Raw genomic sequence first — 144179 nt, 5'->3', positions numbered from 1 at the left:
TTTATATTAATGATATTGATCTGACTAGGAAACTGCTCTATTAAGTCATATTTCAATAGTATTTTGAGGTCTTTCATATTGCTTTTGGAAGCTTAGTTCTGATCCATCTTCCCCAAGTCATCTTAGTTTGGTGGGGTTTTTACACTAGCAAATTAATAAATCACATTTCCAAGGAAAAACATGTAGACTAAATGAGTTTATAGAGAGAGATACAAAGCAAGTTGCTGATGCCTCTTTTATATTTACTCTTCTTACCTGACAAGAATAATATTCTGACATAATAGGATAGCTATGTCATCTTACTGTTACAGAACATACAGAAAGACAGTTCTCTGCAAGTAGAAAAAAGATGCCCCCTGGCTGTTGTAAAGAGTGAGTCTTAAAAAAGACATTATCATTTCCTCTCACCTGGAAGAAAAGCTATTTTTAATATAAATATTTTTATTTGATTTGCAATTATATACAATTGTAGGTTCTTCCTATCATTTTTTGTAATTTTTTGAATTTTACAATTTTCCCCCAACTTCATTTCCCTCCCTGCAACAAGGCAGTCTGATAGTCTTTACATTGTTTCCATGCTATACATTGATCAAAATTGAGGGGTAGCTAGGTGGCATAGTGGATAAAGCACTGACCCTGGAGTCAGGAGTACCTGGGTTCAAATCCAGTCTCAGATACTTAATAATTACCTAGCTGTGTGGCCTTGGACAAGCCACTTAACCCTGTTTGCCTTGCAAAAACCTAAAAAAAAATTGAATGCGTTGAGAGCAAAATCATACCTTTAAGGAAAAAATAAAATCTAAAAGATAGCAAAATTATGTAATACATAAGATAATTTTTTTAATTGAAGGTAATAGTCTTTGGTCTTTATTTAAACTCCACAGTTCTTTCTTTGGATACAGATGGTATTCTCCATTGTGGATAACCCTAAAATTGTCCCTGATTATTGAATTGATGAAATGAGCAAGTCCATTAAGGTTGATCATCACTCCCATGCTGCTATTATGGTGTACAATGTTCTTCTGGTTCTGTTCATCTCACTCAGCATCAGTTCATGCAAGTCTTGAGGAAAAGCTATTTTTAAGAGGCTTGCTGTAATCTAAGACACCATAATAAGCAAAAAGTCAGAAAACCCAATTGAGAGAATTAGAACAGGCAACCCAAGAGATATGGACTGGAGAGGAAAGAGACAGTGAAGGTGTCAAAAAAAAAGCTCCAGTGGCCAGAATTTGAATACTTCCTATTTTGCTGCCACCATTGCCTCCACCTGTGGTACTGCTGAAACTAACTAAAGTTTGCCAAACTTTCCTAGATTTCTGATAAAAGATGATGGTGCATCCTCTCTCTTCTTCCTTCCACCTCAGTTTGGGGAAACCAAATCCCAAGTTTTCCTATTCATGGATTGTTCACATTTTTGTTTAATTAGTAGTAATGCTGGCTAGATAAAGATATGATCAATCACAGCTATCTTTGGTCTGTGTACTTCATTATCTGTGAATAGGTAAAGAGACAGGGCAGTGATAGCAAGATGACAAGAGAACAGAAAGCCTGGATACCCTGTCTCTGAATTTAATCAGTGATCAAGAGCTATAGAAAGAGAATTTTATGTATTGTTGTATTTTACAAACTTTCAAATATTTGAGAAAAATTGAAGTGGGTAGAGTTGGTCTTCTTTTTCATGCTGGGACAAAGGAATGGGCTTAAAAATAGCTAACTGGTGACTATCTGATGACTTTGGGCTGCCATGCTGATCATATTGTCTTTCCCCTAGTGTTGGCAAAGATCCTTCTGACAAAATAGAGCTGTGGTTGGTGACTAGAGAATAAGTCATGCCCAATGGGAGAAGAATAGGAGTATCTAAAAAAAAAAAAGATTGGTAAGGTCCACATGCAAGAAGTAGCTAGTCTGCTTCTTCTCTATGGATAAACATTACAGAAATATTCAGCTATGTCAATATAATATTCCTCACAGAAATATTCCTAGTATAATAATATTATATATAACATTCATGAAGTTTTCCTCTTATTGTCTCAGCAATCCTGCCCTCTCAAAGAGTTTTATATTTTTTTATAATCTTGAACACTCCACTTAAGATTTGTATATTTAAAAAGCACTAGACTATAAATTCCTTGAAGGCAAACAATATCTTTTTTATCTTTATAGTAACAGTAGCACTGAGCATAGAACTTTTTATATAATATAATTTTTCAGTTTCAAGTGATGGTCTATCTCCTGACCTCTACTCATGTCTCCACCTGTTTACTGAGCTTTAGTATTGTACAGTTTTCATTCAGAATTCTTGAACTGTAACTCTGGGAAAAATAGATTCTTTGAACCAAGTCATAGTGTTTCAAAATGGAAGTACTTGACTATGTCTTTAACCCCCAATCACTATGACTTCCATTGAATGACCCTAGCCCCAAGTTGTTTATATTTTGATGGCTTAGAATGCATGTAAACAGCAGTTGTTCTAGGTTCTGGCTAGAAAGTGACCAAATATTAAAACTATTGCCAATTGTACCATACTGATGAATATCTCGAAGGTGGAAGGTCGGGGAGGAAATGATTAGTCTATCAAGAGACTGGTTAGGATATATCTGGCTGTTAGATTCTGTCACCAGAAGTCACATGTTGGTGCTTGCCCAATGCTGATGGTGGGCCATGGTGTCTTGCTGATATGGGAGGAAGAGAAACCAATTTAAGGCCAAGAGACTCTTACAGCAGTCAGACATTATCAATAGTCTTTGTTATCCCATCAATCAGGACATGGGGTGGAATAAACTGGTAAAGGCAAGTGAGAAGGATGTTTTGCTTATCATATCCCTCATTATAATACACATAATTGTGCAAATCATGCCACCAATCATTTAGTTGGTTAGTATGGTCCTCTTCAATACTGAAGAGTAACAGAAACTTAGAAGATCATCCCCTTAGAGACTGATATTTTTTGTGACTGTATATAAAATCATCTCTTGTCCCAATTCTTAACTAACTCTTGGTTAATTTAGAAAAGTCAAGGTCACCCATCACAACCCGGATGATCAATAAACCTCTTGACTTGTGTCTAGCCACTGGACTTTGATGACAACTTTGTAAAATTCTCCTTCACTTAAATCCAATTTACCACAAGTCAAGACATCACCCTGGTGATGTCATTAATACTCCAAGAATGAAGGATGGGGGGCAGCTAGGTGGCTCAGTGGATAGAGCACCAGCCCTGGAGTGGGGAGTACCTGAGTTCAAATCCAGCCTCAGACACTTAATAATTATCTAGCTGTGCGACCTTGGGCAAGCCACTTAACCCCATTTGCCTTGCAAAAAATAAAAAAAATCCTATTAAAAAAAATAATGAGGGATGAACAGCAACTGGGCAGGCCCACTTGTATGGTCCTCCTGACATTTCCAGTTTAATATTTTTTTAATTTTTTAAAAAACTTAATCTATTTAATATTCAAATACATTAAATTGACAATAACATCAATAGTTCTGAGTTCCAATTTTTTCTCTCTCTCCCTTCCCTCTTTCCCCAATACAGCAAATAGTTTGATATAGGTTATATATGTATAATCCTATTAAACATATTTCCATATTAGTCATGTTATAAAAGAAGAATCAGAACAAAAGAAAAAACATGGGAAAGAAAGAAAACAAAAACAATTTTTAAAAAGTAAAAATAGGATATTTGATCACAGTTATTTTCACAGCATATGGATGGCATTTTCATCACATTTTTAAGAATTATCTTTGATCACTGTAATCCTGAAAAGATCTATCAAAGTTGATCATCACCCAATGTTGCTGTTAATATGTACAATCCTGATTCTGTTTACTTCATTCAGCATCAGTTCATACAAGTCTTTCCTGTTTTTCTGAATTCCTCCTGCTTATGATTTTTTATAGAACAATAGTATTTTTTCGCATTCATAGATCACAACTTGTTTAGTCATTCCTCAATTAATGGGCATCCCCTCAATTTCCAATTCTTTGCTACCACAAAATGTAGCTGAATATTTCTAAAACCAAATTAATTATCTTTCCTCCAAAATATATTTCTTTTCCTACTTCCTTCTTTCTATGACTAGCTCCTTATCCTCCTAGATATGGAGTCATGTTTTCCTCCTTCCTTTCTCTGAATTCCCCTGGCCCCTGGCAGTATAGCACCTTGTACAAAGAAAGCAGCTGAGAAAAGTATCCTTAGGAAAAGAATCACAGATGCAGAATTTCAATGTCAAGAGAGATCTCAGATATCAACCTGGGTTTAATTCTTATCAAAAGCCTATATAGTTGGGGCAGCTAGGTGGTGCAGTGGATAAAGCACCAGCCCTGGAGTCAGGAGTACCTGGGTTCAAATCTGGTCTTAGACACTTAATAATTGCCCAAATGGCCTTGGGCAAGCCACTTAACCCCATTGCCTTGCAAAAACCTCAAAAAAAAAGCCTATATGGTGACAATAATATTCCCCCCCAATACACCAAGGACAGAAAGTTTGCTCCTCTACAGTGCAGCTCATTTGATTTTGGAGCATTTGTCATTTTAAGAGAGAACTTCCTTATGTTGAAGCAATGTTTGATTTCCTTTAACTGCTATTCATTAATCTTATTTCTGCCTTCCAGAACCAACTACAAGTCTAATTAAAGAATCAGTGATTTCACTGAGGCAGATTCACCCTTCAAATCCTTGCTATCTTAGTAAATGGTCTTCATGAATTGCTGTAACCAAAAAAGTTCTATTTTCCAACTTTCTTTTTTTTTGAGGTTTTTTTTTTTTAACAAGACAATGGGATTAAGTGGCTTGCCCAAGGCCACACAGCTAGGTAATTTAATAATTACCTAGTGTCTGAGGTCAGATTTGAACTCAGGTACTCCTCACTCCAGATCCGGTGCTCTATCCACTGCACTACCTAGCCACCACCGCTGAGCCACCTAGCTGCCCTCCTCTTAATGAGCCTCTCCATATTTACCTATATTGGTTTTTGGATGACAGACACAGTCTGACCCTCAACTGCAGGACCACCTAATCAGGGAAATGGAAATTTATTCTCTTCTATGGGCACTGAGGTTCCATACTTGAAACTTTTCAATTTGGTTGAACTTATTGTAACTTGTATGCCTCTGATGATCTCCTTGAGTTTGACCTTAAAAAATTAACTTAAACACAGTGTTAAACTCTAAAGTTTGTCCTAATAAGGGACAAATGTTAGTCTCTGGAGTCTAGTCCCAAGAAAGAACAAAATACAACCAAGTTAACATACACATTTATTAATAATTCTCTAAGCTTGATAATACAGATGTACATAGGGACTTGGCTAGAAAAGTGGACCCCCCAAAAAATGGAGTTTTAGGGGAGGGGGATTCTTAGACAAATCCACTATCAGAAGGTGAGATATGAAAAAACTGTTTGTCCGAGGGAGCAATCCTCAACCCAAGATGGAGCTGGTTAACAGAAACATCTCCTAGGAGGTATGTCCAGGAGGACATGCCAGGAAAAATGACTCCTCCCGACTCAGGATCTTTGTCAATTATGCTAAAACCTCCAGAGCATGTGAATCTTCCCCCTCCAGGGTGTCAGTCACACAGTGACAACTGATTTGTTATTGGAGGTCAACACCACTGTCATAAACTTTCAAGAATGCAGGATCACATCTAGCCCATGCTAAAGTATCTGAATAGAATTTTAGAAAAGGACTTTGATAGAACAGTCCTGAATTCAATTATTGTGATTGATTCCCCTATCCCCCCCACCCAGTTTTCTTTCCTACTTTTCTTTTAACTATTATTCATAAAGCATAATCTAAGTCCCCTTACTCTCCTAGGCATTCTCCTTTTAACAGAATCTGATTTGTCAATTCTATCCAATATAAATTCAAATGAATGTACTTGTGAATTGTAGATCTGTTCTATACCCTAACACTGTTAATGTCCTCTTCATCTCAGAGCAAGTTTTTTTCAGGGATTTCTTTCCCTCATTCCTAATTGCTCGAGAATAAAAGCTTCATCCTTTATGTGGCTTATGAGACTTCTCTCACACCTTCATTTCTTTATTGTTTTAATCCTGATTAACTGCTTTATTTTTTAAATATATGTTCTTTATCTTGGCCTGCCAATAAGGTATTTTGACTGAATTCCCAGTACATCTGTGATGTAAATATCATCTAAATGAGTTTTATTATCTAAAGAACTTCTTCATTGGACCCAGCAATTCATTCATGGGAATTCTAGGATAAAGTAGAAATGGGTTATTTGGGTCTTGTTACCTTTGTTACCTCATTCCAACCTGTTAAAATCTATTTTGATCATAATTCAGTCATTCAATATATCTCTCCCACCTTTGCATCATGCCAAATATTTAATACAGCAAAGCCAAAGACAGAGCTCCATGAGCCTCCATTAAAGATTTCCTATTCAGTAGATATCAAATAATTGATATATATTTTTAAACAAAATTAGAATGACTGAGTCTACTATAAATTTATATTTCATAATTTCAGCTGGTAAGGGATATTACATAATCTCATTGCAATAAGGGAATCCTTTTATACCTCTCCAATCAATTTATTATCTCATTACAAGCAGAGGTCTTGCAGTGGATAGAGAATTGGACCTGGAGTCAGGAGAATCTGAATTTAAATGTAGCCTCAAACAAAAGTACCTAGTAGTATAACTGTGGGGGAGAGTCATTTAATCTCTTGTTTCAGTTTTCTCAACTGCAGAATATGGATAATGACAGCTTTATCCAGGGTTATCATGCTGATCAATATGAAATAATAAAATGAAATCATATTTGTAAAGCTCTTAACACAAAGTACACATTTGATAATGTTTCCCCTTTCATTCATACAGTAATTATTCCAAACTTTTTCATCTCTCCTCAAACATTCCAGAATTTTTTCTCAAAATTCACTGAAGAAAAAAAATGGGCCATTCAAAGCACTCCTTATTCTCCCAGTGTTCTTATTCACTTCATTCAGATATCTTCCTCACCATCTCATTTACTTCTGTCTCATATGCTTAGGAACCCTTCTTACTAAGGCAAATCTCTCTACATGCCCAAGAGGTACCATTCTAGCCTATCCTCTGCACTAGATTAACTTCTCTATCATTCCTACTCACTCAATAATCTTCATTCTCTCCCTATCTATCAGTTGCTTCTTTACTGACAAAATATACTAAAAATAAGCTCATCTCCCACATTCTTAAGAAAATCTCATTTGATGTCCATTATCACCAATATTATTCAATTCTTTATTAGAAATGATAAATTGTGATAAATAAGAAAAATAAATTAAATGTGGTAATAAAACTATTTCTTTTTACAGATAGCTTGATGATATATTTTAAAAATTATAGAAATTCAATTAAAAAGATATTAGAAACAGTTAATAATTTTAGCAAAATAGCAGAATATGAACTAAACCTATATAAATAATCAGCATTTCTATATATCATCAACAAAACCCAGCAAGAAGAAATAGTAACAGATATTTCACTTAAAATAACAGCATAAAATTTCTAGGAATATTCCTGTCAATACAAACCCAGGAACTATATGAACATAATTATGAAACACTTATTAAATATATAAAGTCATCTTGAAATAATTGGAGAAATTGAAATTTTTCACTGAGGGCAGAGCCAAAATAATAAAAATGGCACTTCTAATAAACTAATCTACATATTCAATACCATCCCAATTAATTATTTTACTAAGCTAGAAAAATAATCATAACAAAATTCATTTGGAAAAATAAAAGGTCAAGAATATCAAAGGAATTAATGAAAACAAATGTAAAGGAGAGAGGTTTAGCAGTACTAGATCAAAAACTATTATAAGAAGGTAACTATCAAAACTATCTGGTGCTGCTAAGAAATAGAAAGGTAGATAAGTGGAAGAGTATAGATAAAACAGCAGTGAATGATTATAATTACCTTATTTTTGACAAATGTGAAGATTCAAGCTTGTGGGGTAAAGAATTCACTATTTGAAAAAAAAATGGGAAAATGAAATATCAGTCTGAGAGAAATTGGGTATAGGGGGCAGCTAGGTGGTACAGTGGATAGGGCACTGACCCTGGAATCAGGAGGACCTGAATTCAAATCTGACCTTAGACACTTATAATTACCAAGTTGTGCAACCTTGGGCAAATCACTTAACCCTATTGCCTTAAATAAATTTTTTAAAAAAGAAATTGGGTGTAGACCAATATCTTATACCATTTACAAAGATAAAGTCAACACGGATATATAACCTAGATATAAAGAGAGAGTCATATGTAAATTAGAAGACCATGGATATTATCTATCAGATTTGTGGATAGGAAAAGCATTTATGTATAAACGAGAACTAGAGAGCAATGTGAGATATAAAATGAATAATTTGGATTACATTAAATTAAAATGAATTTATACAAATGAAACCAATATAGCCAAGATTAGAAGGAAAATAGAAACTGAAGGAAAAATTTTATAAACAGCTTCTCAGAAAAAGGTCTCACATATCAAATTCATTGAGAATTTTGTCAAATTTATAAGAACAAAAGTAATTCCCTAGTTCATAAGTTTTCAAAGAATGTGATCAGGTAGCTTTCAGGTGAAGAAATTTAAGCTATCTATAGAAATATGAAAAAATGCTCTAAATCATTATTGATCAGAAAAATGCAATTTAAAAGAACTTTGAGATAACTCATATTGTATCAAATTGACTAAAATGATAGAAGAAGAAAATGACAAATGTTAGAGAGGGGATGTGGAAAAGTTTAAGCATTAATACACTGTTGGTGGAACTGTGAACTGCTCTATATTGGAAAGCAATCTAAAATTGTTCCCAGAGTTATAAAAGTGTGTATACCTTTTGATCCAGCAATATCCTTATTAGGTGTGTTTCCCAATGTTATGGAGGAAAAAGCAAAAGAATTTATGTGTTCTAAAATATTTACAGAAGCTCTCTTTGTGGTGGCAAAAACCATTCTATTGAGTGTTAGCAATATTGCTTAAAGTTATTCTGAGTATTATAAATACTCAGATCAACTACAAAGGACCTATGAAGGAAGATGTGATACACCTCCAGAGAAAGAACTGATAAATAGAAGAATACCTCAGCTAAAATCCCTCCTTCGATGAGAAGCTTTTCTAGACTACTCAATGCTAGAACCTTCTCTCTGAAGTCATCTTAAATTTTCTCTGCATAGATCTTGTATGCATATAGGTATTTGCAAGTTATCTCCCTCATTCGAATGCTAGTTCCTTGAAGGCAGGAATAATTTTTGCCTTTCTTTGTGTCCCTAGTTAAAGTTAGGATGATCCCTAGCACATAGTAAAAACTTAATGCTAGTCAACCTGACCTGACCCATACTTTGGATATGTTTACAAATGAGAAATAAAATTAGGAAGTAGTATTTAGCATAGATTAACTATTGGAACTGCTAGGCCCTTATGGACCTTTACTATTAAGAGCAATTAGGCTCCCTATTCTCACATGCATTTGGTTTACCATCAAAATCCCATTCTGGCATCTCTGAGACAATTTTACTCATGTTTTAGGTTATGACTTGTGTCTGAGTGTCCCCAAAGCATGAAGCAAAAGATATATTCTGGAATTCATATAGATCCCTCATAAACAAGGTAGTTTATTCTAATATAGAGATCATTGTGAGTTTTAACAGAATAATAAACATAATTCAGAAAGTTAGGATATAACTACTTTTTATAATCTATTGGGAGTCTGGTACTTATTATAGGGACATAAAGAAATTTGAAAGATGGCTAATTAGCCATTTTACATTCACTTAAATCCAGTCCAATCAGTTCTGTTTTTAAAACTGGCCTCTCCTGGGTGGCTAGGTGGTACAGTGGATAGAGCAACGGCCCTGGAGTCAGGAGTACCTGAGTTCAAATGCGACCTTAATAATTACCTAGCTGTGTGGCCTTGGGCAAGCCACTTAACCCCATTGCCTAGCAAAAACTTAAAAAAAAAACACTGGCCTCTTCTGATAGTAGTCATTCTCATCAAGTGAGATGAGACCTCTTCTATTGTCACTCTTCTATTCCAGTCTGCAGATGATACCTTCAGACCTTTCAGAACTCACAGGGTCACTTGTCCTGGATGTCTCCACCATGGGATCTTCATTCTTCTAAGTTTGAGAAAGCATGGGTATCAAAGAAGCAAAAGAAAGCCATGTGTTCATGGTCTCACAGAGGCTATAAACTGGATTTAGAGCCATGACAACACCTATCTCCCAGAGTTTTTGAGAAAATATTAGTAAAGTGCTTCATATAATACCTGGTACATATTAGGTACTTTATAAATATTTCTTTTCTTTCCCTCCCTTCCCCTTCCCTTTCTTCAACTGCTCTTCAAAGTATAGATGGAACCAGTTCACATACTTCTGTAATGGAAAGGGGAAAGGATTTGAAGAGTCCAATAGTTTGTTTTTGTAAATCCTTTGAATTCTTCTTTCTTTTAGTTCAGGAATCACTTGGGGGACTCCATCATCACACAGTGCAACCCTTCAGTAATGAATCATACATGGCTAAAACCTTTTCCTAACACTCCAAGCTTCCACCTGAATTACTAGGACCAGATAAGGAATAGCTGGATAGGCTCCAAAGGATGGCCTGCATAGTTCAATTCAATAGCTAGAAGTAGATTACTAATAATAAATAATAAGCAAGAAGTGACATTAAAAGCATCTTCATAGGACCAGAAAGGAAATAGGCTGGTTATATAGTGAAAAAGAAGTTAAATCCATGTGTTACACTGGTATGTAAAAAAATATTTTAAAATCCAAAGGAAGGCTTCCAGGACATTGAGGAGATTTTCTGTGTAGGATTTATTAGAGAACATAGGCAAAAATTACACAGGATAATAAGGTATGAATAAATTGTAATATCTACCTGAGTTAGAAATACCTATAATAATGAAATTAGGGATCCATTAAAATCTCAAACCATCATTTTCTTTAAAATACTGTCTCCATTATAAAAAGAATTTTGGTGCATATCTAGACTATCACCTAATAGGAAGGGAAAGAATGGCAAATCTCATGATCTTAGAAGTTCTGAACTACAGTGTGCTATGGTGAATCACTGTCTTCACCAGGTGAGCCTTTAGAAGCAGGAGAAGTAAGCCAACCCAGTAAAAGTCAAAAGTTCCTATACTGATAGTAATAGGATAGAGCCCACAAGAAACTCTTCTTATTAGGTAAAATTCAATCCTATTCTAAAAAATAAAACGAAACAAAACAAAAACTAATGAGGTAACACCGTCCTAAATTTTTTAAGATACCTAGAATCACCACAAGATGTCCCTATTCTCTCTTGATAATCCCAACTTCTTCCTTTTGTTGAAGGGAATTATTGAAGGTATTACATGATATTTTATTGATCCAAATATAAAACACTTTTTCAAAATATTTGGCTAACATTTAATCTTAATTTGATTACTAATCACATTTCCAGTGGTATGGATTATTTTCACATTTCCTCCCAAAGTATCTCATTGTTTGAGAACAGGTATCTTGAGAAATAATGACATTTTTATTCATATGGAAGTCTGGGTCATTTTCATACGCCTCAGTTCACAGTATACCAATAGTTGTTGTTTGTTAAGAGAATTCCTTTTAAACATGAGACCTCTATCCTGGGGCAGTCTTTATTTGGACATGTTAAGTTATTCACAAATAATCATCTATCTAGCTCTAGGAGTTTAACAAATTTACAAGGCTTATATTCCCTTAGAAGAGACAATATGAGCACTGGGTTTGGCGTCAAAAGCCCCCTCTATAGTCAGAAATGTTTGACCTTAAGCAAGTCATTTAACGTTAAGTCTCAGTTTTCTTAGGTGTCAATTGACTGAATTGGGAAGAGATATTGTAGTACAAAATGAAAAATAAATTCTTTGTAGTTTATAGTTCAGGGATCTCATGAGGTGATCTTTGCCACTTACTAACTCTTGATCTTGGTCCATCTCTCTGGACCTCAGTTTCCTTTTCTATAATAAGCATCCTATTTTGTATTTGGTGATGTCTTAATAAGTCACTAAATGTGAATTAAGCATCTACTATGTACCAGACACTGCTAAGTACTGAAACTAAAAGAAAGCTAAAAGATAATCCCTGATCACTAGGAATTTATTACCATCTAATGAACCCCCAAACTACCTAGCCCTTTGAATCAGATTGCTACCTGAAACCAAAAAATCAGATACCATTCAGGAAGTCATTTATTAGCCTTAAAGAGATTAGAAAAATCCTATGAATTTAATTCAACAAACATTTATTAAGTAACTACTCTACCCCCAGGCATTGTGCTAGGCACTGGAGATACAAAGAAAATTAAACAGTTTGCCTTCAAAGAACTTATATTCCAATGAGTAAGTGTTGCTGTCGTTCATTCATTTTTTCAGTCATATTAGACTCTTCATAATCCTATTTGAGGTTTTCCAGCAAAGATACTGCAATGGTTTGCATTTCACTTTCTAGTTCATCTGACAAAGGAGGAAACTGAGACAACCAGGGTTAAGTGACTTGCCCAAGGTCACACAACTATTGTGCATCTGAGGCCAGATGGAATGCATGAAGATGTGTCATCCTGACTCAATTCTGGCAGTCTAAGTAGTAATGCTACATAATTTCAAAAACCAGAATGCAGTGACATTTTCTAAAACTCCCTGCTGACCCTCTAATGCCCTAGATAGATCTCAATGCTTTGTTAGTATATAGTCTTCTTCATGAGGTGGCTCATTTCCATTCATAAGCCTCTTGCTATTTGAACCAATTTGTTACAATAAGATCATTTGTGAGATATTCTTCTGGCTTGTTACTAAGGCAACCAATTTGTCTACTTTTGAAAAATTTCAGATAATAAAAGAATAGGATGCCAATATGCTGCAAACTCCCACTGTAGCCCTCCTCCTTAACATCAGTGCCCAGGAATGTATCATCTCTCTAGACCATTTCATGCAAATGGTCTTTCATGATTTTGTTAGCTGAATTTTCACTGGACAGGAAACTGTGGAAAAAATCCAAGTTGTTCTAACATGATGCTTTTCATTTGACTCCCTCAGAGTGGGGATCAGAGAGCTCTTCCTGTAATTGATTAGAAACAAAGAACCCAGACAGACACTTCCTTCAGATCTCAGAGAAGGAGGGTCTGGGGGAGCTTCTCCATAAAATGAAGACCAGGGGAAATCCTACGTGCTCTCAGAAGAGAACCAGCTTATCTTTGAGGTAGGATAAGGACTAGAGACCTGTGGTTTCACTGATAAAGGAATCTTTGTGGCTCAGTGGAGAGATCACTGGACCTGGAAACAGGAAGATCTGATCAAATCCTGCCTTAAAAGTTTACCGGCTGGATGACCCTGAGTGAATCATTTAAACTCTGTTGACATCAGAAAAATGGGGATAAAAATAGGCCTTCCAGAATCGTTGAGAAGATTAAATAAGGTAAAATTGGTAAAGGTCTTTGCAAACACTATATAAATGCTAGTTGTTATATAGGCAACTGTGGAGAGGCGTCCAACCAATAGGCAATGTTTGGTTTTAGATAATTATCCCAAGCCCTGGCAGGATGAGTGAAGCATTACTTGAATCTAGTGGGCTAGTTCTCTCTACTGCACCCAGGCTGCCTCAAAATTTTGTGCTACTCATTCCTAAATCTAGATTCAATTTCCTTCTGTGACTTTCTCTTATTATCTAATATGTTGATAAACAAGATCAGAATTTTAGATGTGGAACAAGCCTGTTTATGTGCTTTTATTCCCCCTTCCCTCTGAATTGGAGAGGGAAGACTACCAGTTTGTAATATATACTCAACACTTATTGGGAGGGAGTAGCAGATAGAACATTGAGTCTTAAGTCAGAAAGACTGAGCTCAAATCCCACCTCAGAAATTCAGTTACCAATATGATATTTCAGAAGGCAAAAGAGCTTGGAATGCAACCAAGAATTCAGCAAAACTGATGTCTTCTTTCAGGGGGGAAAAGGGGGACATTCAATGAAATGGGACTTTCAGACTTTCCTGTTGAAACGACCAGAGCTGAACAGAAAGTTTGATTTTCAAGCACAGGACTCAGGTGAAACATAGAGAGGGTGGACAGTAAAGGCTAATTATAAGGGATTTAATGATGCTGAACTGAGTGTATTCCTGTATGGGAAGAAGATACCTATAATTCATATGAACCAGATTCTCATTTATAAAAACACTTAGGAGCATATATAGACAAGGGGGGGGCAGGGGAGCTGAATATAATGGTTTAATATAGTATAAAGCAGGAATCAATGGGTAAAAAAAGGAATGTACTGAGAGAAAGGGAAAGGAGAGGTAGAATGAGCTAAAATATTTTATGTAAAATAGTCAAGAAAAAAGCTTTTGCAATGGAGTGGAAATGGGGAAGGTCAGTGATAGGAAATGAGTGAGCCTTCATTCTCATCAGAAAGAGCTCAGAGAGGAAATAGCATCCCTATTCAATAGGCTATAGAAATCTCCCTTACCCTAGAGGATAAAGGAGAGGAAAGGGATGGGAAAAGGGGGATGGGGAAAAGAGGTAGGGTATAGGTGATATAAGAGAGGGATTATTGTTTTAGAGAGTAGTCAGATACAACATATTTCTGAGGAGGGATAGGGTTAAAGAAGAGAGAATAAAATAAATGGGAGTGGGAAGGAATAGAATGAAGGGAAATACAGTTAACAATAGCAATTGTGGGGAAAAATAGTGAAGCGACTTCTCTGATGGCCTCATGATAAAGAATGCAACCCATACCAAGACAGAGCCACAGGTATCTGAACACAGACTGAAATACACTTTTATTCTCTCACTTCATTTCTCTTGAGGTTTCTCTATCTTCCTTGGGGAGGGGGTTGAGTGGGGTGTATGTCTACTTTCACAACAAGATTATTGTAGTAATATGAAAATAAATAAATCATTTAAAAGAAAAAATATCCCTTAAGCTTTATGAACCTGCAAATGGAGATAATAATTGCATCTACTCACAGGAGACAATGTATATATCCTGACCACATCCCATCAGAGGACACTAAAGAGAAAGATACTTAAGATGAATGTCCCCTGATGTGAGGGCAATCTCCCAAATTTCCCTCTGAGGAGCTTTGCCCTGTCCTGCTTGGAACTGGAAGTTGGAACCAGTAGAATTGTGAGTTGATATGCCGATATGACTATAGGTCCTATTCACATTAGCCATTATATGAGTCCAGAAAACAGCAGTAGAGAGACATAGTAAAGTTAAAGAGGGGCAGTCACTGGGCTGAATTTGTTGGCACTGGACTCCAGAACAGAAAGGTTAGGACTGCATCATGTAGGAGGCTTCTGGCGGGTGCTAATTTTTTTTTTTTAGGTTTTTTGTAAGGCAGTGGGGTTAAGTGGCTTGCCCAAGGCCACACAGCTAGGTAATTATTAAGTGTCTGAGACTGGATTTGAACCCAGGTACTCCAGACTCCAGGGCCTGTGCTTTATCCACTATACCACCTAGCTGCCCCTGGCAGGTGCTAAATTACTGGAACCAGACAGGACTCCTGAATTCAAAGCCAGAGATCCTTCATTTTTCCCTCTTCAAGGAAAGTAAAGCTTAATTTCCTCAAATACCTTTGCTTCTCTTTCTTTAAACTGCTTTGTCTCTTAAGCAAGCAATTCTGATAAACAGGCATTAACTTCTCATATAAAATTTGCACATATTACTTGGGAATTAATCTAGGAGAAAGCATTTGAGGGGCTACACTACAAGATAACTTATCTTGGGGTTCTCATAGAAAGTAAATTAGAATCAGTGAGTAGCTCATTCTTACTATAAGCTAGACTAATACTAAAATGAAACCTCTGGCATTTTTTCCCCTGGCTTGGTTTGAAAGGTAAAGTCACTCTGAGAGGTACCATTACACTCAGGGAGAAGAGTAGGTTGACCTACAAACAAAGTTGGGGTGAGAGTGACAATTAGTCTTGTTAACCTATTCCTGTTCATTATGCCACACACCATGGTTAGAAATGTAAAGTTCTTTGCAAAAATTTAAGTGTTTTATAAGTATAAACTATTACTTATATTCTATTGTTAAAAGTATTTGTAACTTTCATAATAATCGATTTGGCCAATGACAGAATAAAAACACAAGCATTCAACATTCCCTTTTATTCCTGTGTGACTTATCAGGCTCTATCAAGAAGATTTGAGTCTATAGATCAAAAAAAGTCCAATATATTAGTATTATGAGTCAGCAAATGCAAATTTTGAAAAGGCTGGTTGACTATTACTCTCCAGAGGAACTATAAAAAAAAATCAGGTTCTTGGCAGTCCAAGAACAGGAGACCTAAGGAAATAAATCTATGTGACGTCTTATATTACATTCCAATGGACTGGAAGCTGATAGCATCTCTAGAGACAGGAAAACTGGAATCTTGGAGAGCTGTCCTCAAATTCTTTGTGGAAGGATCATCCAAGATAGAGATTATTGGTCCAGAAATTTAATGAAGAATGAATTAATGAAAACCCAGTATTACAATATGTGCCAAATACTAAAATAAGAACCAGGAGTACAAATAGGCAAAGCCTTTTCTTTCAAAGAACTCCCACTATAATTAGGAAGAAGCACATATAAAAGAAAGGTCAGCTGCAGGGCAGGTGGAAAACCCTGGAGTGTCAGGTTTTGTCACTAAGTCAGATTATGGTTTTGGAGGGTTTGCAGATGTAGGGGCAGAGCATATAGTAAGGCTGGCAGGACTTTAAGAGGCAGTGGCAATGCAAATGGTGGACTGGTGAAATTGCAGCTAACTGAAAGGAATCGAGTTGGATCTCATCCCAACCATCTGACTGGTCAAGCATTATGGTTGGGTTCTGGGAGGTTCTGAACTGAGGGAGGAGGGAGAAAGGGGGGGAGGGAGTGGGAGATAAGGAAGGGGTCATGAAAGCATCCTGCTTTCAGTGCCTGCCATATGAGCAATATCTTTTCAGTCACCTAGACAATATACTTTTTTTTCCACTATGACACCAATGATACATTATAGCTTTTAGCATCTTTATAAATACTTTAGATCAGGAAGATTGGCAGGGGGAAACCTCTGCCTTTTTAAGCTAGGGTCTTTCCCAAGTCCCAGGCTCAATCCTGAGACTATACCCATTCAGTGATTAAAGGCTAGGTAAGGATTGAGGCAAAAATTGGTCTAGTTTGAACTTTCAAAAGAATCAGTCTGAGAGGGGAAACCTTCAGGTTTCTGGCCAGAATAGAAACAATTGCTATTTATACTCAGAGCCAGAAAAACCCAAATAATGAGCAAGTGAGGCTTAGCCTGGAACCTACTAATTGATGTTTGTCCATTAGGGAAGTGATGCTAGGGCAAACAAGTGAATAGGAATTGAGTGAAGGGGGACTGTGCTAAGTCACCAGCCTCACATTCTCCTCTGGAATCATCTGGGTCCAGTGGTCATATATGAATTAGGGCAACTGGAGATGGCCCTGGATGCAAGGCAGTCAGGGTTAAGTGACTTGTCCAAGGCCACGCAGCTCATAAGTGATTTGAACTCAGGTTCTCCTGACCCCACGGCTGATGTTCTGTCCACTGCACCACCAAATTGCCCTGTTATTGGGCCAATCTGTGAGAATCAGAGTGATTTGGGTTTAAAGACATAATCAAGTTGATTCGTTTGAACCCCAGGGGACTTTATCAGTCTGTTTTTTTAAGAGCTGTATTTCAAGAAATCATAAATGAAAAACTACCTGAGACAAAAGAGTTAACATGTGGACAGAGGGAGAGGAGAAGGAAGATTAAAGGAAGGAAGGAAGGAAGGAAGGAAGGAAGGAGGGGGAGAAGAGGGAAGGGAGGAAAAGTAATATTCCTGATCTTTGTCTTGCCATAGGACTCTGAATGACTAGAGGAGTAAGGTTGATGACTCTGTACAGCCCTACCTCACCTAAATCCAATTCACTTGCAAGACATCACACTCCTGAAGTCACCCATCCTTTTCAAGAATGAAGATAGAATAATCGATCTATAAATGCTTTAGTATTCAAAAGTAAGTCTTCTTTTAACCTTTGATATGACAAAAACAAAGAATTCTCTCACTATTAAAAACATTGACCTTATTATTCCTATCATCAGCAAATTGTCCTTTAAATGTCAGACATTTTCCCTTTGTTCTCCTTCACACTGTAGCTGCAGATTTGTTTCTTGGGTTTGATTCTGCCTCCTCCCTCCCAATCTCAAATCAAACTCAGGAATGAAGGTTTTGGAAAGAAAATAGAGATTTATTAAAGGAAGTTACAACATACTAATTAAGTAATAGAAAAGTTAAAAGGAGTTTAAAGAGAAGATCACATGGATTATGGATTGTGGATTGCTGATTGAATTGGCCAGGTCAGTTGGCCAGGGTTGGGCAAGAGACTGAAAGGTAAAGAGGACAAGCCCTTCCCTCGGATCTCCTTAAATTCTCTCCCAAGAGTCCATGGGAGGGGGTGGTGACCTGGAAGTGACCCAAGTCCCTCACTAGAGATTTTGCCTTTGGGGGAGGGGTCTCTTTTGGGTGGTATTGGGTATTTCCAGGGCTCCCAGTCTGGCCCACCAGGAAAACAATACAATCCAAATAAGGTTGAAGGTCAGACCCTCAGGTGTGGAAAGATGAAGGAAGATTCCCATAATGAAAACAAAAGATTTACAAAGTTTATCTCCAACTGATCTCACCACTCCCATGCCCAGGTTTCCCAGCATCAACATTTCCTATGGGAAAAACGTTTTCCTTCTTATGTGTATATCTTGCACCTCAGCAGAGATGCAAGGAACTTGGGTTGCATTTAGGGGATATTTTTCACCTATTTAGCTAGGCTCTTTAACTAAGAAAATGGAGGTAATCTTCCCAATAGTAAGCCCACAAGCAAGGGCCACCAACTAAGTCGTTTCAAATGCAAATTTTATCACTCAAATTTTCAACTAGATCAGTGACCTCATCAACTTGGATATTCTTTTCAAAGATGCTGGTGACCATACTCCTAGAAAAGGCCATCAACAAAATGTACTCCACTTCCTCTCCTCATTCTCTTCTTAACTCTACAATTTAATTCTCAGAGATTGGACAAAACAAGAGAAGCGTAGGGAAAAGAAAGGAAAGGGGGAGGAGTCCCTTCTATGATCCCTCCCTGAGGGGAAGGAAGGTACAGAATAAGCTCAAAGATCTGTTAAAGGAATTTCAGAATTCTTGATCATAAAAGAGGAACACCTGTGAGTGACAGCAAGCATAAGGGTATGTTCAATCTGTGAGCAGCTGAGGTAGAATGGAGGAGCAAGTCATGACAATTAAATAGATTAAAAACCTGGTAGGTTAAATTATTTTAAGGATCATCAACATGAAACTTGAACATGATGTCAGGACTTAGGGCAACTCATTGATAAAGCAGGAAGAATGCTCAAGGGGTCAAGTAAAATTTAAAGGAAATATTGATGAATTATTGTAATAGGAGAGTCTGATAATAGTAATGGGGAACAGGAAGTCATACTGATGCAGGGGAAAGATGAAGAGAATTGTGAATGTAGAAATTGGGTGGAGATGTAAATTGACTTAGAAGTAAGAAAATTATGATTGTAACAAACAATTTGTAATCACCTCAAATTGGGTGGAGATCCCCATTACCATTGATTCATAGTTTAATGTAAAATTTGTATCTTCTAACTAATTCCTGGTCTAGTAAGTGAAAGGGAGGTGACCTTTTGCCATCGGATGAGAGGCAAGACATAACCTGGGTTGGACTCCAGCTCAGGGCCACAGTTTTCTGGCCATGGCCCAGCCAACATTCTTTTCTCTCTCTTTTGCTCTACCTATCCCTTCCTATGTCTTGTAACCTTTATAATAAATTTTTGTTTTATTTCCACTCTTGCTTTCCTGAGTCTGAATAATGATTCCCCATAAGCAGAACTCAAGTAGCCATCGGCTACAATACCATCATAAATTTTCACAGTATTCATCTTCTAGTGTCATGGAGAATGTCCTTTGTAGCTAGGTGGTGCCACTGATAGGGTGTCAAGACTTGGAATCTGAAAGATCTGAGTTCAAATCCCACCTCAGACATTTCCTTAGCCCTGTGACCCTGGTCAAAGCTGCCTCAGTTTGCTTATTTGTAAAATGAGGGTCATCATAACATCTACCTCTTAGGGTTTTTGAGAGGACCAAATGAAGTGCTCTGCAAACATTCATGAATTAATGTAAATGCTACTGTTCACTATTATTGGGTCCTCCACTGGGATGAGTGAGACAGGGTATGAGAGAAGATGTAAAAAGTACTGAAAATAAAAATAATTATAATAATAAATGCACTATCACCTAGGAGGAAGTTGGTCTAAGCGCTAGATGAAAGCTAAGATGAAAGAAATATAATGAGTAAGAGGTTCAAAATGAAGAGAAGTTTGTTACTTAAAGATTGGTAGTTCTGAGTGCACAATGGAAAGATAAGCAAATATGGAGGGGAAACATTGAAAAAGTAGGGCTAAAGTATATATATGGATGATATAAGACCAAGCAACAGACTTTTTCTTAGTAGACTAGGAATCCGAATCCAAGGGATTGGGAGAAAAGAAGGTGTGAGTTTGGTAACCACTAAGAATGAGTTCAGGCTGATGCAGGATGGGAACAACTCTATTGAACAAGGTATTTGAGTGGAAAATAGAAAAAAGACCCATTGAATTTAAGGGTATTAGTGGAACATCCAAGTGAAGATATTCAACAATGCAATTAGAAGTGGAACTAGTTTTTAGGGGAAAGGACATATAGACAGAGATTTGGAAATATTTGGTTCTGTGGTCATGGAAGTGTATGAGACTTACAAAAGAGAAAGCATATGAAAAGAAACTGAAGAAACATATAACAATGACAACTAGCATTTATGTTGTACTTTAAGGTTTGCATTGGTATTTTATGATTTTTATCATTTGATCCCCTTAACAATCCAGTGAAACTGAGCTATTGAATAAGTTGCTTAACCTCCAAGGCCCATTTTTACTTTGAGCTCAAGCAACTTGTCCAAGTTCACCTAAGTAATAAGTATCTGAGCAGGTTTAAACTGGAGTTTCCCTGAGTTGAGTCCAATACTCTATTCCCTATGCCACCTAGATGACTTTAGCAGCACTCACACTTAGGGAGCTGGAGAAAGAATTGCAATGGACTCTTCAATGAGACTGAAAAGGTACAGTCCAAGAGGTAATAGAATTCAGGCACTGTCTTAAAAGCCAATAAATAAGAAAGTAATCAGGAGGAAGTCATTAACAGACTACAGCTGCAAAGTACAGCAAAAAGGTCAGAGAGGCTGAATGCTGAAAAGGAAACATTAGATTTGGCAATTAGAGAGCCATTAATGAACTTCAAGATTATAGTTCACCTAGATTCTAGTCAAAATTTTGACAAAGTAGCTCATGCTATTTGCTATTCTCGTGGAAAGTTAGATTTTAAAAGGCAGGGTTCAAAGAACAGCTGTTAATAGTTCAATGACAAATTGGCAAGGGTCTCTATTGGACGATTTGTGCTTGGTCCTCTGCTGTTTAATATTTTTATCAGTGACTTGAATAAAGATATATAGATATTTGTTTGTGGTATAAAGGATAATGGAGGTGACGGAATTCTTGACAGGATAAGTAAAACCCTGGTATGAATCTAATATGATGAAATACAAAAGGGGATAAATTTATGTCTTACACTTGTTTTAGAAAAAAACAACTTCATAGCTTCACCTAAGAGATATGGAGGTTGTTCTGAAAAGATCTTGATGGTTTAGTTAGAAGCCAACTCAAGAAGGCTGTGATGGAAAATTAAAAAGCTAATGCAATCTTGACCTGCATTGAGAGATACAGCTTCTAGGAAGAGGGACTTGGTGGTCCCACTGTATACTGCCCTTATCAGACCTCAAGTGGAGAACAGGGTTTAGTTCTAGGTACTACAGTAACAACCTAAGAAGGATATTGATGAACAGGACAATATTGAGATTGGGACAAACAGGTCTTGAGTCCATGTCATACAAAGATTAGTTGAAGGAACTTGGTATGTCTAAGTCAAGAAAAGCCAGGGAGGCCATGATAGCTGTCTTCCAGAATTTGAAAGGCTATCTATCATGTGTAGGAGTGATTAGATATGTTCCAGATATCTGGCTCCAGATATTTTATGTCAGATATTTTAAAATTTTTTAACAATTAGGGTTGTCCCCAATCTTAGAAAAAGAAATTGAACAGGTCAACAATGAACTTCCTAAGGAAAAATCCTCAGAACCAGACAGTCACTGGCCAATTCTATCAAATGTTTAAAGAACAATGAAACTCATATAAATAAACTATTTGGAAAAATAGTCAAAGAAGGAGTCATATCAAATTCCTTTTGACATCAATATGGTACTGATACCTAACCCAGGAAGAGCCCCCCCAAAAAAAACAGAAAAAGAAAACGATAAATCAATTTCCCTAATTAATACTGATGCAAAAATTTTAAATAAAATACTAATAAAGAGATTATAGCAATATATCACTAGGATCATATACAATGGACAGGCCTGATTACACTAGGAATGCTGGGTTGGTTCAATATTAGGAAAACTATCTGCATAATTGATCATATCAGTAACAAAATCCACAGAAACCATGATTATCTCAAAAGATGATGAAAAAGTCTTTGACAAAATACAACACCCATTCCTAATAAAGAACACAAGAATAAAGGGTGTTTACCTTAAAATGATAAGCAATTATTTATCTAAAACCATCAGCATTATCTGTAATGGAGATAAGCCCAAAGACTTCACAATACAATCTGGGGTGAAGGATGGATTCCCATTATCACTTGTATTAATTGTATTAGAAGCATTAGCTTTTGCAAGAGGAGAAGAAATAGAAACAAAGAATTAGACTAGGCAATGAGGAAACAAAACTATTGCTCTTTGCAAATGATATGATGTTAAACTTAGAAAATCTTAGAATCAATGAAAAAATTGCTTGGAATTATTAACAACTTTAGCAAAGTTGTAGAATACCAAAAAAAAAAAAACACCACATAAATCAACAGCATTTCTCTATATTACCAACAACACCCAGCAGCAAAAGATAAGAGATATTCTTAAGACAAAATAAATACTTGGGAGTCTATCTGCCAAGACAAACTCAGTAATCATATGAACACAACTATAAAACACTTTTCACAAATTTAAAGTTAGATCTTAACAATTAGAAAACTATTGAATAGGCCAAGCCAACATAAAAATGACAATCTACCTAAATTAACCTATCCATGAAGCGCCATACCAATCAAACTTATCAAAAGACTATTTTATAGAGTTAGAAAAAATAATAACAAAATTCATCTGGAAGAACAAAAGTTCAAGGATATCAAAAGAATCAATGAAAAAAGGTGAAGGAAGGTAGTCTAGCCATACCAGATCTCAAACTGTATTTAATGCAGTAATTACCAAAACAATCTGGTACTGGCAAAGAAATAGAGTAATGATCAGAGGAAAAGGGGTATATGAGATAAACCCAAAGACCCAGACTCTTAGAACAAAAACTATTTTTACAAAAACTGCTGGGAAAACTGGAAACCAAGTGTGGTAGAATCTAGGTATAGTAGAACATCTCACACCATATACCAAGATAGGATCAAAATGGGTACATGATTGACAAATAAAGTGTGATACCAAAGGAAATGAGGAAAGAAAGTATGGAATAGTTTATCTGTCAGAACTATGGAAATGGCAAGAATTTATGAGCAAACATGAGATGGAGTGTATTACAAAATATAAAATAGATCATTTTGATTATATAAAATTTAAAGTTTTTGCCCAAATAAAATTATAAGGAAAATAGAAAGCTGGGGGAAAAATCTTTGCAATTAGTATTTCTGATAAAGGCCTCATTTCTAAAATAGAACTGAATCTAATTTCTAAAAGTACATGTCATTCCCCAATTGATCATTGGATAAAAACAAGTCAGTTTTCAGACAGAGAAACCAAAGCTAAATAAGTCATATAAAAAAAGTTCTAAATCTCTATTAATTAAAAAATGCACGAATATGACAAAAAAAGGAAGGATGGGATGTGGAAAAACTAGGACACTAATGAACTGCTGGGGGAGTTGTGAATTCTCTGCAATTTGAAGAGCAATTTGGAACTTTGCCAGAAGATCTAAAAAACTGTGCATACCCTTAGATTCAGCAATACCACTGTTAGAAGGCAGGATGATTTCAGAAAACCCTGTAAAGACATTAATTGATGCAAAGCAAACCAAAAAAAAAAAAAGACTATTGTACACAGTAACAGCAATATTTTTTGATGAATTGTGAAAGAGGACTTAGCTATTCTCAGCAATACTATGATCCAAGAAATTCCCAAAGAATTAATGAGGAAATATACTATTCATCTCCAGAGAAAGCACTGATATTGTTTGAATGCATTTTTCATTTTCCTTCATTCTTTTTATTTTGTTCAAGTCATCTTTTACAAAATGACCATTATGGAAATGTTTTACATGATTGCACATATATAATCTATCTGCTTACTGATTCAGGGAGGAGAAAAGGGGGGGGATAGAACTCAGAACTCAAAACTTTAAAAAAATTAAATTTAAAAATTGTTTTTAAAAAAACTAACAGGAGTTGTCCTAAAGTGGAATGAGATGTCTAGAAAGGTTTAAGTTTCCAAGCAGTAGCAGAATGACCATGTCAGGTTTATTTATAGTGTAAGCCAGCTTTATTTCTTACCCCTGCCTAGTACACAACAGAATATCTCTCATAGATTATCACAACTATGACTCCAGAAGTCATTTAATAGTCTATCTTGTGATTGACACATAGTCATGCAGCCTTTGCTTAAAAACTGAGTAGAACCTACTACCTCCTAAGACAGCTAGGTCCTATTCTAGCCCATATCTGTTAGGCATCTCATGAACATAAAACACATCATTGTATGAAATATTGCATAAAAGGTCCTGAATCAGTGTTAAGTTTTTCAATGTATCTTCAGCATGCTTTACAGAATACAGCAGTGGTGTCAAACTCAAATAGAAATAGGTCCTATCCTGGTGGCTACAAATCTGCAATCAATAATCTTTGAAAACCATGAATTAACATTGTGTTGTGCTTTATTTTTATTTATTTTGATAAATATTTCCCAATTTTATTTTAATTTGGTTCAGGCCTACCCCTATGGAAGTTATTTGGGCATAGCCCAAGTTTGATACTTCTAGTCTAGAGAATGACTTTGGAGAGTAAAGTCCATTCAGGATATGAATTTGAGGTATGAACTTGTGTTATTTGTATAAACACAAAGTTGGAAACTGACTGTGCCAAGGTAAAATTTCACTGATATCTAATAAAGGTCCTAAGGACTGAAGCCTCTGTCCCTGTAAGACTAGGCCCAAAGTCAGTTATGGGGTGAGTCAGATTGTCTCCTACAATTAGAATTTTCAACCATGCCACAGCATAGATCTGGAAGGAAAATAACAGAAAATGCCTTTCTTTTCCATTCAACACTTTCCTGAGACCAGTAGGAAATGAGGGAAACTAACACACACAGTCAGAGATGGGACCTTGTTTACACAATAAAGAAAAGTTAGGGAACCATTTTTTGTTAGCTCCAGTTGGAAAAGAGGGATGGGGTTAGGGAGCAGCCCATCTCCACTACAAATTTTACCATCCAAAGACCTGGAGCTTTTCATCACCCTTGTCTCCCCAATCCATCTGAAGCTTTGATTGTCCATAAAGCCTATCTTTCATTTTGGGTACATATGTTTTATATATAGACTTGATCTCATTTTCCCTCCAGAGTAGGACATTAATTTACCTCAGAGAGGCATTTACCACCAAACAGGAATTAAAGGCAGAATTCTGTTCATCCAATTGAAAAATCCTGTGAAACTAGAGAAATCTAGCAGTACCCTATTATGGATGTTTATGCCCATTCCTATCTCGATGTCTGCACCAGTGCTGCTGTATGAGGAAACCCTTTCCTTGTCCCTCTACCTATTCAAATTCTTCCTGTCCCTCAATACTCAGTTTGAATCATACTTTGTCAATGATGCTTTCTCTAACTACAATATTTCATATGGACCTCCACCATCTTCAAACTCCAACTACAGAAGAGTTAGTACTGCAATATAGTACCGTTTCCCCAGTGACAGAAAGTCTGTACATCATTACTACTAAAAATAGTGCAAGAAAAAAATAAATACTTGACGGATTATATGTAATTGTTCCCTTAGCAATTATGTCACATTTTTAAAAAATCAAGATACCAGTCATTTTACCCCCCCACACACTATATAGTTTACAGTTCCTTTTTAAGTAAATTCCCTCTTTGGAGAATTCTGTGATTGAGAGATGTATCTTCAAGTAAATTCACATTCTGTATTGGTGAAATATTTACTAAACAGCACAAATCAATCAAAAAAGTAATTTAAGTTATAATGATTCAATGAACAGGTGGACTAATCAAGATATTAATAGCCCCCCCTTAACTGGCTCTTTCAAGAATAGAAATTAACAGAAATGCAACATAAAACATTATTGATCAAGGAAAGGAAATACAATATGCCACCATGACATTTTGTCCAGTGTAAGAAACTTTGAGGTTTTATTTTTTTTTAAGTTTCAAATGTCCATTCACACCACAGCAATGCCAATATGCAAAATGTGTATTCACTTTAAACACTTTCTGCCATTTATGTCCCAAATTTTCAGTTATAAAATGCCAATACAGCCTAGTTGAACTATGATAGATAGTAATTTAAATAAAAATAGACTTGAGTTGCTGGAAGTTATGTAATATGGGACTTTGAACAAGTAACTATGCCTAAATTCCACAGAGCTTTTCCGAAGAGCAATTATTTAAATCAACTGTGTTCTCCACTTCTGAAAAGTAGTAGGAAAGGCAATCAACTCAAGCTAAATATTACAATCTACATTCCATTTCAAGGAAATTCCTAACTACATTCAGTTTTTAGAACTTGCTTTGGAACTTAACAGGAAAGCAAAAATCAGAATGCAACACTCTGTCTGGGGCCTAATGTTAATCCACTTCTAATAATGCTAAATAAATAGTTTCAATTTGGCACAAAGGCCCCCTACTCTAATTGACCCATCAAAGCCATATTTCTTCCAGTTATAACTATGGTTAAAGCAGCACAGAGTGTAGAAAATTCCCCATTTAGTTTTTTAAAAAGCAGTCTATTCAAGATGTGTATACAGTTTAAATTTTCATTACTTAATGCCTTATTTTTGAATTAAAAAAAACTAAATTTTTCCAGCATCATTTTAAATATTCTATATCATTATATTTCCAGACTTTTTGATTCCATAAGATTTTAAAGACATTAAATGGTACATAAAATAATCTAATATTGTCCCCCACTCCTTTTTGAAATTGGATCTTTCAATAGTATCAACTAAGGAACATTTTTAATCGTCTCTGCCCACCTGATATACCTGGATTTCTTCCCATCAAAATAACCCTGAGGTTTTGTGAGAAATTAGCAAAAAAAAAAAAATCTGAAATCTTGGTACTATTAGACATTTTAAATATAATTAAGCTACTTTAGTAAATTGATTATTAAGTCATGAAGCCTTGGCTATTGGGAATATAACTTTCTGATGATGCCAATTTTTAAATAACAGAAAAAAACACCATCAAAAATGGCATCGGTGAGAAAAGAGAGAATCAACTGCAGTATTTCAATACTCCCTTATCATGGCATGAACACCCTGGATTCTCAAAGACTAAGCCAGCAAAGCATATAACTGGAAGATTCTACTAGGTTTCATCACCAAGAAAGTTCAAGTCTGTTGTCTAAGGACAGAATGCTGGTTAAAAGGTGACAAATAACTTGGCCAAAGGAACTCATGAATCAAAGAAAAAATTTCAGATGCCCTTGGTCCTATGTGGCCTTTTGCTGCTTCCTGTGTAATCATGGTGGAGTAGCACAAAAGGAAGCAGTGCATAAGAATTTTTATCTATCCATGAGATAGCTGAAACAGTGAATTGAAAAGTACTTGGTATTTAATTAGGTTGAAGTATTAATATTAGGATCAGAATTGGTCTTACCAGTGGTTTCCACAACACTCAAATCCAACTTTAAATCAATACCAGTAAAGGTGGCAAAATATATTTGCGTTTGAGAAATAACCTTCTAATCATTCTTCTGATTCCTCGTTAAGAGGTTAGAATCTAAAAAATATATTTTAATCAAGTTTTTTTTTTTCCACCACTTGTAGGCTGAGATAGTGCATACTCCAAAAGTGGAACTCTCAAATATTCCTCACACTGTTATATGTCACAAAGAAAAATGAAATAATTCATAAAATTCAATAACAAGAAACAAATGACTGTCATAGACCACTTTGATTTTTCAAGCATTTTGTTTCCAAAGCAGATTTTTAAAAGATAGTAACAAACTAAACGTAATTGTTTATTCAAATTGTGCTAACAAAATTAACTTCACTATTTATTTTTATTAATGCTTTTCCTTCCAGTACCCTAAAGTGATTGGCATGTTCCCAGTTTCAACAAACTAATATGTCTTCTTGAACATTTTTGCCTGAAATTTTCCCTAAGGTTAAATTTGATAATATTTTTGATTCTATGCACAAAATTAAATCACTTTTTTTTTTAAAAAAAGGGAAGTATATTAGGCTAAGAATTGTTTTATATGGCACTCTATCTTTAGAAGATAGACAGAAAATTCTTCTGGAAATCCAGTGTCTTAAAGAACTTGGAAATAAAAGTGTTGATATTTTTGATTTGTGTGTAATTATAGCTGTGATAATTGTCTGTGCTGCATAAATCCATACCACTGATAATACAATAAATGTGATTTGGCCCCTAGGACCATGAAATTATACTACTGTGATATGAGCAACAATCTCTAAGGAATTGGGAATATTTCAAAGAATATATTAGTTGAGTTCAAATTATCTTAAAGGTTTTGCTCCTTTGATAAAATTTAACCATTTTTTTTCATTCTCCTTCACTTTCTCATCTGTAACTCTTACATGTAAAAGAAGCAGCCTTTTTCACCTTTATTTTTTTAAACTATGTTCTGGGGTATAAAGAAGATTTTAATGTGTTATATAAATAATAAACTAGTAATGCTGTATATAGACAGACCTCTCTGGGAAAAAAAAAATACAAGTGCTATATGTTATCAGACCACTGAGGTTGTACTTTCAGGATTTACTCGAATAAGTCTAGATGCATTCCTCAAGTCCTGGAGTTGCTTGGCAGGTTTCCCTACACCTTGTTCAAACCTTTTCTCCACCACAGGGAGGACTGTTTCATACAGAAAGGATGCATTCTGTCTTATAAAGGCTTTCTTTTCAGGGTCCTGCTCGCATCGGAGACTGTAATCCACATGTTGAACTGCAACCAGAATGATTTCCACCAGACTCTCTAGAAGAACCATATGCAGTTCTGGAAAATATAGCTTCAGAGCCTCCTCCAAGAAGCCCATAGTTTGTTTCGTGAAGGCCACCACTGTGTAGCTTAGGTTCACCCAGCAGTCGTCCCCCGTGTACTGTTCAAAATTGCTCACCCCACAGCTCTTCATCTCCTCTTTGAGTTTCCCCAAGGCCTCCGGAGTCATCAGGTTCATCCTCCTCCACATTTCCTCGGAGTTGCGGTGCTTGGTGGCCTCGATGATGATTTCTTTGTAACTGTGCAGGGCCCCTTGGATGTCCTTGACCAAGAGCGCGTGGATGATGAAGGTGAGGTCCAGCCCGATCTCCCCCAGCTGCTGGCAGTGCTCCTTGGCCACCTTGACACACTCGGCCGCCGTGGACAGGCTCTCCTTGCTGTCAAAAACCTGCTTGCTGAAAGCGTCCACGAACATGGCCATGGCCGAGCGGGCCCACACCACGAAGGCCGAGTAGCAGCCGCCGTGGGTGCCGGCGAAGTCCGTCTCGAATTCCCGGGCCGTCTCCAGCAGGCTGGTGAAGAAGACGTGGCACAGCTTGTGGATGTACAGCAGGGTGGCGCCTTCGATGCGCAGCTGCCGGATGGCCGTGTGCACGGCCGCCGCCCGGTTCCTCAGGAAGAGCTCGCAGGCCTTGGTGCACTGGCCCAGGCGGATCAGCTGGGCCACGGCCCGGCGCGTGGCCTTGGGGCCGCCTCGCAGGGACCGGTCCGGGGACAGCTCGAAGACCAGCACCTCGGTGAGCTGCCGGATGCGCTCCTCCACTTTGGCCCGCAGCTCCTTGACGGCGGGCGGGCAGGGCCGGTCCTCCAGGTAGTGGTTCAGCTTGTCCAGCAGGTCCACGGCCCCTTCAAAGTCCCTCTGGGCGATGCACACGTCCAGGTCCTCGGGCAGCTCCTGGATCCATTCGGCGGAGAGGTCCACCTTCTCCTCGGGCTCGGGGGGCGGCTGCTGCTGCTGCTGCTGCTGCTGCTGCTCCTCCTCCTCCTCCTCCTCCTCCTCGAAGGGGTTGGCGGCCGGGGAAGGGGCGTGGGGCGGGCCCCGGGGAGCCGCGGCGGCCGCTTGCTCCTGCTCCCGCCGCCGCTTCTCCCCCAGCGCCCTTTTGGTCTCCTCCAGCACCTCCAGCCACTCCCGCTTGATCTTGGCGTTCTCGGCCTGGAAGATCCGGCTCTCGGGGAACATGAGCAACTTGAACATGTCCTTCATGGGCGGGTTGTCCTTGACGTTCACCACGGCCAGGCGGTCCAGGGGGTAGAGCGCGTTGTAGCGGTACATGCCGCGGCGCTGGGGCAGCCAGGTGGCCACCAGCAGGCAGTCGTTCATCAGGAAGCCGTGCACGCGCTGCAGCTGCGCCATGTGGTCCGCCTCGTACTCCACCAGGTCCCCGTTGTACACCAGGTACTGGCCCGGGCTCTCCAGCAGCCGCCCGCAGCCCTCCACCTTCTCCAGCAGGGTGGTCAGCGTGCGCCGCTTGCCCTCCTCCCCGGCCGGGCCCGCGCCCCGCGGGGCGTCCCGGCCGCCCGCGCCCTCCTCGGCCCCGGCCCCGGCCCCGGCGGCCCCGGCGGCGGCGGCGGCGGCGGCGGCCCCCGCGGCGGGCAGCAGCGTCAGCGGGATGCTCTCGAGGCTGCTCTTCTACTCCGTCAGCAGGTGGCTCAGCTGGTACATCTCGCTCTCCAGGTAGGAGATCTCGCGCGCCGTCTCGATGAACTGCCGGTAGTTCTGGTAGACGTTGCGCTTCAGGTTCTGGGCCGTCTCCTCGGCCAGCGCCTGGATCCGCTGCCGGTGCTCCTGCAGGTCCCGGTCCCCGTCCGACTGCTGCGACAGCTGCTTCACGTACAGCCGCGCCTCGAAGCCGCTCGACTCCAGCTGCCGCCGCAGGCGGCTCGCCCCGCTGTCCGACATGGTCCCGGCCGCCGCCCCCGCCCTGTCACTGTCACGGTCCCCGCGGCCGCCGGGACCCACCCAACTCCGCCGGAGTTCAGGCACCGGGCGGCAAGGGCGGAAGTCCGCGCAATGCGCCTGCGCGAGAGGAGTCGGCCGGCGCTAGGTGTCCGGGACGGCGCGTGCGCGGCGAGGGCGGGCCCGAGGAGTGCGGAACACGAAGGCCAAAAAACAAACAAACAAACAAACGAAAACGACCTAAAGAAATCACCCTCCAGACTACGGGAGGCAGGGAGACTCCCTCCCCTCCGGGCGCGGAAGACGAAGCCCTTCCCGGACATGCCGGAAGTTGATTGTTTCGTTGTTGCCCCGGCCTTGCTTGTGCTCTCGCGAGAGCAGTTTCCGCTTCCGACAAGTCGACTTGAAGCCGCGTAAGAGTTGGAAGGGCCGGGCCGGAGGGGCCGGGCCGGGCCGGGCCGGAGGCGCCGGGGCTGCCCTCCGTCCGTCTCTGCCCTTCGTCTCCCCCTGCCCCCGCCCCGGGGCCCTTCTCGCGCTCGCGATGGAAGAGGATTTTGTCCTGGCGCTGAAGCTGCAGGAGGAGTGGAACTCGGAGGTCCCGGCCCCGGCCCCGGCCGCGGTCCCGGCCCCGAAGGGGCCCAAGTCGCTGGTGGACGAGGCCTGGGAGCTCGTGGACCCCAACCCCGACCCCCGAGCGCTCTTCGTGGAGTTCAACAAGCTGTATTTCTGGGGGCGGCTGGAGGCGGTGGAGGTCAAGTGGAGCTTCCGAATGACCCTGTAAGTCCGAGCTGGAGGGGGGCCCGGGGGCGGCCGGCGGGGGTCGTGGCTCCCGACGCGGAGCGCATCCTGCAGGCTCGGCCCGGATTCCTCCGGCAGCTACAAACCAAAAAGCCGCTCTGCCCCCCGTTGCCCCTTCATCCCCTCCCTCCGTACCTTGCGATGCAGGGAAACGGCCCGCAGTGTCGGGGGGCGCCGTGGCAGCTTCCGTCATCGCCGCCGCCCCAGCTCCGACTTAGGCTTCAGGGCTAGCAATTATGACTTAATGAAAGTGGATCTCACTGTCGCAGACTAGCTTTTGTGCTCCCCTCCTCCACCACCACCCCCCACCACAAATTGACTTTCTGCGTACTGTTTACTCTTATTTAGAGTTTGGAGGGATTCCAGAAGTGCGCTAAGCCAACTGGAATCACAGGACGATCCTTCCCAGGACTCAGTTTCTTCATCTATTAACTAAGGGGGGGGGGGTTGAATCTCACTTCTATGTGGCTTGTTTTCCTTGGGAACTCTCTTTTTTTTTTTTAGGTTTTTGCAACTGGGGTTAAGTAGCTTGCCCAAGGCCACACAGCTAGGTAATTATTAAGTGTCTCAGGTCAAATTTGAACTCAGGTCCTCCCGACTCCGGGACCGTTGCTCTATCCACTTTGCCACCTAGCCGCCTCTCCTTTGGAACTCTTATCCACGTCCTATTCATGAGTATTCCACAAGAAAGCAAACAACTCAGTGGAGAGCCTTTCTCTTGTTAGGCAGTAACTGTGAAATGACACTGGGCATATATGTATATTAAAGTAAACGGGCAGACAACATGGGCATCTTTATGTCAAGTAATAGAAGTAGAAAAAGGAGAAATACAAGAGTTGAGGATGGAGCCCATTGCAGGTTTGGGGGACAGTCAGTGCAAAGACAGAGCTGGAAGGTAGAGTGTGTGTGTGAGAAACAAAAAAGGTCAGTTTGGTGAATCTCTCAGGATAGCGGAGAGGCAATAAATGCCCTTTGAAACTAGAAAGATACCATGGAGTATGGTTTTGGAAGGCATTTCCAGAGGAAACCACTGGATTTTAATTTGTAGGCAAAAACTAGTCATATTTACAATTAAGGAAGATCATTTTGGGCAGAACTGAAAGCAAGACTCAGCAGCCCCAGCTCATGTTGGCTGGGCCTGAAACTTCTTCCCTGAGCCACGCCAGTGATGTCTTGGTTATGTTCTTTCCCTTAATCCCATTCAATCACTTCAAGTTGATGCTTACTGGCAGAGATAAGAAATTAACCCATACATATTTTCAGAAAGTGAGGAGTACACCATAGAAGGCATTGGAAGTCAACTCCAAGGCCCTAACCCAGGGTTCTCTTGGTTATGTAAAGCAAGATCTCTGCTTTCTTGCAAGTTCTTCCTTGTAATATTCATCAAGATAATATTTATGTTTGTTAAAATACAGAATCAATTGGTAGACCCAGTATAATGGCAATATCCCCAGAGAATGAGTTCTAAATTTGTGAACAGAGATCACAAAAGCTCATACTTCCTAAAGTCAGGAGAGCTCTGCAGCAGAATTATGTGATTCTCCTCTTCTGGTTGTTGTTCTGGATGAGATGTCATCAAGATATGCTAAGGCAGAGGAAGGAAAGTGACTGTTCCTAGTGATGGAATTGTAGCCAAGACCCCAACCCCAATTTCCTGACTCATTCACAGGGCCCCACTAGAACAGCAAAGCACACCATGACCTAACCACAATACCTGGCCACATCATCCTGTTTAGACATACCACAGAAGCCAGTCATTTAAAAAACAGCACCAACAGGATGTGGAGTCAGGCCCTGGACCATAAATCACAGAAGGAACTTTCCTTAGGTGGTGTCTTCTATTTGGACCTGTCCAGAGCTTAGTACTTCTTGCCTTATATGAATCCCTAGTTTCACCCAGCTCAGTACCTTGCCTCCCTCATGGAGTCAAGTGTACTGGGGATCATGGCCCTCAAAAGAAAAATGCCTTTTCCTTGGCTTGGAGACAATATGAGTGTAATTCTTCAGCTAAAATACCTGTAAAACACTCCCAAACTCCATCATAAGGACTCTCAAAACCTTTTAAAAGGTATAGTTTGGTAATATAAGTATTCTTTCATTCTTTTAAGGGATTCACTTTCTCATTTTACCTTTTAACCATAGGTAAGGGATCAAATGTTACAGAATAGAAAGCTCCTGCAGCTTTAGGGCCAGAACAAAAAAAGAAAAAAAAAAGAAGAAAGTGTTCTCCCTTTCCTCCCTCTACCTCCCATCAAAAAAAAAAAATGACTAGCTTACTAGAATGCTAGGATTTCTTTGTATTGCTAATTTACCTACTTGCTGCTGGAAATTTGGTTTGGATTTTTTTTTTTTTTAGGTTTTTGCAAGGCAAACAGGGTTAAGTGGCTTGCCCAAGGCCACACAGCTAGGTAATTATTAAGTGTCTGAGGTCGGATTTGAACTCAGGTACTCCTGACTCCAGGGTCTGAGCTCTATCCATTGAGCCACCTAATCGACCCTGGTTTGGAATCTCTAAGGCCTTTTGTGAGCCTTTTTCTTTATCTTGTTGGGTTTGTAAATTGAATTTGGGGAATGTAAATTCAGTTGAAATGTCTTTTTGATCTTCCTGTTATTATTTTTTAAAAAGTATGTTAAAACAAGATCCTTCTGGGACCTGTGGGAAGCCTAGGACTGAAATGGGCAGAGAATTTGAATCAGGGAGATCAAATAGGAAGAAGGCTGTTATAATAATCTATTGAAAAATGGTGAAGACTTGAACTAAGGTGGTTGCTATGATGATGGTGGTTGCTGTAGAGAGTAATTGGTAGTAATTAGTTGAATTGGTTGCTATAGAGAGAAAGGGTCTGATATGTTAGGTATGATCAAGGTTGTATAAGTAGAAACAGATTTGACAACATTTGGTATTGTAGTAAGTGAATAAATGAACATAAAAATCAAGATTATGAATATGGGCAGTTATAAGAATGATTGTGCCTTTGACAGGGAACTTTAGATAGGGAATTTTGGAATCAGTGGATTTAGAAGGACTATAATGAGTTATGTTTTAGCCATGTTGAGTTTGAGGTTTCTCAGGAAACAATAGGCACTTGGTTATGTGGAGTTGAAGCTCTTGGGAGAAACTTTGGTTAGATCTCTAAATCTGCATAGAGTTAATTATTAAACCTTTGAGGTAAACAAGAAAATGTGTAGAGAGAAAAGAGGGGTTTAGGAGACCCACTTTTAGGAGGTATGATATAGATCAGGGCTATCCAACCTTACTTTTAAAAGTTTTTATTGAAACAATAGACAATATATTTTGATTTGTCATTTTAGTGAGAATTCTTTAGTAACTTGGCTTCCTTTACTAAAGCATTTAGTTAGCTCATAGGGTACCACATAAAATCCGCTCTGCAGGCTGCATTTTGGACAGCCCTGAGACATGATCAGCTAATAAGAGAATGAGAAGAAACTTGAACTGGTAGAAGAAAGAACATCCAGAAAGAACCTTTGTATATGAAAATTTTGTTCCTTTTACCTCCCTCCTCCCAATGTATCCCTCTTTTCATCCCCACCCCCCTTTTATAATCTTCTCAATGTATTCAGTTTAGATTTATGCCCTCTGTAGATTCTTTTTGACTACTCTTATAATGGTATAAAGTTCTTGGGAATAACAAAAATCATCTCCCCATATAGGAATGTAAACAGTTTAACTTTATTTTGTCCTTAATTATTCTTTCATGTTTACCTTTTTATTCTCTTGAACCTCATGTTGAATGTCATATTTTCTATTTATCCTTATTATTTTCATCAGGATTGCTTGAAGGCATTCTATTTCATTAAATTCCCTTGAAGGATTATATTCAGTTTTGCTGGGTAGGTTATTCTTAGTTGTCATATTAGTTCTTTTGCCTTACAGAATATCATATTCTAAACCCTCTTCTCCTTCAAGATGGAAATTGTCAAATCTTGTGTGATTGATCCGAACTCTGTCTCCACAATATTTCAATTTGGCTTGAATATTTGAATTTTTCGATTTGACTCTACTATTCCTGGGGGTTTTCATTTTAGAATCTCTTTGAGGAGGTGATTGGTTGATTCTTTGAGTTTCTAGTTTACTGGTGGAGCTTAAGATATCAGGGTAGTTTTCCTTGTAATTTCTTGAAATTTGATCTGTAGACCCCTTTTTTGAGAATGTCATTCAGTGATTCTTAAATTCTCTTTTCCTCAATCTACTTTCCAGGTCAGTTTTTCCAGTTGTGCGACTTTACATTTTCTTTTCCTTTTATCATTCTTTTTACTCTGATTTTTTTTGATATCTTATGGCATCATTTGTTTCCACTTGCCAAATTCTAATTTTAAAGAATGATTTTCTTCAGAACTTTTTTTTTTAGGTTTTTGCAAGGCAAATGGGGTTAAGTGGCTTGCCCAAGGCCACACAGATAGGTAATTAAGTGTCTGAGGCTGAATTTGAACTCCGGTACTCCTGACTTCAGGGCCCGTGTTCTATTCACTGTGCCACCTAGCCACCCCTCTACAGAACTTTTGTATCTTTCTTTCCCATTTGGTCATTTCTGTTTTTTAAGGAGTTTTCTTCAGTGACTTTTTGTGGATTTTTTTTTTTAACCATTAGGCCAGTTCTGTTTTTTAAAGTGTCTTCAGGTTTTTTGGTGTCTTTTTAAAAATCAAATTGTTAATTCTCTTTTCATAATTTTCTTGCAGCACTCTCATTTCTTTTCCCAATTTTTTTCTCTACCACTTATATCTCTTTCTTTGATGCTTCCAGGAATTATTGTTGGACTTAGGTCCAGTTAGTAATTTTTTTTGAGGCTTTGTAACTGTTGAATTCTTCTGAGTTTGTATCTTGATCTTCTCTGCCATTGTATTAACGTTAATAATCGCTTTTGTTGTTGTTTACTCTTTTTTTCCCCCAGCCTATTTCTTGACTTTCTACTTCGTTATAGTTGGGCTTTGCTCATCCAGGAATGGGGAGGCAGTGCATCAACTTCAGGCTTTTTGTGCAATTTTCACAATTGGTTTTGGGGTTAGCAAATTTTCAGTGCTTCCAAGGTGATGTGATCCAGGTCACTGCTCTCCTGGTCTGCCCAGGAAGCACCCTTACTCCCCTGCAGAGAGTTTGTGGAGCTAGTGCTGCTGTTTTCATGCCTGCCTCCAAGATCTGTTGCTTGTGCTACCACTGCCCTGTGCCTTGTTCTGGGTCACTTCACACCCTAGTATCACAGATCTGTCCATCTGACCTCCTGAGTTGTCTTAGACTAGAGGAATGTCTCATTCTGAATTTTTGTTGACTTGACTTCAAAATTTGATTTGAGGAGTTATTTTAAAAGTCATTTGGAGGAGGATGTGGGGAGGGGTGGCTGTCTCCAAATTCACCATTTTGCATGGGTTTTTTTCCCTTTTAATATGTTTCTTGTGACCAACATATTTTAGGGTTTTATTTTCTTATCAGTTCTGCCACTCTTGTTTTATTGTCTAATCCACTTATATCTCAGGTTATGAAAGTTGAGTTTATGGTGTACTCCATTTCTATATATTACTCTATTTTGAAATATTTTGTTCTTTTTAAAATAATCTTAATTTTACTGATTAATTTTGCTTAAGTCATTTTATGCAACCCTTGCTCTTCATTAAAAATGACTATTTCTAAAGCTCAAGTTTTGACCATAACACTTTACTGCTTGAACACTTCACTGACTAATTCAAGCCTATATTTTCAGGCTGATCATACATTAGACCTTTCCATGGAGTCTGTGTCCCAGGCAGATGGTTCACTTGCCATTGCCCATCCTGGACTCTGCCCCAGCAGCTCTGGGCTTGGTAGATGAATTTTCACCTTACTGGAGGGGGAGCAAACTCTTCCTGACCTTGTTTTTTATCCTGTAGAGTGTAAATTCCTTGAGGACAAAGGACTATCTTGTTTGCTTGTAGTTGTATCCCCAGTAAACTCTTACTCCTCCAGGGCCATCTCTAGTGGTCCCTGATTTATATGTGATTCAATACATGTGCATGTCATGGCATCACTTTCCTGATGTCATGGTCTTCCAGAATAAGAACAAACATCATCATCCCCTGTCTCTAACTCTCTCCCTTAGACTCAACTATCCCCCATTTCTGGAATGCCTTCCCTCTTCTTTGCCTCTTAGACTGTCTAACTACCTTCAAGGCTCCCAGCTCAAGTGCCATATTTAGTAATAAATTTTTCATGATGATTCTGGAGTTGTTAGTTCCTTACTCCAAATCAGTTGGTATTTTTCATATATATATATATATATATATATATATTCCTGGATACATATTTTTCCCCTGTAGTAGAATACAAGCTCCTTGAGAAGAACAGACTTTTTTTGTTTCTGTATTCCTACCACCTAATGAACTCAAACTGTAATGGGACTTTGTAGGACCAGGAACTAATGCCTTATTTTTTTTCTTTATTGGTTGCCACAGCAAGGAATTTTATCACCAAATGGTTAACCAACTAGAGAGGAATGAAACCTATCTGAGACTACTCTTCAGAAAGCAGTCTGTCCCCTTACTATTATTCCTTATTTATTAAGATGTTCTTGCAATTATTGAAACTTAAAATTTTTATGCAATTCTGAATTCACAATAGTTTTTTTTAATCAAAGTTCTACTCAGTGCCTCATTGCAGCAGGAAAGTGACTCTAGATTCTTTAACTGCCACTGAAGAACAAATGGAGACAATTTCCACATTCTGTCCATCTACAACATTGCCTTTCTAGAAATAATGACATAATCAAGAACAGTGATTAAATTGGAGCAGAAAAAGAAACACAAAACATATTAGAAATATTTTTAAATCATTCCTCAAACAAATTATTCCTACTCTTTTCATCCTACTTCTCTATGAAAATTAGAGAAACTGCAATGCTTTGGCAACTTTAAATTTCTGTTGGGTGAAGTTTTTCTTCTATAACTTTATATGTACCACTGGCAAAGCCACATCCTTTTTGTAGACCCTTTTGATGGCCTACCCTTGAATAACATCAGTTTGATGTTTAGCTTTCTTCTTGCTATCTCTTTACCATGATAGCATTCTCTTGCTTGCACAGAATCCTGAAGGAATTCAGAAATTCACTTCACTTGCTTGCCCATCAAGCTAACTCTATTTGACTCTCAAAATGATAAGATGTACAAATTTATAAGGTTACAAAGGCATTCCCCAATTGACAAATGGTCAAAGGATATAAACGCTGTTTTCAAATGAAGGAAGTTAAAGCTATATATAAAATCATATGAAAAAAATGCTCCAAATCGTTATTGATTAGAGAAATGCAAATTAAAACAACTATGAGGTATCATCTCTCACCTATCAGATTGGCTAAGATGACAAAAAAGGGGAAATCTTCCATGTTGGATAGGTTATAGGTGAATTGGGACATTAATGCATTGTTGGTGGAATTGTGAACTGAACCATCCATTCTGGAGAGCAATATGGAACTATACTCAAAAGAGAAATAAAACTGATCATACCCTTTGACCCAGCAATTCCAATTCTAGGCCTATATCCAGAAAAAAATCATAAAAAATGGGAAAGGTTCCACATGTTCCAAAATGTTCATAGCAGCTTTTTCTGTAGTGACAAAGAACCAGAAATTTAGGGGGTGCCCATCAATTAGGGAATGACTGAACAAGTGATGGTATATGAATGTTATGAATACTATTGTTCTATAAGAAAACATAAATGACCGAACTCTAGAGAAGCATGGAATAAATTATAGGTACTGATGCTGAGTGAAGGGAGCAGAACCAAGAAAACATTGTACACATTAACAACAACATTGTGAGTGTATCAGCCTTGTTGGAAGCAGCTCCTGTCAGCAGTTCAGAGAGCTAGGACAACCCTAGGAGAGACCAGCTATGGATAATGTAATCCCTATCCCTGAGGAAAAAAAAAAACCAAAACCCTTCAGAATCTGAATGAACACTATATTCACTTTTTAAAAATTTCTCTTATGTATTTCTTTCCTATCCCATGGTTTTCTTTTCCCTTAATCCTAATTCCTCATATCAAAAATGACTAATCTGTAAACATACTAAATACAAATGTGTATGTACAATGTTCATGTGACTGTTGGCCGCTGGGGCAGGGGGGTAAGAAGAGAGGGTGAAAGGAAATTATGTAACTTAAAGATATGCATATGTATGTAGATGAATGTTGAAAAACATGGTTTCATAGCATGTAATTGGAAAAATAAGATGAAATATCCTTTGGAAAAAATAAGATGTAGAACTGAAAAGAACCTTTAAATAATCTAGTTCAGTCTCCATAATTTACAGAAATTAAAGTTTGGAAGAGCAGGAGAATGCCCTGATCAGATAATAAGTATCTAGGATTGAAAACTGGGTCCTTTGACTACAAATTCATTTTTCTTATTGACCCATAATGCCAATCATGTAAATTTCTATAAAATTACTACATCATTGTTTTCCCATAGACTTGATTCCAGATTTGGGTGAGTACCACAAGTGGCTATGTATCAGAATTCTCTGTGTGACAAAAATTTCATTCCTTTTTTAACATTTTTATGAATTTCTGGTAAATATAACTAAAACTTGGGTGATTGCATTTTTTTACTTGTCTTTTTCAGATGTGCTGGAGTTTGCAAATATGAGGGAAAAGGTGGAATGTGTTCCATCTGTCTCAGTGAACCCCTTCTGAAATTGAGACCAAGAAAAGATCTTATAGAGGTGGGTTTTCACAAATAAATCTTGACACTTAACCTTTGTAGTTAGATATTAGAACTAGAAGGGACTTTGGAGACATAACCCTATTTCATCATTTTATAGATAAGGGTCTTAGAAAGGCCTCAGCCACTGTCCTAAACTCAGGTGGCAGAATGGTGTAAATGAGTAGCTCAACACAAGAAGTATAAAATAACGTTATTCAGCTTTGAAGAATATAAGTGTCAAATTCAAGGCAAGTATACATTGATGGTCCTGGTTCTGTTTTTATACAAGTTTGGTGAGCATTGACCTCCACCACACACCTTTTGTCTCTCAGAGACATGCTTAAAAGGCTGATTTGTACAGCAGCCAGCATAAGGTGGAAAATTCCCCCCATTTGAGGAGGCCAGTGAATTCTCACTCTCCACTTGATTTGATCCCCAGTTGTTAGATGCTTGTTATCCTGAGGGCCACTCTGACAGTTGTCAAAATAGAGTTTTTATTGCTTGAAGCCACATGTCTTCGTCCTCCCCAGCTTTATTTATTTAATTCTTCCCCACCCCCATTTTGTACTTGACAAACAACATTTCCATGTACACCAAGTAACAAGGGGGGGAAAAAGAGGATTACATATGAAAAGGTGACCCTCTCTCACAACAGGCTTGCATTTGAGTTGGTTGGTTACTCAGTTTGCAAGGTAGATGTATTCTGGAATATAGAGGACTCCTTGCATTGTAGTGATTGTCTTGTATGGCTCAAAACCTGTGCTGGAAGATTTCATTATTATTTATAATTCAAATGAATTAGTCTGACATGTAATTTTGAGGAGTTCATCCCTGAAGATTTTTACTGTAGAGGATATTTTGCATTTAGGGGTATATTCCACACTTACCACAACTATCCAGGTGTCTGAATCCTTTATCTGTTCTCTACATAACACCCTTACCCAATCAAATTGCAACCATCTGCTTCTTAATGAGACTGAGGATCCCTAATGGCCACAGAGCAGAATTAGATCATCTTGGCTATACTTTTAAATGTTAAGTACCTGTACTACAGCTTCCAGGATGAAAAATGTATGTACTGTCTTAATGACACTACCAAGAGTTTGAAGATGATTTGTTTATTCTTTAAACTCATATATGTGTGTGTGTGTGTGTGTGTGTGTGTGTGTGTGTATGTATATACACACATAAGAAAAATTAAATGACATGTTTGAAAGTAGAAAGAAATGTTTGGCTTTTCTTCATAAATAATAAGGGAGAGTTATCAATCGATAGAATAGGAAAAAAATGGCCATATGTGAATATTTACAATTGGGCAAAAGAAAGAATGTTGAAAACAAAAGAGGTGGTAGTAAAAAAATAAGTGAACAAGCTAAACCATAGGTAGTAGAAAAACAGGAAATTGAGCAGTATTCTGCCAAGTCAACTAAAAGTTGAATTTAACAAAATTTTCACTTTAAAATGGTAACCTAGGGGTGGCTAGGTGGCATAGTGGATAAAGCACCAGCCTTGGAGTCAGGAGTACCTGGGTTCAAATCCTGTCTCAGACACTTAATTACCTAGCTGTGTGGCCATGGGCAAGCCACTTAACCCCATTTGCCTTGCAAAACCTTAAAAAAAAATGGTAACCTAAATAAATCTTACTGGTTACACTTTGATAAGATCAGTACTGTCAGACCAAGCTAAGTGTTTAATTTAGCAGAATATAAAAATGAAGTTCTTAGGAGAATGTTTTGGTCTTTAAAGGACTATAAATTCATTGGTGTAAATGCTCCTTTCATCGTAATGAAGACAATATCTGTGCTTCTTTGGACAAAAATAAAAAAGGACATAAATTATTGGTTTCCCTTGTGGGGACAAATATTTTCACTCTTAGCTAGACCAACCCCCAAAAGACAGAAATACTGTCTGTCCCTGATAGCATATTTTTTCTGGCCTAGTTAGATCTACCATAGCTTAAACTCCAACGACATGACCTTTGATACCCCAAGATTACTCATGGACTAGAAGCTCCCATTACCTTGCATATAGTTTGTCTCCCTTTCATTTATTTATTTTATTTTATTTTTCTCTGTACATTTTTTCCCCTTGAGAGAAAAAAACTTTTCTTTTTTTTCCTTTGTGTCTGCATAAAAAATAATAGCTTGGTGGTGCAGTGGATAGAGGACTGACCTGGGATTCAGGATATCAGGAGTTTGAATCTAGCCTCAGTCACTTGACACTTACTAGCTGTGTGTGTTTAGGCAAGTCACTTAACCCTGATTACCTCACATTCAGGGCCATCTCCAGTGGTCCTGATTCATATTTGGCCACTGGACACAAATGACTATGGAGGAGAAAGTGAGACTGGTGACTTAGCACAACACCCTCTCTTACCTCTCTGAGGTCATGATCTTTGATGAAGGATAAACATCATCATCATCATCATCATCGTCATCAATTGTTGATTGATAATATAGAAACTCATAATAACAAAAACAATTCAAATTTAGTAGTCACATAACCTCTCAGAATTGAAATTGACAAACTTGAAAGATTTTGAAAAATATATTATTGTAAGACTTCATTAATCTTATCATGCAGATTTACTTAAAATTAAGACATGTTATATTTAAAATGAGTAAATATACCCATCATGCAAGGTAACTAGCTGAAGGTAGGAAAGCTACCAAAGATATGGAAAAAAATCTTAACCTTATTTCTACCTCCAAAGGAGGTGGCCCATATGCCTATTCCCATCTGTACAAAAACTTCTGGAGAGATATCTATACACAAATTAAAGGTATACTCAGTAGAGATGTATTAGTAGGGAACAAGAAAGCTCTTGCAAGTGATTTCTTTTTATTTTTATTTTTTTAGTTTTTGCAGAGCAATGGGGGTTAAGTGGCTTGCCCAAGGCCACGCAGCTAGGTAATTATTAAGTGTCTGAAGCGGACTTGAACTCAGGTCCTCCTGACTCCAGGGCCAGTGCTCTGTCCACTGCGCCACCTAGCCGCCCCTGCAAGCGATTTTTCATCAAAATATCACATCTGTCATCTTACCATTGATTAAAAAGACTTAGAGCATATAAGACCATCTTGTTTATTATAGAAAAATATTTGACTTAGTACAATAACTAGCTTTGTATAGTTCTTTTATAATGAACTATGTTCCTTATCAAATATCAGAATCACTCAGTGTTCTTTGAAAGATTTAAAAACAGAAATAGCACTACTCAGTTGCTCTCTGATAATAAATAACAGGCAAACATTAAGTAGGGAGATGAGATGAGATCTAGAGTCCTGGTCAAGGAGATATTCCCTCTAAATGGGGAGATCTTCCAGCAGCTCCTGCTTGTAGATGAAATGTTAGTGATCATATCAAAACCCAGGATATTTCAGAGTTATCTCTTTAGAGAGATCTATAATTGCTCAAAGAAGCTTGGCCTATTCATCCAAATAAATGAGAAATGACTATTGCTCAGATTTCAGCAGGTATCTGAATAGTCACCCCATAGAGCTTGACCAACAATATATGCATCTAGGACAGATAATATATAGATGGAATTTAAACTGGACCCAGAGTTGAAAAGAGAAAGGAGAATGGGCTTGGTTTGCTTTTAGGAAATTGCAAAGTACTTTCACTGACTTTAAATAAAAGCAAAGACTTTTTCAGTATAAATGTCTTATTGGTTCTGGTGTGCAGCACCAATTTTAGTTCAGAAGAACTAAAAATGAATGTCACTTACAGGGCTAAGGAAAGGGTAGGGCATGAGGGATGTGAAGAAGCTGCAGCATATGATTAGCCAGGAATTGCAGAGAAGAACAGAAGTAAAAGATACCATCAAAGAAGTATATGACAGAAAGAGAAGATGGGCAGGTCATGGATGGCAAGTCATGGGCTAGAGTGCTTGAATGGTATGCTCACAATTTCAGAAGAAAGAACGCCTTTGTCATGTTGGAGAGTCATTTGAATATTGAGAAAATACACACAGTGATTTAACAGTGTTAGGGCTTTTGTAAATTTTGTTTTCTCTCTTCTCCTTCCCTCCCTTTCTCCAAAAGAGAAAAAAAAAGTAAGCATAAGCATCACCTTAGTTTCACATTTTAATTTTTCTGCATTTTTTCTCATAAAAGTCACAAGCTAAGTTGATTTATTTTTATCCTGTTTCAGACGCTATTACATGAAATGATACATGCATATTTATTTGTCACTAATAATGATAAAGATCGGGAAAGTCACGGCCCAGAGTTTTGTAAACATATGCACCGCATCAATCGCCTGACTGGAGCCAATATAACAGTAAGTATACCCACTTGGGAAATTCTGTGTTTTATTTATATTTAGATATCTCATTAATTTTAATAAAATTCAAGGAGTTAGGTAGTGGGAAATGTTCTCTTCTATTTATTGACCAAAACATGAAGTCATAAAGAAGTAGTGATTTGTCCAAAACCATGCAGTTAAATCTGGCAGAGTCACGAATATGGACCAGGACTTCTGTCTTTCATTACCAGATGAATGCCATGTGTTTTACTCTACACAGTTTTCTTCATGAAATAAACACACGTTTTTGTATTAATTAGAGTTAGTTTCATAACCAGGAAAAGTGGCTGATGTTGAAAATATTTTTTGAAAGATCTGTTCAATCATGTAGTGTTCTATTTCAGGTACTCTTTTTTTTTTAGATTTTTTGCAAGGCAATGGGGTTTGCCCAAGGCCACACAGCTAGGTAATTATTAAGTGTCTGAGGCCGAAATTGAACTCAGGTACTCTTGACTCCAGTACCGGTGCTCTATCTACTGCGCCACCTAGCCACCCTTAGGAAATAGGAATGAGAAATGAACTCAGCTCTGTGGTGATTCAGATAAGTTAGGCTGCTATGATTTTACTGCTCTCATTCATTGTTGCTTTTTCTGACCTGGTATAAATTCTGGAGTGTTCAGATAATTCCTGACCAAGAATATCTGAAAAAACAAATGAGTATAATGGGTGCATACTCACATCTTATGAATATAACATAGGAAGAAATTCAAAGCAAGTGTGGCCTTATTGCTACCACCATTTCATCTCCCAGCCTCTTCTGCTTCCTCTTGGCACCTACGTGTCTGATCATCCTATGATGCGTCCTTTCTTTGATAATTAATATGTGGGAGCTTGAAGTGTGGTAGAACTTGAACTCTTATCCATTCACATCTTTGCTCTTGGTACTTTCTTCTTCCCACGTTCCACCCTGCTTAATGATTCGATTAATGCTTGCTGAGTAAATGAAATTTGCTTTTGGGAATATAAATGAATGCAGTGTTTGAGTGGGCAGAGATAAGGGACAAGGAATAGAGATTACGCAAACCAGAGAGTTTTAAAAATTCAATTTTTCTCTTCAGCAATAGTTCAGCCTTGACCAATAATTAGGGAATTAGTTTTCCTAATTGAAACAACAAAGAATTAAATTCCCAATTGTCTTGTTACTTGGAAAGGAACAGAAAGAATATTTACTTACAGAAAATTGTGTCCTACAGTGCTTTTATTGGAAACACTTAGTTACAACTTTTGATTAAAATAGTATTTTCTATGGTGTGATTTTTACCTCTGATAATATAGCAACCAATTTCTTACCTTAAGTTTTGATAATTTTTCATATGACTGCTGAAAATAATAGAATTCAAAGCATTTCAGATTGTGAGTTCCATGAGGGAGATTGTGTGTTCTAATCCAAACCTCATCTCTATTCCCCATTCCAAACATCGACTATAATAACACGATAGATGTTTGTTGAATTTGTTGTTTAATCAAATGATTCAAACTTTACATTTCCTTCGATTTATTCACTCAGAAAGGATTCAATGTTATGATTAAAATTCATCTTTTGATAGAAATTAAGCTCTAATTCTTTCTGCCCAAAAATATGACCTTGCAGAAGCCCAGGGGAAACTAAGAAGGTGAAATAGTGGTCTTAGAATTTATAGTTGAAAGGAACTTACATGCTATTTAGTTTTAGCTTTTTTTCATTTTACAGATGAAGATAAAGAAACTGACACCCAGAGGGGTAAAATATTGTGAGGCCAGCATCAGTGCTACAAAGAGAGCCTGGGTTTTCTGGCTCGGTTTCCATTATACTATGCTGCCTTCTAGTTTCTAATATAATTGCTAAAGTACAGCAAGGTTGCTCATTTTAATGATTTTTCAAAGTTGTTGTTATTAATGTGATGAATAAATACTAAAATGTTTTCTTTTAATGCAGGTATATCACGATTTCCACAATGAGGTAGATGTATATCGCCAACATTGGTGGCGATGCAATGGGCCCTGCCAGAACAGAAAACCCTACTATGGTTATGTGAAGCGGGCAATGAACAGAGCACCCTCAGATAAAGACTTTTGGTGGGCTGAGCATCAGAAAACTTGTGGAGGCACATACATAAAGGTCAAAGAACCAGAGGGCTATTCAAAAACAGGCAAGAAGAAGATAACAGATCTAGAAAAGTGGCCAAACTCGGTTACGGAAAGGAAAGACAAAGGTATCTTGACTTATTCTTCTGCTTTTTCTCTATGGTGTAATAGTAATAGTTACCATTTATCTAACACTTTAAGGTTTGTAAAACTCTTTACTTTTGTTGTCTCATTGGATCCTCACAACACTATGAGGTAAGTGCTTGTCCCTATTTTGCAGATAAAGAAACCAAGACTGAAGCAGGATTGAATTGAAATCTTAACACTACTGTGCCTCCCTGCCTCTTATGTAAAGGCAGTAGCATTCATATTATTAATTGTTATTCAGGTAGCTTTTAGCTTAATTTTAATATGAATTTTAAACAGTTATGGATATATAATGCCATTTATTGAAAAGGACTCACAAGTATGAGGAAACAGAAGGCAAAAAGATTATCAAAATAAAAGCAATGATTCAAGTAGCAATGATAGAATATGATGTCTAACTTATACTCCACCTATTATCATTTAGATTGTACTCGAATGATTTCTGTTGACGTTTAGGGAATTTTGCCTTTATTTGTTTCTGCATCACCAGCTCATGGTGAGATCTTAATAAATGCATGATGACTTTTACCTATCTTCCCCCCCTAAGATATATTATATATATATACATACATACATACATATATATATATATATATATATATATATATATATATATATAAGCATTTATTAAACAGTTGCAATTTGTTAGGCACTGTACTAAGGGTTGGGCAAGCACATACAAGCAAAATAGTCCTTGCCTTCAAGCAGCTTACTTTCTAATGAAGGGAAACACCTCTTTAAAGAGGGGCTGGAAAGAAAAGGGTGGCATGAAAGTTAGAATGGAGGCATTGTGTTTTGAAACTGATTATGAGAAAGTGAGGTAGAGGCATGATTCCATGGAAGGCAAGGACCTGGCTGAGGAATAAGAGCCCAGAGAGGTTCCAAATGGGAAAGTTCTGATCAAAATAAAGATCAAAATAGAGATGGCATATCTTGGAACTGGTAGCTTGCAGTTACCAGTAATTTCATCATTTTTATTCTGTCCTCTCTTCTGATACGATTCTATTAATAATTTACTTTTAAGAAAGTGGCATTGCTTTTTTGCACTTACCTGTTTCCTGGGTAACTAATCAGTCAGGTTATTTCCTCCTGAAAGGGTTGCTTCTGTCCTTATTAGGTACATCTTTGATCTATGACAGCTTTTGGCTGTAAAGTTTTGAGAACTAATATGGTATTGGACAATCTAGGCTTAAGAATCCTGGCTCAGTCGCTTAGTAGATTAACTTCAGCAAGTCAGTCATTCCAAAGGCTGTAGTTCCTCATTTATAAAATGTAAATAATAATAATAATATCTGCCCTGACTTTCTCACAAAATCAAATGGAAACATCTTTGGTACAAGAAAATGCTTAAATATATAAGGGTGTTATTTATGATAATATTTATCAAATTGGAAATAAGCAAAAAGAGCCATAGAACATTAAATATCTGTGAAGAAACCGTGCTTCCTATTTATGAGTAGTAGGTACCATTTGAAGAAATTATTTCACAGTCATGAGACTTCAAGATATGATCACTTTGCCAAGATATTAATGTCACACCAAAATTAAGTTTAGATCTGCCCCCATCTAACATCAGTAATTCCTCTTATAAAACACACATTAAGGGAAATAACATTACTGGAGACATTTAATTCAAAAGATCCTAAGTCTAAAGCTAGAAGGTTAAAATCTTCCCCATACAGCATATGGAAGATAAGCTTATGTACCATACATACACTGTATAAATCTTGTCCGAACCTGTTCATATATGTTTTCTCCATCGGAATAGAAACCTTTTGAAGACAGGGACTGTCCTGTCCTTTGACTCCTTAGTACAATGCTTGAGTGCTTACTAAATGCCTCTTGGTTGATTGAAAGGGAGCTGAGAGGCCATCCAGTCTAATACTCTCAGTTCTCAGATGAGAGGGACATGAGGTCCAGGATGATGAAAGGTCTTGTTCAAGGACATAAAGAGTAATGGTCAAAGACAGGCTTTGAACCCAGGTCCTTTACCTTCAGTGCCATTGCTTTTCCCATTGCAAAATTAGATTGTTTTTATATGTTTTTATACATGTCTTTCTTTGACTTTATGATGGTAATACTGACTTCCCCTTACCCCAGGCCAGAAGTCTCTTTTGGCAGGCAGAGGAATGACTGCAAAAGGATCTTGCCCCTCTGGGCTCAACCCCTTCAGGCCTATGTTGTTTTGGAGTCACAAGGTTTGCAGATTCTTACAAGACAGGTTCCTTCACACATTTTTTCCCCCTTTAATGACTCATATTGCCCTCTTGAGGAGAAGGCAATGACTTAAGAGGATAGGTGGTCCAAAAAGCAAGTTCACTGTCCTTGCCCTAAACCTGCTTAGGAATTCTCTTCTGATTAATAGTAGAATAAAACATTTTAAATCAGACTTTTTTCCACTACTCAGGATGGAGGAAGAATTGTATTTCTGGAAGTTACTTTTTCTTTGAAGATTTGCTATATTTTGGAAGTGTTTATAGTTTTGTTCTTGATGTTTTAAAACCTTTTTTCTTCAATTGATTTTTGATCTTGGGGATTTCTAGTTTAATTCTACAGAAAATTAGCTCCTAAAGAAAGGGAAATTTAAAAAAAACTTAATCCTAAAAAATTGTCTCTTAAAGAAACTCATTTTTCCTCCATTAAGCAGCTTTTTGTGTACCTCCACTTCATCATAAAATGTAGCCTCTACATTTTGAAGTGTCCCTCACTTTAGGTGAATTAGTTTTAAGATATTCCTGCCTTTAAGTGAATGGAAAATCTCATAACTGATGACCTTCTTTTGCAGGTAAACCAAAGGAAGGAGGGAGTCAACTGGTGAGTCCTTTCAGTGGAAAAGGATATCTCCTGGGAGGAACAAGCAGTGCATCCTCAATTGGGAAATTCATCAACCCACATGCCATTAATAAAACCCAAGAATTGTTTAATCAAAACTGCCCATGGGTTGCCACAAGACCTAATCATAAAACTGAGTTGAAATCAAATTCATCTCAGGGAATTAACAGCTCTGAAGACATATTACCAAGTAAGAGACCCAAAGTTGAAAACAAAACTGCTTTTGCCAATTTTTTTATCAAGAAAGAGCAAATGAATAGCATATGTACAAGTGATAATGGTTCAAAATGCAGTTCATTCCCTGCCACCTCATCTCAGAATTCCAGCAATTTAATTAATCACAAAAAAACAGTGAGCTGCCCAGTTTGCCAGACTCAAGTTTTAGAGACAAAAATAAATGAACACTTGGATTCCTGCCTTATGTGAGAAACCATTGCCAAAGCCAAGAGCTGCAAATGTCTTTGGGAAACTAATTTGTCTTAATTATTTAGCAAAAATTAGTTCCTAAGTATATCAGGAAGCTAAAGTTTTGGGAGTAATATATAAATATATAAATACACATATGGATCATAAAATTGAGATGACTCTGTGAGCTCCAATACTGATTTTTATATTTTTCTGTTTTCACAATTTGGCTAAATACTAAATATAGATGTCTCAGAAGGCTTTATATAATTTTGAAATATCCTGTAGAGTGGTGCTAAATTTATATGTTTCATATATTGTTGACTGAGTTTTATTATTTATTTTGCAATTTTAACACTTATTAATAAAAATATTTTTAAAATATTGTATTTAAGATGTTTTCAGACATTTAAATCTATTGTCTATGTCTTCATCAAAATTACGCCATTTCAGAGTTGAAATATACACATACACTCAGACACACTCAGGGATATATATACATATATGTATATGTATGTATGGGAGCAGCCCCACTACTGAAAAATTTTTTCTTTTTTCTCCCTCTTTCCTGCTCTCCTTTCCTCCCTTCCTTTCCCCCCCCCCCTTTTCCTCCCTCCCTCCCTCTCTCCCTTCCTCCCTCCCTTTCCTTGTAGATACTCTTCCCAAAACCCTGGTTAAGGTTTTGGGAGATTTATATGCCCAAATCACTCTGGCTGTCTTGACTGGCCAACAGTGAATCTCAGCCTAAGCCCACTTAGTCATTGCATGGGCCCTGATTGGTTCAAAGTAAATGTAATCAGTTGTTTCTATTTCTATTTTGAGGTTCTTTCCCAAATTTTTTTTTGGACTATGCAAAGGAGGCTCTCCTTTTTTTCTTACCTACCTTAATCACTGAGAAACTCTCAGGGTCTTCAGTTCAATTTCTTTTGGGGGCATAGGTAATCATTCTTGCTCTTTGCCTCATCTCTTTCTTGGAACCTAAGCTTAATCACAGAATGAGTATTGCCTCAGGCAAACTCTGACCAGGGAAAGAACTAGCTTTAAAAGGTCAAGGTGTCCCACTGTATCCAGGGTCATCTTCAGTCTTACTGATCCATATTGGCCACTGGACCCAGATGACTTCAGAGGAGAAAGTAAGATTGACTTAGCACAGCACCCCCTCACTTAAATCCAATTCATGTACAAGTCATAGCATCACCTCCCCAATGTGTCATGGTCTTTTTTCAGAATGAAGGACAAACATTAGCATCATTATCATCATCTTCAATATATACATACACACACATACACACACACACACACACACACACAAACACGTTGAGTGACTTTCCATTGAAAAGGAAGGAACAAGCAATTTACCCTCATTTGAGACACTCATCAACCCACATGCCATTAATAAAACCTAAGAACTGGGGTGGCTAGGTGGCGTAGTGGATAAAGCGCTGGCCCAGAGTCGGGAGTACCTGGGCTCAAATCTAGTCTCAGACACTTAATAATTACCTAGCTGTGTGGCCTTGGGCAAGCCACTTAAACCCGTTTGCCTTACAAAAAAACTAAAAAAATAAAAAAAAAACCCTAAGAACTGTTTTATCAAACCTGGCCACAAGACCCAATCATAAAGATGAGTTGAAATCAAATTTATCTTAGGAAATTAACAACTCTGAAAGAAAAATACCAATAAGAGACCCAAAGCCAAGCTATAATGATGAGATGCCATCCAAAGACCTGAGAATTGTTTTCAGATTGCAAAAATAGGAAATAAAACAAATTTTAAAGCATTTTTGAACGTATCAACCTTTTAAGTATAAAAAATAGATCTTAATAGTTTTTTTTAACATTCTAGTTCTCCCCATTGATATATTATGAAAAATTAGGACAAAATTAGTCACATTTAATTAAGGTTTAGAGATAGTAAACTGACTTAATTGCATTTATCATGTTGTTGACTAATGTAAAGAGCCATTATAAATTTGTATGCTAATAATCAAATTTAGGTAAGCTGTCTCAGGATTTCAGTACGTTGGAGTTACCTATGCAGTAACAAAGGACTGATTTGTAGGCACTTACAATGCAAAATCATACAGATTTGATGCTTATTTATAACCTTTAAAGAATTTTTTTTGAAGAAAAATGTACAGTTTTATCAATTTGCTTTAAGAAAAATTTCTTATTTTGTAATGATGAGATAGTTTTCTAAATCACTCTTTTATAATTGAGAATAGTCTGGTTGTAAGTTTATTTGAAAAATTGTAATGCTTTGCTGTAGAGAAATGTTGCTGTTCTGATATGAATAGTAGAATGCTTGAGTATGTTAACTCCACAAAAGTCCTACTTCACAAGTCTCTTTATGATGTAGAAAAGATGTTCTTGAAAGCTATGATAGCACAGCACAGAACAGAATAACCTTAGCAGGTACTGGTGTAATCTATTAAAAGAAGAGGCATCTAGGTAGTACACCAGATAAAGAGCTGTACCTAGAGTCAAGAAGACCTGAATGTGAATGTGGCCTCAGATCTAGCTCTGGGATTTTTTTTTTTTTTAGTTTTTTGCAAGGCAAACAGGGTTAAGTGGCTTGCCCAAGGCCACACAGCTAGGTAATTATTAAGTGTCTGAGGCTGGATTTGAACTCGGGTACTCCTGACTCCAGGGCCAGTTCTCTATCCACTGTGCCACCTAGCTGCCCTAGCTCTGGGATTCTGAATAAGTCACTTCACCTCTCTGTGCCTCAGTTACCTCACTTGTAAAATGAGACTAATAATGCCTACCTCCAAGGGTGATGAGTGTAAAATAATATTGTAAAGTGCTTTGTAAATCTTAAAATGCTATATAAACATTAACTTCTGGAAATGTCAGTTATCTTCAGTCACATCTCCAAATTTCATCTCTTTCATCTCATTTTCACTGTCTCAATCTCTTCAATCCTTTTTTTCCAGTCTTAAGTCTTCAGCCTTAATCATTCATTTTCAGTCTTGCTCTCATCTAGGATCAAATATAAATTTAGTCTGTTTGTCAGTTAAAGCCCTTCTAACCTGATCCCAAGTTCCCTTTCCCAGTATTAGCTATTACTCTTATTACATGGTCTATGGTCCAACCAAACTGTCTCTTTTATCTCACTTGACACACTCCATCTGACCCCAATGCCTGGTAGGAAAAGTGGCTATAGCATAGTTCTGCCTTGGAACCAGGAAAATATGGATTAAGTTCTACTTTCTGATACATACTGGCTCTGTGACCCACCACAAGACTCTTGAGTTGCAAGAAACATGCTAACTTGCATTGTCAAGAGGGAATCCCCTCACTTGCATGTTGTATCTGTATCAATGAAAACTTACCCTTCTGTCCCCTCTTCAATATTTCTTGCCCCCTAAATGTGAGTTATCCTTCTAGGTGTTTCTGGATCTTTTCCATTCTTGCATGGTGAGCTTAACTGCTGCCATGCTCTTATCTTCATACCTATGACTTCCAAATCTATATATCTTCTGTAATTTCTCTCCTAGGCAGCTAGGTGGCACAGTGGATAGAGTGCTGGGCCTGCAGTGAGGAAGACCTGAATTTAAATCTGTCTCTGACCACTAGCTGTGTGATTTTGGGAAAGTCTTTCAATTCTGTTTGCCTCAGTTTCCTCATTGGTAAAATGAGTTTGAGAAGGAAATAGCAAATCGCTCTAGCTTCTTTGCTGAGGAAATATCAAATGGGTCACAAAGAATCAAGTAATATGATTAAATAACCAAAAAAACCTCTTATGAATTCTAGTCTCATATTTCTAACTTGCTGCTAGATATCTCCAGTCGGATATCCTGTGATATTTCAAGCTCTCCAGAATTCTCATCTCCCCTATCCAAACCCCTGGTCTAAATTTCTTTATCCTTCAGATGAATTTCTGAATACCTCTTAGTTGGCCTCCTTGCTTCTAATCTCTTCACCCTCCATTTTTGTTACATCATTTTTCATTCAAATCTCTGTGACCCCATTTGAGGTTTTCTAGTTAAAGATACTAGAATGATTTGCCTTTCCTTCAGCTCATTTTATAGATGAACAGGGTTAAGTGACTTGTCCAGGGTGACATAGCAATTAGATAAATGGATATAGATATTTGCCAAGATCTCAAGAAGATGTGTGTGTGTTTGTGTGTGTGTGTGTGTGTGTATCTGCTAAAATAAACTTTCTCAGGCATAGATATGATTATGCCACTTCCCATCCTTTCATACCTTTAGGAGTTAACATATTTTCTCTAGGATATAATTAGGACTCAAGGTTCACTACAATCTTTCCCTGACCTATCTTTGCATCGATTTCTCACATAATTCCACTTATTGTTCTATATGTTCCAGCCAAGCTGGAATGCTAGCCCAGGTTTTTTTTCTAAGTTTCAGGTAACAGCTCCTCCATCAAACCTTCCTAATTCTCAAATTTCCTTGTATTTTGCTTTTTTTTACTCAGAAGGTATCGCTCCAATGCTAGAAGGCAAATTTCAATTTTTGAATCTCTAGTACCTAAATGGGTACACTCTGCATAGTAGGTGCTTTATATGTGTTTGTTGAATTGAACTGGAGAATGAGACTTTAGGAATCATAAGAAAATTTCATACGTACATATGTACATATATATCTACTAGCTTCATAAAAAAAGTTCATCTATTTTTTTTTTTAGGTTTTTACAAGGCAAATGGGGTTAAGTGACTTGCCCAAGACCATAGGTAATAAGTATCTGAGGTCAAATTTGAACTCGGGTACTCCTGACTTCATTGTGCCACCTAGTTGCCCCACAGATGAACTGTTTACTGTAAAAAGATTCTAGAGGTTTCATTTAATTTTTTAGATTAAAAACTAAGTATGACTGTTTTTGAACTGTCAGGGACAGAACTGTAAAAATTCAGATTTTGAAACAGTTTTTAAAGCATGTTTCAAATATTAATGACAATGAAAAGTGAGAAGGAAAAATGGTTTAAAATGTTTTGAATTAAAAGAAATTAAGCCATCCATAGTAAATATTTCACATACTAGTTTTATATAATTTCTCTACTAGTTAATCTCAAATATTACCTTTCAAAGGAATGCCATTTTAGTAATGCTGCCTATATTCAGGCTATTTCTGTGTACCAAGATGAATAAAATGTAATTGACACTTGCTACTTAATAAATCCTTTAAGAGCATTCTTCTTTTTCTCCCAATCTGTTTTTTCCTCTGATCTAGTTTATATAAGTGGTTATAATAAAGTAATTAACTTGTTATGTAGGTGTTTTAGATCCATTTTCCTATACCTAAAATATGGAAATTAGTACCCAGGGGATTTAAAAAATTTCTGGACAAGAACGGATCGTGTCTTAGGCACTTTCTCATAAATCTTCGAAACTAAGGACTCTAAATTTTCGAGAGACAGAACTCACAGAGGGACCCAGTGAGGCAGTTCTCCTACTCAAGGTAACCTGGAAAAGAGTGGAAAAGCTCTACTCCCTGGGGTTGGTGGGGCGGCTGCCAGAGGGGTGGCCCACCAGAGCAAAAGAACTTTAGCCTCCCAGAGGCAGCCCCAGGGTGCTGGGAGTTTCCTGACCTACACCCAGGGGAGCACCAGGCACAAATTGGGGGAACAGTGGGGGACCTCTGCCAGAGTGAGCACATAAAGCCCAGCCCTCAGGGCACAGCCAAGTTCCAGGAAACAAGCAGGCAGAGCTGGTAAGCAGGAGCCCCCAGGGCATGAGCCCACTGAACCTAGGGAGGGGAGTGAAGAGAGACTGCTGAGCTCTGCCCCTGTAACAAGAATCTGGGGCTCTGACCACATTCAGATCCTGATCGCAGTCTAGGCCCCCCCATAGAACAGCAGGGCCCCCCCACCTCAGCCCCATGGCAGAGGTGGGGCGCTTATGGTCATTCACAGACCAGGAGGGAGGACAGAGCCTCACACACTGAGACCCTTGTGGGAGTGTCCCAAAAGCTCAGGAAGCACCCCAAAACCAGGCCCAGGCTGGGAAAATGAGCACGCAGAGAAAAAACAGGAACACAATTGATAAATATTTTGCATATGAGCCCAAGAAGGATCAAAATACTCGGTCTGAAGATGAGGAAGCACAAGCTCCTGCATCTAAAGACTCCAAGAAAAACAGAAATTGGGCTCAGGCTATGACAGTGCTCAAAAAAGACTTTGAAAATCAAATGAGGGAGTTGGAAGAAAAACTGGGAAAAGAAAGGAGAGAGATGCAGGAAAAACATGAAAATGAAGTCAGCAGCTTAGTCAAGGAAATCCAAAAAAATGCTAAAGAAAATAACATGCTAAAAACCAGCTTAGGTCAAATGGATAAAACAGTTCAAAAAGTTATTGAAGAGAAGAATGCTTTAAAAAGCAAAATTGCCCAGATGGAAAAAGATAAAAAAAACCTCTTTGAGGAAAACAAATCCTTCAGACAAAGAATAGAACTGAGGGAGATGGATGAATTTACAAGAAATCAGGACTCAATACTTCAAAACCAAAAAGATGAAAAATTAGAAGAAAATGTGAAACATCTCATTGAAAAAAACAACAGATATGGAAAACAGACTTAGGAAAGATAATTTAAAAATCATTGGAATACCTGAAAGTCATGATCAGGAAAAGAGCCTTGACATCATTTTCAAAGAATTACTACAGGAAAATTGCCCAGATATCCTAGAGGCAGAGGGCAAAATAGAAATGGAGAGAATCCACCCATCCCCCTGAGAAAGAGACCCCAAAAAACCAACCCCTAGGAATATTATAGCCAAGTTCCAGAACTCCCAAGTCAAAGAGAAAATATTACAAGCAGCAAGAAGGACACAGTTCAAATATCATGGAGCTGCAGTCAGGATCACACAGGACTTAGCAGCAACTACATTAAAGGCTCATAGGGCTTGGAATATAATATACCGGAAGACAAAAGAGCTTGGAATGCAACCAAGAATCAACTACCCAGCAAAACTGAATATCCTCTTCCAGGGAAAAAGATGGACTTTCAGTGAACCAGGGGAATTTCAAATGTTCCTGTTGGAATGGCCAGAGCTGAACAGAAGGTTTGATCTTCAGATACAGGACTCAGGTGAAGCATAGAGATTGGAGGAGAGAGGGGAAATATGAGGGACTTAATGAGAATGAACTGCATGTATTCCTGCATAGAAAAATGACACTGATAATACTCATGAACCTTCTCAATTAACAGAGCAGGTAGATTTTTATAGATGAAGCACAGGAGAAAGCTGAAATTGAAGATAAAATATGGTGAAAAAATGGAGTCAATAGAAAAAAAGGGAAATGTAATGGGAGAAAGAAAAAGGAGAGGGGGAATTGGCCAAGATATTTCATATAATAAGATTTTTCTTTATTACAATGAGCTATTGCAGTATGGAAAGGGAGAAGACAAGGGGGAATGAAGGAAACTTTGCTCTCATCAGAGGTGGCTAGGAGAGGAAACAGCATATATACTCAATGGGGTATAGACAACTGGAGTAAGAAAGAGGGGGGAGCAGGGGGAAGGGGTGGGGATGTGAATAAAGGAGGAGAGGATGGACCATGGGGGGACAGTAGTCAGATATAACACATTTTCTTTTTTTTACTTCTTGCAAGGGGCTGGGATTGGATGGCCTGTCTGGGACCATAGGGCCAGGTGGATGCTGGGCCTAAGGGATGGTATGGGGGCTCAGGGCTTCTTGGCCCCAGGACCAGGGATCTGTCTGCTGCGCCACTCAGCGACCCTACAGCAGAGTCAGAGTGAAAGGAGAGAGAAAACATAGTACATGGTAGTGGAAAAATAAGAAAGGAGGGAGTTGTGATCAGCAATAGCAATGATGGAAAAACATGGAAGTTTTGCGATGGACTTATAGAGAATGTAATCCACCTGCAACAGAGTTGTTGGTGTTGGAACAAAGACTCAAGCGCATATTTTATTATTATTTGGGGGGGGTGCAGAGCAAATGGGGCTGGGTGGCCTGCCTGGGGCTGCATAGCAGGGTGATCATTGGGTGTCTGAGGCCATATTTGGACCCAGGTGCTCCTGGCTCAAGGGCCAATGCTCTGTCCGCCACCCAGCCCCCCCTACTATTATTACTATTTTATTTTATTTGGGGTCTTTTTTTTCTTTTTTTGGTTTTTGCAGGGCATTGGGGTTGGGGTAGCTTGCATGTCACACCACTGGATGATTGTTGGGTGTATGGGGCCGGATGTGGGCTCTGGTGCTCATGTCTCCAGGGTTGGTGCTCCATCCATTGTGCCACCTGACCATAGCTACAATTATTACTATTATTTTTTTAATTTTAATTTTTTCTCTCCATTTTATTTTATTGCTCAAGCAAGTCTATATTTTTGGGGGGAGAGGGTATTTTGTTTACTCTTAAACAAGAATATTTTATTAATGTATAAAAACATTTGTACAAAATGAGAATAAATAAATTTTAAATATAAAAAAACAAAATAAAATAATCATTTGATATATTGCTTGGTATAACACAAAAATCTATAAAGTAGGCAATATCACCATTTAAAAACAATTGGTAAAATCCAGTCATATTTCTCCAATATTTAATTCTTCCTTTATTATTGTGTAACCCTGGGTTTCCAGCCAAATCTGGGGTATTGTGTATGACACTCTCCTAATTGGTTGTGGAGAGAGAGATTTTGAAAGCTGGAAATATGTATGTAATTTCCAGATTGCTTTCCAAAGACTCTGAAGAATTTCCTTTTGTGAGATGAGGGTTCTTTCTTAGTTTGAGGTATATATATATATATATATATATATATTGCTTCCAACAGGACAATTCATTCACTCTTTGTATCTTTTGGTACAATTTATCTGATTTTTGTTTGTCATCTATTTTGAATAAATGGGTTTACTAGCAAAAAAAATTTCTATACACATATATAGATGCGGATATATATATATACATATACACGTTTATATATACATATGTGTGTATATGTGTCTATGTATGGATCTATATACATAGGTATATACATGTTTATATAAACGTGTGTGTATCTATATATATTTGAATGAAGGAACGAGCATTTATGAAGCACTTATTACTAGTTGTTACATGTAAACAAAAGCATGCCTGCCTTCAAGAAGCTTATATTCCAATTAGGGAAGACAACTGAAAGAAGTATTTTGGACCAGGAAGTCCGAGATAATAAACCTACTATATCATGATGACATTTTGTCTTTTGTTCATCAGGGAGATGATTTCCATGACATGCCTACTATTTCAGTGGGTTTAAGTATCCCTACTGGGAATTATAGTGTTAATTTGATTAGTATTGTCAGAGCTGGGAGTGGGAGCAAGAATAACTTCAATGGCATGTCATGGAGATGTAAAGATAAGTATAGTTTATAGGGTTGACACCTAAAACAGTTTTTTCTGCCTTCACCCATTCAACCACACTTGGCTCAGTTTATTATATATGAGACACTGAAGTGATTTGCCATTTCCTTCTCCAACTCATTTTACAGATAAGAAAACTGCTGCAAACAAGATTAAGTGACTTGCCCAGGGTCACACACAGCTACTAAGTGTCTGAGGCCAGATTTGAACTCAGGAAGATGAGTCTTCCTGACTCCAGGCTACTGTGCCACCTAGCTGCCCTGGCATAGTATTTCAAACTTAAAAGCTTAGTTGATTGATTATAGTCTTACCTGTAACCCTAGTGTATGACCATGGGTAAGTTAAGTCATTTATAAGATTAAGAGCAACAGATTATGAAAGAGACTCCCCCAAATGAGAGTTTTGGCCTGTTGGGAAAATATATATTAACATTTCCAGAGTTTGTCCCACTCAAGGACATATATTAGTAGAAGTTTTGACCTTACGAAAGAACAAATCAGAATTACGTTAACAAATGTATTTACTGCTAAAGTTGAAAATTACATGCAGGCCTGCAATGGGGGATATCTAAACTAGTCACAGGGGTAGTGAACCTTTTTTTCTGCCAAAGATCATTTTGATATTTAGAATATCATTTGCCTGCTATATTTTGTCAAACATTTAATTAATTCACCTCCCAAAAGCTCCTAGATTTATTGAATTTCAAGTCCTGCATTGCCTTGGTAGCACCAGACCTGCAGGCTGGACGTACCCCACGTCTGAACTTAGAGAATTAGACTCCCTAATTTGGAGACCTACTGTCCTGTTTAAATAACCTTAACCTTCAGAAGGCATGATCTAAAACATCATCTCTGGCTTGTCCAATCAAAGAAGGATATGCCCCCTCCCCACCAACCTAGGATGAGGCTGGACCCTCAGGAAGGGATGGGGAATAGGGGATAAAACTTTCCAGTAAAGGAGTATCAGCTGACTTAAGAATCTTCAAAGAATGGGTGGCTAGGTGGCCCAGTGGATAAAGCACCAGCTCTGGAGTCAGAAGTACCTGGGTTCAAATCTGGTCTCAGACACTTAATAATACCTAGCTGTGTGGCCTTGGGCAAGCCACTTAACCCCATTTGCCTTGCAAAAACCTTAAAAAAAAAAAAGCATCTTCAAAGAAATATATAACTGGAGGAGGTTTTGATGGGATTAAGGTCAGCCTTTGTTCTATTTGTATTTTCAATTACTAAATTTACTTGAAGGTTTTCTTTAGTGTCTAACTTAAACTATTCTTAGAGACCCAGAAGGGAAAAGTCACTACCTATAAGATAAATTGCTTATCTATATCAGGTAAAGAGAATGTCCATACCAAAAGTTCCTGATCCTGATAAAATGAAGGGTTCTAACCACAAAAAAAGATAGGTATTATTTATCCCTACTATACTGGATTGAGAAATGTGGGTAGGCTTCTAAAGGAATAGTTACCTGTTTCCTGTCTGAAGTAATCATTGCCTACTTTTGCCAACTCAAGCAAGGCCTTTGTATTATACACTTACATTAACCTATTGGTCTCTGAATTACTTTAATCCAAGAGTGAAGTCAGAGAAAAAAGGCAATGGGTAATGTCTACCTATGTCACTGCCCTTCTCCATACCCCATTCTCACCCCTATCAAAAGCCTAGAGCATCCCCAATGAAAAATTCACATATGAGCTTTAAACTCCCTCTATCAAAAAAATTCTTCCATGAAACCTATCTCCCCAGCTCTAAAATTTCCCTTTCTAGGGAATATACTATACCATATACTAATCAAATGAAAGGGCAGAGATTGTGGTATTTTATTGTTTTTTTCTCTTAGTATTCTCAGAGCTTGGCACAGTGGCTTGTACATAGTTACTATTTTTACTGAATCATGAATGGAGCATTCTCTGAGAAGTTTCAGCAGGTTACTCAAAGAATGGGACAGTCCCAATGGCTAAATGGAATGATGAATAATCCTAGTTGAAAAATCCTCATATCATAGAAGATAACACTTGAGAAAAACTGAGTTTGTTCAGGATGTGGTGAATTGGTATCATTACTGTCTTCCTATGTCATTTAAATGTGGTCTTCGAAGAGGTGACTTACCCATTACCCTTTCCCCTCACCCCTTCAGGGCTGTATTTTGGGGGCAGGTACAGGAGCTAGAAGAGATGCTACAGTGGATAGAATGCTGGACCTTAAGACAGTTAAGACCCGAGTTCCAATCTAGTATTTTTTAGCTGTGTGACCTTGGGGAAATCACTTTAATTTTTGCCTGTTTATCTGCAAAAGGGAGCTAATAGGGGTGGCTAGGTGGCACAGTGGATAAAGCAAGGGCCTGGAGTCAGGAGTACCTAGGTTTAAATCCGGCCTCAGACAATTAATAATTACCTAGCTGTGTGGCCTTGGGAAAGCCATTTAACTCCATTTGCCTTGCAAAAACCTTTAAAAAAAAGGGAGCTAATAACTGTGCCTACTTTCCAGGACTGTTGTGTGGATCAAAAGAGATTTTTCCAAAGCACTTGGCATAGTGTCTCTAGCAGATACCAGTCACTATGTATATGTTAATTATTATTAAAAACAGGTTATGAAGGAACCTTAGTAAAAGTTTTCTCACTGCAAATGCTTAAGAAGTTGGATGAAATATCCTTAAAGAAGGGCTCGGAAGGGGTGGGGCCAAGATGGCGACTTGAAGGGATCCAGTCTTAGGCACTCTCTGATAAAAACTCATAAACTAAGGACTCTAACTAAACTTTCGAGAGACAGAACCCACAAAGGGACCCAGTGAGGCAGTTCTCCTACTCAAGGTAACCTGGAAAAGAGCAGAAAGGCTCTGCTCCCCGGGGCCGGAGGGGCGGCCTGCCAGTGGGGTGGCCCGCCTGAGCGAAATAACTTCAGCCTCCCACAGGCAGCCCCAGGGCACTGGGAGCTGCAGCTCACAGCAGTGGGGGAGTCTCCTGAGCTGCACCCCAGGGAGCACCAGCACAAAGTGGGGGAACAGCAGGGGACCTCTGCCAGAGCGAGCATGTGGAGCCCAGCCCTCAGGGCACACAGCCAGCAGCCTGGTCTTTCGACAACCTAGACCCCAGAAACAGAAGCAGGTGAAGCCAGTAAGCAGGAGCCCCCAGGGCATGAGCCCATTGAGCTGAGGGAGGGGAGTGAAGAGAGAGAGACTGCGGAGCTCTGTCCTCTGCCCTGGAACAGGACTCTGGGGCTCTGACCACATTCAGATCCTGATCGCAGTCTAGGCCCCCCCATAGAACAGCAGGGCCCCCCCCACCTCAGCCCCGTGGCAGAGGGGGGCGCTTATGGTCATTCACAGACCAGGAGGGAGGACAGAGCCTCACACACTGAGACCCTTGTGGGAGTGTCCCAAAAGCTCAGGAAGCACCCCCCAAAAACACACTTAGACTGGGAAAATGAACAAAGAAACAAGAGGAAGATCATTGAGAAATATTTTGCAAATGAGCCCAAGAAGGATCAAAATACTCAGTCTGAAGATGAGGAAGCACAAGCTCCTGCATCTAAAGACTCCAAGAAAAACAGAAATTGGGCTCAGGCTATGATAGAGCTCAAAAAAGACTTTGAAAATCAAATGAGGGAGTTGGAAGAAAAACTGGGAAAAGAAAGGAGAGAGATGCAGGAAAAACATGAAAATGAAGTCAGCAGCTTAGTCAAGGAAATCCAAAAAAATGCTGAAGAAAATAGCATGCTAAAAAACAGCTTAGGTCAAATGGATAAAACAGTTCAAAAAGATACTGAGGAGAAGAATGCTTTAAAAAGCAAAATTGGCCAGATGGAAAAAAAGAGATAAGAAAACTCTTTGAGGAGAATAAATCCTTCAGACAAAGAATAGAATTCAGGGAGATTGATGAATTTACCAGAAATCAGGAATCAATACTTCAAAACAAAAAAAAAATGAAAAATTAGAAGAAAATGTGAAATATCTCATTGAAAAAACAACTGATATGGAAAACAGACTTAGGAAAGATAATTTGAAAATTACTGGAATACCTGAAAGTCATGATCAGGAAAAGAGCCTTGACATCATTTTCAAAGAATTACTACAGGAAAATTGCCCTGATATTCTAGAAGCAGAGGGCAAAATAGAAATGGAGAGAATCCACCGATCCCCCCCCAGAGAAAGAGATCCCAAAAAACCAACCCCTAGGAATATTATAGCCAAGTTCCAGAACTCCCAAGTCAAAGAGAAAATATTACAAGCAGCCAGAAGGACACAGTTCAAATATCGTGGAGCTGCAGTCAGGATCACACAGGACTTAGTAGCAACTACATTGGAAGCTCATAGGGCTTGGAATACAATATACCGGAAGGCAAAAGAGCTTAGAATGCAGCCAAGAATGAACTACCCAGCAAGGCTGAATGTCCTCTTCCAGGGAAAAAGATGGACTTTCAATGAACCAGGGGAATTTCAAAGGTTCCTTTTGGAATGGCCAGAGCTGTACAGAAGGTTTGATCTTCAGATACTGGACTCAGGTGAAGCATGGAGATTGGAGGAGAGGGGGGAAATATGAGGGACTTAATGAGGATGAACTGCATGTATAGAAAAATGATACTGATAATATTCATATGAACCTTCTCAGTTAATAGAGCAGGTAGAGGGAGCTTTTATAGTTGAAGCACAGGAGAAAGCTGAAGTCGAAGATAAAATATGGTGTAAAAATGGAGTCAATAAGAAAAAAAGGGAAATGGAATGGGAGAAAGAAAAAGGAGAGGGGGGAATAGTCCAAGCTATCTCACATAATAAGATTTTTTTTATTACAATGAGCTATTGCAATGATATGGAAGGGGGGAGGCAAGGGGCAATGAGGGAACCTTTGCTCTCATCAGAGATGGCTAGGAGAGGAAACAGCAGATATACTCAATGGGGTATAGACAACTGGAGTAAGAAAGAGGGGGGAGCAGGGGGAAGGGGTGGGGATGTGAATAAAGGAGGAGAGGATGGACCATGGGGGGACAGTGGCCAGATATAACACATTTTCTTTTTTTTACTTCTTGCAAGGGGCTGGGATTGGATGGCCTGCCCAGGACCATAGTGCTAGGTGGATTCTGGGCCTAAGGCGTGGTATGGGGGCTCAGGGCCTCTTGGCCCCAAGACCAGAGATCTGTCTGCTGCGCCACTCAGCAACCCTACAGCAGAGTCAGAGTGAAAGGAGAGAGAAAACATAGTACATGGTAGTGGAGAAATAAGAAAGGAGGGAGTTGCGATCAGCAATGGCAACATTGGAAAAATATGGAAGTAACTTTTGTGATGGACTTATTATAAAGAATGTGATCCACTTATGACAGAGTTGATGGTGTTGGAACAAAGACTGAAACACATTTTTTGTTATTATTATTTGGGGGAGGGTGCAGGGCAAGTGGGGCTGGGTGGGGCCACATAGCAGGGTGATCATTGGGTGTCTGGGGCTGGATTCGGACCCGGGTGCTCCTGGCTCAAGGGCCAATGCTCTGTCTGCCACCCAGCCACACCTATTATTATTACTATTTTATTTTATTTTGGGTCTTTTTTTTTCTTCTTCTTTTTGGTTTTTGCAGGGCAGTGGGGATCGGGTGGCTTGCATGTCACATGGCTGGGTGATTGTTGGGTTACAAGGCTGGATATGGTGCTCGTGGCTCCAGGGCTGGTGCTTCGTCCATTGCACCACCTGGCCATACCTACAATTATTGCTATTATTTTTTTAATTTTAATTTTTTTTCTCCCCCCTTTACTTTTTTGCCCAAGCAAGTCTATCTATATTCATGGGGGGAGGGGTATTTTGTTTACTTGTAAACAAGTATATTTTATTAATGTAACAAAAAACATTTGTACAAAATGAGAATAAAAAATACAATAGAGAAAAAACAAACAAACAAAAAAAAGGGCTGGGAAGTTCTGGCCTACAGGCCGTTTGATACTGCCATGACAATCACAAGTGGGACTCGACATTCAATAAATGTAGCACCTTTTTAAGGGGTGAATTAAATGTTTAAATATAGCAGACTTTTTTAAGTTGATAATTTCTGAATGGGCCTTGAATGATGTTAAAAATATCCAAATGACTCTTGGCAGAAAAAAGGTTCCCCACCCTTGCTTTACAGAAAGGAGTCCCCCACTGAGTAAACCAGATCTTGTTCTTAAGAAATAAGATTTGTTATCAGGTTTTTTAAACCTTCCCTAGTAAATTTCCAAGAAAAATAGTATATAAATCAGAAAATTAGAAACTGATACTTCAATGGAAATTTGAGAAAATTGATGACCTTTATCTAATCCTTGGTTAGAGCTTTTGCTTCTGACTGATTCAAGCATTCAGATTATCTTTGGTGGTGGTGAGGGGAAATATAATACATAAATATTTGTTAAATAGGATTGGACACAATTAATGGCACTCATACTCACGGGACTTCAGCTACAGATGTCATCACCATTAATTTAAGAGCTACTCTGAATTTTAATTTAACTTCTTAGAGGCCTAGAAGATATTGGAGGTCTACCTACCTTTGTCAGTATTCCAGAATTAGTTCTACCAAAACGTTTAAGTGCAGTTTAACACTAGGTGGTGCTCTCAGGAAGCTATTTTTCTCTTAAAAAGTAAAAGCAAAATTTCACCAAATGGATTGGGCTGTGAGGATGGGGAAGTGGGAGGGAACTGGCCAAGAATTGGAAAAGGGATGACGAGTTATGAGTCCAAAGAAAAGAAAGGACAGGTCGCAAAATCTCAATCCCTAAGAAGGGGGTAAAAATCAAGTTGAATGTGTCCCAGTCCAAACAGACAAGGGAAAAGCTTCTGACTCCTTAATATTCATGGCTTGATCTTTTCACCTCTGCCAAAATGGGAGACAGTGATAAAGCTCATTAGGAAATCTTCCTCACTAGACAAGAGCTATATTTTCCTCCTATTTTCATATTATGGTACTTTTTGCCTTGAAAACAATTTTTTCCCATTTGTTTACTGAATCTTGTTTTATGTTAAACTAAAAGCCCCCTAGGACAGGGCTCTTCCTTCTCTGTTCCCACATCACTTGTATCATGAAGTGCCATGAATTCTAAGATGGTATTGGTTAAAAGAAAATAAATCTCATCCATCCCTGGCCCTTAAAATATTGGATTCTCTTCTTATTTTTGAAAATAAATTCTGGGGGGGGGGGGGTGGCTAGGTGGCACAGTGGATAAAGCACTGGCCTTGGAGTCAGGAGTACCCGAGTTCAAATTCAGCCTCAGACACAATAATTACCTAGCTGTGTGGCCTTGGGCAAGCTACTTAACCACCTTTGCCTTGCAAAAACCTAAAAAAAAAAATCAATTCTGTACTGGAAATCTATTTCACATATGTCAGAGTTAGGTAATATTTGGGAACAGCATGATGTAGCTAGATAGGACAAGATCTCGATTCATCTACTTTCAGAAAGCTCCTACTTCCTTAACTGTGTAACCATGAGCAAATCATTTAACCTCTGTGACTGTTTACTCACCTGTAAAATAAGGGGGAGGTTTGATGGCTTAAGGTCCCTTCCAAGCTCTGGGATATAATTTGAAGAGATGTTATCATGAATTTAAATAAATAAGATAGTTGATTTCTGACGTAATTTATCGTAAGATCTTTTTGTTAAATATGTACTCCATAGCTACTGCCCACAAAGTGGACATTTTGTCCAGCCATGCCCCTTGTTGTACTCCTTCCCCATTCAACAGAGGCTGCACTCATTCTGCAGTATTACATTACTCATGTCAGGCATGTTTTATTAGGTTCTATCTAATGTTATAAAATTTCACTGGAATCCATCTTCAATTTCACTTGGTTTTGGCCTCCTTCAAACTCATCACACCCCACTCTAGCCTTAGAAGTCTGCCTTGAAGTTAGGAAGGCCTGGTTTCATATCCTGCCTCTGATTCAGACTGTGTGATCTTAGACAAATAGGGGCAGCCAAGTCACATAGTAGATGGAGTGCTAGGCCAGAAAGACTCAGCAGTAGATAGTAGGGAGAGACTTGGGGCAGGAAGACCAGCATCAAAGGAAAATACCAAGAAATATATTGAGAGAACATGGCAACAGATTGGATAAGGGTAGCAAATGTATGCAAGCCTAGGTGACTGGGAGAATGATGATGCCCTCTATAGTAATAGAGCTGTCTGGAAAAGGAGAGGGTTTGGGGAAAATAAAACTTCAGTTCAATATTGTACATAATTAAAGATGTCCATTTTATACTTGAGGAAACTGAGGCAAAGAATGGTTAAATGACTTGTCCAGGCTTACAATGTTAAATCTATGGGGCTGAATTTGAACTCAGGCCTTCCTGATTCCAGGCTCATCACTCAATCCACTGTATCTTTCCTGTACTTAATCCCAGTTACAAATCTCTCATTGCCCTAAGCTAGAAAATAGTTCAGAAGAAAAACATTGTCCTCAGAAAAATGTTTAGAGTTGATTTCTTGGGGTGGCCAGGTGGTGCAGTGGATAGAGCACTGGCCCTAGAGTCAGGACTACCTGAGTTCAAATCCAGCCTCAGACACTTAATAATTACCTAGCTGCGTGGCCTTGGGCAAGCCACTTAACCTCATTGCCTTGCAAAAAAAAAGTTGACTTCTTGAATATCTATTTTAGCCTCCTGCTATAGCAGCAAAAGTTCCTCTATCACACTGATTTTTTAAAGGGTTATGTAACCCAACACAACACTTTATTAACACATTTTTTTATACAGGTGTCCCAAGACCAAACTCAGTTAAGGTGGGAAAACCTGCTCAGTTCTGAGAGGTGTTTAGAAGAATCTATTTATAGTAAATGAGAGATCCAGCCCAGAAAAACTGCCTTGACCTTTTTTCCATTCTTTTTCTTTTGACAGTGATATATACACACATCAGGAAAAACAAGTTCAATGTATCTTCCAAGAGTAAAATTAGAAAATTTTCCCATGTCTTACTATTGCTGAAGTGAGACCCTTAAGACTAAAAGGGAACCACCTTTGAAAAAAAAAGGACTTAGTAATTCAAATTCAAATGACAGGAACATAAAGTTGTAAGGACTTTACATTTTTCTTGTACATAGAGGCTGTTATAATCAGTTACTTATACAAATTTTTTGAAAATTTCTTGAAATTTCTTAGCTTATTGCTAACGTAGTTTAACATGTTTATGCTGAGTGTCATTTGTGTGATAAAAAAATGGAAAAGTTCAGTTAGATTTAAAACAACAGTATAAAGAGCTTTTTATTTGCTTGTGACCATTATTGGTTTCATTTTGGGTATAGGATAATTCTAGGGACCCTACTGAAATCACTAATGCATTCAGAAAACTCATTGTTAATGAAACCAATCTTTCAATTTAGGCTGCCAGCAATGCTGCCCAGAAAAGAAATGCAAAAGAATAATCTTATAGTTAAGACTAATAAGCTTCCTTTCAATATACTAAAAATGTTCATGGATGCACATATTGGTAAGGAAATATCTAAAAACACGTCTTTTTTTTTAAAATGGGCTGCAATTAAAGACCTCAAAACCTACCATCAATTTCCATTCATTATTTTAAATAGGAAAAACCACAAAGTAGTTTTTAATGAATCAAATGAAAAGAAGACTCAGAAGGAAGGTCCACATAGCAGGGACTCTTAACTTTCTTTCTCTCCAATGCAAGTAAGTGTGTCCCCTTCTCCCTTTAAATACTCTAGGAAGGGGGGTGGAGCCAAGATGGTGACATGAAGGGATCCAGTCTTAGGAGCTCTCTGATAAAACTCATAAACTAAGGACACTAACTAAACTTTCGAGAGACAGAACGTACAAAGGGACCCAGTGAGGCAGTTCTCCTACTCAAGGTAACCTGGAAAAGAGCAGAAAGGCTCTGCTCCCCGGGGTCGGGGTCAGAGGGGCGGCCCACCGGAGGGGTGGCCCCCCAGAGCCAAAGAACTTCAGCCTCCCGGAGGCAGCCCCAGGGCACTGGGAGTCCCAGCTGGTGCGGGGGAATCTCCTGAGCTGCACCCCGGGGAGCACAAAGTGGGGGAACAGTGGGTGACCTCTGCCAGAGCAAGCACATGGAGCCCAGCCCTCAGGGCACACTGCAAGCAGCTTGGTCTTTCAGCAGCCCAGGCCTGGAAACAGAAGCAGAACCTGTAAGCAGGAGCCCCCAGGGCATGAGCCCATTGAGCTGAGGGAGGGGAGTGAAGAGAGAGAGACTGCAGAGCTCTGTCCTATGCCTCTGGACCAGGACTCTGGGGCTCTGACCACATTCAGATCCTGATTGCAGTCTAGGCCCCCCCATAGAACAGGGGCCCCCCCACCTCGGCCTTGTGGCAGAGGGGGGCACTTGTGGTCATTCACAGACCAGGAGGGAGGACAGAGCCTCACACACTGAGACCCTTGTGGGAGTACCCCAAAAGCTCAGGAAGCACCCCAAAACCAGGCCCAGGCTGGGAAAATGAGCATGCAGAGAAACAAAAGGAAGACTATTGAAAAATATTTTGCAAATGAGCCCAAGAAGGATCAAAATACTCAGTCTGAAGATGAGGAAGCACAAGCTCCTGCATCTAAAGACTCCAAGAAAAACAGAAATTGGGCTCAGGCTATGACAGAGCTCAAAAAAGACTTTGAAAATCTAATGAGGGAGTTGGAAGAAAAACTGGGAAAAGAAAGGAGATGCAGGAAAAACATGAAAATGAAGTCAGCAGCTTAGTCAAGGAAATCCAAAAAAATGCTGAAGAAAATAGCATGCTAAAAACCAGCTTAGGTCAAATGGATAAAACAGTGCAAAAAGTTATTGAGAAGAATGCTTTAAAAAACAAAATTGGCCAGATGGAAAAAGAGATAAGAAAACTCTGAGGAGAACAAATCCTTCAGACAAAGAATAGAATTCAGGGAGATTGATGAATTTACCAGAAATCAGGAATCAATACTTCAAAACCAAAAAAAATGAAAAATTAGAAGAAAATGTGAAATATCTCATTGAAAAAACAACTGATATGGAAAACAGACTTAGGAAAGATAATTTAAAAATCATTGGAATACCTGAAAGTCATGATCAGGAAAAGAGCCTCGACATCATTTCCAAAGAATTACTACAGGAAAATTGCCCTGACATTCTAGAAGCAGAGGGCAAAACAGAAATGGAGAGAATCCACCGATCCCCCTGCCCCAAGAAAGAGATCCCAAAAAACCAACCCCCAGGAATATTATAGCCAAGTTCCAGAACTCCCAAGTCAAAGAGAAAATATTACAAGCAGCCAGAAGGACATATTTCAAATATCATGGAGCTGCAGTCAGGATCACACAGGACTTAGCAGCAACTATATTGGAAGCTCGTAGGGCTTGGAATACAATATACTGGAAGGCAAAAGAGCTTAGACTGCAGCCAAGAATGAACTACCAGCAAGGCTGAATGTCCTCTTCCAGGGAAAAAGATGGACTTTCAATGAACCAGGGGAATTTCAAATGTTCCTTTTGGAATGGCCAGAGCTGTACAGAAGGTTTGATCTTCAGATACAGGACTCAGGTGAAGCATGGAGATTGGAGGAGAGGGGGGAAATATGAGGGACCTAATGAGGATGAACTGCATGTATAGAAAAATGATACTGATAATATTCATATGAACCTTCTCAGTTAATAGAGCAGGTAGAGGGAGCTTTTATAGTTGAAGCACAGGAGAAAGCTGAAGTCGAAGATAAAATATGGTGTAAAAAATGGAGTCAATAGAAAAAAAGGGAAATGGAATGGGAGAAAGAAAAAGGAGAGGGGGAATAGTCCAAGATGTTTCACATAATAAGATTTTTTTTTTATTACAATGAGCTATTGCAATGATATGGAAGGGGGGAGGCAAGGGGGAATGAGGGAACCTTTGCTTTCATCAGAGATGGCTAGGAGAGGAAACAGCATATATACTCAATGCGGTATAGACAACTGGAGTAAGAAGGAGGGGGAAGCAGGGGGAAGGGGTGGGGATGTGAATAAAGGAGGAGAGGATGGACCATGGGGGGAGACTGGTCAGATATAACACATTTTCTTTTTTACTTCTTGCAAGGGGCTGGGATTGGAAGGCCTGTTCAGGACCATAGGGCCAGGTAGATGCTGGGCCTAAGGGGTGGTATGGGGGCTCAGGGCTTCTTGGCCCCAGGACCAGGGATCTGCCTGCTGCGCCATTCAGTGATCCTACAGAAGAGTCAGAGTGAAAGGAGAGAGAAAATATAGTACATGGTAGTGGAGAAATAAGAAAGGAGGGAGCTGCGATCAGCAATGGCAACGTTGGAAAAATATGGAAGTAACTTTTGTGATGGACTTATCATAAAGAATGTGATCCACCTGTGACAGAGTTGTTGGTGTTGGAACAAAGACTGAAGCACATTTTTTGTTATTATTATTTGAGGGAGGGTGCAGGGCAAGTGGAGCTGGGTGGCCTGCCTGGGGTCACATAGCAGGGTGATCTTTGGGTGTCTGGGGCCAGATTTGGACCCAGGTGCTCCTAGCTCAAGGGACAATGCTCTGTCTGCCACCCAGCTACCCCTACTATTATTACTATTTTACTTTATTTTGGGTCTTTTTTTTTTTTCTTTTTGGTTTTTGCAGGGCAGTGGGGATCGGGTGGCTTGCATGTCACATGGCTGGGTGATTGTTGGGTATATGAGGCTGGATATGGGCTCGGGTGCTCGTGGCTCCAGGGCTGGTGCTTCCTCCATTGCGCCACCTGGCCATACCTACAATTATTAGTATTATTTTTTTTAATTTTAATTTTTTCTCTCCCCTTTACTTTTGTCACCCAAGCAAGTCTATCTATATTCATGGGGGGAGGGGTATTTTGTTTACTTGTAAACAAGAGTATTTTATTAATGTAAAAAAATTTGTACAAAATGAGAATAAAAATAAGTTTAAAAAAATACTCTAGGAAGTATCCTCCATTAATCTTTAACCTAACCCAGCTGATCCAGGGGGTGGTCATGGTGAGTCTAAGAGATAATTGGGAAACAGATCAGGATGCTCTTACAAGTCTCTAGCACCCTAGGTGAGCAACTTGGAAAGTAAAAGAGCAGAAAAGTAAACAAGTGGTAAGAAACCATTCTGAACCACCAAAGAACTTGGGACAGAGGAGCTCTCTCATGGGTGAAGTCAGATGCAGAACCAATAGAACAAAAGGCTTCAGAAATAAGTGTGTGTGTGTGTGTGTGTGTGTTTGTGTGTGTTTTGAGTTGCAATATATGTCAGGAATTGTGAAACAGTTCTAGTTCTCTGAGAAAGACCACAGAAGCCATCTTCCAGGAGCAGAGGAAAACTACTGTGTGCCTGGGCTGCACAAAGATATCACAGACTTAAGACTTCTACTGTGAAGGAAGGAGAAATTGAGAAAGTATGGGCAAAGAAAGAAATGGAAAAGAAAAATTGCACAGACTTTCAGGAAAAAGAAACCAAGGAAAAGGAATCCCTGGCTAGAAGCTTATGAAGGGTACTAAGTAACAGAGCATACTAGTCTCCAGTGGAAAAGTTGTTCCAGGGATATTATTTTCTGAGGTCTTTGTGATAGCTATTTGTTTCCCTAAACTGTGAGGAGGAAGGTGTCCAATATTCAAGTTCCCAGATTACTAATTATCTAATGAGAACAATATGCCGGTAGTAAGAGGTTCTTTCCCTCCTTTATGTAAGAAGGGAGTCTCTGTCAAAGGCTTTTACACAGAATAAAAGTTTGTTAAGGACTGTATCGTTAATCCACAATACAAATTGATACTTCAAATAAAGAAAATGAAATTTCAAAGTATGACTTGTTCATGCAACCTAACTCTTGCTTGGTAGAAGGTTAAGGGAATCTGAAGTTGTTTTATTTTAAATAGTGTATCATGATGTACCAAGAAACAAATGTTGTTTCTTAAAAAAAAATTTTCCAGTAAGTATAAAAATCTTGTGAAAAAGCCAAGGAAAGTTTTGCTTTCAAGGAAAAACAAACATTTAAGCATCCAAATTCCAGGACTGTAAACTCCCTTGCCTTCAAACATAAAGCTTAGGAATATTATTCCATGAGATAGTTTTTTACTAATATACTGTACTTTAAAGTATTTCCTATTATCCAACCTTAAAAAATGGAAAACAAAACAAAAGCACTAGAGACTGAATTTAGAAATAGTAATACCAGGAACTGGACTAAGTCCAAATGGGCAACAGGGCAATAAAAACACCTATAAACAACTTTATCAAATAAGTACACTGGCAAGAAAGTCATCAGTATGACACAGGCTTTTAAAAACAACAAAATGACTTTTTAAAATAAACCACCATATAGTTTTCCAAGAACCTTTATACATCTGTTTAATTAGATTAGCTTTACAAGCAACTTGAGAGCTCTTTCATAATGAAACACTGCTTTTCAAATTACACGACTGTATAGGCAATTTGTAAATGAGTTCTGAAATTCTTTGCCTATTATAAAGGTCTGTGTTTTACAGCTGGTTAATATCATGAATAAAAATAGCATTATGAAATTTTATCTTTAACCAGGATTAAACACAAACAGACCATGAAAATTTTTTTTAAAGTCCTACCTGGTGACAAGTTAACTGTCTTACTACTATGAAATTCTAAGATAGTGAAAATATGGTTGCCCTGAATTGTTGATATTTTTCTAATGATTTATAAAAATGATGAAGCAGACTTTTAAAAAACAAAACACACCATTGTGTTAAATCTGTCTGGCAAGCACTACACAGAGATTAGAATTTGGTACTTTGCATAACTGCAGAAGTATATATCTGAATCACAGAGGGGCTCACAAATTAAAGGCGTTTTCTATACATAGAGCTAAAAATAAAATTCAAACATACCTCCCATCAAAATAATATAACTTCTGGTAAGCCTAAAAAAAATAGCACTTTTTAATTGTGGCCTAATGCAATGCACTGCACTGCAGACCAACCAGATGGCAAAAACAACTTGCACTCCTGGATTAGGCTGGCAGAGGCACTTACAGTGGAGTTGTTGGGAACAGAGTTATAGAAAGAAGGGAGGGAAGAGGAACAAAATGGAACATATTTTGTAAAAACAACAATAATTCTGAATACAAGCTAGAATCCTTTCTTCAAATTCTCCTAAGTGAGATCACAATACTGAATGTTTACCCCCACCCCCCCGTCAGTTTCACTAAACAATTAAATTTTTTCATGTTTTACATGAACAATAGCAATCTTTTAATAAAAATTACTGAGCTTTCCATAGAAAAGGTTTCTAATTGAATACAAACTATACAGATGCTAAAATTGTCATAAGTTGAAATATATACAGAAATATTTCTGTACACTCACATTGTTTTGGTAAAGGAAATCAAGGACAGAGATAGAAAACTTAAGTGGGCGGATATATATATACCCATCATTCATAAGTGGATACGGCCCTGTGGAATTTGCTAATGAACACAGGAAAACATCTAAGTCCAAGACACCCATCCCAATTCATTCTTTAAACAACAGAAGGGGAGGTCTCTGTTTGATTTAATAATATTCCCTTTCTTTCTGAAAAGTAAAAAAAGAACACCAAAACATAAAAAAATCAAAGCATTTCAACTTTCTTACTTAATGTACATCTTTTGAGTACTGATCAAAGGCCAGTGTGATGTTTGGGAAATGCTTCAACAGAACAAGAATCTGAAGATTCATTGCACATTAAGCCTGTAATGATGCATTTCAGTCTCAATGTAAAAATAATTTGCCCTTGATACTATATAACAGAATCAAGGTGCTACTTATCTGTGGATCAGATGGGGCATTTAAGAGAACACGGATAAATTTAAGTTTTAGGAATGGAGACATTTCTTTTTAAACAAAGGAAATTTCAAGGTATATCTGAAAAACCTAAGAAAGCCCTTTTTTTAATCTTAGGAACTTGATGCTATGTCCCCAAAGCCAAGAATAACCTGGATATAGCCTCAAGCTCAGTGCCAGTCACTTTATTATTATTAATATCATTATTATTATCATTGTTAAAATTTAACTTAAAAAATAAAGCCCTTCCCACTCTGGATTTAACTTGTAAAACATGAACTAAAATAAAATAACTGATAAGTAGAATAGTGATTTTTTTCCTGTTAAATTTAATTAAGGACAAAGTAAAAAAATACAGTAGCAATCTTTAAGAATTCAAATTAGTTTAAGATATGACTACAAAAGAATCCGATTTTTAGCTGGTAATTAAAGTGCTCCTTTTCTGACTTTAAATGTAAAGAAAATTAAAGTTATCTTCAGTTACTGGCAACTATCATTAAATTAGGTCATTTAGGGCAAAGGATAACAATATGAAGAGGTTTACAAAAATAGATTGATGCTATTTTGGAGAATAATACTGTAATTTTTACTCAATTCACTTTGATAAATTGTACCTGGTCATACAAAAATTACCCCAAATTCAAATTTGACTATATAAAAAAGGGAGAGATGAATTGGATTCAACTGGATGATAGGTTGGTAAAATATAATGATGAAAAAATTTTATGTAGGGCACTTATTCTATGTCCAGATGTATTTGTTATTTTTAATTGCTTATATTCTTCAAATAAGCAGTCACAGGTTTGGAGTCAGTCACACAGTACAATGCCACAGCAGTCAAAATCTTCTTTTTGATGCAACACAACAATGTTGTTTTGGTTTCCGTATTAAAATGCCGATTTGTTGTCTATTTTCCTTTATCCCATTTATTAAAATTCACAAGTTAATAAACAGCATCAATGTAGGTTGTGTTGCTGGATCAAATACTCTATAAAACGTCTTTCCCAATTGAATCAGAAGGTTTATTAAGTTCAACCCTCACGCCTTTTTCACCTATGGGGGGGAGGAAAAAGAAAGCATCTCAGTTAAAAAAAAAAGCAACCAAGATTATACCTGGTTCTAGGACATTATTTCTCTACATTTAATTTTTCGGTCACATGACTGGAAAACCCTAACTTTTCAATCATTAACTTTTGAAAACCATTATTCCTTCAGAATGTTATCTCCATCACAATCAGGTCTGATAAAACAATTACTGAATCTTTAAGATTCTATAGTGTCAAAAACCCTGGATTTGGAATCAGATGCCCTAAGTTCAAGTCAAAATTCTGTCTCCTACTATGTGACTTGGCAAGTAATTTCTCTTGATCTCAGTTTCCTGATATGAATGAGAGGGGATGACCAAATGATTTCTAAGTTCCCCCTTATAATTCTTAATCTATGACCCTATGGGGGGAAAAAATCCAGTCTATTTTAGTGACTCTTAACTTCTGCCTTTTTTGAATGACTGCAAACTAGTTAAATCTTCTTCACAGTTAAATATCTGCCACTAATGGCCTGAGTAAAATATAAAAGGGGAAAGAAGATCAGAATTGATAAATATTGCTCAGTGTGGAAATCACCAGGAGGTTAATGGTAGGATGTAATTTCTCATACTACCAAGGAGTAGGCTTTTGTGAGTATTCTATGAGTGAAGTGATCCATTAACATACACACAAGCAAGCAAAGAGGTCATGTGTGTTATCACTGACCCAGAACTTAGGAATGGGCTGCAAGAATCTATCTTCATAAAAGAAACATAACTGTTATTTATTCATGATTGATTTTTTGTACACATTATTAATCAACAAAATATGACAGTTAAATTGAAATGCTGACTATTCTGATTAAATAAAGGACCTCATTGCTATAGACATAAGAATTCTCCTTTTAAATAAGAGAGAATGTAAAGTTTCAGGAAAATAACAAATAATTTTCCCCAGCTTCAATTCAGTCTATTTTCGGAAATCACTGAGAAGAAAAGTGCTAAGTTTTAAGTACAAACCCAAAGTTATTACCTGTTAGATATTTTACTTTAGCTCGTGCCCTCTCATCTGCATCAAAATACCACACTGTAATTGCGTACCTAGAAAAAAAATTTAAATGAAGGAAAAATGTGAGAATCAAATGAGATAATGCATATCAAAATAAAATGAAACTATGCAGCGATTTACAAATGCAGGACTGGGGACAGGCAGTGAGGGAGAAGTATGCCAACTCAGTAATGTTATATTTTAAATATAATTCTACTATAACTATTTTAATATTTATCTAGGAATATTAGTAGTACAATAAAAATTTATACAGCAACTTAATTCATTCAGGAACATAGCTAAGAATTGGGATGTAAGCAAAAAAGCCCTCTGAACAGCCAAAATAAATGTTGTTAAATCCATTAACATGAATATATTTTACTTATAGGAGAAATCCCTAAGAATCTCACTTATTGAAGGTATAATTTTAATAAGCTTTATCTGGCATGTAAACATTAATTATTAATTAAATGATCACAAGAGTAAAAGCAAATTACTAGAGTGAAGGGAGGTGGGAAAAGTTGTGTTAAGAAAACTGAATCTGATATTTATTAAAATGATATATGAGGAAGAATTCAGAAACATCATAAAAAAAGGAAAAGCGCATTTAGCATGAACTGCCTCTATACCTTGTGACTCACAAGGCCATCACTATATTGAAACACAGTATAACAATGGGTGATGGTCCCAAGCAATCAATTAGATTTAAATTGTGTGAAAAAGATTTTCAACAAAAAATTTTGCCATCTTGTAGATGACCAACAATGTAGGAAAATTTACTATATTTAGGAAATATTGCAAAAGAAGGTATACAATGTAGAAATAAAAAGTAACAAACTGGAAAGATAAATACAAAATCAGCACTGAAGAGTAGGGACTATTTAGTTTTGTATCCCCAGCTCAAAGCACAATGCCTGTAGACAATAAACATTTAGTATATGTTGAACTCAATTTTCTTATTTAAAATTCAGGAGACTATCAAGTAGCTTTGAACCACTGATCAAGGGAAAAGAATAATAACTGAGAGAATCAGTACTAATAAATGCTACAGAATTAGCCCATGTAAATATGTACTAAGTGCCTACTAAGTAAAGAACACTGTGCTGGTTATGGGGAAAGATTTGAAATTTAGATAAGATATAGTTTATACTCTCAAGAAACATATTAATAGAGGGATATGAGACATATAATAATAAAAAATTCATTCTAAGTAATATAGTCAAATAAAAACATATTGTGTGAAAGATGCAGAAGAAAAGTGATGGGAACGGGGAAGTTTTCATAAGTAAGTGCTAGTTTATCCAGGCTATCTAAAGCAGTGGTGACAACCTCAAAAGTAGGAAAGTGGACACTAAACAATACACAGGATTCTTGCTGGCACATATAGACTCAAGAAAACTACATATTAACAGTAATTGTTTTTTATTATATTTTCCAATTACATTTTAATCTAATTCATGCATGTCTGTTTGACCATTCTGCTCTTAAAAAAGGGTGGATAGAAATTTTAAATGGATGGGTAGGAGAATTATGACATAAAGAACCATATATAAAGTATAAGTAATCTAGCATGGGTGAAATAAAGAACATAGAGTGAAGAGCATGAGACAATACTAAAAAGGTAAATAGACTACGTAGGCCTTGAACTTTGGAAGAATCAAATCTAGGATACAATGAAAAATTACTAAGCTGGAAGAGAATGGAGAAATTATCTAATTCAACTATTTCATTTAATTATTGAAGAAACATCTTGACAGTTTGGATGACTTCTCTAACAAGACAGTGAGGGACCAGGACCTAAGACTCTGAGTCCTGAGTAGTTCAGTGTCCTTCTTTCCACTACACTACTAAGGATGCCTGGAATTGATTTTTCTATTCAATGGGCTGACTTTGGTAGCATGGGAAAGCTCCAGAATCCCAAAAAATCATTTAGTCCCACCTCCTCATTTTACAAATGAGGAAACTATTGTGACCTTGGCATATCACCTTCCTAGCTGGGAATTCCCCAAATGTTGGAGGAGGGATTTGAACCCAGGTTAAAAGATATCAGAGACAGGGTTCTTTCCACTATACCACATCCTGACCCTCTACTCAAACCATTAATCTCCCTTTGCTGTTCTACTTCCTTTTAGCTGTTAATCAAACACCACAATGGTCTACTGGCACAGTAGAAAGATCTCTGGATTGGAATTAAAGGACTTGTTTCAAAATGTGGCTCTGCCACTTAATACCTGTGTGACCTTGGATACTTGTCTGATACTTAACCTCTCTAGGCCTCAATGACTTTATCTGTGAAATGAGGAGATTAGGTTGGATAACCCTTAAGGTCTCTTCCAGCTAAACCTTGGATCTTCTTTATCTAAAGTTGCATTTTAAATTCAACCTCTTTTGGAGAGGCTTTTCTGACCATCCAAAACATCTCTCAGAAGTGAGGCTAGATGGCCTCTTTTAGTTCTGTGTTATTACAACATTTGTCCTTATGACTCATTTAATGATCATTCTACTGCCTTATATTTTTAGTTACCTTTTAATGTGTGAATACATTATCTTTCTAAAGAGGCTGAAAAAGACCATTATTTCCCAACATCATAGTGTTTTTCCAAGTCTTTCTCTGACTCCCATGACACATGGTTCATAGCCCTCCCACTCACTTGCAAAATTTAGTATTAAAGAAACCAAGTGTTTGGTACACAACAAAGGTTCTTACAGCTGAAATGAAAGTAGGTAGAAGAAAGATAGAAACGTCTCAGACCTTTCTAGAAGAAGTGCCAAGGTATGAGGGTAAAGCCTTGTGCTGGGTATTATTGTCAATCCTGTATATTATTTTCATTATTTCTATTGTTATTAGTACTGTGATCTTACTGTATTTTTTAAGTTGCATGAAAAAAACCAAAAAAAATTAAAGTCTGGGGTATTAGAAGATTCATAACCTTCTAAGGCTACCTTTAATTTTAAGTTGGCTAAACTATTTTCTTAGTATAGTTACTCCCATTGAAATAATTTTCCCTATAATAATGCCACTTTTACAAAATTAATTTTTGATGCCAACATTTTAACTCTTTAAATATGATGAGATAGTTATGGAATGATGCCAAGAGCATACAACTAAGAGTCAGATATGAGTTTCTGGCTTGGATCTGCCACTACTAAGTAAAGGTTAGTAAGCCCGTGTAATCAAATTTTTACTTTTCAGGTCTCAGTTTTCTCATCTACAAAATGAGAGTCAGATATTCCACACCTCTCTTCTTCCTGTTGTTGTTTGTTCTTCATTCTTGAAAAAGACAGCATGATATCAGGGAAGTGATATCAAGACAAGCACATGAACTGGATTTGAGTGAGGGGAGGCTGTGCTGAGTTAACCAACCTCACTTTCTCTTCCAGAACTATCTGGGTCCAGTGGCCAGATATGAGTCAGGATGAAGCTTTTCTCCATGTAGGAACTTAATATAAGCTAGTTTTTATTAAATGCTAATTGATCTGACTGTGCATAGGCTGCTCTCCATTTCTGACATGCATGTTTCATTAGTTAGGTCCCCTAGCATTCTTCCAAAGCTTCATTCAAGCACCACCTCTTGCATCAACTCCAGCTGCCAGTTCCTCTATGTTTCTTTTCTTCCTGAAATTACTTTGCATTAATTTTTTTCCTATACATATGTTGTATATACTTAAATGTACAGATGCTATTTCCCCTTTTGGATTAAAGTGCTTTGAAGGTTGTTTAATTTTTGTATTTATATTACTGGCATCTTACACGGTAATAAAGCACATCGTATGTGGGAGCTTAATAAATGCTGACTGAACTGCTGAGCACTACCAAAGGAAAAGTAGAAAAATTTTCTGGAACAGAATAGAATGCAGCAGATACCCAGAGATTTATTTTTAAAATTATTCCCACAATTTTTATGATTTCTTCCTCACCTTCACATCTGCCATTCCTCCTCTCCAGCCTAATCTGTTTTTTCCTATTTCAAGCCCCATCTTTACTTTTTTTTCTCAATTTTCACCATTCTTTCTTATCTTCCCATTTTAACTGCTATGTCTTCCTTATTCTACTCTTCCACCCAAGCAGAAAGGATCCACCAGTCAGTAGATGAAATACAAGGAGACTTGGGGACCTGCCATATATTTAAGGAAACTTTATGGCAGGGAATAGAGATGCAGGACAGGAGAGACTGCAAACTTCATTTCTTTATTACTTAATCAATTTCTTTAATGAACTAATGAGTAAATGAGCATATATATACACACACACACACACACACACACACACATATATAAACTGAAGCAAAGGATACTGAAGAAAAATTTAACTACAAAATTTGTGTGAAAGTAATAGAATGTACACAAAATTGCCTCTATTTAAGAAAGTCCACAACAACTATGTAGCATACTAAGAAAAAAATTACTTTAAGTCATCCATAAGGTGGCTTCATTATTCCCCCCTCCAAAGGAAGTTTTTTAAATCCTATGCCATAGCTTTCTTAAAAGGAATACTACCTTGTAGCAAATGCTGGTTGCACTTCATGAGGGTTGCGTCGGTCAGACCAGAAAAAGAGCAGTCTATCAAATTTGGGTTCAATGTCAGCAAACTGGGCTTTGCCTTCTGGAAAAATTCGAAGAATACCTCCACTTACCTAGGAAAAAATATTCACCATAATTAAATTAAGTCAACATTGGCAGTAATTGTTTTTAAAATCCTCACAGGTTGTATATCTTCTGCACAGTCCAAAAGCTACAAGTGGCTACAAGACTGAGTGACTCTGATCTAAACAAGAACCAAGAAGTTTTATTTTAACAGGAATCATTCAAGGAGTTCTCAAACTGTAGAGATCTCTCTCTGGAAAATTACTCTTTTTATACATATTTGTATTAGCTTCAATACAGTAAGAATTTAAGTCATTACTATTTGTAAGTCACTTGTGGGGCCAGCACCACAAGATGGCACATTCTCTTGCATCTCTCCCTCTTCACTCACTTCACTTAAATTCCAAACTCTTCATGTTCTCCAAGTCTATCACTTTCTGCTCTGCCCTCCCTTTCCTATCTTCCTATCTTGATCCTATGATTAATTAGTTCATTTCATATACTCTTTAAGTCCCTACTAAGTGGAAAAGGCATGCCTCTGGGGTCAAGAGTCTAGGCAAGAAGCATTCAAGGCAGATACTGTGCTAAATATTGAGGTTACAAAGAAAGGCAAAAACATTCCCTGTCATTGAGGAATTTCCCAGCATAATGAGAACAACAACATGCAAAAAAATGTACATACAAGATATATACAAGATAAGTCAAAGAACCTATTCCACCTCTGAAGCTTACTACCTATGTGACAAGTCATTTAATTTCTTCGGACTTCAGTTTTCTCAACTGTATAATTAGATAAGACTACATGTCCTTGGAGGTCTCTTCCAGCACAAGATCCTATTATTATACTGCTTTGAGCATTACTCCAACTACACTCTTAATGAGAGATAATATTAAATTTCTTGCTTTTTTTAACCCTAAGGTCACTCCCACTATCTGCCTTTCACATTCTGCTCCTTTGCTGTGGAAAAAATCATACAAGCATGTCAACCAGTTTTCCACCATGATCTCCATCTCCTTGTAGTCCATACTCTCAAAAGAGCTCCACATCTTCATCTGTTAACTTCTTTGTTATAGTCTAAAGAGGTGGTCTTTCTCCTTTGAACCCTTCTCTCTCTCTCTACCATGAGCTTGCCCCCTTTGATTAACTTTTCCTTCTCCATCCTTTTCAATCTCCTCCTATATACAGGGTCCTTCTTCACTGGTTACACATAAACCCAAGGTTTCTCTAGACCTTAAAAAAAAAATTTAAGCTTGCCTTTCCTTCAAGCTGTTATATCCTCTCTTTCCCAAATTCTAGTATTTATATTTAGTTTTTTTCTTACCACCTACTCAACTTTTCAATTCCTTGTAAACATCATTTCCAATCCCACATTTCTCAGAAACTATGCTCTCCGTGTTGTTGTTCAATTATTTCAGTCATGTCTGACTTTGCAATCCCATTTGGGGTTCTCTTGGCAAAGAGCTGGAGTAGTTTGCCACTTCCTTTTCCAGATGAAAAACTGGGACAAACAAGGCTAAGTGACTTGCCCAAGGTCAGACCAGCTGAACTTAGGAGACTATCTGACTCTAGGTCCAGTCCTCTATTCACTGAACCAAATTACTGCCCATTCTTGCCACAGTTAGCATTTTTAACTGTTAAATCCATTAACTTACACTCAGGTTTCACTTGCCTAGATAGCTTTGTATTTTCTGAAGCTGTCAGCAATCACTTTTGTCTCACCTTTCTGCCTTCCACTTCTTCCCTCTCCCTAATTTGGCATGCATAATATGGCAATCTTTTCATTCTCCTATCTATTTGATTGCTTCTCAGATTCCTTTGCTGGGTCATTATCCCCTAAGTAAAGGTATTTCCCAAGGTTCAGTTCTGTCTTCTGCACAGTTCAAAGGCTACTTCTGTCTTCTTCATCTTATATCTGCCATTCCTCCTCTCCAGCCCTTCTGTCTTTTCTCTACATTTTTTTTCCATGATGATCTCATCCATTCCCAAGGATATGAATACTGGCTCTAAGCCTTCTATACATCAAACTGTAATTTTTTTCCCCTAAATTCCACTGTCACATCTCTGACTGATAAGACATCTTTACCTGAAAGTCTTAACATCTCAACCTCAATGTGGACCCAATACAGAACTCAACTGCCTTCAAAATCCCATCCTTCCTCCAAACTTCCTGATATCTGATGATGGCACCAGAATATACCAGTTTTCTAGGCACCCAGGTTTATAACCTTAACATTCCCTCTTCCGTATCTCCCAGATGTCAAATTCTGTAGGTTGTTTTTCTACAACATATCTCTCACACACCCCCTCTCTTTCCATTTATATAGCCATTACCCTAGCTTCAATCCATGTCATTTCTCAGCGCAACTATTTTAATAGTCCCCTAATTAGTTCTCCCTGCTTCTTGAAAAATGCCCAGGTTTACTGGAATACACTGGAATAAAATACACTATATCTATTCTCTATACAACTGCCCTAATAATCTGTCTAAGGCACCGACTAGGCCACACTGTTCCCATGCTCAAAAAATCTTCCCTTAAGAGCCAAATAAGAATAGTTCTAGTTTGCCATCTATTAATTATAATAATATAATTCAATCTGCTTCTTTAGTACAAAACAAATAAGCTAGTAAGCTAGAATCTTCAAATTTTAAATGAATTCCTGGTAATTTGTTTTAACCCTTAGACTCTGGGAAATGTACTTATTTCCCCAAACTCAGAAGATCATTCCGAAAATCATTACAGAAATATTAAAAGGTGACACAAAACATCAAAATTCTTCCAGCAATGAAATTACCTATTTTTTACTATATATATATATACTATATATTTTTACTATATATTTAGAAAAAAAATTTTTTTTCAACTAGTTTTTTTAACAAAGATTTCTAGACTACCATGACTATGCTCCATCACAGCTTTGAAATACCTATAAGAATAGGATTTTCTACTGTATATGTATATGTATACACTTGTATTTGAAGCAGCCTGGAGTCAGGTGTATCCGAGTTCAAATCCAACATCAGACACTAACTAATTGGGTGATACTGGACATGTCACTAACCTGGGCCTGACTCATTTCCTCCATGTAAAAGGGGACAGTAATAGTACCTACCTGATAGAGCTGAGGGCGGATGCTTAATAATAAATGCTTGTTTCCTTTCTTCCTTCCTATACTGGCAGGTTAAGTTTTCTTTCTTTCTTTTTTTTTTTAAAAGATGGTAAAACTTGCTGGGAAAAATGAAAAGCAGTTTGGGCAGAAACAAGGCATAGACCAACATCTCACATCATATGCCAAGATAGGGTCAAAATGGATAAATGACTAAGACTTAAAGGGTGAGGTCCTAAGTAAATTAGAGGAGCATGGAGAAGCATACTTGTCAGATCTATGGATAAACAGAGTTTATAACTAAACAAAAGATAGAATTACCAAAAAACAAGAGAAATTATTATGCTTACATGAAATTACATGAAAGGGTTTTTTTGCACAAACAAAATTAATGAACCAAAATTAAAAGGAAACTAGAAACTGGGGGAAATAATTGTAGTAATTTTCTCTGATAAGAGTCTCATTTCTCAAACATATTGGGAAATAGTCAAATTTATGACAATAAAAGTCATTTCTCAGTTGATAGTCAAAGGATATGAACAGACAATTGTCAGAAGAAATCAAAGGTATCAGTGGTCACATGAAAAAATGTTAAATCACAACTAATTAGAGAAATGCAAATTAAAACAACTCTGAGATATTACCTCACACCTATCAGATTAGCTAAAATAAAAGGAAAATGATTCATGCTAGAGGGGATATGGGAAAATTGGAACACTAACACACTATTAATGGAATTGTAAAATAGTCCAACTGGTCTGTAGAATTGGAACTACGCCCCAAGGACTATAAAACTGTACATACCCTTTGACCCACCAACACCAAGAAGATCAAAGAAGAGGGAAAACGACCTAATTATGCAAAAATATTTATTTTTGCTATTTTGTTCTATTATGTGGAGACAAAGAACTGGAAATTGAGGGTATGCCCATCAATTGGGGAATGGCTGAACAAGCTGTGGTATAGGATTGTAATAGAATACTACTGAGATAAAGGAACTAACAAACAGGATCAGTGTCAGGAAAAATATGTGAAATCTTAAAGGAATTGATACCAAATGAAGTGAGCAGAACCAGGAGACACGTACATAGTTAACAGTAATATTTTAAGGAAAATGATGAACTCTGAATGTAAACTTAGGATTCCTTTTTTTTTTAAAAATTTCATTTTTATTGGCTTATTTTGTTTTTGTTTTCTTTTGCAATATGGCTAACATAGAAATGTTTTGGATGACTTCCCATGTATAATCAGTATCAAATCGCTTGCCTTCTCAAGAAAGGGAGAGAGGTGGGAAGGAGGGAGAGAATTTGGAATTTGATTTTAAAAACAGAGTTGTAAAATTTTTTTTACATGTAATGGCAAAATATTAAATTTAATAAAAATAAAAATATTTTAAAGTCATAAAAATATTTAAGTCTTTTGGAATAGTGTTTTTTGTTTTTAAAACTACTAAGTGAACTACTTGCCTTCTTAGAAGTTCTCTGCTAAGAAATAACCACTTCCTCCAACTTCTGGTAAAGTCACAAAGAGAGTTGTTTAAACATTTAAATTTAAGTGAAAAGCAAGATCAATATTTAAACAGAATGTTTTTTTTAAATCTTTAAGGAAAACAAATACATTAAGACTATCTTTATGAGACTGACTATGCATTGCCAAATTATAAATGTTAAAATATAAAAAGGTAACCTGTCTCCTCCCATTCTTCCAAAAAAGCTTATGTCTGTAAAACAGAGGTAGACATGACAAATAACTTTTAAAACAAAAAATAAAATCCAAGCAAGAAGAATAGAAACAATAGCCCTAAAAATCACATATGTATTTAATATACTTTTGTTTCTTTCGGAAAGCCCCAAGAATTTATAAAAATGGTTCTCATAAGGTAACTTCTGGGGAAAGTTATTTAATTTTGGATGAAAACTGGCTATTGAGTTTCTTTTATATCTACTGAGAATAAAAAGGATCATTGTGTGAAGTGTGCCAATTTCTATGATAAAAATAAACTTATGATATATGTATATATATGATTATAATTATATAATTATATATATATATATATATGATTATAGCTTAAGAATCTTGATTAGGATCTAGTCTAAATACCTATGTTTCTGAGAGAAATGTATTAAGACTTAGAATCAAGTTGCATACCTTGGCATCCCAGTCTTTATTAAGATAATATATACACGTGACACATCTTCCATCTCCATTTGGATTATCAACATGTCGCACATAACCTGTTCCATTGCCTGGATAACAAGCAACCATAGCCTATGGTGAAAGAAGAAGAAAAAAAATCAACATATGATTAAAGGGAGAGAGGTCAGTCAACCTTTAAAATAAGAGTTCCTCACTTGTGTATTGTGAACTATTTCTAAATTTCTCTCTCTAATCACCACCATACTTCAAAAATACATAATAAAACTCTTGCAATCTGAAGTAATTTTAGCTAATATTTGGAAAAACACAATTGCCACAATGAATTAGAGCAATACTCCTTTCAGGTTCAGTATTCTGACTGAGTGGAATCAAAGGATATTTTGTAAAAGAACATAGTATTTACCTTTCATAATGTCAAACATTAAGTCATTCAACTCAAATGATATTTGAAGACTCACTTATGTTTAAATATATATTTAAAACTTACACAATAATATAAAACTTGCCCCAAAATAATAAATCACAAAGAAGAAAGTAACAATATAAGAAATAAAAACTTAATATCCAAAATGTATAAAGAATAGACATAAACATGTAAGATAAATACCAAAATTAAATTTGATAAATGGACTAAGATAAGGAACAAATTATTTAAACAGAAGAAAATATAGAAAGTATATCACATAGAATACGTATAGCCTCAAATAAGAATTAAAGAAATGTAAATTAAAATCATTTCAACCAGGTATACCTAGTAACTTCTGGTGCACTTATAAATCTTTTCACTTTTTCTAGAGAGCAATTTGGTGGTAGGTAATGAATGTCTTATAAAACCACTTCTATCCCCTGACTCAGTAATTCCATTTTGGGGATTATATCTCAAGGAATTAATCAGAAAGGCAAAAAAAAAGGCAATTTATAAAAAAATATTCATAGGGTACTACTTTTATAACAATAAAAACCTGGAAACAAGCCAAATATGCCCCTAAAGAGAGGAGTAATTTGGCAATCTATGAAAGGAGTAATATATGATGCAATATTAGAATAGTATTTTTTGAAAACTAATTTACTCACAATACATTCCTCAGTTTTGAAATATGCTAATCTCTAGAAGAGGGAACACAAGGGACCTTTGGTACAAAAGGTACAAAACTTCACAAAACTGAAGAAATTAAAGCTATTTTCATATATACAAGGTTATATTTAACATTAAAGGAAAAGTTATCATAATCAGCATTTAATTAGCATCAAGCAAAATATCATTTAGGGAAATGCCTGATTGTTTTAGAAAAAAGGAAACATAAATGATATATGAAAATATGAATAATATATACATTCATTCATTTCAATATAAGGAATAGTGGAAATGTTAAAGGTAATGTAGAAATGAATTAAGACATAATAAATATTTACTCTATGAGGTATGTATCCACAATGAGATCACACAAAAAAAGTATATGTATAAAAATATAATAATTCTTTTCACTGTGGCAAAGAAACAGAAATTTGGGGGATGTTCACCAACTGGGGAATGGCTAAATAATTGCATATGAATGTGTTGGTGTACTATTATTGTTCTATAAAAAATGATGAGGGGGATGGCTAGGTGGCGTAGTGATAAAGCACCGGCCTTGCAGTCAGGAGTACCTGGGTTCAAATCTGGTCTCAGATGCTCTAATAATTATCTAGCTGTGTGGCCTTGGGCAAGCTATTTAATCCCATTTGCCTTGCAAAAAAAACCCCAAAAAACTAAAAACTAAAAACTAAATAAAAAATGAGGGAGGGGACTTCAGAAAAGTCTGGAAAAGACTTGGATGAACTGAAGCTAAGGAAGTGAGCAGAACCAGAAAAGTATTGCACACACTAACAGCAACATTGTGTGATGAGCAGCTATGATGAACTTTTTTTTTTAGGTTTTTGCAAGGTAAATGGAGTTATATGTGGCTTGCCCAAGGCCACACAGCTAGGTAATTATTAAGTGTCTGAGGCTGGATTTGAACTCAGGTACTCCTGACTCCAGGGCCAGTGCTCTATCCACTGAGCCACCTAGCTGCCCCTATGATGAACTTTTAATAGAAAATACCATCCCCATCCAGAGAAGGAACTATGGAGTCTGGATGCAGATCAAAACCCACTATTTTTAATTTTTAAAATTTGCTTTATGTTTTATGTTTCCCTCTCGTGTTCCCCCCCCCTTTTGGATTTGATTCTTCTTTTACAAAAGGATTAATATGGATGTGTTTATCATACTAGAATGCTTTCTGTCAGGGGGAGTGAGGAGAGAAGAGAGGCATAAAAATGTAAAATTCAAAACCTTACCAAAAAAAGTGATGGTTGAAAACTATCTTTGTATGCAGTTGTAAAAATAAAATTTTTTTTTTAAAAAGACATAATGCTTCAATGTTATTTTATTTGCTTTCCATGAACTTATTACTTTCCTTTGGTCATCTTCTCCATAACCTGTTTTCATCTATTCTATCTTCCCAGTTTCTATTAAATAGTATGACAGGTAGCATAGAGTACAAGTGGTACTCGAGAACATCAGAGGTGAAAGGGGATTGCTCCATGGCAGTCTGAAACAAGAGTGAAACGAAAGATTTCAGGAGTTAGGGATGGGAGGGGACAAAGAAGGAAAAACATGAAAAGGCATAGCAAGTTTGTGGTATATCCCGGGAAAGGTAAATAGTTTAGCTATAGAATAAAAAAGAGAAGAAATGGAAATAAGGCTGTAAAGATAGGTTAGATAATGAAAGGCCTCAGATGTCAAGCTAAGAGACAAGACTTCAGAACTATGGATAATGAAGGGTCAACAGAGGGTTTTTTTTTTCATTTGTTTAAACAGGGAATGGATATAGTTAAGAGCAATGTTTTGGGAAACTAAATCTGACAGCAGTATACAGGACAGATGAAAAGCAGATGGAGACTGAACTGAACTAGAGTGGTGAATGTCACTGGGAATTGAAAAGAAGAGACAGATATGCGAGATACTGAAATGGGAAATGAATTTGTTTTGAGACATGTTAAGCTGGAGGGGTTACAGAGTTTAAAAAAATTTATATAGGGACTTATAATTTCAATAGTGTAGGGTCTTTTGGTGACAAACTTCCTTTATAATGCAGTGCAAGGACTTCTTCTGAACAGTTTTAAACTTTTGTAGAGCACTAGGAGTTATATGACTTGCCCAGAATCACAGTCAATATTAGATACAGAATCTGATACCAGGTATTCCTAGTTTCAAATCCATTAAAACAAACTATAAATTTATTGCAATGATATTATTCTTTTTTTTTAAATGGCTGGTTACACCTTCATGTACCCACATTTATAGTCTTACCTTTAACTCACTTTCCTCTCTAACTCCCACTCCTTATATCCAATCAAGTTAGGTTCAGCAAGCTCCACCTCTGCAAAATCTCATATATGCATATCCTTTCTCCCCTCTCAGACTTCCACCACCCTCTCTCATCATTTTCCTGGACTTTTGCAACAGCTTTCTTTCAAGTGATCTCTTTAGCCCTAGAGCAAAAGTTCTTAACCCTTTTTCTATCATGGATGCCTCTTCAGCAATCTAATGAAACTTATGGACTCTTCAGAATTATGGTTTTTAATGTACAAAATAAAATACATAGGATTACAAAGCAAATAAATTATGGTGAAATAGTTGAAACATCTTATTTTAAAGTTCACAAAGTTGTTCTTAATAAAGTTAAGAAACTCTACTGTAGAGAGAGCCTCTACAATTGTTCTTTCACTTTGCTGCCAAGGTCATCTCCCCAAAGTACAAATCCACACATTATCAATTATCAGTTCCTTGCCCCACACCTTTTAGTGGCTATCATTTTACCTTTAGGATAAATTACAGACTCAACCTGGCATTTAAGCTGTTGTGTAATCTAGCTTCAAAACTACCCTTCTAATAATTTTATATCAATCATTTAACAAAAATTTATAAAGCAGCTGACTATATGGCAGACCCCCAGAGCTGGGCCCAAGTGATACCAAGACAAACTCAAACCAGTTTCTCTTCTTAAGAAATGTTCAGGGGCGGCTAGGTGGCACTGTGGATAGAGCACTGGCCCTGGAGTCAGGAGTACCTGGGTTCAAATCCGGCCTCAGACACTTAATAAATTACCTAGCTGTGTGGCCTTGGGCAAGCCACTTAGCCCCATTTGCCTTGCAAAAACTTAAAAAAAAAAAAAGAAATGTTCATTTTCTGGGAAGAGAAAGTATGACCATATATAGACATACATATAAGGTTATTTTGTGGTGAGGGAAGAGGGGAAATCAGCCAAGGACTCAAGTGGGCAACGCCACTCCCCTTTATTAAAAACAACAACAGCGGCAAAGAAACCAAAAACAAACCCATCCTGAGTGGGGTTAAATGTTGCCTTCTCTAAAACTCAACAGATCCTATGCTCTGAGCATTCCTTAGGTTGCCATTCAGGCCTGAAATGTTCTCCAGGTCAGTTTTTCACCTTCAGGATTTAAGTGGGTGCCCCTTTCTCATATGCAGTCCTCTTTGATTTCTTGAGCTCACCAGTCCTCTTTTTTCCCCTCTAACTTTTCTAGAGCACTGCAAGCTCTGACTCCTTCAGTCTCTACCTGTCTTTTTTTATGTGTTTACCTAAGTACATGCTGATTATGATCAGGATGCCATGAGTTCTGAGAACAGAGTCTAATTCATTTTTTCATTTTGTATCCACAGTACTCTGCACATTGAGAATATTTTATAAATGCTTGTTGAATGGCAGGCATTCTCTTCATTATTGTGTTAATCTGAAAAGTGCCCGAGATCAAATTTTTGCCTTTAATTTATCTAATGATGAATTTGAGACATGTTAAACTGGAGGGGTTGGTGAGTGAGTTTAATAAATTTAAGATAGGGAATGGACACTAAGAATACTTCTTAATGCAGAGTTCCGCAAGCCTCAATATCAAAATTAAAATGTTTTTTCATAACTGATATTCTATGCTACTTCACAAGGAATACTTTTAGGAAATATGGATTTATGATCAAGCAGTAAAGACTTTCCAAGTGCAAAATTAGCTGAAGTGTCTTCAAGTCATCCAAGAGAGTTAGCCAGATCCTTAAGCTGCCTATAAAGATTGTTCACACATCATTATTTAATTTTAATCAATGATAAAAGATACCACATTTAAAAGACCTATGGCAAATTATGGATGATAACAAAAAGTCAGTATTGCCTGCTAAGTCTGGCTTTATGCCTACTGAGCATAAACACTTATCTTTGTGGTGCTTTAGGAGTGATAAATAAGGAGCAACTCAGTCACTGTGGATAGAGTACCAGCCCTGAAGTCAGGAGGACCTGAGTTCAAATTCAGCCTCAGACACTTAATATTTACTTAGCTGTGTGATCTTGGACAAAACACTTAACCCCACTGCCTTGCAAAAAACCAAAAGGAGTAACAAGCATAAATCACTGTCCTTAGTCCTGTATAGACTAAAAAGTAATATATTAATGAAAAGAATAGCCTGGAGCATGAAGAGTTAGAAATAACATCACATTGAGGAATAGTTAAAGAACTGAGTAGTTTGGGTTGTAAGAAAAGGGCAGAGGGAAAAATTACCAGGCTACTCTGTGGGAAAGGGGCTAATCCAACCCACTTTTTTTTAACTACAGAGAATCAAAAACAAGGATAATTCTTATTTTTTCAATAATTTATTCCATTAATTTAATGAAGAAAATGGGGGGGAGGGTCTACTAAGATTTACACTATTATATACATCCTAAGTTTTTCACATTGTTATAAGCAAGCAACGCATAACCTTTGAAAGTGCTGATCTTTTTTGTTTATATTTGAGGGTAGGGTAGAGACTCTCCCATCTATTAAAATACATGTACCCCAACATTTTATTAGAGGACTTCACCAAAGAACTCTGCATAAACCCATTATATACCTTCATAAAAGTACCACCTTACAGGTTATCAAAACCAAAATGCCATAAAAATAAGCAATTTTAGAAACTCTCTTAATTATAATTTCCTTCTCATAGTAATAAACTTGATTTTAATGCATTTTTAAGTATTCTGAAGAAATTTTTTGTAGAAATAAAATGCCCCCTTGAAAATTATATATGCCATATTTTTCAAACAATTCCTTCAAACTACTGAAACCTAAAGCCTGCATACCAGAAATACTGTCACAATAAAAACCAGAGCTCTGAACTAACTTTATCTCCGAGTAAAATCTTCAAAACAATAGGGAAAGGGGGTCCTCAGGATGTGACATGAATTCCTGTACCTTTTGCCCATAGAATAATCATTTGCCAGAAGCAACTTATTCATTATTTTTCTCTTGAATTTACTATATTATTCTATTATTTTAAACAACTAGGTCAGGTGGTAGTCACTCAAAGAAGCAAATGGTATGATATCCCATCACATCCATGAAAATTAAAAGTTCTTTGAGTGTACATTCCACATTAAATCTGAATATATTTATTCATTACAAGTTAGTTCATCAAAGTCCTTGTAAAATTGATCCATTTTAATTCAGTGGAAAGCTGTGCTGTTACAAGAAAGGAACATGAAACTATTTCTATTTGTAGTTGGACAACCTTGGTTTAAATTATGTCATTAACCTTACTAGTAAAATGAGAGGTTTAATTCATTGATCTCAAAGATTCTTTCCAGCTCTAAATCTAGGATCATATTATGTCTGAGGCAGGATTAGAATTTAAGTCATCCCAACTCCAAGCCAGTATTCTATCACATAAAAACTTACTATTCCCAGGAGGCCTTTTAGCAAACTGAAGAAAGAAAATCTAACAATATCACCTATATAAAGATAAATAAACTGCCAGTAAATATGATATTTATAGCATGTAACAGATAGTAGAATTGAAAAGCACACCAGATTGATCTGGATTCAAATTTCTGTTCTAGTGAAACAGAAGGTATTGTCTCAGGAGCAGGAGTTTTTAATGCCATGTTTTAATCATATTAGAAACTGGTTTCCTTTGATAATTATTAACTATGCCTTCAGGCTAGTCACTTTTCTCTCCTCTGGATCACAGTTTCCTCATCTGTAACACAAGAAGGCTGAACTAGATGATATCTGTGATCTCTTCTAGCTCTAGTTCTACAACCTTATGGTCTATATATAAATCTATAAAACCTAAGAAGAAAGTCAATGTTAACAGTAACAAATGGGACACTGTTTTTAGTAGAAAATAAGCTCATTGAGATGGATGAGCTGTGTTATAAATGTCTCTAAATATCTTAAGAAATACCATGAGGAAGACAAATTACATTTGTTCTGTTTGGGCCCCAGAAGCTGCAAATGAGGAGCATCAAGTGAAAAGTTCACAGAGGCAAATTCTGGATTGATGTAAAGAAAATTTTTCTAACAGAGGAATCAAAAAAAAGTAATGAGTTGTTTCAGGGAGGTTCCACTTCATTTGGAAACATTCAAAGCAAAGAGTAGATGACCAAGTATTATCAGGTATGTTTGAGGAGGAAAGGGAAGTTCCCTTTTTTTATTTATTTTTTTGTTTTAGTATTAATTGGGCTAGATGCCTGTGAAGTTCCTTCCAATTCTAAAATTCTGTAGTTCTGGGCAATCCAAAATTTTGGTCATCTACCTTCCTCCCAGGAGCTAATTTCTATACTCAAATTTTAATAAATGCTTACAAAAAACATTTTTTGCATTGCATCAACTTTTTATACAAAAATTAAATCCTTTAAAATTCCTTATATATAGTAATTTACTGATTTTTGGAGGAAAGTCAAAACTCCAAGAACAATATTAACTATTTCATATTAATTTCAACACTGACATTTTAAGAGCACCAATCAAAATTTGTAATGATAGCTTGCTTATTTTTAGCACTGGTATAAACTGAAGTAAATCTTGCCATCAAAGCTATTATAATAATAAATGGAATATCTGAGTTCAAATCCCTAGTTCTACCACATATGTAATTGTATGACCGAAAAGGCAAATTTCTTTCCCTCTAAGGAAGCGGTTTCCTTTTCTGCAAAATGACAGTGTTGGATTAAAATTCTCTAAAATTTCTTTTAGTTTTAAATCTATAATTGAATGTAATAAGATCAAGTTGCCTTAATATGGTAATGAATGCCCTCAGTTATTGAAGTGAGCAGGATTCAGCTGATACTCTGACTAAAGGTCCCTCAGTCTAAGGTTGTAGTATCAAAATAAAACAGAAACAATCGGGCTAGATGCCTGTGAGGTTCCTTCCAATTCTAAATTCTGTAGTTCTGAGCAATCCAAAATTTTGGTCATCTACCTTCCTCCCAGGAGCTAATTTCTATACCCAAATTTTAATAAATGCTTACAAAAAACATTTTTTGCATTGCATCAACTTTTTATACAAAAATTAAATCCTTTAAAATTCCTTATATAATAATTTACTAATTTTTGGAGGAAAGTCAAAACTCCAAGAACAATATTAACTATTTCAATACTGACATTTTAAGAGCACCAATCAAAATTTGTAATGATACCTTGCTTATTTTTAGCATTGGTATAAACTGAAGTAAATCTTGCCCTCAAAGCTATTATAATAATAAATGGAATATCTGAGTTCAAATCCCTAGTTCTACCACATATGTAATTGTATGACCAAAAAGGCAAATTTCTTTCCCTCTAAAGGAAGCGGTTTCCTTTTCTGTAAAATGACAGTGTTGGATTAAAATTCTCTAAAATTTCTTTTAGTTTTAAATCTATAATTGAATGTAATAAGATCAAGTTGCCTTAATATGGTAATGAATGCCCTCAGTTATTGAAGAACACTCAATTAAAAGCTTAAGTACAGGGGCAATTAGGTGGCCCAGTGGATAGAGCACAGGCCCTGGAGTAAGGAGGACCTGAGGTCAAATCCTGTCTCAGACACTTAATAAAAATGGCCTCGCTATGTGCCCTTGGGCAAGTCACTCTTAACCCCATTGCCTTAAATAAACAAAATAAAAAAAAACCTTAAGTACAAATAAATCAAAAGGGAAAATATTAATAAGAAAAGGGAATACAGCTTCTAGATCATCTACATAAACCTAGACATATATGAATAAATAATTCAATGCAAAGGAAAAATGAATCAAACCTGATGAGACACAGAACCCTACATATTTCCAAGGAGAATAGAACTGGAGCAAGATGTCTTTATTTGTGAAAGCAGAATGTATGATCTGCATAAAAGAAAAAATTGGCACAATTAAAAAAAATTAAATCCATTATAGCAATCTCACCAAAAAAAAAAATGAAAGAGTTAATACAAATACAGAGAAGTTAAGGACAATTTGGAAGAAAGAAAAGAAAGCAATAATATAAAAAGAAAATATGACCTCCCTTATAAACAAAACATACCAATCTTGAAGAAAGAATGCACCATAAAAACAACTTAAATTATAAGACTTCCAAAAAAATAGAAGTTCAAAAACTTGAACACCATCATGTAAAAACCAGAAACAAGAAAACTGACCAGAACTTCACAAGAAGAGAGCCTATCAAAAGAACCTACAAATCTACATTCAAAAGATTGGCTCCAGGAAAACAACAATAACAACTCTTAAGAATCAAACTCCAAGACAAAAAGTAGTTAAAATTTAAAATTTTACTGGCAAATTTTGCAAATGCCCAGGAGAAAAACCTTAAATATAAAGGAAAAGAAATCTGAATGGCAATATTAGTCTCCAATTCATCAAAATCTGCAAAACAAAGTGATGAGTTTTGAAGATAAAGAAACTCAAAATGTAACCCATAGTGACATACCCTACATGATCCTAATTATCAAAGAAAAAAATTTATCTGTTCAATAAAATGCAGATACTTGAAGCATTGCTACAAAGAAAATCAGACCTAAAGAGATTATTTGTTTTGCAAGAAGGAAAAGGGTGGGAAACAACAGATCTACAGGCAGAGATTTCTGAACCATTCAATTTCTTGAAAAAAAAAATATGGAAGGCCTTCTCATGCCTAACATTTAAGGAACCAGGACTAAAGATAAGCAGATAGATAGTATAGAGGAAATGATAGAAAGGAAAAATAAGACTCTTAATTTAGCACATAATGTATAAAGTGCAGAAGAATCTAATGTAATATATTTTCAGTCAAGATGACTGCCAGGATGGTAGGACACCCAGCTCTCATAAACCTATACTATAAAACCCTGAAGATTATACTGAAATTAATAAAAATCAAGAATCCAATAAAAAACTACAGTAACTGATTTGTTCCATCTCACAACTACAAGAGGTCAATCAACTAGGAGACAAGAAGTATGAGGGCTGTCCACAAGGCAGCATGCAGTGTAGAGTTGGCTCCCCAGAAGACCAGTGACTTCCTAAGATGAGAATAGCCAACAAGACTTTGTCTGGAGGCAGCGGGAGCTGGAGGGTTTCTTCTACAAGTCCCTAAGGTGGGAACCTTAGCAGTCACCTCTATATACTTGTCAGGTCTTTTTTGATTGTACTTCCTCATCAGCTCTCATATTCATGTTCTTTTCTATTCACACCACAACCACGCTAGTCTAAACACTTCTTGCCTACACATTTTCAGTAGATTTCTGCCATCTAATCTGTCCCCTCTCTTTTTAATACAACCTCCACACAGCTGCTAAATAGATATTCTCAAAGTACAGACATAACTAATTTAGAAGCCACTTAACTTATACAGTTCCATTTTTGAAAACTGCTTTCCATTATGTCTGGGGCAAAGAAGTTCGATTATCCTTCCACAATGTGGAGGTTAGGAAGCACCCCTCATGATCTAGAAAATCCATGAAAGAATTTTTGACTTTCCCTTTGTACTTGAGAAGTTTGAGTTATCATGATATAAGATAAAATGTTTATATTATACAATACTATATTTTAGGAATTTCTAAGTTTTAAAACTTTTTCTGTGTAGTCTGCAGCTTCTGCAAAACTCCCACTTTTAATTCTCATTTCTTATGCAGATTTGTGACACTGAAACTTCAATGGGGAAAGTCACAATGTGGAAAAGATAACTGCATATACTCCACTTTTTCTTCCTTCCCTCAGTAATGGCTTAACTCATGCATAGCCCTTAGGCAGGATTTGTTGGTAAATGTTTAACTGTGGCAGAGGTGGGGGCCTACACAGAACTCTAAGTGAAAGCAACATTATCAACATTTTCTTTTATTCTAGACAATCAACCAAACAATAAATCATGTCTTCATTTACATTTAAGTTTTCCAAGGTGTAAATGCCACAATGAAAATTTAACAATTAGCTCCTCAAACTAGCTCCAGTTCATAGATAACCCAGGGGCTTTCTTTGTCTTAGCAACTCCTTTTCTTTTTCCTTGGACCCAGCAACCAGAAGGTTTCCCAATTTTGTTACTTAAGAATATCCTTCTAGATATCTTGATGTTCTTCCCTTCCCCCTTTCACTGATATCTCCAGAACACTTAACTCATTCCTGGTTCCTCCAAGGAGGGAGCTAAGTGACACAATGGAGAGAGAGCACTGGATAGAGCACTGGTCTTGGAGATAGGAAGAATGAAGTTGGAATCCAGCCTCAGATGCTTGCCACTTACTAGCTGTGCGACTAAGCAAGTCACTTAACACTGACTGCCTCACATCCAGGACCATCTCCAGGCATCCTGATTCATATCTGTCCACTGGACCCAGATGGTTTTGGAGAAGAAAGTGAGACTAGTGATTTAGCACAGTACCCCCTCCCTCAAATCTGATTCACACACCTGTCATGGCATCACCTCCATGATGTCATGGTTTTCTTCAAGAATAAAGGACAAACATTATTAGTGACCCCTCCCTACCAAAGAGTTTCTTTTTTTCTTAATTTTTAAATTTTATTTATTTTATTTTATTTTCAGTTCCAGATTCTCTTCCTCTACCCTCCCTACCCCTTCCCTACCCATTGAGAAGGTTAAAAAAAAAATTACAAATGTGTAGAGTCATGCCAAAAAAAAAATCTATTAGTCATGTCCAAAAAATATAAAGAAAAAGAAAGATATAAAAAAAGAAAAACTGTTTCAATCTAAATGTACTATGAGCCCATCAGCTCTATCTGGAGGTTTTATTACAAGTTCTTTGGAGTAGTGGTTTATATTGAACAGTCATTTTTTCAAAGATGATTATTTTTATAATCTTGCTTATTACTTTGTAGATTATTCTGGTTCTTTTGAAACCCTTTGCCCTTTATCATTTCTTATAGCACAAGAGTATTCTATCACATCATATACTACTATATGTAACTTGTTCAGTGACTCCATAATTGATGGGCATCCCCCAATTTTTTTTGAATGACAAAAAAGGGCAGAAAGGCCTATCATTTTAACATCAATATATACTTGTACTGATATATGATTATGAATCACAAGGCAGCACAATCTCAGAAGAATTAAAATAATCAAGAAAAAAAAACAAAATGAAGAAATGTTCATATTAACAGGAACAAAGGAGAAGTGACTGAAGAAAACAAAGAAATGCATAAAAAATAAAGAGGTGAACTGATTCTGTGTTGAGATTGTCCAAGTAGCTTACATCCAAGACAGTTTTAGAATCAGAAAAACTTCTTTTGTATATTGAGAAGAAAATCTTTTTGGAAACATAGACAAGAATTAAAAAATATGAGAAAAGGCATGGAAGAACAGGAGTGGCATAGGGTAATCACCTTACTCTTATCAAATTATGAAGCCAAAGTATATTAAGACTAAAAGCAACTGACCTACAATTTGAATTTCTAAAGAATCAATTGAAATAAAACGATGTACTTTCTTTTTAATTTTAGGAATTATAGTCTTCTCATACTATAGTTAAAGCTAATTGGAAAAATGTACCTTTTTCATTTGAGAGTAATGAAATTTTTGGTTTTTAAAATTTTAATACAAATAGATGAAATTCTCTTATCATAAATGATATGAAGTGTATAAACAAAGTATATTTGGCTCAGGAGATAATTAAAATGAAACAGAAAACAAGATTTTTTAAAGGCACTCAATTTCCTGAAAGAACAGAATAACAATTCTTGCTTGTTAATGTTCTTGATTTCTGAGAGTTAGAATTTTCTAATACAAGATAAATGACAGGGTAGGAGAATATGCAATATGTGGTTGCTTATATAAAGAAAAAGCTATCTCTTAACTGAATGAAAAACTGCTGAGTCCAAAGCTGCATACCTGCATATGGAATTGGTTCTAAACTTATATCTGCATGAAAGACATTTCAGGGAGGAAGAGAGAAACACTTTAGAATGGTAAATTTGGATAGGAAGAAAGCTGGCCCCATCATATCAATGTACTTGCTTAAAATTCTAGAGACCGTTGGGAGTAAAGATTAGTCTTTCTTTCCTGGTTGGAGCTCAAATCTCACCTCACTCCAGGTAAAGTGAACTCATTTACTCTTGTCCATTCTTTGGCATATGTCAATCTGTTCACATTCACTGTTTTCTTTTTCTGTTTGCTTAAACATATGCATTTACTCACAATTCATTGTCTTTTGTGTAACCAGCATTTGGTAGGAAGGAGCTAAGCTGTCAAGGATAAATTAAGAACAATGCTTTTTCCCCCAGGAATGTCCAGGTAAACAGCTTTAAGCTCAGCATCAAACCCCTACATCAGAAATATGAAAAAAGGGGAAGGGGAATAAATAAATAGATAAATTCTAATCCAATACTCATCCTGGAGAAAAATTAGAGAGAGAGAATGCTTAGCCCCCACCCCACAGCTAACTTCCTGGCAGACAGGGCACTTGGTTTTACCCCTCCTCTTCTCAAAAGCAAGTCAAATCTCAGATTATATATACTCAAGATGGCTTGTGGATGACATGAATATACATCAATATATTTACACAATTCATGTGGACATAAATATTGCCATAGGAAATATAAAGTTGTACATATTTATTTTTATATACTGTTAAGAATGGTATCATTTAAACACAATAATTATAACAAAAACTGACTATTAAGAGAAATATTTGTCTTGATTGGCAAGTGACTCACCTTTATCACTATTTCAGACAAGCCTCAATCTTATTGCTTCATTTTACTTCCTAACTCCCCAGCTAATTACTTAACAGCTGCCATTCATATACTGTTCCACCCCCATTCTAGGCTAATAATCACATCAACTCTGCCAAGGTTCCCTGAGGAAGTGAGTCAGTCTACTACTTCCTAAAGTTCTATTCACTATGCTTCCAACTTTTAGTACTAAACTGCTCCTCCCTCACACCAAGGTTCCCTATGTGTTTAGTTTGCCCCATTTGCATTTAAGCTCCTTGAAGGCAAGAACTATTTTTGCCTTTTCATTAGTATCCCAAGAGCTCAGCACATATGTCCTTAATATTCATGCTTTTTTCATTCATTCAAATTGCAGGTAAGGTTGCAATTCTTGTCAGAGTGAAAGATTAAGAAATCTTCATCATTAAGTCATGAAGAAAAACTTGGGTTAAATTTCTATTATAAATGAAGTTAAAGAGATTTAACACAACCATAGCACTTTAGTGATCTTTTCTGAGGAATTCTGAAAGTCAGAATCAAAAGAACTTGTCTAATGTATGTGGGGAAGTGAAGGAGAGGAGAGGGAAGATCAAAGATGATGCAGAGGTTTCAAAGCTTGGGTTACCTGAAAAATCACAATGCTAGCAACTGAAATAAAAAAGCAATGGAAAGATGCAGGTGTGGGGGATAAGGTCTACTTTAGATAGCTTTAACTTAAAAGTGGTGGGGAGCCAACACATATAGGAAGGATTGGTTGCAAGGTAGATAAAAGGGCCCAGTGATCCTAAGCATGCATCTACAGGCCACACAACAAAGCCCAGGAAATCTTGGTGTGAACTGGCAAGTCATCATTCCTGATGATCTGGAACATAGTATACATACTATGTTCCAGTAAAGACAAAAACAGGATCCTTGCCCTCAAAATGAGTAAGACAACATGCAAATAACTATGTACATAAAATTATATACACATATACACATACACACACATATATGTAAACACAGAGGGGGGAGAGGGAGGGAAGAAGAGAGGAAAAAATATGAATAAGCAAGGCAGATGGTTTAAGACCCTTTCACCTTCCCAGCTGGATGCTGAATCCCTCATCCTCTTCCCTTTCGGAGGGAACCAAAATTCCTCAAAGGCAGGGAGGCATGGTGATGGTGTTGATGTCTGTCCTTCAAGACAGGCACATGTGTTGAATTTGAGTGAGGTGGTGCTGTGCTAAATCATCAGTCTCACTTTCTCTACAGAGCCATCTGGGTCCAGTGACCAGATATGAATCAGGATGACTGGAGATGGCCCTGAATGCGAGGCAATCAGTGTTAAATGACTTGTCCAAGGTCACGTGGTTAGTAAGTGGCAAGTGTCTGAAACTGAATTCGAACTCCCATCCTTCTGACTCCAAGGCCAGTGCTCTATCCACGCCATATGGAATGTTAGTCCAACAGAACCCATTTCCCAATAAATAAGTGATTAAAGGTAGTTTTTAAAATTATATTCTGAACTTTAACACCAAAAGAAAAAATTCATTTATATTTATACAGAATTACACACACACACACACACACACACACACACATATATATAATACAGAACAGAAACTGTATGTACAATTTGCTTTTTATGCTACAATAAATTCAAAATATTACTTTCAAAGCTATCCTGTTTGTGATTCCTTCTGTTCTCTTTTGAGCATTTTCAGGAATTCTAAATCTGGGGTCTGTAAATCATTTTGATAACTTCATTCTCTTTACAATCTTACATGTTTTATACATTTTTAGAAAATATGATTCTGAGATGGGATCCATAGGTTTCACCAGACTGCCAAGAGTCCAGAACACAAAAACAGTTTAATTCCCTGTTTTCTATGCTTCCAAGATTCTTCCCTTTCTTTTTTTAAATGCATTATTGCTAGCACCTTTCTCCTTCCCATTCCTGACTCACTCCAACCACTGAAAAAGAGAAAAGCAAGCCACTATAACAAATACATGTAGTCATACAAAAACAATCTCCCCCTCTGAGAAGTGGTGGGTAACTGACTTCATCAGTCCTCTCAAGTTGCGCTTGGTAAGTACAGTGATCAGAGTTCTTAATTCTTTCAAAATTGTTTTTCTCTAGTGTCAAATAAATTTTTCTTCTAGTTCTGTGCAAATGACTGTATCAATTCAAATGTCTCCCCAAGTTTCTCTGAAACTGTGCCTTTCATAATTTCTTAGGACAAAATAATATATGCAGAGATACAATATTAGACATATTGTAGACATAGACATATACACTTAAGAGATTAAACAAAAAAAGAAAGGACTCTAAAGTAATTATAGCAGCACTTTTTGTTGTAGCAAAGATTTAGAAATAATATTATTATACCATGAGAAATGAGGAAGGGACAATTTCAGAGGTGTCTGTAGAACTTAACTAGAGATGATAGAGTGAGAACAATTTACACAATCTGCAATTTATAAAGGGAATAAAATGGCTTATAAGAACTGTGATCAAAGCAATGACTAATTATACCTCCAAAAGACTGATAATGAAACAACATACTAATGTATGAATTTGTTATTTTTATTTGTTCCAAAAAACACTTTTATTTGGGTGGTGTATTTATAAAGGAGTGAGGGAGGGTAGTGATAGCAATACCAAAAAGAAAAGTTATCAATGTAATGAGAGTGTAGTGTGTGTGTGTGTGTGTGTGTGTGTGTGTGTATGAGAGAGAAAGAAAGAGAGAGAGAGATGGTAGCAGGGCAGTGTTTGAACTATCCTATCTAAAATAAACTTTTTCAAAGTGTATATTCACTGTTCACAGTATCATATAATATCCTCTTTTTCCATTCTTTGTATAAATAAATGTTTGAATCAGGACAACAATTTGGCTCAATGAATGGCCTTGAATTATATGTGTGTGTGTGTGTGTGTGTGTGTGTATTATTTCCACAATTAAATAACTATTTACATAAAAGGTACATGGTTACTCTTACCATCCCTCTTTTGAGGTGTGTTTTTGGGGGGTTTCCTGAAAGGCAATGGAGTTAAGTGACTTGCCCAAAGTCACACAACTAGATAACTGTTAAGTTTCTGAGGCTGAATTTGAACTCAGGTCCTGACTCCAGGGCCAGTGCTCTATCCATTGCTATACCTAGTTGCCCCCTTTGGGGTAAATTATTAATTATTAAGGAAAGCTCTAATACTCCTTATTTTAAATAAAGGCTTTATACTAAGTCCCATGAAATGGGTTAACTCAGAAATGATATCTTTCTGTATCAAAGAGCTTAAATGAAGACTTAACTCTAATGTTTAAAGAAAGTGAAATAGTTAAATGCTTATTGAATGAAAGCACAAGCAAGATAGGTTACTGTTTGAACTGTATTCATTTAGCTTATAGGAAAATGGTCTCATTTCAGAACAAGAAATCACTCATTTTTGACAGTAATTTCATAAAACTCTCTTTGTGAACGTATTACCACTAATATGGTTTCTGTGATCCAATTAACAGAAAAATCCATGCCAAAAATTTTTATACCCAAACACTGTATTCATTTATAACATTTTAATTTTAAAATAATTTCATATAAATTCTCATTTGATCCTCAAAAACACCCAAAGAAAATATCCCATTTTTGTGAATACAAAATAACTTGAAAAGGTCATAAAATATCAGAGCTTGACTTGGTTCAATCTAAACCTGAACAATAATCTTCCCTATAGAACATTCCTGATCACTGCTATTCAGATTTCATTTAAAGACTTCCATTGAGGTTGATCTCAAGAAGTACATTTTACTTTTGGATAACTGATTAGGAAATTATCTTATATATTATGTTTAAATTAACTTCACTGCAACCTACTCTTGTATTTCCTAGTTCTGCCCTCTGTACAGAACATGTCAAGTTCCACTTCCACAGAGCTCAAAAGAAGTTACTTAAAATAATCTTTATTATAAGTCCTTCATTTAAGAAGATAAGAAAAACAGGGAACTGAAGTTCTCCAGAAGAGTCATCAAGTAGGTTTCTTCTAGCAGCCTTCCTTATAGGCTAAGCATTAAGCAGAATAGAATTGATAAACTATGACTTTCCTTTTCAGATTGTTTTGCAATTTAAAACTTTTTCCATTTTCTTGCTTTTACAATCTATGTCACAGTTGATTATCAAAGGAATCTGATGCTATGATGGCCTATTTCTCCTTACTAAAAATGCCAAAACAATGTTTTTTGGGGAAAAAATTCATATTCATAAAAAATTTTTTTTTGTAAGGCAAAAGAAGACAAAAATTTCCTTTCCTTTCCTTTTCCATTTGCTTTTAAAAATGTAATCAGTTAACTGAATTACTAGATTTATTATCATGTAAGGCCAGGCTTAGGAGAGAAAGTGAATATTTAAGTAAACTTTGAATTACATTTTGCATTTAAAAAATATTATTTCTGGTAAGGCTGCCATAATTTTTCTTAATGCCATTTCAGCCTGAGGCTTCTGAAGGTGTTAGTCTATGTAAGCTGAGTCATTAACAGAAAAACTAAAACAGTGCCACTGGTATTTCTAAAAAGCCTTTAAACATAGTGCTCAATAAATACAGCTGATTTGACTCTGTGGCTGGTGTTTTATCATAAAATACCGATTTAAAAAAGAGAAACTAACAATTCTCATATTTTCACCTTTCAAAATGGCTTGTAGCAATCAATCTCTGGACACCTTTCCTCTTTACTAGGCTATTTTATAATGGCTACATCTCTGTAAAACTCTTGAATTAGTTCATTCTAATCTATGTGTCTCCCAATTATAAACTTTTTTGTAAGCACTTAATTCTAATAAAATTGTTGAAGAAATGCTGAATAACAAAAATCCTGCTACTTTTAGGTTTGTGCTATTCTATAATAATTTATGTTGAGTTATGACATTATCACGTATTCAGGTGAAAACATTAGGTGTTAGTAAAATAAATATCTCTGGTTTACAATATTCAGGATATTTATTTTAAGTATAGTGTACTTTAATGATTAAAGTAGTTTCAGAGAAGAATTTTATTATGAACAATGAAGTAAAATTACCAAGCATTAGTACTTTACTCTATAATACTCAATAAAAATTTGTAGAATGAATGAAGGGTTAGGGGTCCTTTTGAGTTTGAGGGTTTTCCAACCTAGAATATGCTCCCTTAGAGAACTATGTCTTCCAACCTTGGCTAGAATTTTTTCAGTGATGTGGAACCTATTAGTCTCTCTATCCAGGAAGTCTATTCAACTTTGGGCTAATTGTTAGGACATTTCTCTAAATTGAGAATATTAATTTTATCTCCCTACAAATTCCACCCATCATATCTAGTTTTGCTTATCAGGGCCAAATGGAAAAAGCCTTCCCTATGACAGATCAACTACTTCAAGAAAATTACCATATCTCCCTGGAGTTTTTTTTTTCCTCCAGGCTAAATGGTCCTGGATTCTTCAAACATTTTTCAGATAATATAGTCTCAAAAGCCTCTTACCATATTGATTTTCCTCCTTTGAAAATCTCCAAATTAATCATTGCTTCTCAAAACATGGCTCTCACAAATGAAGACAATAAAATATATTCTATTCAAGGCAAAATACAGTGGTATTATCTTTTCCTCTCATTTTGGACATTGTGTTTCTCAATATCACCTAACATTCTGCCTCAGTCATACAGCCCTTGCTTCCCTCTCTTTCAGGCTCTCATCTCTTCACACATAGATTGATTTATCTTTCTGCCTCTAGTCTCTCCTATCTCAAATTGATCCTTCATGTGTGAAATTTTGTCACTTACCTATAAAACAAAAACACAGCTTTCTCTGACTTCCCATTGCTTCCCAAATAATGTACAAATTTCTTAATTTTCCAGTTATTCAAATTTATAAGCACAATCTTTTTAAATCTCTTAAAATAATCTGATTCAATGATAATGAACACATCTAACAAAACTATACTTTCAAAAAAACAAACCAAATAGTTTTTTCCATCTCCCCTCCCTCAGCATTCTACATCTCAATGACTTCATATTACTACTGATAACAATGTTAGTACTACTATTAAGTGTGACAACAGTATGAGCAACATTTAAAATAATGAGTTATGCCTTTTGTATCTAGAAAATTCAAAAGTCATTCTGTCCACAGACACCATGAAGCAGTACAAGTATGACAGAAAACAGATACCAAAGGTCCTGTGTACATCAGTAAAGACAAGGAGATTTAGGGCACCCAGAAAAAGTTTAATTAGAGAAAATAGTAGTCACCAAATTCTTTCCCTGTGTGTCTGAAGTGGGCTGCTGTGAAGTATTTATTTAAAAAGGCTTCCTATTGTGTAAGAAACTGCATAAAGTTAACAAAACCATACTTTCTGCTTGATTCATATTGTTTATTAAGCATGAGCTATACCAAGAACACTAAGTTAGGTGTTGCTATTCAAATTAGATTAAGAACTGGTTCTAACTCTTCATTCATTCAAGTAAGCAACCATCTACAGAGCACCATGGTGAGCATTCAAGTAAAATGTTAAATAAAATATCTATTAGCAATGACTTCGATCCACAGAATTCATATTCTAGCAGAGGGATAAGATACTAAGAGATATCAGTCAATATATAGATAACAATTAAAAATACATTATAAAAGTAAAAATATTCATTGATTGGGAAACAGTTAAACAAACTGGAACATGATAAGATCTTATTGTACGATAAGAAATGATGTGTTTAATTTATGCTATTTTTGAATAAAAGACAATTTTCTTCTTCTTATAAAAAGAAAGAAATGTTGTTTGTGGTGAATACAGTTCTGAAGCATGGCGGATTTATATGAACTGACAAAGTTAAATAAACAGAGCCAAGAAAACAATATATTCAATAACTATAATAATGTAAATACAAAGAACTACATGCACCCCCCCAAAAAAATAAAACAAAATTATAAAAATTTGCTGTCATTTAGTAGTTCAATCTTTCTGATTCTTCTTGACTCTAGTGTCCTCTGTTCAAGGTTTCTGGATAAAATATTCAGAGTGGTTTGCCATTTCCCTCTCCAGTGAATTAAGGCAAATACAGGTTCAGTGAATTTCCCAGGTCACACAGCTAGTGTCTGAGAACAAATTTCAACTCAGGTCTTCCTGACTCCAAGTACTCTACCTACTGTACCACCTAACAAGACTCAAATCAAGAAATATGAGAAGATACCTACAAACCACCCCTTCATAGAGGTCCATAAATATTATATGATACACGTCTTTGGACTTTTCAAATGTATCCATCAGTTGTGTGATTCTTTTTCCACTCCCTATTAAATACTATACTTATTAAATACTATACTTATTTGATAATAAGTTGGCCAGGTTGGATGGGAGGAAATGGATGAAAATTGTTCAGTGGCAGAGTACCAGTCTTAGAATTACTGGAGTTCAAATCTGACCTCAGAAAACTATTGGTTAGCCATCTGTATCCTGAAAAAGAATTGAGGAGCTTGAACAAAGACCAAATACTATTACCTTTAATTTTGAAAAAATGTTATCTTATTATGTAATTCTGCTCATACTTTATGTTTCTTCCTTAATGATATGATTTCTCTCTCATCACATTCAACTTAGATCAATGCATACCATGGAAATAATGTAAAAACTAAACAGACTATCTTCTGTGGGGTGTGGGAGGAGGGAAGCAAGATTGGCGGGAAAATTGTAAAATTCAAAATAAAGAAAATCTTTCAAAACAAAATAAAAAAACTACTGGTTATGTGATCCTGGGCAAGTTACTTAACCCTGTTTGCCTCAGTTTCTCATCTGTAACATGAGATGAAGGAAATGGCAAATCACTTCAGTATCTTTGCCAAGAAAACCCAAATGACAGTCCTGGGAGGCAGAGCCAAGATGGCAGCATAAAGGCAGGAATTCTCAGAAACTCATTCCCCCAAAAAACTCCAAAAGCTGTCAAATTATGACCCTAGCCAAAATTTAGAGAGGCAGAACCCACAGAAAGACTGAGTGATACAACTTCCCAGTCAAAGACAACTTAGAAGTTCTGCAGGAAAGGTCTGTTTTAGCAGGTTGGGGGTTGTAAAAAGCCACTGCAAGCCGCAACACTGCTGGACTAAGTGCCTAGATCCCTGGGGGCACCTGGGTCCGTGGCAGAGGGGGCAGTTTCCAGACCTCCTGGCACAGGGGTCACCAGGAACAGCTTGAAGGGGCAGTGAGAGAACTCTGCCACACCAGAGTGAGCACAGAGCAGAGTGCAGGCCTAAGACCAGCCCTGCGTGAGAACCTGCAGTGGGAAAGCCGGCCTGCACCTTCCGAGTGCAGCCCACAGATGGTAAGGGGGGGCAGGGGAGACTGCATAGGTCTCTCTGCTTTCTCTGGGGCAGGACTCAGCTGTTTTCTCACACCCAAATCCAGGTTGCAGTTCGGACTCCCATACCACCATAGCCACGCAGGGACCTTCTTCATGGCTCCAGGGTAGAAGGGAGGGCCTGTGGTCATCCACATACCAAAGCACAACCAAGAGAGCAGTCAGAGTCTCTCATAAAACTTTGGAGGAATTAAGAGTCCTGTGGGTTGTCCTCAAAACCCCACAAAGTCTTGGAAGTGCAATAAATAAGTCATAGCCTGAGGAAATGAGCAAAAAACAGGAAAAGGAGACCCTGACCATAGAAAATTATTTTGGACCCATGAAAGATTCAGAAGATGACAAAAATCAAACCTTCTGTTGACTCAGGCTATAGATATGCTCAAAAAAGACTCTGAAAAGCAATTAAGGGAAGTAGAGGAAAAATTGGAAGGAGAAATGAGAGTGTTGCATATAAATCATGAAAAACAAATCAGCAGTTTGGTGAAAGAAATACAAAAAAAAAAAAAAACTGAAGAAAATAATATGTTAAAAACTAGTTTAGAGGCAGCTAGAGTACTGGTCCTGGAGTCAGGAATACCTGAATTCAAATGGTCTCAGACATTTAATAATTACTTAACTGTGTGGTCTTGGGCAAGTCACTTAACCCCAATTTGCTTTGCAAAAAAAAAAAACAACAGTTTAGACCAAATGGGGAAAAAAGCAAAACAAAAGGCAAATGAGAAGAATGCCTTAAAAGCAGAATTGGCCAACCGGAAAAGGAGATAAAAAAGCTCTCTGAGGAAAATAACTCCTTCAAATGCAGAACAGAACTAAATAAGCCAATGACTTTGCGAGAAATCAGGAAAAGATAAAACCATTCCCCCAAAAACCCCGAAAGTAGAAGAAAATGTAAAATATCTCATTGGAAAAACAACCAACCTCGAAAACAGATCCAGGAGAGATAATTTAAAAATCATTGGACTGCCTGAAAATCATGACCAGAAAAGGAGGCTGGACTTCATTTTTCACGAAATAATACAGCAAAATTGTCCTGAGATCCTAGAAGCAGAGGCTAAAATAGAAATTGAGGGAATTCATCAATCACCTCGTGAAAGAGATCCCAAAAGAAAAACTTCCAGGAATATTATAGCCAAATTCCAAAACTCCCAAGTCAAAGAGAAAATACTAAAAGCTGGCAGAAACAAACGATTCAACTACTGTGGCTCTATAGTCAAGATTACACAGGATCTGGCTCATAGGTCTTAGAATATGATATTCCGAAAGGCAAAAGATCTTCCTTTACAACTGAGAATCAACTACCCAGCAAAACTAAACATCCTCTTTCAGGGTAAAAGATGGACTTTCAATGAAACAGGGAACTTTCAAACTTTCCTATTGATACAACCAGAGCTGAACAGAAAGTCTGATCTCCAAGTACAGGATTCAGGTGGACCATAGAGGGGATAGAAGAGAAGGACTAACTATGAGGAACTTAATGATATTGAACTGCATGGGAAGAAGATACTGATAACTCCTATGAACTTTCTCATTTATAAGAGCAGTTAGAAGGTGCAAATATAGACAAGGCATAGGAAGGAGCGGAATATAATGGTATAATATAGTAAAAAGATGGAGTGATAAAGGAATGTACTGGGAGGAAGAGAAAGGAGAGGAAGAAGGGGCTAAGATATTTCACATAAGAGTCAAGAATAAGTTTTTTCAATGATGTGGAAAGGGGGAAGGCGAAGGGGAATGAGTGAGCCTTCATTCTCATCAGAAACAGCTCTGAGAGGAAATAACACAAAATTAATAGGGTATAGAAATCTATCTTACCTTAGAGAAAAATGAGAAGAAATAGATAGGATAAGGAGGAATGGGGGGGGGGGGGGGAATAAGTGATAGAAGAAGGAAGATCATGGGAGAGGGGACTCATATATCACACTTTTGAACAGGACAGGGCAAAAAGGAGAGAGAATAGAATGAGAGTGGAAGGAATAGAGCAGAGGGAAATACAACTAGTAGTAGCAACTGTGGGGGAAATATTGAAGCAACTTCTTTGGTGGACTTATGATAAAGAAGATATCTCAGACAGTGTCATTGGATTCTGAACAAGGACTTAAGTGCATTTTTTTTCCTCTCTCACTATTGAGGTTTCTCAGCTTTTTTGGGGGTGAGGGGTTATGTTTACTCTCACAACAAGATTATTGTAATAATTAAAATAAATAAACCAAAAAGAAAGAAAACCCAAATGAGGTCACGAAGTGGACATGAATGAAAACTAAAAAAACTCAACCATAACACAGCTCTTAGAGAGGGAGAGGATACTTGGGATAATTATGGTAATCCAAGAAACATGACATCAGTAAAAAAAAAATGTATTTAAAAAAATCAAAAAATGAGAGGAAAAGCATCTGGAAAAACGCTATTGCAATAGTTTAAGCAGAAGGGTAATTAATAACAGTATTAAAGTGGTAGCAAAAAGTACATAAGGAAAGATAATAGATATAAAAGACAGGTGTATATATTAAGAACAGAGAACAGGATTAGGACAATCAATGACATTGAATATTAAGTCATCTACAAAAACATAATTTAGAAACTTTTAAACTAAACTATAAAGAACAAAAACAATCATTTTATACATAGGAGAGCCAATAACTAGGATGAAATTTTTTCATATCCACTGTTCACCAGTAATTATCATTTATACTCATTACTAGATCTAGCACCTAGTTTCTGCAATAGAGTACCAACATTTTTGCTCACATTTAAAAAAATATATTTTGAAGACATATTTAAAGGTATGTTTGTTATAAACTTGGAAATATTGGATCATAATAGCAATGGCTTCAGAAGTCATCTACCTCCATTCCTCATTTTACAGATGAAATTGTGGTCAAGACAAGAGGAGTGACTTGCCTCAGGGACAAGAGCCCTTGAACAGCAGGGCTAGAATCTAACCTTGTTCTCCTGACTCCAAATGCAATGTACACTTACTCACTTGTATCATTTACTGCTTATCCAGTCTAGACTGATAGATGGATAAATTGAGCAGCAGATAGATCAATATGGGACAGGCAATACAAATGAGCAAATATGGCTCAGAATCAGAGACACAAAAAGTTGACTGACTCCAGGAAACCCAAGCTTCTCTCAGAAATAAAGGCACACTCATCATTTTAATCCTCCTATCCTACCAGTATTGTTATAAGGCTAATGAGGCATGGAACACAATAGTCTCTGAAAAACTGAAAACCAAAATCACACAAAGGACAAAGAAGAAGGGCATGATGGGTATAATGAGCAGACTACAACAAGAATAAAAGAATTCATTAGAGAAATGTATGACAGGAAAAGAAAATGAAGTAGTCATTTGGCAAGGGCAAGAAATAAGAGGTATACAGCCTGAATGTTTTTGGTGACAGGAGAAAATGAAGATTTCCAATATAGCTAAAGCCTCTGTAAAAAACAAAACCAAAAATTTATGGAAGAGATAGGCAACAGTCACCAAGGATGAATGGATAGGAGTAGGTGATAATCTGGATTGCAAGAAGGACTATCTAAATAAATGAAATCAGAGCCTTTTGAATAAGTATCATTACTGAAAGGAAGTATTCTGATAGGCTTGGAAAATTAACTTGATTAAAGGCACTCAACAAAAAAAGTATATTGTTTATGAAAATGATATTAATATCAGGGATTTTATGATGTGGTTAACCCTTAGAGCAAAACAGACTGCAAGCTCTATGTAACTCAGATGATCATCTTTGAGAGCTGCTGTAGCTAAAAAATTTATAAACATATAATCAATTTGACACTGGTGGAGTTATGAATTGTTTCAACCATTCTGGAGAGCAATTTGGAGCTATGCCCAAAGGGCAATAAAACTGTGCATAGCAATCTATGATCCAGTGGTCTGTATCCAAAAGAAATTTTATTCATTTGTATAAAAAATATTTACAGCAACTCTTTCTCTAGTAGCAAAGAACTGGATTTTGTGGGGATGCTCATCAGTTGGGGCATATGATTATAATGGAATATCATTATTGTGATGAGTCCAGGAAAAACCTGGAAAGACTTACAGAAATTGATGCAAAGTGAAGAGAGCAGAACTAGGAGAACATTGTACATTGTAACAGCAATATTGTACTATGATCACTGTGAATGACTTAGCTATTCTCAGCTATACAATGATCCAAGACAATTCCAAAGAACTCATGATAAAAAATTTTATCCACCTTCAGAGAAAAAAACTGATGGAGCCTGAATGCAGACTGAAGTACCATTTTTCACTTTATTTCTTTCATAGTTTATTCTCCTGCTGGTTTGGTTCTAACATCAAATTGCTTACTATTTTAGGGAAGGGGTGAGAGAGGGAACATGAAAATTTGGAACTCAAAATTTTTTAAATGAATTTTTAAAACTATCTTTATATGTAATTGGGGAAATATTATTTAAAAATGTGTATATATATATATATGTATATATATATATATATATATAGTCAATTTGATTATAAATCTCACCAAACTTAGGGTCATCTTCAAATAGCATACAGTTTATCACCAGAATCTTTAATATCAATATTCCAGTCAAATATTCATTTCCATCTACTCCATTTTGTGTATGAAAAATATCAAGATGTCTCTCAAAGTGACAGTTATTTCATTAAGTATATATAAGCACAACTGAACTTAAGATACCCTTATCAACTGATTGCAGTTTCCTTTCTCATAGTGGCAAGACTATGTTGCCAGCTGCCTAAACAACAATGGAACAGTTTTAATTGAAACTGAGGGTCTCATACTCTAATTAAAGCAGGTCATTCTACTGAAACAGAAACTATGTGCTAATTCTTGATGTGAATGTTAATTAATATTAGAACCAAGCTAAATTTCTAAATATGTTTAAAATGAGAAAAATCACAAGTAATAATAGTACTTATAAAGTAAGTTAATGTTTGCATAACACTTTACAAATATCATCTTAATTTATCCTCACAATAACCTTGGGAGGTGGATGCTATTATCCACATTTTACTGATGAAGAAATTGAATCAGACAGAGGATAAGTGACTTACCCAGGGTTATAAGGCTAGCTAGTGTCTGAGGCTGGATTTGAACTCAGGTCTTACAAATTCAAAACTGTGTTCATTCACTGTTCTACCTAATTGTCACATCGAGTTCTCACAAGAATAATTTAAAATATTTTGATTCCTTCAAAGCTCCTAAAAATAACTATTTTACACTATATCTGAGATTAGTATTATTCCCATTTCACACATGAATAGATTGGAACAGAAACTTGGAAGGCTACTGGAATCCACTTAACAAGGGTTCTCACCTCTATTACCAGTCAATCAAATTCAATGAACATGGTAAGCCAAAGGGAGTCAAAACAAGTATTATTCATTCTTGCCCTACAACCAGAATTATTTATTTTTTTGGAATGTGGTATGCATTAAAAGTTTTAAAGTTACTGTTTAACCCCAGAGAACTTTCAGTTCCCCCAAAAAAACTAGCAATAGGAATAAATATTCTTAGAAATAATAGACCTAGTCCTAACAAAAATACCTAAATTTTTCTGATCTGTGCTCTTATTAAAGGAAAAATAATACTATTTCCCATAATCAAGAACTGGGTTAGGTCCACCTCTACCCACCATGCAGAAATTTCATGCTTGAGAATCTTTTTTTGCTGTGTTCTAAATCATCTTTCTAATGCTTCTTGCTCTTCACTATTACCAAGGTGATATATACTCTAGTACCGAGGATTCTAACCCAGCATCTACATTTCCCTATTCTGTCCATTACTGGAAATAAATGGTGATCATACTGTTCTAGCTCTGCTCAGGAACTAGAAAATGATTCAATCTTTGTCCCACAATCCAGTGCCTGGTTTTGAGATTTTACCAATTCTTACCACCAGATTTACCACTTACTCATTAAGTATCCAGAAAGATGAAACTTCATTAATGCCAAAGCTGCTATCCTCATACTCAACTTTTTTTCTTTAACTAGTCCTAAGGGAGGTCAGGGGTAGGGAAGGGTTAAAATTCTCACTCCTTTAGGAAGAGAATTTGAGAATTTATTAACAGTTCCAGAGCCAAGGAGACTTCATCACTACAACAATGCTATTGTATTGCCTTATACCAATCAGATAAGGGCTTGATTCAAAATCCTGAACAAACCCATATTCCTGTGTAGAAGCTTATCTTATTCTATTGTGATAAAAGAAACAATGTACATCCCCCATGATCAAAAAGGATACAGAATTGAGATTTCTCATCACCAGGGCTAGGGTCTTCAAGCCCCCATTCCGGAGAACAGATTCAGACCCCATGAGGCCTGACCAGGAGCCAAGTGAAAGATCCATATACAAACTCATGGTACATCATCTCTCACCATATTAAAATATGGGGAAAAGGTACTAGCTCTGAAAGAGCATTTAGTCAGGTCTCAGGAGATATGACTATATTTATTGATTCAGACCTTCTTCCCTTATCTCAGAAAGTATAAACTAACACTAGTGATACAGGGAAGAAAAAGATGACAAGGAGTAGAAAGGGAAAATATTAAATAAACTGATATCTTTGGCCACCACAGTTAGGAAATAAATTTGGAAGTAAATTCTACTGATTGAGTCTATCTTATGATTCAGAAGACAATTTTGTAACACAGTTGTCAAGGTTTAATGGTTGAGTTTTTAACTGCTGAAAGACTGAATTCAAAGCCTAAAGCCAACATCCAGATGAAAACAAAATATAAACATATCTTCACTGAATAATGAATACAATTCATGTATAAAGCCAGCATCACCATCTCATATATTGACCTAATCATATCATAGACAAATTTTTTTTTTTACATAAAGATACAAACACATGATGGAAGACAAAGGCATCATATGCTCGTGTCAAACTCCATCTCCAAACAAAAGAATTCAAGCATAGAATCACTAAAGAGCCATAAGAAAGCATAGTCAATGAGATTGTGGAAACACAGGCATATGAATGCATTGTTGGCAGAACTGTAAATTAGTACAACTATTCTGGAAATTAATTAGAACTACATATAAATGCTCGAATCCCTTGATCAAGAGATCTCACTACTTACTAAGTATATATTCCAAGGTCAATGACAGAAAGGTCCTCTATATGCACAAATATTCATAGCACCATTTTATGCGACAACAAAAATCTGGAAACCAAAGAGAAGTCCATCAACTGGGGAGTAGGTTAAATAACTTGTATTATCCAGATATAATGGAATATAATGCTGTGCTGTAGTAAAAATGAGCATGACGAATACAAAAAAAGCAATGAAAGACATACATGAATTATTACCCAGTGAAGTAAACATAGCCAGAAAAACAAATCATAAAACAACCAACATTGCAAATTTCTAAAGAATAAACTTGTCCACAAAAGACATCAGAAATTATCTCTCACTTCCTTTGTAGAAGTTAGGTCCACAGGTGTGAAACATGTTCCTCTCCCCTACCTCTTTTGTTCATTCTTTCTTTTGGAAAAAAATTTTTTAAGAGATGCTCTCTGGGAGTAGAGAAGAGGAGGGATACAAGGCAAATTCAAGCAACTAAAACAAAAGATATTAAAATCCTATTTTTAAAAAGATATGGGCAAGATAGGGAATACATGTATTAAGTTGTTTGTCCTTCATTTTTTTCGAAGACCATGACATCAGGGAAGGGATGCCACCATAAGCATTTGAACTGTATTTGAGTAAGAGGGGCTGTGCTAAGTCACAATCCTTACTTTCTTCTCCACAGTCATCTAGGTTCAGTGACCAGACATGAATCAGAATCACTGAAGATAGCCCTGGATGCAAGGCAATAAGGATTAAATGACTTGCCCAAGGTCACATAGTTAGAAAGTGTCAAGTGTCTGAGGCTGGATTTGAATCCTGGGCCTCTTTCCAGGCCTGTGCTCTATCCACTGCCCTTACATGTAATAGCAGAAAGTCTCTGTAAGCAGCTTTCTTCCTTCCCTCTCTTCAATTTTTGTTGTGATCTTTTGTATTTACATCACCATCACATCTAAGTATACTTACTACCCAGTATATTGGTAACATTCACCCTCAGACATTTTACTACCTGTGCAACCTTGGGTATGTCACTTCTGTTTGTCTCAGTTTTCTCATCTATAAACGGGGGGGAAATAACAGCACCTATTTCCCAGGGTTGTTTTGAGGAGCAAATGAGATAACATCTACAAAGCACTTAATATGGTTCCAGGCACATGGAAGACACTTTAATAAATGCCTTTTTTCTTCCCTTTCCAAGTTATGTTGATTTGTTTAAAAACCTTTCAATTTTATGTAGCAAAAACTATCCATTTTATCTTTTGGGATCATTTCTATCCCTTCTTTGGTTAAGAAATCTCAAAACTGCAAAAACTATCTAATAGCATTCTCTCTTTTCTATACTTTTCCAAAATGTTGTATGCTTCAGTCTTTAATATTCAGGTCATATGTCCATTTTGGTATGGGATGTAAGTCAGTGAACAAAACTGTCAAATGCATTCTAATTTTCCCATAAAAAAAAATCAAATTTTTTTTTCCTGAATGTTTTCCCCAAATGTGAAAATACAATTCTTTAAACATAGATAAGGAACATTTTTATTTATGAACCTCTAACAATGTGGGTCAGCATCTTCTCTGCAATCTATAACCCACAATCTCAAAAGAGTTCTTGAACTAAATGGTTTTCAATAATTTGCTCGAGATCAGACATGTGTCAGGGCAAATGTATATTCACATCTTTTTGGCTCTGGGGTCAATGCAATGATAATCCACTGCTAGAATTCCACATATCTGGATAACTCAATCAATTTTAAATTCCAGGCTAGTTTCTGTACCATTGAAATAATGACTGCAGGAAAATTAAATATAATGATTTTAATTATAAGAGAATTTAAGGTAGCAGATGGTTGATCTTTTATTCTATTATATATATATATATATATATATATATATAATTTTCAAGACTGACCAATTTTGCACTCTTGGAAAGAAATATTTTTCTAGTACTTTAACATACTGTTAAAATTGCAACTGGAAGCTTATACTCCTCAGCCCAGGGTGACTAAATTTGAAAATAGCTAGTGTTCAACTTAAAAACCATGATGAAATCAAAAGTTTCTCTTACAAGACACAGAATTTCACCATAATTTATAGTAAAGCAGAATCTGGTTAACAACAAACATTTTATCTGACCTCAGGAGTAAATCTTTCTCCCAAGCTCTTGGTGTGAAAAAATGAATCAAGTGCTAGTCTTTAAGTCTTTAAGACCTGGCCCAAATCCCTCAGGCACCATATATATATGAATCAAATCTGATTTGAGATACTATTTGTGTGACTCTGGACAAGTCACCTGACCTGGATTGCCTCAGTAACTCATCTTCAAAAGGCGGAAGAAATGGCAAATCACTCCAGTATCTTTGCCAAAAAAAACCCAAGTGAGGTCACAAAGATTTGGACATGACCAAAAATACCTCAACAACTATCACTGGGAATATACTTCAAAGAAATTAGTAAGGTGGAGAAGGGTCCTATAATGTTACTTTTAGTGGTAGGAAAAAAAACACTGGAAACAAAACGGATGCCCTCAATTCAATAACTGAATAAATCGTGATGTGCTAATATAAAGAAAAATTAAGGCATTAAAAGAAAAAATGTTAGGAATGCAAAGAAAGGTAGGAAAATGGTTATGAATTGATGAAGAGCAAATTAGTCAAACAGAGCACTCTATACAATGACATCAACAAACAAATAAAGTCATCTGGTATTGCATAAATCTAAGAACAAACTTTTGGAGAAAGTATTCTATTTGTCAAAAACTACTGGAAAACAGGAAAATAAGCTCCCTGAGAGTAGGAACTGTTTTTCCCTTTTCTTAGTATCCTCAACACTTATATGGTGCCTAGAACATAGCATACTTAATAAATGCTTGTTGATTTGGTATGGTAGAAACTAATTTTTAGATCAGCATATCACCTTCTCTCAAACTTTTTTTGCACTGTTAACTTTTTATATTTGAGTTTATATATGTGTGTTTGTGTATGTGTATATATTTGGAATTTACTGTGGCTTATGCTGTAAGATGATCGTCTAAATTTACTTTTTACTATACTACTTTCTTAGTTTCCCCATGGGTTATTGTTGAAAAGTCCTTTCCCAAAGAATTTGTACTTTCAGGTGAAGAAAACCAATTATCAAAGGCAATTAAACTCTGACACTAAGGGGATGGTAAGTCCCATCTATACAACATCTAATCATCCCATTTCTTTCTATTCTTTGGCTTCATCATAAATTCTCATTCCTCCATCCCTCAGTACAATTCCAGACTACTCTTTCCCTGGCCTCACTTTTTTCTCTTTCTAATCTCGATTGGATTAATCAGTAAAACACTCATCAATATCATCTGAATCTTTTGCTCCCTTGTCAAATCAAGTCAATGTTTGCCAAACCCCAACCCTGTATTATGTCCTACCAACACACCCCCACACACACTTACACAAACATACCTGGATTCTACTCATTATTACTGAAGGTGTCAGAGGAATATAATACTATTGATTATGTCAAATTCATTATCCAACTTCAAATTAATTATCCAATCTCAAATCTCAGCTAAGCACTTGCTTTAGTAAATCCTGAACCAATTATGAATCACACTCTTCACAGCATCTATTCCAAGTCTCTTCTTTCTCTGACATTCCACACCACTCACTTCCCCCTACTTCTGAGACAAGCTTCCATTATACTTGACTGAGAAAAATGAAACCTTAGCTTCCCTCTTTTCCCCTACTCAACATCTCAAACCCCTTGAAAATCAATCCCCATTTTCTTCTTGCTTATTCCAGTCTCTGATGAAGAGATATGCTTCCTTTTTAACCAGTTCAAACTTGTACATCTGATCCTTTCCCTATCAGACTTGCAAGCAACAAGCCCTTGCAAATATGGAACCTCTGTGATCATCACACTTCCTAGTTTGCTGGCTCTTTTTCTGCTGCCTAGGAATATGCTCAATCTTTTCAATCCTAAAAAAATCTTTACTTGACCAAAACCATTTTCTCAGGCAGCTGTGCTCCATATTTCTTCTCTTTCACAGCAAAACTATTTTTAAAAAAATCTTTCTGCAGTTAACGTCACTTATTCTTTTCCTCTCACTTCAGCCTTTTACATGTTTTTGACTTCACTCACTCAACAAAGTACTTTCTTCAAAGCTACCAATCAGTTCTTAATTGTTAAATATAATGGTCTTTTCTTAGTACTTAGCCTTCCTCACCTTAACACATTTGACCACCCTCCTCTTCTGAATATTCTTTTTTTTTTTGACTCTGGATATCAAAAAGGTTTTCAGATTAAGAAATTAGTTATATAATATATAATCATATGAAAAAATGCTCTATTGATTAGAGAGCAAATTAAAACAACTATGAGATACCACTTCATGCCTATCAGATTGGCTTAAATGACAAAAAGGGAAAATGATTAATGTTGCAGAGGCTATGGGAAGACTGGAACATTAATGCACTGTTGGTGGAGTTGTGAATTAATCCAACCACTCTGGAAAGCAATCTGGAACTGTTGCCAATGAGATTTGGGGGTAACCAAATAATGATAGATATCAAGGGTTACTGAAAAGGAATTCGCATGCTCCCTGGAATTTTAAAACTGTTCAGGATTTATTACAAATTATTATAATGTATACAGATTAAAATTCTTAGAAAAGCAATAAGCACTTTGAGGACAGGCTAGGTGAAGTCTGAGGGAGAGGAGGAAGAGGAGGGAAAGGGAGAGGAGAGAGGGACGGTGAGAGAGAGGGAGAAGGAGAGGGAGAAGAAGAGGAGAGGGAGAGAGAGGAGACAGGCAAGCCATGAGGGCTGGTTTAGTCCAGCCACATGGCATGAGGGCCCATGTCAAGCCACCAAGGGCTAGCTTGGGAGCACATGAGCTAGGAAGGAAAGAGAGAAAGGCATCCTTGCAGATAGTGCCCAAGAGGGACAGAGTCCAGAAAGGGCAGCACTTCTTCTGAAATGCACTTCTTTGGTGGGTTGGTGTGGTGGGAGGGTCTAGGGGAGTGGTCTAGCACCTGAGCCAGGTATCTTCCAAAGACAAACTAAGTACTGGTCCTTCCAGTCCCAAGGTACATGACCTCTAAATTAATGGAAGCTGGGTGAAGGAGGAATGAGGAAGGGGTACAAATTTTACATTTAACAATGAAGCAATTGAATTCAGATTACATCTTAGGGGCAGAGAGAGCATTAAGAAAATTTAACAGCATCCTATATTCATAATTCTCAGCATCAGAACCATACTCGAAGAATAATAAAACTAATCATATTCTCTGACCCAGCAATATCAATACTAGACCTTTATCTAAAAGAAATCATAAAAAAAAAATTGGGAAAAGTCCCACATGTACAAAAATATTTATAGCAGTTCTTTTGGCAGTGGCAAAGAATTGGAAATTGATGGAAAGCCCATCATTTGGGAATGGCTGAACAAGTTACGGTATATGAATATTCTGGAGAACTATTGTTCTATAAGAAATCGTGAGTGGTCAGACTTTAGAGAGAAGCATGGAAAGAATTATATGAACTGAAGCTGAGTGAAGGGAGCAGAACCAAGAGAACACTGTACACATTAACAACAACACTGTGAGATGACCGACTAAGATGGATGCTCCTCTCTCAACAGTTCAGAGAGCAAGGACAACCCTGGGAGACCTATTCTAGACAAAGTTTTCTACATCCAGAGAGGGGAAAAAAACCCCATAGAATCTAAATGGATACAATGTTCACTTTTTTAAAACTTCTCTTGTTTTTCCTTTCTATCCCATGGTTTTTTTCTTTTCCCTTAGTCCTAATTCCTCCTACACAGCATGACTAATATATAAATACAAAGTACATTTACAACTTTTACCAGGATGGTAGAAAAATATGTAACTTATAAATATGCAAATAGCTGAATGTTTAAAAACTTCCATAATATGCAAATGGAAAAAATATCAATAAAAAAGAAAAAAGCTTTTGTGACTAGATATCAAAAAGACACCCAAAGAGAACTGCTATTTTCTCCCTCAAATCCTCCCTAATTCCTTCTCTCATAACTTCTATCTTTCTAGTTATCCAGCCTAACAAATTTTTTTTTTAGTTTTTTGCAAGGCAAATGGGGTTAAGTTGCTTGCCCAAGGCCACACAGCTAGGTAATTATTAAGTGTCTTTAAGTCAAATTTGAACTCAGGTCCTCCTGACTCCAGAGCCGGTGCTCTATCCACTGTGCCACCTAGCTGCCCCAAGCCTAACAATCTTTTAAAGTCCTTGATCTCACTCTCCCGGATAGGCCCAGGCCCAGGCTCTATTACCACAATTCTCTCTCCTCTCTAATCCCAAATGACCTCCCCATTAACCATCTTAAGAGCACGGAGAGGTCTGACTCCAGAGCACATCTGCCCTATTCAAGGGATCTCTATTCCTTCTGGGATAAAATACACCTTTCTGGTTTGAAGTCTTTCCTAGTCTGAGTCCAGCCTATCTTTCCAGGGTCATCACCTATAACTGACCTCCATGGACATCATGGTCCAGCCAGACGGGCCTCCTGGCTGCTCCTTGTCATGGTGACATTCGGCCTCCTGTCTTCCAGCATTGGCTGGCCCCAGGCAGGGTACTCCCTCACTCTTTACATCTGCCTCTTAAATCCCTCAAGACCTCCCAGTTTACTCTGTATTTTATTCAGTCTATTTATTCTCTTTATTTGTCTCAACAATCAATAAACATTAAACACCTACTATATGCCAACCGCTGTCCTGAGCATTGAAAGACACAAAAAAAGGCCACAGACCACCTTCCCCCCAGGAACTCCCAGTGTAAGGAGAAGGCAATATGCAGACACATGACTAATCTAGGGAAGGCACTGGACTCCAGAGGAGCTGGGTGTAAGACTTCAGGCTGTATGAACTTAAAGGGGAGGTGGGGGGGGGGGGGCATGGCCATAGGGCTAAGGGAAAGCATTCTAGAACCAGAGGATGGCTGGCAAGCAGGACAAAGCCTAAGAACCAAAAGGTCTTTCCTTTGAGGGAAAAGATGGGTTCATTTTTCTGGCCATAAACCCAGTCCCAGGCCCATGCAGGGAGTTAATAAATGCTGGATGACTGGAATAAGGAAGTTTGGTTCTTTAGAAATGATGATGTGACATAAATATATCTCCCTTCCCCCAGGTAAAGGGTTGGGAGATAACAGATGTGGATCTTGCTATATTGTGTCAGAGTTCAAGGTCACCGTGTTTGCAAATTTTGCTTAAATAGTTGGATGGAGGAGAGGATGTTTAAGGGGCAATGATCATGCTAAGAAAAGTAACAATGAGATTAACCCTTCTCGTGTGTGTGTGTGTGTGTGTGTGTGTGTGTATCTGTAATTAGTTTTATCAATGGTCTAATTGCAGACCACCTATTTTCTGAAACTACAAAAGAAGTGGGACAAAAGAGGGAGATTTTAAGGGGTTAAAGCCAAAAAAAAGAAAGGTCATAAGTTTTTGGGCCTCAATCTTTTCAGTAAAGGAGACAGGGTTCATATCTACTCAGTGAGTAGGAGCAATATAGCTTGAGAAAAAGGTTTGGAACAACCACTATAGGGAATATGATAGGAAAAGAGGAGTATTCATTGAAGTTTCTCCAAGGAAAGTGGATCTTTGAATTCTTTTTATAATCTGAGACATTTTCTTGGAGAAAGCTAAATGAATTGTCATCTTTAGCTAATTCTTTGACCTCAATGAAAATACAGTAAAACATATATGATATAAAAGACTTTTCTTAATATAATACAATGAATATAAACATATACAAGGGAGTTAGAGAAATCTCCAAACTGTCCTGAAAACCATAAATCTAGGAAGGCTAGGTCCATAATAACTAGGCTTTACTGTAAGTTTAAATTAAACAGATATTTTATTTTCCAGGAGGGTCTAATACTGTATTTTAAAATGTCAGCTACACTGTAAGGATGTGCATGAACTAATGCTGAGAGAAATGAGCAGAACCAGAAAAACACTGTACACCCTAACAGCAACATGGGGGTGATCTTCAACCTTGATGGACTTGCTCATTCCATCAGTGCAACAATCAGGGACAATTTTGGCTGTCTGCAATGGAGAATACCATCTGTATCCAGAGAAAGAACTGCTGAGTTTGAACAAAGAACAAGGACTTTTACCTTTAATTTAGGGGGAAAAAAACTGATATCTTATTGTCTGATCTTGCTATCTCTTATACTTCATGTTTCTTCCTTAAGGATACGATTTCTCTCTCATTACATTCAATTTGGATCAATGTATACCATGGAAACAATAAATAAAATCTTAAAAAAAAATTTTACACCCTAACAGCAACATGGGGGTGATGATCAACCTCAATGGATTTGCTCATTCCATCAAGTGCAACAATCAGGGTCAATTTTGGGCTATCTGCAATGGAGAAGACCATCTATATCCAGAGAAAGATTTGTAGAATTTGAACAAAGACCAAAGACTGTTACCTTCAATTTAGAAAAAAAAAAAAATGATCTTATTATGTAATTTTGCTGTCTCTTATACTTTATTTTCCTTCCTTAAGGATATGATTTCTCTCATCACATTCAACTGAGATCAATGAATACCATGAAAACAATGTAAAGACTAATGAACTGCCTTCTGTGGGGAGTGGAGGGAAGGAAGCAAGAATAGGGAAAAAATTGTAAAATTCAAAATAAATAAAATCTTAAAAAATATATTAGCTCCAACTTGTAATCCTCTCAATATGCATGACAGGCAAATCTACATTTCTAGTCTTGTCTGCTCTACTGCTGAATATATCTAATATGTATCAACATATCACTCAATACCCCAGCTTCAAAATAAATTGCCTAGACATTATTTCTACAAATGATAATAGCATACTGGTAACAACTTACATTTACATAGCACTTTGAAGAATGAAAAAGTTCTTTACTCAAAAATCCTGTGAACAAATAGAATAGCCTGGGTCACATACTCAGCAAGATAGAAAAACCAGACATTTTCTACAGTGCCGACTCTCAAAAGAACCCCAAAAGAGGAATTATGCACCAGAGATGAAGAATTACTGCTGTCTCTTCTATAGGACAATAAAATGACTAAGGTGAATTAACAGTGAGGAATGTATCCAACTGCAGCTAGTTGGGGCAGGTAGCTGAGATCAATGAAAAGGGTTCTCCTCAAAGTAGAAAGATGCTGAGGGAGCTTTGAGGTTCAACCCTGAAGGTAAAGCTGCCAACCCTGACACCCACTCCCACAAATTCAAGGTCTCTGACAAGTGCCATATTTACTGTACATCTTCTGGTGCAGGAGGAATTAAGGAAAGAAGACTGAACTGAAAAGCACCTCTAGCCCAAAGCCAGGAGTTTCACCTGCCCCTGCCCAACTTGCTGATGCAACCTGGCAACAGGACAAGCAGCAACCCAGGGTCATGAATGGATCATTATTTATTGTTATATTTATAGATTCCTTACTATAATGTTATACTATTGTCTGAGCTTTTGGTTCCTAACCCTATTTTCCTCATAATTTGTGTGGCTTTTTGTTCACTTTTGCATAAAGCTTTGTTTTTTGGGGGAATTCATGTATGAAGTAATAGCAGAACTGACTGTATAAAAGAAAAAACTCTCAAATAACCAAGGATATCAGAAAGAAGAAAACAGTTAAAACCTAGAACACAAGCAAATAAATCAACAGGGAAGAAAGTAAAATCAGAAAAGCAAGATAATTTGAAAAAACAACAACTATCTCCAAATGAACACTGCAAGGCAAAGTAAACTGAACCAACTCCTAAAAGTATGGTAGACAATTTCTGAATATTTAGAGAGATAAATCAGAGACCCCGGAGAGACAGAAGGAGAGAACAAGTGGCAGAATTTATGGTCTGTACGGCAGAAATAATTAGTAGAATAAATGAATATCCAGTGGTTAATCTCTCCAAAGAAATCTAAGATAGAACAATAAACTGGAAAAATATTGAAGTGAAAAAAAAATCTGGAAAAAGAAAAGTAAAAGAGTAATAATTACATTAAAAAAACTACTCAATTTCTTATATGAGTAAAACAGTATCTCAAAGACAGGATGAATGCAGACAGACAACTTAAAGATCATAAGCCTCCCAGAGGAACACAAGTCAAAATAAGGACAGGTGAGTATTATGTGTATTTTATAGAATAGGGAAACGAGGCATTTCGAGGTTAAATAACTTGCCTATGATTTCAAAACAAATTTCTGAAGCAAGATTCTAACACGTACTTTCTAATTTCAAGTCCAGCATTCTATCCTTTACACCTTGATCGTATTTCTGTAAAACAAACTTTGGAGCCATCATTACAGAGTATCTGAGTTTGAATTAACCTTTGAGATAATCTATTCTAATCGCCTACCCAATGAAAGAATGAAATTTACAAAATCCCAGACAAGAGGTTGGCGAACCCCTGCATACTTGCCATTGCCATCTCATAGATGGCATTTTTGCAAAGTTATAATCACTAAGAAATTCTTCTTTAGATTGGGTTAAACCTAACTTCCTGAAGCTTTTATCTGTTCTTCTTTCTAAACTCCCACATATGAGTTTAAATCTCTTCTAAATTACAGACCTGCAGGTGGCTAGGTGGCACAGTGAAGAGAGCACCACCAGCCTTGGAGTCAGGAGTGTACTTGGGTTCAAATCAGACACTTAATAAATATCTAGCTGTGTGCGGGCAAGCCACTTAACCCCATTGCCTTGGAAAATCTAAAAATAAATAAACAAATAAATAAATTACAGACCTGCAAATATTCAAATGCAGCTATTTTTCTCCCTCCTAAACCTTTTCTTCTCAGTTCCTTCAACCATTCTTCACATGGCATCTTATGAGATAATACATGCAAATGTTAAAGTGTTGTATATATGTCAGTTATTATAATGACAGCGTGCTTCTAAATCTTGGTTACCCTCTGTTGAGTATGATCTAATTTGTCAGTTTTTTTTAAATGTCTATTCCAGATCTTAAAATTTCAGGGGCAACCAAACTTGAACCCAAAGAAAAAATATAAGAAATTACCTCCCCTTTTCTTGGTAAATCAATCAAAAACATTTATTAAACAACTACTATATACTATGCAATGGGAATAATTATAAGGAATAAAACCACAGAGCATACATTATAATGGAGACTGGAAAAATATATATACATAGAATGAATGAATACAAACATATACTAAGTTGCAAAATATGAGATAATTTGGTAGGGATAGTACTTAAAATAGATGAAGAGATCAAAACAGGATCCTAGAGTTTGAGCTGTATTCCAAAGAATAAAGGGACTTTGAGGCAGAAAAAAGGAGATAGTCTAGGCATGAAGACAGACAATACAAAGGCAAGAAGACAGAAAACATAATGTTGAGTGTGAGGAAGAGAGAAAGCCAGTTTTCCTAGATTACTGAAAGTAAGAGTATTGTCCAGTACAGAAAAAAAAGACAGGCTGAGGCCAGGCTATTAAGGACTTTTAAATAGAGTAGTTTGTATTCTAACCTATATGCCACTATTCCATCAACTCCAATTGGTCAGCACGGTGCTTTTGACAGTATCGCATAGGATATACTAGAGTAGGAAAAGAGTCTAGATGCAAGGAAACAAATTAGGAAGCTGCAAAAGGAATTTAGGAGAAATTCAGGCCCTGAACTATGGTACTAGGTGTATGAGTAGAGAAAAGCAGTCAAATAATGAGATGAAATATAAAAGTAGAAATAGAAAGCTCTAGCACTGATTGAATATGTGAGTGAGAGAGAGTGAAAAGTAGAGAATAATACCAAGGTTTCAAAGTTGAAAAAGTAAAAAGATAGTACTGTGACAGAATTAGGAAGTTTGTTAAAGGGAAGTGTTGATAATGAATTAATTTTGGACATGGGTGAATTTGAATATCTGAGACACCCAGTTGGCCAAATATTGAAGCAGGATTGAAGCAGATGAAAAAAATTAGGATAGAGAATCATTTGAATAAAGATAATAATTATACCCATGAGAGGTTAGATTCTAAAAAAAAAATAGAGAGAATAGGAGAGGACTGAGTCAGAACTTTAAGGAACCACCTCCAGCTAGGTCTGATGTAGATTATTCAATAAAGGAGACTGAGGAGATCTGGTTAGACAGGAAGGAGGTGACTCAAGAGAGATTAAAATCATGAAAACCCAGAAAACACAGACTATTAAAATCATGAAAACCCAGAAAACACAGACTATTCGGGAGGAGAATAGTGTAGAGTCAGTAGTGTAAAATGCAATCAATAAATATGAAATGAGTGAGGACTGAGAAAAGATCATTATTCATCAATTAAGAAATCATAAACATTGAAGAATAGTTTCAGGTCAGTGATGAGACTGGAAGTCATGCTGCAAAGGGATGATGAATGAAAGGAGAGAAAAACAAGTAGAAACAGCAAATATAGACAAGTATGTCTGAAATGAAAGAAGAAATAACAGGACTGTAGCAAGTAGGTTTTTTAAACCTTGAGGGGAACTTCGTTTGAAGCCATTATGGAAATAACTAGTGGATAAGGAAAGGTTGAAGATTCAAGAAAGAAGTGATTGAGGATGCAATCTTTTGGAGAAGACAGGAAGAGATGGGATGAAATATCTTTGTAGAAAAGTTGACCTTGGCAGATATTAAGGACATCATTGTCAAAAAATGAAATCAAGAAGGGAAGAGATGATAGTTAGAAATGAAGAAAATAAGAAAAGTTGCAGCTTTGCCTAAATGGTCTCAATTTTCCTAGTAATTAGCAAAGTTTACAGTTAAGTAAAGGGGGAGTGGAGAATGGAGTATTGTAGAAAGCTTAAAGAAGGAATCAAATATTTAAAACGGGGAATGAGATAAATCAATTAGGATGAATAAAAGACTTGTCTTTTTTAGTTAGGGTCTAGTTGATAATAGAAAAAGAATTGGGACAAAAGATGTGAAATAGTACAAATATCAGTTTTTCAGTATGCTGTTATTTTTTCTGAACTGTTTAGTTGCTTGGTTTTCTTCCCCCTGCCATTGAGGAGAGGGAGGGAAGGAGGGAGGGAGGGAGGTCATGGTAACCTCTTATTTTACAGATAGAAAACCTGAGGTGAAATGGATATTCTAGGTTCCCACAGCTAGGCCCTGGGGCTAAATTCAAACCTTAGTCTAGGTCTTCTAATTCACAAAAAATCTGTCTTTTTGATTGCTTGAAATCATACTTCTTCCCCACAGACTTCAGGGAATATTTGACTTTAAATTTCTCTTAAGAAATTGTCATATATAGTAATATAATTATCTTATACATATCTCATATTCCATTCGGTACCCCATTTAAAATCACATCCCCAATTTGCTTTCAAGATTTTGACATCCCTAGAGGGTGGCTAATTATTACTCTCAAAGGTAATTCTGAGGCCTGGGTTTTTCCATATAGTTTCTCACAAGCCGCCTTTAGTGTGTTTCCTATTAATCATCATCAAGTGGACTTAATTAGTTTTTTGGCAATTGTATTTCCCAAGATTGAGCAGTAAGAAGAATTGATGCAAAATATTCCCTAAGGAGAATGTTTCCCTCCCTGAGGGAAACTCTCCTACAAATTCACAGAAGTCCATTTGAAGAATGAGCTCAAACTTAAGAGTATAAAGGAAGTTATACTGGATATATCTATAGAAAAAGAATAAATCACATCTACTTGCAGTTTATGGGTGAGGAGATTTTTGAATTCAAAACCAGAATTCTTTCCTGATGTAAAAGGTCATAATCCTTGAAGCTGACTTCCTTCTTGAGGAACTGCCTCTCCATACATTTGATAGTCCTCATCTCTTTGTCTCTCTGGTGACTGGTCCAATCCCTGATCCCAACTGGATTCACTGTCTGATACTGGTCCAACCTCTCTGATAACATGGTCAATAGGGTTGGGGTAGGAGGAAAGTGGGAAAGAGAGAGAAAGACACAGAGATCGAGAGAAACTATCATGCCCCCCCCCCCCATACACACACCGGGGAGTAATTCCTTCTCAAAGACGTCTAAAGGTAGAACTGGAATCTTCATCTCCAGAACTTGGATAAACTCCTTGGGAGTGGGAATTGCTTCATTGCTTATATCAGGATCCCCAGTACCTGGCACATAATATTTGGTCAGTAAATACAAGTTGATTGATTGACTGTTCACTACTTCAAAGACTACTTAAATTCTTCCAGTCATTTAAATCCCACAGAGGCATGGTTAGCCAATCAGCTGTTCCATTTTTGACTCAAGACAGTCTCACCTCATAAAGAGAACATCTTGTTTATATATTTAAAACTTTAATGCTCTTATGATAATTATATTAATGGGATGGGGAAAGATGTGAACCTATTCCTTTACACTCATATATGATTCTAAGTTGCCCAAAGAAAGAAATTTGTTCTTATCCAAATTTACAATCCAACAAAGTGCTAAGCACACAGGATGTAATTACCAATTATCCATTAAAAAGTAATGTCTATTATAAAAGTGATGTCTATTATAAATATATATAATGGTTATTCGATTATTCTATTTTTCTGCCCAATTGATATTTTTAGGAATTTGTTTCCTCTTTCCCTTTAAGCAAATGAAAAGGAAGATTATATCTAGTTAATGAAGGTTAAGGAAGAATGTGAGTATTCAAATTCAACTAGCAATCAGGAAGCTTCTTTATTGACTAAAAGTGTGTTTGTAATTATAAGAAAATCAATGTCAAGTCAGAAATGTTCAGTGGTAAAGAATACATTCTTAAGTAAGCTAAAGCATAAATTGTAAGCTTAGAAAATTATCAGATTAATACTTAGATCTGGCAAATTTCAGTTCAAGAATTACTTAGCAAGTTCAGGTATTGTCCTAGTCCTGTACAGGCTAATTTTATAATATGTCTTTTTGATCACTTGACATTGTATCCTTGATATGTTTATATACTACTCTTTAACTTTATAACCCCCAAAACCAAATAGTATTCAAAAATATCAAGAATAATAGTGTTACAACTATAAAATCAAAAGTTCATATGACCCTAGATTGTAAATGTAGTTCTATATGGCCAAAATGTCAGAATACACGAGCTATATTAAATAATTTTAGAAAGATTTCCCCTAGAAATTTTCCTTTCTTCAAAGGTGAGGGACCCAAGGAAAAAGTTTTTAGTAGTATTATGAGTAATCACATGGACAAAGTGACCACTCAAATTTTTGTATCTCAAAAGATCATCAACATATCCTAAATTGATGCCTTAAAAAAAACTATTTTTTTGTATTATATTAATGTATTTTGGTATGTCAAAAGATCTTCAAGAAAGCATCACCAATAAATGCTTAAACAAGAATCATTTTGACAAAGGGAAAACTTGCCCATAAAAAATATTTAGAGATAAATGGTCAAAAGATATGAACAGTTTTCAGAAGAAGTTAAAGCTATAGTCATAAGGAAAAAAGCTCTAAATCATCATTGATTAGAAAAATGAAAATTAAAATTACTTTGAGGTTTTATGGCTAAATTTTACCAAAATGACAAAAAAGGAAAATGATCACTGTTAGGGGGATCTGAGAAAACTAGGACACTAACTGTTGGTGGAGTTGTGAATTGATCCAAATATTCTATAGAACAATTTGGAATTATGCCCAAAGGGCAATAAAACTGCACACCCTTAGGTCCAGTAATACCACTACTAGGTCTGTTTCCCAAAAGGAACATAAAAATGGGGGGAAAACCCCATATACAAAAATATTTATAGCAGCTCCTTTTTGTAGTGACAAAGAATTGGAAATTGAGAGGATACCCATCAATTGGGGAATGGCTGGACAAGTTATGGTACATCAATGTGATGAAATATTATTGTTCTGTAAGAAATCATGAGCAGATGGATTTCAGAAAAGCCTGGTAAGATTTGCATGAACTGAGGTTGAGTGAAGGGAGCAGAACCAGAAGAACAGCAATACTATGTGATGATCAACTATGATAAACTTAGCTCCTCTCAGCAAAATAATGATAGAAGAGAACTGCAAAAGACTCATGATGAAAAATGCCACCTACATCCGGAGAAAAATTATGAAGTTTGAATATAGATTGAAGTGTACTATTTTCACCCCCCCCTTCTTGTAGTTCTTCCTTTTGGTTCCAACTCTCACAACATAACTAATGTGGACATATGTTTAACATGATTGGACATGTAGGAGGAAAAGGAGGGATAGAGAAAAATCTGGAACTCAAAATCTTTAAAAAATGAATACTGAAAACTATCTTTACATGTAATTGGAAAAACACTATTAAATGCATTAAATTAAAAAAATAGATCAACAGCTCTGCCAAAAAGTATTATAGGAACTAATTACTTCCAGCATTAATAACCATATCAAAATTAGACTTTGTGCCTTTAATAATCTTTGAGTTTCCCCCCAATAATCTTTTGGGTCAAACTACTCAACTACACTCAGGTCTGCTCTATAACTAGAGTAAAAACTTGCCTCTAAAATCCCAAGAGAATACCTAGCTCTAGTTAGAACATTTTTTCCAAACAGCAGAGGATTTCCCGGCCCCCCCATTTCAGTTCCCATGTTTTTTTTTTAAAAGACAGAAATTGGGTGGCTAGGTGGGGCAGTGGATAAAGCACTGGCCCTGGAGTCAGGAGTACCTGGGTTCAAATCCAGTCTCAGACACTTAAGAATTACCTAGCCGTGTGGCCTTGGGCAAGCCACTTAACCACTGCCTTGCAAAAAAAAAAAAAAAGACAGGAAAAAAAGACAGAAATCTTTATAAATAGCATTGCACTTATAATATTGACTTTTTAATATAAAGCTAATATTATTTATGCTGAGAATCACAATAAACATAAATTACTATAACATCATTTTACTCCTCTCTTTATTCTTGTTCTCTAGTACCACACTTGAACAATGATCATTTATTTTTGACTTATCTTTTGTCTCTAATTTTAAGGCAATTTATTTTATATTATTATTATTATTATTATTATTATTATTATTATTGTTTAGGTTTTTGCAAGGCAATGGGGTTAAGTGGCTTGCCCAAGGCCACACGGCTAGGTAATAAGTGTCTGAGGCCGGATTTGAACTCAGGTATTCCTGACTCCAGGGCCGGTGCTCTATCCACTGCGCCACCCAGGCACCCCTCTAAGGCAATTTAAATCCCATGCTTGCACCCACTCTCATGAATTACATGTGGTCCTACAATCCTAAACTCTTATTTTTATGTGAACCATACTTTATTAGCTTAACTTCCTAGGAGATCTTTTCCCATGAAATCACCAAAACAGAAATAGAAAATTGAAATGTTAGTGGAAAAATAAATGGATTAGGAGTCAAGTAACCTGCATTCACATCCCATACCATCCATTCTCTAGCTATATGATTTTGAGTAACCCAGTCTCTGAGTCCAATTTCTTGTTTATACAATTAGATATCACCTATACCTATTCACAGTGTTGTTCTGATGATTAAAAGAGATTTAGCTATAAGGATAATATGTGCAGGGATGGAAAAACCATTGCTACCACTGATGCAGAAGTATAAAAATTCATGCACAATTCAAAAGGTGAAAGAAATAGAGGATTAGTGACTCCATATAGGACATAAATACCACAGTTCTTTTTCAAATAACTATATCAACAGTAACATTAGTCAACTTAAGAGTACACATAATATTTATATGCTTATTACAGCTTTGACCAGGATCACGGTTATGAGTCAGACATCAATTAATAAAATAAAAAGTGAAGAGGAGAAAAAATTGGGGTAGGGGGGAAAGAGTTGGTTATAAGAAAGGAAGAAAAAGACAAGAGATACTGAAGGTAAAATTCATTTTGTCTTCTATAAGGATTATGAGCTTTTCTGAAAGAATCAACTTGCCAGGAGTGCTGACAAATACTGTATGTAACCCGGCTTCAGGGGAGGCTGAGCTTGGAGGAGTGTGTGAACTCTGGAGCTCCAGGCTGCTGCAGCAGGACTGAACCTCTCAGTTGTCAATATTAAATCCAGCAGCAAAATAGTGTGAGCCCTTGGAGAGCAGGGAAGGCTACGAGTCTGCCCAAGGAATGAAAGAGAGCAGGTCAAAAAGCCAATAAGCAAGAGGATCAGACTACAAGTGGCTGCCACAGTTTCAGCTTGGGTAAAACAGAGAGATTCCAATCTTCAAAAAAAGGAGTGAGAGGTGAATTTTTCCATTTCTTTTACCTTTTGAATTGTGTATGAATTTTTACACTTCATCAGTGGTAACTATGCTTTCTCCTTCCCAGGACCTATCATCCTTATAGCTAAATATTTTTAATCATCAGAACAACTCTGTGAGTAGGTAACAGGTGATATCTAATTCTACAAATGAGAAAACTGAAACGCAAAGAGGTTGTTTGTTCAAAATCATATAGCTAGAAATGGATGGTATGGGATTTGAACTCAGGATACTTGACTTCTAATCCATGTAACTTCTATGTCAAAGGACATTTAACTACATAAATTGCCCAAAGAACATACCAGTATTCCTGAGTTTAGCTAGTCCAAAACCCAAAATAAAAGGAAAAATGAAATTGTTGTGATAACATCTATCCAAAAGAAAGCCACCGACGTTCAAAGAAAAGGGCGAAGAACAGGGGAACATGACAAAGAAGAACTAAGAAAACAGTCAAGAATGTAGGTAGGTCACATAGCATGAACACAATTCAACAATTAATGCCCACTCTGTGCAAGATGAAGAAGGGATAAAAAAGGACAAAAATGAAATAGTTCCTACTCTCAAGGATTTTATATATCACTAAAGGAAGCAACTTGTAAACAGTTAAATAAATGTAAGATAGTTTGATAAGGACCAAGAATAATAACAACCTCAGGGAGATTGTCATTCTAGTTAAGGAAAGGAGAAAGAGAGTCTAGCTTCAAAAAAAATGGTCCATCTGAGGTTCAGAGAAGTGACAACTACTTGGGAAGTTAAGAGAAGAAAATACCAAAGGAGACCAATATATCTTTTAAAAAAATAATAATAAATAAAAATAAAGATTTACAATAAATAGATGAGAGGGAGGAGAAACCTAGAACTTGACACAAGTGGAAAAGAATGGATTGAAGAGATGAAGAGTGGGAATTTAACAAAAGCTATAAAAAAAATGAGAAATCTCATACTCTGTGAAAAATAAATGAAAGTGAAGATATGTACTACTGACAATATAATAAAGTTAAGTGTTTAGAAATATAGCCTACATAAGAAGTTCAGAGAGAAGAAAATGAGGGGAATCAAGAGAGAGAAAAATACAATTTAAGTTTGGTGTGTTTATGGAAAACAGGCAAGTCTATAGAAATTATTTCTATTTTGACTGTAGATTAAAGAACTGTAAATGTATATAATATGTAAGAAATCTTTCAAATAACCTGTAAACAGCAAATGAGAATATATGTGAAAATATTCTGCAAAAAAATACTTATTAGACAACATTTATTTATATTTTTAACTAAACAACATTTGAAAGGTTCCAAAGTTGAACATAGCTCCTTTCTTAAAAATTGTGCTTTGAGCAATTGATATTAAGTATACTTTTTAACTGAAAATGTTTTTAGCTTCTTCTGCCATAGGGAAATTTGATCATAAACTCTGATATAGCTATTAAACAAGCTCCTTCAATTTGTACATATGAGGAGCCAACATTAGAGAAACACTGCCAGAAGTTGTAAAGGTTAGGAGGAAAAAAGTGTTTTTTGATGCCTGCTTCATCCAACCACGATTTCTTCTTCTAAGTCGATTCCAACCGATTTTAGAACTATACATGAATACATATCCTACTCCCGGATTAAGATAGCATTACCTAACTGGAAACCTGATGATAAATCTGTACTGGCTGCTTTATCTTCCCTCATTTTGCTCCTTTTCTTCAAATACCTTTCAACTTCTTTTATTTGCCCCCAGGATTAATTTATGTAAAAATGTTAGCATATACAAAACAATATGTATCTTATACAAGTTATTAAATGAATAAATTATAATTCATTTTCCCCCTCAAATGGAGAAGTGATTCAGGGTGACCAATTAATTTTTAAATCTCTCACAGGGAAGTAAATAATCCTCAAAACATTTGTGACACTCTTTATTTTGCCTTTCTTCTTTCCTCTTCATCTATCCTCAATACCACTTTAGATTTTCACATTTTTCTATTTAACAAGAGTTAACTATTTTGGACTCAGTACAGATTTTAAAGATTAGGAAAAGGGGAATGACAGAGCAGAAAATGTACAAGTTGTCAAAGAACAGAAAAGGGAGAAAACACAATGAGAAGGGCTCAAAAGAAATGAAACAGGAAGAGCATCATGGGAAGAGGTTGAACCTGGTGTATATCACAGTAGTTTCTCTTATTCTACTATAATCTTTTCCCCCCTCTATACATACAGACAGATACACATCTAAAACAATTAAGTATTCTAAAGAGTGATTTTGAAGTTGATGTCCATTTCCTTGTATAAGAACAATTAGCTAGTTACCTCATTTTTTAAATTTCTACTCAATCTACAATTCCTTCAAGTTACTATCTTATGCCAGATTTTCCAAGATTGTCCAAATTTCTAGGAAAACATATGCTTTAAAAAATGTTCAAAAGGAATAGCCTTTGTCAGAGGATATAGTCTATTTTTTTTGGTTCAGATTATATGGTGATTTTAGCTATGCCCCAATCCTAGAGTGCCACAGACTTTGCAGTCTTCAATATTCAGATTTTAAAAATTCAAGTCTATCATATTTTTTAAAAAGTAGATTACTGGTAGTAACTGCAGCCCTTTTTTACAATCATTCACTATATCCAAGCTTTCCTGTTCTTCTTATGCTGATAGCAAAACTAATTTGGTTAACAGTTATTACAAAAATGAAGCAAGCATCTTTTGGAAGGACTGCCTAAAATAAACATTTTATGTTTTTTTAAAAAACCTAAATACTCGTGGGGCAGCTAGGTGGCGGAGTGGATAAAGCACCAGCTCTGGAGTCAGGAGTACCTGGGTTCAAATCTGGTCTCAGACACTTAATAATCACCTAGCTGTGTGGCCTTGGGCAAGCCACTTAACCCCATTTGCCTTGCAAAAAACCTAAAAAAAAAACCACCTAAATACTCTTAGACCATTCAGGTATGGGATCAGTCATCAGACTAGCAGGGATGAGATGGCTTTTTGTTTGCTGATATATTTTTTTCTCCAAGAAAACTCTAGGTAGAGCTAAAAGATTAACAGTTTCTCACCCTTGCAAGACATTTTGATCAGAGTTAAGGATGAAGTTAGTGGCCTTTAAACAAAGGTATTGTCTTATCAGGGACTCTGACCTTCAACTCTCATCTTAGTCCTTTAGATTTTTCCTTCACATTTTTTTTAAAAATCCTATCAAGAAGAATTACAATAGAAATCCTGATGATGACTGTATGCTGGAATTAAATATTCCTAATACTTGGATAGCAAACACAAGTTCAAATCTGCAAGACAAACTTCACCTTCATGTTAGCTCTAGTAACTACCATGTGAAGATGGCTACAGTTGAATGGTTTTAAAGCCACTGTTTCTTCTGCTAAGGGGATTCCAAAGGAAGCAGGTGGCCACTTCCTCACAATGATCTCCCTAGGGAAACAACAACTCTAAAAAAGCTTTTGAGACTACAGCCCCTTCCCCTGGCAAGTCAGCTGAACACAAAGATAAGAGACCATCCTTCCCTTTCCTTCAATACTGCTAACCTGGAAAGCTCAACTACTGAGCAGTGAACACGCCAGATTTTGAATTATCTCATTCAAAAAACTCAAGATTACACCTTAGATTCATACCTCAAGTATGAATGTAGGTAACCTTTATATTATATCCTATACCATATATTATCACTCAGCAAACTATTTCAACAACCCAGTTTGGTCAATACCGCTGCACAATTTTTTTATAACAGATTTTATTCAAAAATAAATGAAATTACTTTATTGACAGTTTGATCTTTTTTTTTATTAAGTTTATGATAAAAATCTGTCAGGTAAGGCCATTTGAATTTCGGATGTCTCAATTTAACAACGAAGCTGCTGTAATTCTTTTGGATCTGTCTTTTCCTTAAGATTTTTTAGGGAAGAAGTTGAGTATAGGTTGACAGGGATTGGGAAGGGGGAAAGGAGGCATCTAAAACTGTTCAGTAATAACAAAATACTTGATGAAACCATATACATACATTTACATATATGTATTTATATACACACATTTATAGTAAATGGTAGAATAAAAACACTGAGAAGTGTTTTTAAAATGTTAGGAAAAAGCTATAAACAACTTACATAAATCTAAAACTAGACTGATCTATAATATTAACAGATTCACAATACACATGCTTTTCTGTGAACAATTCCAGAAAAACAAATTAGTAGGTACTTGTCTACTGTTTCTCTTTCTTAACACTACTACAGGGCTCATGGAAACAGCCAGGGAGTGCTTCTGAGTATAATAACAGGAGAAAAAAAACTGCAAGAGTATATTATAGAAGGAAAAGACTGGGATTAATGTTTACTGTACTTTATCATAAGGCAAAAGATTAGAGATATGATTATATTATGGGGACAAAAGAAAAATAGGAAGGGAAAAACACAAAGGAAGCCATTCAAATGTAATCAAACCTAAAGGAAAACCTGATAAAATATTTTGCTCAAAATATACCTGCTTTAGTGAGACTTGAAAAGCAAAAGGGGCCACAAGAAGGAGCCAGTTGATGTCGGTTAACCGGCCATTCAGGTGATTTTTTTTTTCATTTTTGTAGCCAATAGACACATTTGCCAGAAGTACAAGGCAATTAGCTGTGTCAACCATAATCTGGTGAATCACTGGAATTTAAGAGTTTATGCAAACAGGTCCCGGGTAGTGTAGCGAGGCTTCCCGGGGGGGGGGGGGGGGGTACCCTAACTTTCCCCAGGGAGCTAGTTTTGGGACAGAGAGCCGCCAACTTGGGAAGGAGCAAGCACAGGCAGCTCGGGAAGGGGGTCGGGCGCCTGAGGGCACTGCGCAGGGGGGCGATGCCCGGGCCCGGGGCGCCGGGGCAATGACAGCACGTGAGGAAGGGGCGGCGGCCGGCGCCCCGGGCCCGCACTTACTTTCGTCCTGCCGTTGATCTTGTAGTTGCCCAGCTTGCCGTTGCAGTGGCGGATCAGGTCGTCCATGCTGCTCATGAGGCGCCCGATGGTCTCGCAGCCCGGCTCCTTGCCTTCGATCCAGGTGATCTTGTCGCCCCGGATGTCCTTGGAGGAGTCGCTCTTCTGGCTGACCAGCTGGCCGTCGGTGAACTTGCCCGTGTCGTGCAGGGCCCGCACCTCCTCGCCGATCTGCTGGCCGGTCTCCTTGCCCAGGAAGTCGTCCACCACGCAGATGCCGTGCTTGTTCATGCAGGGCACGATGTACTCCAGCGCCAGCTTCAGCGCCGGCAGCGGCTTCGTCTGCCCGTTGGGCCTCAGCATCAGCCCCAGGCCCGGCGGGCTCAGCTGGGACTCGTCCCGGCCCGGTTCCGCCTCCGCGGGCCCCGCCGCCGGGCCCTGGCCGTTGCCGGCCGCGGGCACCGGGGCGGCCGCGTCCGGGGCGGCCGCGGAGGCGGGCGGCGGCGGCGGCGCCTCCCCCGTGGCCGCGGCGCTGGCGGCCTCCGGGGAGGCGGCGTCCCGGCGCCGCCGCTGCTGCTGCGCCGCCGCCGCCGCCGCTCTCCTGGCTTCCCGGAGGCCGGCCCCGGCGGCCTTGGGCGGCGTCGCGGGGTGCGGGGAGGCCGCGGCGGGCCGGGGCTGGGGGCGGCCTCCCGCGCCGCCGGGCCCGGGCTCGGCCGCGCCGCCGTGGCACACCAGCTTGTGCTTCTTCCAGTCCTGGCGCTGGTGCTCCTTGCTGCAGTAGAAGGAGCTGCGGCAGCGGCTGCAGCGCAGGAGGTTCTCCATCTTCCCGCACAGCTCGCAGTACTGCCGGTCCCGCTCGCTCGGGCTCAGCCCGCCGGCCCCGCCGCTGTCATTGGCCATGGCGGCGGCGACCCCGGCCGGGCTCGAGGGAGGAACGGGAGGGCGGGCGCGGGCGGGGGGCCGGGGCGGGGGCCGCTAGTGCGCCATGCGCCCCCGCGGCGGCCCGCCGGGCCCTCGCCCCCGCGGCGCCCCGGCTCCCGGCGCTCGGCCCCCTCCGCGGCGGCGGCCGCCTCGCCTCTGGGCCCGGCCCGGCCCGGCCCGGCCCGGCTGGCGGAGGGGAGAAGAGGGCGGGCGGGCGCCACTCGCTCTGCGCGCTCTGCACGTACGCCACGGCCCCGCCGCGACCCGGGCGGGCGGAGGGAGGGGAAAGGAGGGCGGAGGGCGGAGAGCGCTCACACGCGAGCGCAGCGCGGCGGCGGCTCCCGCGGCTCTGGCCACGGCGGCCGCGGCGGCCTCCTCCCCCTCCGCGGGCGGCCGGCCGGGCGGGCGGGGACGGGGGCTCGGGCCGCGGCGGGGGGGGGGGGGGGGGGGGCGGGCCCCCGAGCACTGCCCGCCCTGCGCCCTGCCTGGGGCGGAGCCTCGAGCGGCCGGGGCCGGAGCGGCGGCCCCCGCGGCCCGCCGGCCCCCCGGGCCCTCGCACCTGCCCCCGCGGCCCGGCCCGCCCCGCCCCGCCCCGCCCGAAGTGGGGACGAGCAAACAGAAATGCGCCGGGCGGTGCTGAAGCCGCTGCCCCCCCCGCCGAGCCCGCCCCGGCCCCAATCGAGGGCCGGACTCATTACGTTTTTATGGTGCAGTTTTTATTAAAGGGAATTTGTTTAAAGGCCACTTAAACGAGACCCTGCAGAAGAGCCGGCAGGGCCGGGTGACGCTTGCGGATGGCTCAGAAGCCTGGAGACCAAAGCTATCAGGGGGCTCGCTCCGTGTTTTACAAGGAGCATTGGGGAGTTTGAAGGAAAAAAGGAAAAATCCCTCTTAGTAATACGATTCATGTTAACAAGTCATAAATACCTCATCAAATAAAAGTGCTTTATAAATGTGAATTATTTTTGGAAGTCAACTATGCCTTGAGGGGTGGGGAAGGGAAGGGAAGGGAAGAGCCTCCTTCCATCCACCCTAGGAAAAACGTACTCACTGTCCACAAAGATCTAAGGAAGCTTCTCCTAGGAACTCCACTGAAGTCCCCGTACCTCAGTGTGGAGTGGAGGTGACCCTGGATGCTGGAAGGCCACATGCCAGCCCAGCACAAGCTCTGGCAGATCCTACCCAGCTGGAAAAACTTGGAGTACTCAGCCAGGGACAAGCTGTATTGTCTGTCACCCAAGGTCCAAAATAGCTAAATCTGGAGAAGCTTATCACCAAAAGGTGAGGCGCAAGGTGCTACGTTCATTTTTTGATCACAATAACTCACAAAGATTTATCTTAGGGTGGAGAGAGAACCCATGACAATCAAATCAAGGATCTTTTTGACATATTAAAGTATGTGCAAGACATTGTACTAAGGCCTAGATTAACACCAATGAGCGGCAAATAACCTTGTACTTTCTTGAAATAACTATAGAGGATTTACAATAAACGGATAGCTGCCCCAAAGGACTACAAATCAACAGGAAAAAAAAATTTAGTGTTGAGTTTCACATTTTCTCAAATTTTTTAGAGTTGACATTTCCATTTAAAAAAATTATTTTATTGTAGATTGCTACTCTTAGATCTAGTGACTCTGACCTTTATTCTGCTCAGTGAACAAAACACTCCATCTCTTGACTCCAGGAATTTTCTCCTACTGTCCTTCCTATCCAGCTTTTGTCCCCCCCAGCCCCCCCCCCATGTTCTCCCTCCTCATCTCCACCTATTGACTTGCTGGACTTTTTTTAAATTCCAACAAAAATCCCTTCTCCTACAAGAAAGGCTTTCCCAACCTCGCTCTTAATTCTTGTACCTTCCCTTTCTTAATCAATAATGTTTGTCCTTGATTCTTGAAGACCAATCCATCAGGGAGGTGATGCCATGACAAGCACATCAATTAGATTTGAGTGAGGGGATGCTGTACTAAGTCACTAACCTCACTTTCTCCTCCAGAATTATCTGGGTCCAGTGTCCAGATATAAATCAGGACAACTGGAGATGATTCTGGATGTGAAGCAATCAGGGTTAAGTGACTTGCCTAAGGTCACACTGCTAGGAGGTCACATTTGAGCTCCTGTCCTCCTGACTGCAAAGCTAGTACTCTATCCACTACACTTCTCCATTAGATCACAAGTTCCTTGCAGACAGGGGTTGTGTTTTGTTTTGGGGTTTTTTTTGTTTGTTTTGCATCTTCAAAGTTTAACACAGAGTATAGCAGGCATTTATTAAATGTGGCAATAAGTATCTTAAGTGGAGTTTCACCTTGCATTCTGACTAAAATTTACTCATGGTCTCAGTTACTTTATTTTGGAATCTGGTGAGTCCAAACACCAGGATAGGTCCAGAGACCCCAAACATATTATCCAGTTTAGCCCAGGGTTCCCAGAGTAAACACATCCATCTTTCCTCCATCACTATCCATATGGCATGGATAATGTTCCAGGTGAAAGAGGTCACAATCTGGTTCCCTGAATCCCAAGAGTCTTCAAGGGTGGAACTGTCACTGCTGTGTGTGTATTTGTGTGTGTGTGTGTGTGTGTAGATGTGTGTAGATCCTGCTTCAAGGCACTTCCAATGCCATTTACTGCTGTATGGGGACCCCAGTAATTATGAACTATTCTTGGAAAAACTGATCAACAGGTTTAAAGCTTCCTGAACTGTTTCTTAATTAACTTGGAAGAAGAGAGAAACAGGGAAAAGGAGGAGGAAGAGAGCTGAATGATAGAAATAATAGATGATACATATGATAGGGAGATAAATAAGCATATATGTAGATAAATGTTGGGAAAATTGATAAAGATAGATATAGAGACAGAAGAGATGATAATAGAAATGATAGATCAATAATAGAGATAGATAAATAGTAAAGACAGATAAGTCTGAGAGATATAGTAGGATGATAGATATATAGAGATGACAGATAGTTAAATGAGAGTTAGGTACAGCAGATGATAGGTAAATACAGATAGATAGATAGATAGATGATAGAAGTAGATAGAAAGTTGGATGATAGGTAGATAAATGAAAAAGATATAGTTGTATCTTTAGATCTAGATAGTGATCGAGATCTGTAGATCAAGATCTGGACAGATTTACACATAAAGATTTTCTGTCCCTCCATTTTGAGTTTATTTTTTTTCAAGACAATGGGGTTAAGTTGGCCCTCCATTCTATAACAGACATGTCCCTATTCATTCAACTGATAGATCGTGTCTCATTCTTAGTAAATAAAGCTGCAATACTTTTCTGTCTCTGTGTCCTTGATGGTCAATTCACAAATAGCTA

At 37.3% G+C, this 144179-nt stretch overlaps 3 protein-coding genes across 3 annotated transcripts; 1 reads left to right on the top strand and 2 right to left on the bottom strand.

Moving 5' to 3' along the window:
* Window positions 1-23011: 23011 nt before the first annotated feature.
* EXOC8 (exocyst complex component 8) lies at window positions 23012-31403 on the bottom strand. The gene is given in 1 exon segment (XM_074223014.1): window positions 23012-31403. A coding segment is annotated over 1 exon segment (2169 nt). The 5' UTR covers window positions 31315-31403; the 3' UTR covers window positions 23012-29145.
* Window positions 31404-31739: 336 nt separating this feature from the next.
* SPRTN (SprT-like N-terminal domain) lies at window positions 31740-55669 on the top strand. The gene is made up of 5 exons (XM_074223015.1): window positions 31740-32088; window positions 40716-40815; window positions 44949-45077; window positions 47017-47293; window positions 50098-55669. Exons 1-5 carry the CDS (start codon window positions 31853-31855, stop codon window positions 50568-50570), a joined length of 1215 nt encoding a protein of 404 aa, XP_074079116.1. The 5' UTR covers window positions 31740-31852; the 3' UTR covers window positions 50571-55669.
* A 19350-nt stretch (window positions 55670-75019) lies between these two features.
* On the bottom strand, window positions 75020-140874 carry EGLN1 (egl-9 family hypoxia inducible factor 1). Its single transcript, XM_074223013.1, has 5 exons — window positions 139935-140874; window positions 87493-87612; window positions 82152-82288; window positions 77640-77707; window positions 75020-76635 (listed from the first exon to the last, which is right to left on the bottom strand). The coding sequence occupies exons 1-5, from the start codon at window positions 140829-140831 to the stop codon at window positions 76571-76573; spliced, it is 1287 nt and encodes a 428-aa protein (XP_074079114.1). The 5' UTR covers window positions 140832-140874; the 3' UTR covers window positions 75020-76570.
* Window positions 140875-144179: the final 3305 nt, after the last annotated feature.

This window comes from Macrotis lagotis, chromosome 2 (genome assembly GCF_037893015.1).
Source record: "Macrotis lagotis isolate mMagLag1 chromosome 2, bilby.v1.9.chrom.fasta, whole genome shotgun sequence".
Classification (NCBI taxonomy): domain Eukaryota; kingdom Metazoa; phylum Chordata; class Mammalia; order Peramelemorphia; family Peramelidae; genus Macrotis; species Macrotis lagotis.
The sequence above is the reverse complement of the archived record's forward strand: the minus strand, read 5'-3'. Positions and strand labels throughout refer to the sequence as shown.

What these genes read in the sequence shown, in the direction of transcription:
- SPRTN (XM_074223015.1), top strand. Translation starts at nt 31,853, where the DNA reads ATGGAAGAGGATTTTGTCCTGGCGCTGAAGCTGCAGGAGGAGTGGAAC. An exon ending in TGGAGCTTCCGAATGACCCT is followed by an intron (nt 32,089 to 40,715) that starts GTAAGTCCGAGC and finishes TGTCTTTTTCAG; the next exon opens with ATGTGCTGGAGTTTGCAAAT. An exon ending in CAAGAAAAGATCTTATAGAG is followed by an intron (nt 40,816 to 44,948) that starts GTGGGTTTTCAC and finishes ATCCTGTTTCAG; the next exon opens with ACGCTATTACATGAAATGAT.
- EGLN1 (XM_074223013.1), bottom strand. Translation starts at nt 140,831, where the DNA reads ATGGCCAATGACAGCGGCGGGGCCGGCGGGCTGAGCCCGAGCGAGCGG. An exon ending in AGATCAACGGCAGGACGAAA is followed by an intron (nt 87,613 to 139,934) that starts GTAAGTGCGGGC and finishes CTTTCACCATAG; the next exon opens with GCTATGGTTGCTTGTTATCC. An exon ending in ATAAAGACTGGGATGCCAAG is followed by an intron (nt 82,289 to 87,492) that starts GTATGCAACTTG and finishes ATTTTTTCCTAG; the next exon opens with GTAAGTGGAGGTATTCTTCG.